Genomic DNA, 102002 nt, shown 5'->3' on the forward strand with positions numbered 1-102002 from the left:
AAATAAAATCTTTAAAAAAAAAAAAAAAAGAAGAAGAAGAAGAAGATAGCAGGAGGGGAAGAATGAAGGGGGGGAAATCGGAGGGGGAGATGAACCATGAGAGATGATGGACTCTGAAAAACAAACTGAGGGTTCTAGAGGGGAGGGGGGTGGGAGGATGGGTTAGCCTGGTGATGGGTATTAAAGAGGGCATGTTCTGCATGGAGCACTGGGTGTTGTGCACAAACAATGAATCATGGAACGCTACATCTAAAACTAATGATGTAATGTATGGTGATTAACATAACAATAAAAAAATTTTTTAAAAAGAAAAGCCCAGGTCCATTTATCTTCACTAGTGAAATTTATCAAATATATTTTTTTAAGATTTTATTTATTTAAGAGAGAGCATGAGTGGGGGGGGAGGGGCAGAGGGAGAGGGTGAAGCAGACTCCCCACTGAGCAGGGAGCCTGATGCGGGGCTCAATCCCAGGACCCCGAGATCATGACCTGAGCCGAAGGCAGATGCTTAACCAACTGAGCCACCCAAGTGTCCCTTACCAAATATTTAAAGAAACAATACCAACCCTTCATAACTGATTCAGGAAGTAGAATAGATAACACATTGAGTATTATTCATACAAAAGCAACTACAGAAAAAGCAAACTGATACAACACAAATGAATCTTAAAAACATGCTGAGCAGAAGCTTGTTTAAAAAAAAAAGAGGACATACTGTATATGTACAATTCCATTTATGTGAAGTTCTGGAAAACAAAAATATGAGAAGTTTTTATTTCAAATGGGTGGGGGTATTCCTTACATGGAGTTTACAATTAGAAAAATATTGGTGAATGCTTCTGAAATTTTTAACAGAAATTAATTAGGAGAATTAAATGCATACAACATACCTCCTAGGACACAGGCGATCTTACAAATCAGATATGAAAAAATAAGCTATGCAAAAAAAAAATTGTGTTGGTGACATTTTGTACACCTAAAAAATTTAAACTTAGTCTCCCACTACACATTTATTACAAAAAAAAGTTTATAGAAGTATATAAAAAAACTTTGAAGTTTACAAAAATTAAAGTTAATTGGAGTTTATATTCATAAGTTTATGATGGATTTAGCAGCATAATACAAAAAAGCAACATTATTAAAGTTTTTTTGAAAAATAAAGAGAAATATGTAAACTTCATTTAGGAAAGGCTTTTTAAAACATAAGACCCAGAAGTCTTAAGGAAAATGATAAATTTCAAGATAATAAATTTTTTTAAAAGATTTTCTTTATTTATTTGACAGAGAGAGAGAGCACAAGCAGGGGGAGCGGCAGAGGGAGAGGGAGAAGCAGACCCCCTGCTGAGCAGGGAGTCCGATGTAGGGCTCCATCCCAGGACCCTGAGATTATAACCTGAGCTGAAGGCAGACACTTAACCGACTGAGCCACCCAGGCGCCCCTAAATTTCAAGATAATTTGCTTCTTCCATAAGACAATGATTGTGGCAAATTTTGTTTTCCATAGATGTCCTCAACAGTATCTCCCAACTAACATGCTTTTTCCTGTGAAATGTGACTTTGACATTCTTCCCAATAGCTAGAATCTAAATTCTCTTTCACTGATTCTGAGCAGGCTTTATGAGTCCTGAGGCTAGGTCACCAAAAGTGATATAGCTTCTGCCTGTTTCTGTTGAGCCACTCTCTTCTGGAACCCATCCACCATGCTGTGAGGAAGCTCGAGACATATGGAAAGGCCCATGGAGGTGTTCTTGATGACAGCCCCAGCTAGGCTCCAGTTGATAGCCAGTATCTACCATCAGACATGGGAGTAAACAAGGCTTTAGCTAATTGCAATCTCCAGTGATAGACTCCTTCATGGTGTTCAAGTCTTTCTAACTGAGGCCCAGACACCATGAAACAGAGAAAAACTGCTTTGTCCTTTCTGAATTCTTGACCCACAGAATCTGTGACCATAAAAGAATGGTTGGTTCTTTTATGTCACTAAGTTTGGGGTTATTTGTTACACAGCAATAGTTATAGGAAAAATCACTATAAAGAAAAACAAGAGACTGAGTTAAATTTAGAAACACACTGAATAAATTAAAAAAAATAATATCCCAGAAAATATAGAGAATAACATTCAATAAGGAGAAGTAAACAACCCATGCAAACTTCATAAGCACAGAATCTGGAGAAGAGAGAAAAAAATGAACAGACACCTCTACTAGATTGACAAAAACCTTAAAGATTAATGGTATTAAGTGAGGTTGTGTATAAATTAAAGAATTTTGGAAGGTAATTTGATATTTCCTATCAAAGTTAAACACATCCTTTGATTTGTCAATTTCACTTCTAGAAATCTACCTAAAGAAATAATAGCAAAGGGGCACAAAGATATTGTACAAATGTGTTTACTGTAGCATTATTACTAATAGCAAAAAAAAATAAAGGAATATAGTTGATGTTCATTGTAGAGGCAAAGTCAAATAAATTATAGGAAACTGCTATGGTGAAATCTACAGAAAAGTTAAAAAAGAATGCAATAGCCTGTATGTCTTGATATGGATGATCACAAGACATATTAAGTTAGAAATTCAAATCACACAAGAGTTAGTAGAAATCTCCCGTGAAAACAAAACCAACCATGCATGTGATAAATATATGTATATATTTATGTGAAGGAAGGGCTAAGGAAGGATTGACACCAAAGTATTGTCAGTAGCTACCTTTGGGAGGAGAGTGAGAGTGGGGATTTTTCACATTTTGTTCCCAGTGGTGATAAATGCTATGGAGAAAGAAGTAGCAGAGATGAAAGACAGGGATTACTGTGGGGAGGTTTATGTAATTTAAGAAATTGACCAAACAATAAAATATTTTTCATGTTTACACATATACAAGTATAAAAACACAACTGGAGTAATAGATTTTAAATTTATAATAGTGTTTACCTCCAGTAAGGAGAAAGGAGATTCTACAAGGACTTGAATACCAAGAAGTGAGGCTGACTGGATGCCCTCTTAGAGCTTCCCTACCACAGTGATCACCCAAATTATTGAGATTATTTTTCAAAAATAAAAAAATGCACATGGAAAATGAATGGCAAAAATTAGAGCACTTTGGATGGATTGGTATTTTCTGCACTGTGGGTACTTTTCCATATTGAGAATATTTGAGATGCTTTCAAACATTCAAGAACTCTCTAAATCAGAAATCAAGTTATAAGAAGTATTGACCACCCAAAAAACTTTGATATCCATTATTTCTAGCTGCCATTAAAATACAAACCTGCTCAAAGGAATGAGGCTATCTGGCAGCTTATACAATTTATAGAACAATTTTCATTAATGTGATGGTCATTACTTACTCATCAAGGATTAGCCACCCATAGTTTCAGTGTGGAACTATAAAAGCTCCACATCATATTAAATCTTCAATCAGTCTTTGCCATGAATCTTAAGAAGTAGGGAACACTTTTAGTTATAAAAATAGTAAATTTCAGGGGCTCCTGGGTGGCTCAGCCAGTTAATCTCCGACTCTTGGTTTCGGCTCAGGTCATGATCTTAGGGTAATGAGATTGAGCCCTGTGTCGGGCTCCATGCTCAGCGCAGAGTCTGCTTGAGATTCTTTCCCTCTCCCTCTCCCTCCCTCTCTGCTCCTCCCCCTGCTTGTGCGCGCTCTCTCTCTATATATAAAATAAATAAAATCTTTAAAAAAATAGTGAATTTCAGGGGCACCTGGGTGGCTCAGTTGTTAAGCGTCTCCCAGGGTCCTGGGATCCAGCCCCGCATCGGGCTCCATGCTCCGCGGGAAGGCTGCTTCTCCCTTTCGCACTCCCCTTGCTTGTGTTCCCTCTCTCCCTGTGTCTCTCTCTGTCAAATAAATAAAATCTTTAAAAAAATAAATAAAAATTAAAAATAGTGAATTTCAGCATTAAGAAGGATAAATATAATCCAGACCATGCCACAATTGTGTGTGCATATGTATGGTAGCATCTGAATGTTTGGATTTGAAGATTCCAAGTTCTCTATTTCCTGAATTATTCTGGCATTTTTTACATGCAAAACACATTGCTATTTGGGCTTTTGATCTAAGCAGAGGCATTTTTTTTTGTTTGTTTGTAGAATAGAGCTAATTTGAAAAATACTAAGCAACCAGAGAACATGTAAAGAATATGCTGCAACTGATACAAATTTTTTTTTAAGTTAGCTTAGATGTATTTTTTTTTTTTTTAATTTCAAACACATCCTCTATACTTCCTCAGTCCTGTTTGCTCAGCTGGATGTCCACAGGGTCTAATTTTCCCTCCAATTGCCCTTGCACGCTAATATAATTGCTGCTCATATGGGTAATTGGTCAGCCTAGAGAAGCATTTGTATGGATTTGTTCATCTACAGTATCTGGCAGCTTCTCAAATGGTTTTGCAATATTATACTGTCATGCATTTTGAGTTTTTGTCTTTTTATAACAGGACTAAATAGATGTTAAATCTTTAAGGATGCTATATTTTAGGTGTTTCAAAAGCAGGAATATACCAATGCAAATTCTGTTTAAGCAGCTCCTGTTCCTTTTCACTTATCAAATATAGAGTAAATGAACTTGAGTCTCAAATGCATGTTCTACCCTATCTTCCTCCATTGCTTTCTTCCCTAAACAGAGCCAAATGAAGTAGATTCAGATAAACTTTGCTTAAAAAGGAGAAAAAGCCAGCTTCACTTAATAGTGTCCTTGATGAATCGGTAAAAATGATTAATTTTATTAAATCTTGGAGAACTTTTCTAATATTCCATTTGACAACATGGGAAGTACACATAAAGGATTTCACCTGCATTTCAAAGTATGATTGTTATTCTTGAGGAAAAGCATCGGTGCAACTGTTTGAGTTGCAAGCTGAACTAGCCATGTTTTGCATGGAACACTTTTTTTATTTGAAAGAGTAACTATGCTTTTTCAGATGTGGGTATTTCACATTTTTTTTTTTCAAAACTAAGCAAAGTGATCCTGTCCCTTCAAGGAAAACTACCGACAGTTTGTGGTTACAAATAGTAAAATTCAAGTTTTCAGATAAAAATTAGAATTTTGAAAAATGTAATGTATTCTTATGAGTTTAACAGCTTTCCAGTACTTACTTTTCTCACAAGGTCAGTGGTACTATTAAGTTTTTTTAAATTTAATTTAATCTAATTTAATTTTATAGAATGAAATGTGTCAACACTTGGAAGATCTGCATGATTTCAGTATTTTCCAAATGACCAATGAATGCTGTCACAAAATCATGTAGGGGTTAAGAGAACTTTCCAAAGGGAAAAAAGAGACCAATGGATTTTAATGTAACAAAATATGAAAAGTTTCTTGGAGAGAGTCTGGAAGATGGTGGTGTAATAGGAGGACCCTAGGCTTGTTTCATCCCATGAATACAACTAGATCACTATCACATCATCCTAAATATCCCAGATAATCAACGTGAAGACTGACAGAAGAAACTCCACAACCAAAGGTAGAGAAGAGACCACATTGAAAAGGGTGGGAAATGCACAGACTCGGTTTGGGAAACAGATCATGGCCTCCGCAGTGGGCAGGGAACTGCACTTGCATAGAAGGGCAAAGGACAGACCCAACACCCAGGGGAGCGCACAGAGAAAATGAGTCCAAATAGCAATTCACTTAGAAAGTGAGAGGGGCTGAATTTCGCAGAGTTCTTGGGGCTCAAAGCCCCAAGGTTTAAAGGTCAACCAGCTTGGCTTGGATAGAGCCAAGGAGCATTGGAGCTGTTCTTGGAGAGAAGGCAGGGCAAACAGCTCGCAGACATACAGCATGGAAAGAGCCATCTGAAGAGTGCCTTGGGCACACAGTGGGGACGTCATTTGTTCATCTCAGAGCACGTCCCAGAGAGGCTGCCTTCACGGAGAGACTCCCTTGGAACAAAAGAGCTGGCAGGTGCCACTTCCTTCCCCTGCTCCTCAGCATAAGCACAGAACCTCCTATGGGAATGAGTTCAGTGCGGACACATGATACCTAACTTTCTTACACCAAGCACCCCCCCACACACAAACACACAAGTTCTGGAAGAATCGCCCTTCCCAATCACACTTGCCTCAGTCCCTGTGTGGCAGGCCCCCTCCCTCAGAAGACCAGCCCAAAACCCCGTCTCACTGCATCTCCTGGACCCTACACCTGCGCCTCCCGAGCTTTGAGGAGCCTCGGTTCCAGCAGTGAGTGACAACAGTTCTCATTTCATAAGCAGACCAGAGCACACCTAGTTAAAACACACCACATTCAGGCTAGGGACCAAATACTGCCCATAACAGCGAAAAGGAACTTCTGCAGAATTTGGGCCTGAAGGATAAAGCAGCCAGCAGAGTTATGAAAGCAAAAAGACTCAAATACATAAAATCACAAATGAGCAGAGAAGTAACAACCAACGGCACAGAAATACAAATGATTATAAGAGAATATTATGAAAAACTACATGACAAAAATTGGACAACCTAGAAGAAATGGATCAATTCCTAGAAACATAGAAACTACCAAAACTGAAACAGGAAGAAATGGAAAATTTGAACACACTGATAGCCAGCAAATACATTGATTCAGTAATCGAAAAACTCCCAATAAACAGAAGTCCAAGACCGGATGGCTTCACAGGCAAATTCTACCAAACATTTAAAGAAGAATTAAAACCTATTCTTCTTAAACTATTCCAAAATGCAGAAAAGAAGGAAAATTTCCAAATTCATTGTATGAACCCAGCATTACCCTGACTGCAAAACCAGATAAAGATACCACTAAAAAAAAGAGTACAGGCTAACATCTCTGATGAACATAGATGCAAAAATCCTCCACAAGATACTAGCAAACTGAATTTAACAATACATGTTTAAAAATCATTCATCATGATCAAGTGGGATTTATTCCTGGGTTGCAAAGTTGGTTCAACATATACAAATCAATCAGTGTGATACATCACATCAATAAAAGAAAGGATAAGAACCACATGATCACTTCAAAAGATGCAGAAAAAGCATCTGACAAAGTACAACATCCATTCACGATAAAAAATCCTCAGCGAAGTAGATTTAGAGAGAAAATGCCCCAACATAATAAAGGCCATATATGAAAAACCCACCACCAACATCATCCTTACTGGGAAAAACTCAGAGCTTTTCACCTAAGGTCAGGAATAAGACAAGGATGTCCACTCTCACCACTTCTATTCAAAATAGGACTCAAGTCCTACCCACAGCAATCAGACAACAAAAAGAAATAAAAGGCATCCAAATCAGTAAGGAAAAAGTAAAATTTTCACTATTTGCGGATGACAGGATACTATATATAGCAAACCCAAAAGACTCCACCAAAAAAAACTGCTAGAGCTGATAAATGAATTCAGTAAAGTCACAGGATACAAAATCAATGTACACAAATCTGTTGCATTTCTATGCACCAATAATGAAGCAGCAGAAAGAGAAATTAAGAAAACAATCCCAATTACAACTGCATCAAAAATGATAAGATGCCTAGGAACAAATCTAAGCAAAGAGATGAAAGACCTGCACTCTGAAAACTATAAAATACAGATGAAAGAAATTGAAGACGACACAAAGAATCGGAAAGACATTCCATGCTCATGGACTGGCAGAACAAATATTGTTAAAATGTCTATACTACCTAACCTCCACATTCAGTACAATCCCTATCAAAATACCAATTGCATTTTTCACAGAAATAGACCAAACAATACTAAAATTTGTATGGAACCACAAAAGACCCTGAATAACCAAAGCAATCTTGAAAACGAAAGGCAAAGCTGGAGGCATCACAATTTCAGACTTCAAGTTATATTACAAAGCTTCAGTAATCAAAACAGTATGGTACTGGTACAGAAAGAGACACACAGATCAATAGAAGAGAATAGAAAACTCAGAAATAAGACAATCTTCGACAAAGCAGGAAAGAATATCGTATGGGAAAAAGACAGTCTCTTCAACAAATGGTGTTGGGAAAAGTGGACAGCAACATGCAGAAGAATGAAACTGGACCACTTTCTTACACCAAACACAAAAATAAATTCAAAACGGATTAAAGAACTAAACATGAGTCCTGAAACCATAAAAATCCTAGACGAGAACACAGGCAGTAATTTCTCTGACATCGGCCACAGCAACATTTTTCTAGATATATCTCCTAAGCAAGGGAAACACAAGCAAAAATGAACTATTAGGACTTCATCAAAATAAAAGTTTTCTGCGCAGTGAAGGAAACAATCGACAAAACTAAAAGGCAATCTATGGAATGGGAGAAAATGTTTGCAAATGAGATATCTGATAAAGGATTAGTATCCACAATATATAAAGAACCTATAAAACTCAACACGCAAGAAACAAATAATCCACTTAAGAAACGGGCATTGGACATGAACAGACAAACTGATGGTTACCAGATGGGAGGTAAGTGGGGGGATGGGTGAAATAGCTGATGGGGATTAAGGAGTGCACTTGTGATGAGCACTGGGTGATGTACAGAATTATTGAATCACTATATTGCACACCTGAAACTAATAGAACACTGTATGTTAACTAACTGGAATTAAAAACTTCAAAAAAAGTTTCATTTTGTTTCTGGCTCCACATTGTAAGTAAACTTTTAAGAAACCATCACTTGTTTTTTGTGTAGTATCAAAGAAGAATATGCAGCCACTTGAAAAAACTATTAAAATATTCATCTTTTTCACAACTACACTACTTGCATGAGACCAGACTTCTCCAGATACTTCAACCAAATAACAATGCAACAGATTAAATGCAGAAACAGTATGCGATTTCAAATTTTTTAAAAATATATTTATTTATTTGTCAGAGAAAGAGCACAAGCCGGGGGGAGCGGCAGAGGGAGAGGGAGAAGCAGAGTCCCCACTGAGCAGGGAGCCCGATGCAGGACTTGATCCCAGGACCCTGGGATCATGACCTGAACCAAAGGCAGATGCTTAACTGATTAATCAGAGCCACCCAGGCCTCCCTCAAATTTCTTTTATGAAGGCAGATATTAGAGTTTTCCAAAAAATATGTAAACTCAAGTCTCTATAAATAAAAATACATTATTTATATTAACATGCAATGAGTATACTATTGCTATCCCAATGAATAAATAAGCATTTAAAATACTTCTCTGTTTTAATTTTTAATAACAGTCAATAGTGATTAAGACAACCTACATAAACAAAAACTCTTTGAGGCCTGCAATAATTTTTATGAGTGTAAAGGAGTCCCAGGACCAAAAAGATAGAGAATCGTTACAGTTTATCATCACCAAGGAAGCACAATTATTATAAATGTGGCTTAGAATTAGAGCAAAGGAAACTGAAAAAGAAAGATTAAAACTTTTAGAATCCTTGAGTTTGTCAGAGTGTAACAGAATTTGCTTTCACTTACCAATGCAATTTTACAGTTTTATCTGCAATTCTACCAAGTCATTTAAGTGTAAACCCAGAATATTTATCAACATAACTTTTCTGATAATAAAAACTTAAGAATTTTAAAAATAAAGTTAAGCCTGTATCTTTCCAACTCAGGGCAGTTCATATTCCTTCAGTTTCTAAGACAAACTGCTTTGTCTTTTCAGATGGTATTTTTGACCAATTTATATTCATGAATATACACTCCTCCTCTGTGACTTCTTGCACGTGCAAGTAGAGCAGTTAGTTGAGACTTAGGAAATTTGTCAACAAAAAGCTATCTAGAGGGGCACCTGGGTGGCTCAGTCGTTAAGCATCTGCCTTCGGCTCAGGTCATGATCCCAGGGTCCTGGGATCGAGCCCCGCATCGGGCTCCCTGCTCGGCGGGAAGCCTGCTTCTCCCTCTCCCACTCCTCCTGCTTGTGTTCCCTCTCTCGCTGTGTCTCTCTCTGTCAAATAAAAAAATCTTAAAAAAAAAAAAGCTATCTAGAAACTCTTAGATTATAACTCCATGGGAACAAAGGCTTTAAGTAATCCAATATCCCTAGCTCTAAAATGCCTACATGCATGAATTTTCTGCATTTTATGTCAATTATTCCTCAAAGAAAAAAAAATATTTCTATAAGATGGTGTCTGGCACAATAAATGGTAAATAAATTGGGTGACTGAATCTAGCCATCTGGGTCATCTCTAAGACAAAAATGTCTGACTGTGAATACTGTTTGTCAGTTTCAATCCTGGAATGTATACCTAGTTCTCCTTGATGTGTAACGAATTTTGAGACTATGGTAGAACAATATCCTAAAAGGGCTACTAATTAGGAATAACCGTCCAAATTGCATTAAACTATAAGAAGTGGCCTATCATACACTCTTGGTGCTAGAACCTAGAATTTGGGTTGATTTTAATAAATAAAGAGGTGGGGGAGAAAAACAGTCCTACGTTTTTAAAAAATATTTATTTCAAAATAAGATTTCTAAAAATACAGTACATAATACATTTCAAGAGAAGTAAAAATCCCACAATTTAAATTAAAAACAATCTGCAAAGAAAAACAGAAATATTACATGAATAAAAATTAAATCACTAAAATATATTTTAAAAAAAATTGTTAAGGTAGATACATGGTTTTTCATTTTAAGAACCAGTGTAGACTTTTCATTTAAACAAGTATATCTCAGATACATGGCTCCTGCTTGTCATCTTCCTCCCTCTTTCCAATCTAGTCTCATATCTCTCAACTATTATTTTCCTTTTTACCATTAGCACTAGAAATGTTAGTGAAGATTTTCTTTAAATGCTCTTGAGGGACCAGACAAGATAAAACAGACAATGCAGCAGAACAGCCCTCAGCTTTAAACATATGCACTGAATGGAAAAATACCTGACCTATTTAAAAACAGGATCTTTATATGGCACTTGGAACACACCACTATTAAAAGTCTTTTATTTTAGGGATAGAACATTAGACACAATTAGAGGTTGACATGAGTCCCCAGATATTACAGATTTTGCCCATTCATCAATCTTGCCAGTCAGATTTTTTAAAAAGCCTACTCTGGGGACACACAGCCCATACAAACATGGTCATCTGTGCTCAGGTCTCCCAAAGCCTACCCCACTGCCCCCTACTCCATCGTCCCCACCATGTTAGACTTGCAACTCACTTGTCTGAGTATCTCTGATTGTGGAGGAAATTCTCTCCATCATGTCATCTTATTTGCTTCATCCTACCTATGCTAAAGTAGAACTTCTTTTTAATATTCACCTCTGGAGGACAACAGATAGTGGTAAACTATCCACTACCAATAACTTGAACAAGTAACTGCACTCAGCCGCATTAATTTAAATAATACATAAACAAGCCAAAAGACTCAGAACCAATAGTGTAGCAACAGAATCTAGGAAATATATTGTTGACAATAAGAGAGAGACATACTGCTGCTTCTTTCCATTTTGCTTACAAATTTCCCTTTTACCTGTAACGGCACGTACATACGTATTTCTATATATAATTCAAATGATCCTAAGTCATATTTCAGTTAAGTTACAGACTTGATCCTTTTTTTCCATTCAGAAATCACTGCAAAACCATATCGTGTATCTACATTCAAGGAGACATTTTCAGTTGATTGAAAACAATGCAAAACATCCTCAAATGTGATCGTCCACTTTTCCAGTACATGAACAGTTATCTTCTTGCCAGAAATTTTAACCATTTCAGTTGCAGTTTTAAGACCCTAAGGTAGTCTCTTGAAAATTTGTGGGAAAAAATAAGGAACCAGACTAGTGTACACAGCAGGAGGACATTGGGACAATTACAAGTATTTCTAAAGGGTATTTTCTCCCTTTTTTTTTTTTTTTTTTTGTAAAATGAACCACTAAGCAGAATTAGCTTTTAAAATAATCTTACTCTAACTTTTTATGTAAAGTGAGTAACAACATCCAGACTTCTTTTGTGTGTGTGTTTTGGTGAAGTTCAATTTTCTATTAGTAGTTTTACTTAAATCAAGGTACATGTGCATTTCCTCTTGGGAAAGTGTGTGTGTGTGTACACATATATATTTTTAAAGGTGTTCTTTAGTTTTATCTTTATTTGCAAAAGAGACAAATGGCAACATCATTGGTTAGTGCTACTAAGGGTTACATACCCCCCATCCTCACACATACACAGACGCAGGATTCTTCACTTATAATCAGAAGGGACCCTTAACTTTTCATTTTAGCATTTTGTTTCAGCATTCCTTAAAAGGGCTCCATAAGCTATATAGCTCATTTATAGAAATAAAAGGAGAGTTCTTGTTAGTTTTCACTTACTCCTGCAGAAAGAAAAACAAAATTAAAAAATCTTGTGAAAAGTGTTCAATTATCTTTTGTAACCTCAACCTGTTAAACTACCTTTTAAAGTAGCCAATCTATATTAAAATGCGGAATGAAAAGCCATCCTAATAATATGCCGAACTATTAAAAAAAAAAATTCCAAATGAGAGACACTTAAAACCAATTAAGCGGAGGCAGCAGGGTGCAAAAACAAAGATGTGTTAATCAAAACTGTTCTCAGGAACACTGTTCACAAGGATGCGAGAACTCGAAAAGTCTCAGTCAACCAAAAATTACAAAAAAAAAAAAAATTAACTCTTTGGTACAGGAATTAAAAATGTCACTCAATGCTAAAGTTAGTAGCACCAGGATGTTTTAGTTGTTGAGGTTGTAAAACGCTAACTTCAGGCACCAGTAGGTTAAAATATCACCCGATGCACACTGGTAAGAGCACAGAGCTTGCAATACGCAGACAATCTTGCCCTTTAGTTAACAGCCTATGCAATTCAACCCTGTACTTAGTCAAACAGGCAAGCAAAACCACAAAAAGCAACACACCTTTTGTTGTTGCTGTTTTGTCCACATCTTTGTTCATATATAAAGCTATCAATACCACAGAGGTCCAAGGGGTGAACGACTGTGGCAAGCACCACATCACATGTGACAGGTATTTATATCAATAGGTTGGGTGACCTTCGGGGAATCAAGAACTCCAAAAGAGCCCACATTTTAAAGTGAAAATCCTCCTTTATACACAAATCGCTGATTTTTCCTCTGATGACAAAATTTACTAGAATACTTAGTATCCTTTCTCTGCAATATGAGGCTTGTAAAAAAGGGCCCGGTCTTTTCAAACTTTCGGCAACCTATTCATTTCTCCTCTGCGTTCAATAGCTGCACCTTTCACGGTATTCATAACACTTCAGGTGAGCATATGCTATATAATTATGATATTTAAAATTTAAAATCATTTCTCAAAGGCATCTAGCCAAATGATGAGAATCAGCAATATAAATAAAATGACTCTTAACTAAATGCTTACGTGCAGTAGCAACTCTTACAGTAAAATGATATCAACAAGAGATAAGGCTCAAATGATTGTAGCCAGGGGGAGTTTCCTGATGTCACAGAGACTGTACCCCATCAACCCTTTTGCTGAGATGCTGCTTATCCCCATTGTCCTGTCTAGCCTTCTCTCCATCCTTGTAAATTCCCCTGCTCTCTCTATCCAATTTTGGCTACTCACTACTCATTTGTACCTGCCCTCTATGGTGGACAAGGGGAAAAGGACACACAATATTAAAAATATATATAATGATAATGGAAAATACTGGCAATATCAACAACTGAAAATTGTAAATACCACTGTTATTTCTGTTTCGAATCACCACTAGCAGGAAGTATTACAACATCTGAAGAACAGACAAAAATGTAGTAAATCTTGTTGTTAAAAATTGCACAATGATAATGAAAGGAGACATCAGAGAAAACACTTTCCTGAAAATTAAACCATCATCGTCCCAAAGGCAGCAGAAATGTTAAATACCGGTTGATGTAAAAAATAACAACATGGGGTCAAACTAAGCAAGTTGCTCCTATTACTTCCTCACATTCTACTATAGAATATTCTAGAATTCAATTGAGAACGGCTAAATTCAGAGCATAATGAAATTTTTGATTTATAGATAAACTGAGGATGATTCTTAGAGTAAAAGGTAACAAATGTGGACATTAAATAATACACTCATTCAACTGTTAATCATATGGTTAATAACACTAGCAAGTAGACTATACTAAATGTATATGACTAACTACATTTGCCAATAGTTATATTTTCAAAAGCAAGAGTAGGCTGGGTAAACAATCTAATACTTGTATCTATTAGTAAATTATTTAATGTCTGTAAGTATAAGCTTGCCCAAATAAATTCTAGGTATATCTACATATATTAGAGGTGATGTCAAAATTTATTTATGAAGCAGCAATAGTTTAGTAAACTTGAGTTGGATAATCTATTGATAATACATCAAGTACAAGGGAAATAGTTAGAGACTAGAAAAAAGTCCAGGCAGAGACTAGCAGCTCTGTTAACATGAATGCCATTGTAAACCAGGGCTGGACACACTGATTTTATAGCAACATATGTGAGAACACACAAACTGCCCTCTGATCTAATACACAGAAAATTGTGTGCCCACAGTCTAAATTACTTCACATTTCCTGGTTGGAAGTGTTATTCTAACCTAAGTCTTCATAATTAGCACTCAGAAATAATATATCCTTTTGGGTGAAATGCACCTTCAAGTAATTACTTTTATGGAAGTGACTTGAAAAAGCCTGATGATGAATATTTATAACTGGCCAGCATCCTTAGAGAAAAATACCTCTAAGCATTAGCAAAAATTCACTGATGTTCAATCTAACAGAAGCTTTAACTTAGTTGTTATACTGAACATTATATATGTTTATGTGCTCTAATTCCATTACTATTAAAAGTAAACTATGCTTTATTCTGTTAAAAGAGATTATTAATACATCAACTAAAATGTTAAATACAGCTATCTCTTATGTTAGCCACAAATATTTTTAATACAACTCTTAAGCAAAATAGTATCTTTCGTATAATGGAACACCTTCACATATTTTAAAACTATATGTCTTGGTTACAAAGTACCAAAAGCTCTTTAACCGAATGCCTACTGTTTGGGGGATTCTGAACTCAGTCACTTTTTGCCTGCAATCTTGGGCCCGTAAACATGTTTGTTTGCAGAAGAGAACAACAACAAATATAACTGTTTGAGAGGTGTAACCTAGAGCATCTAGCTAAAAATCTTTCATTTCCAGAAGCCCAGCTACAAACTTGGCTGATGTAAAGCATCCTTTAACATATATTTTGCTTAAAACAAAATGGAATGTTTGTAAGGAAATACTTCTTCCAACAAACGGATCACATCAGTAATCCCACTGCTCATAACTATTTTCTAATGCTCCACACATCATTACTTATTTTCATGGCTATCCAAAATACATAACACAAAAACTACTAAAGTTACAGCTATAACTCTGAATAGGAGAGTTAAAAAAGAATGAAGAAAAGTATAGAAAGAATTATTAATCTCTTATTTTTTTAAATGAAGAATTAGTAAAAAAAAAAAAAAAAAAAAAAAGTCATTCCAAAACTGAGATTAAAAAAACTAAACGTATTTTTTTTTTATATTCTTTAAAACACATTAGGTACTTGCTGATGTAACTACAATAAGTTTCTGTGGTTTGTAATAAATTGGTCATTTTAGGTAATGGCTTTCCTAATCCTAAGGACTTAATTTGCCAAAGTAACGTTTAAAATAAAATTCATGAGGTGGTTTACATTTGTTTATCCTGATCTGATAGAAATTTCTAATTGAGAGTAAAAGAAAATAAGAATATACATAAATGAAGCAAAGTAGTTATCACACTTATACAAACTAGACGTTGCCATCATAAACTGGAACACACTGATTTTCATAAACCCTTACATTTTTGTACATGCACTCCCCCTAAGTTCTGGCATGTTCAGAATTAGGCTATACAGTTAATTGTGGTGCAGTAAATCTCTAGAGCCAGTATAATTACCCCAATTAGCCAAAAGAGGGCGCAGCCAGAACACAACTAGACTTAATGCACTCCCTAGGAAACTGCCAGTTGGTTCCTTCATCAAGTCGTGGCACAAGAATTATAAACCCAGTTAGGTGTGCTAACTTGGGAATACTGAAAGTTACAGCATAAGTATACATATAGATATGCTTTAATATAGATTCTTATATAAATAGATTGATATATAGCATTTCTGCCATTCAAACAAAATAAATATATGCCTTGCCTAGTGTATCAGTTCGTATCCCAGTAACTTAGAGGAATCAAGTAGCGGGATCAGGACCAGGGAGGGTAAAGAGAAAGGAGGAAGAAAATGTGCCTAGAAGTGGTGTATCTAAGAAAAACAAAAACAACCTGTGGAGTGGGAAAGAGACCACCTCTGGCTCTCATTGCTGAGGCAGAGGTTGGTACTGAGGACCTCCCAGGTGTGTACCTTGAAGGTAGCTACTGCTACTATCTGAAGTATAAATATGTCCATAAAACTCTTTAGTGGGGGGTCTAGAGTTGGCTTTGCTTTTTCCCAAGGTTCTCATTTGACAGGAATGTATACAGCATAAGGCATTTGACTGATATCCATCTATGTATCTACACATTACTTCCCTATAACCATTCTGTCACCAGACCAAATTTGGTCAATATGTTAGCTTGTACAAAACCCAACCCAGTTGCCTGACACGAACATACTAATTTTGTGGTTCATTAAAGCTCTATAAATATACTTCTTGTATTAAATTTACTATGCATCTTATCAGCACCAATAAATATTTTCATCTGCCACTTCTAAATTTTTAATAAAGCAGTGCAGTCAGAACATAAAAGACATGGTATTTATATCTCTGAGAACAGCTTATTCAATTATCTGGGAAGATATTTACAATTCCTGAAAGAACTAACTACAGTATAGTTAATTGGCTGACAATGGAAATCTTCGGTTTCATGATTTCTCAGGTGTGACTCCTGACTCTCAAAACTAACTAAAAGGAAAATATTGATATGCTCCAAGAACAGCAGACCCCTTCAATCTTCTCCTCAAGGCAAAGACCGTGAGGACATACATTTTCTAAAAAGATATATGGATTTTGCAGTATTCTAATGGAAAAAAATGTAAAAGCTGAATTTTTCAAAGCATGCTAAATGTCTTTTCACACAAATCTTCTATGCTTTCCAAGAGACCATCGCCATTAGCAACTTAAACTTGTATAAGCTAATGATAAATATGGACCATTATGTTTTCTTGTTGTAAGGTCATTTCTTAACATTAGCTACTAACAAAAGGTCTCTCAATCCAAATTTACAGTTGGCCGATTAAAATTTCATTTCAATTTGGGTGATTATAGGTACACAAAGGTTACTTATTTTTACTAGCAACTTCCTATAAATAAAATTTCATTATTTAGTTGGCCAATATCTATTACATATAAACCTTCAATGTGTAATTTTAGATCTACTAGTGGGTAAATAAAAGTAAAAAGTGGATATATACATGTGTGTGTTGTAAAAGCACAATATCCCTCTTTATGCTGTACACTGTATACTATCTAGTACACTAGCATTTAAAAAACGTATGTATTCTAATATAACAGTACTAGAAAAGGTACCTGTGGAATTATTGCAAATTCTCTACCCTTTTTGCTCATCAAAATCTTAGGGTAAAACAGAATACATGTCCGTGTGGTCAAAAATTCTGCCTTGGAGCAATCATTTTAACAACAACCAATAATTACATCAGTACAGGGAAAAGAAGTGGGAAAGTTAATATGGAAAAAAATTCATCTTTCCTTTAAAATAAGGTAGGTAGTTGGTGTTTTATTTTAGTGGTGTTTTTATTTTGTTTTTGGTGAAGAGAAAAACAGAAAGCATTAGAGAGCTACTTCTAAGAAAACACTGCCCTTTTTCTGTTGTTGTTTTTGTTTTTTTCTTGTTGTTCAATTCTATACTGCATTAAAAAAATCCTGCAGCACATATAAAAGGCAGTATTGCTATTTAAATTATGATGTATTTGAAGAAAGAAAACTTACATATAAGATGTATCAACTTTTGTAAACCTGAAGAATTAAATTCAAATTTGGTTAGTACTGCTTAAGAGTGAAAAATCTAAATAAACATCTGAAATTTCCCATAAATTAAAATCTGTAACATTGTCAGTACTAAAAAAAATTATGTACAATTATTTTATTTCAATCACTGCCTTTGGGGTCTAATCACAAAAGCATTTAAAGAAATCCCTGTGGAAAGCTAATTTGAAAGTAAACATGCTTTAAAACTTAAATATAGATCTCGTATTAGTCCCACAACAGATCAAGATCACTATTAAAATAAAGCCTGGGGCACATTATGATGCCTAAGATTGGTGGGTGGATTTTAATTGACTTGAAGACTGTCATAGTTCTATTATCAGAAAACCTGTAACGCACTTCCAGCATGGAGGACCCATCTGTGCCCACCATCCATCTGTTTAGACGTGATTGGCAAAGTGGTAGGGAACTCGCAGTGGTTGCCTCTGCCTGAAAGGAATAAACCACAGGATCTTCCAACGAGTGCCAAAAACTTCTGAGAAGGTCTGCTGCCATGGCTTTCGGGGCCTCGATCTACAGAAGACAGCATTATTAGTGAAAGACAGCACTCCCACGGCGTACTTCAGTCAGCTAAAACAATACAGGTTGGCTGGGGATCCATTACTGGACTCTGATGAATTGTGTCCCAGCATCACAAACACAGCTTTTCTTTCATTATGGCATGCAGCTGAGTTTTAACTCTGGATAGCAGATATTGTATCTGTGTCGTCAATCAACCTACGGCAACTTTTGAAGCAGAGGAGAATCTCGGGATTAACAGAATGTGTGTCAACAACTCAGTAGCAAATCTCTTTTGATGTACTTTCGGGACAAATAATGTAACTTACTTTAGTTAGACAAGGAACAAGAACGATCAGTACTTATTTTGTTTGAAAACTACCATGGCTTGAAGACCCCTACTGGAAGACTGGATTATGCTTGTCTAGCTCAGGCCTTAGACAGGGCCCCGAGTAAAAGCCATGATTATGTTATCTTTCCACTGCATGCACACATTTTTCAAATGTGGCCCGCCGTTTCCAGTTTTAAATAAAGAGTGCTACGGACTTCACATTTATACTTACATTTCTTCACAACAGTTTGACATCTTTTCAATAGACGTTGTATCCTATCGAAAATTAAAGAAAAATTATACTCAGATGGAACAAAGTTATCAAGGCTTTATCCTCTATCTACTTTATGAGGCTTTTCATCATATTCAGAGAATATTCTAAAGATTTAAGCAGTTTACATATGGGTACTAAGAATTTTAAATTAACCACATACATTGCTGAAATCCCCTTGACAAAAACAGAATGAACATTACACTGTGCCAAAAAAAAAAAAAAAAAAAAAATTCAATTACAAAACCTCACAAAAATTGTAGGAGTCTCACTTTATTAAAATATAACCTTCTATTACATTTGCTTTCTTTGATAATTCTTTTAAAAGTCTAGGATTTATTTTTAATTCCAACTGTCAGTGAATATGCACTAAAAAATAAATACCAAAATGACGAATTAAAGGCACTAATGAACAGAAAACTGCCAAGAGCCAAAGAGGGCTACTGGTTCTGGATTTCTATAAACAAACACAAATCCAACAAGGCAATCTATGCATTTGCCATATTACAGTATCGATTACTCTGAAAAGTAAAGTGAAACTATTTCTTTAACAGAAAAATCAGTATCTTCGTAATAATACAATTTCTTATTACATGTTTTCTATAAAGCTCTAACACAAGTATGTAAGCGAAACAATTCAACAAAGAGAAGACAGTTTTTAGACATGCTGGTTTCATTTACATTAAGAGAAAATCCATCACTAGGCTGAGAAACTGTGATGGTAAGTAATAGCCAGAAAATCAAAACACAAATCACACATCTTATTTTAGACATATATTTACATTTTAAACACACTTCAAAGTACTACAAAAGAAAATATGTTCTTTTAAATATATGAAGAACGTGAGAGAAGTTTTCCTCCTCTTATCCTCTACTTTAAGAGCTTGCTCACATATGGCAGGTGGACTACACTGTTATTAAAAGGAACTATTCACGCAGATATCTGAGATGGCAACTCCAATCCCAAGAACTTCGGTTGTAGACTCTCTTCCAATGGTACTAATAAAAAAACATGGACTTTAAAAAATTCTCCTTACAGCAGTGACATCAACAGCTCACAATATTAAGTTCTTGATGTATGAACAGTTGAATAACTACTGTTAGCCCACATACGAGAAAAAAAAAACTATTTTGTTAGATGACAAAGTCACCAATAGCAGTGTTTCATTTCCACATTTCCTGGGAATTTGTGACAAGATTGTAGATTAGCCACATATTCCATATTCATTAGTTTTCCTATCATGCTTTGAAATTCATGGTGTCCAATGACAAGTCTATTTATAATTAACTTTTCTCAGTGTTGTTGCATAATTTCCTCAAAATAACGTTTTACTTTGTGACAACACAGTCTGCAAATACATGAGAACGTTGGTTATGGGCTTAGAGGGAAGCGGGGCCTCAGTTCCACATCTGTACGGAAAGTGAATGAAGTCATCTGAACGGTTCTTAGCACTGATGGGCGACACGTTGCCCCCAAACGATGAAGGCAGCTTGTACAACCAGGCGAAGGAAAAGACAAGACAGAGGTCTGTAAGTGCTCTTAGGACATGTAAGTAAATGGCCTCAAATCACATTGTGGATAATACTCACAAACTATGTCGGGATAAGAAAGACAACTACAAAGTCAGACTAGTACACCTAGTATAGTAAATTTTTACTATGCATAAATTTACAATTTGATTAAAACTTTGAGGTACTTATTTGTGGCAATAAAAGAATCAACTTCAAAGACTTTGGATTTAGACTTCATGTGGGAAAAGCTTTTACTTCCAAGTGCTTTTGACATCTTTCCAGAATCTGGTTCAAGAAATAAGTAGAATAGTACCTGTTAAGTCATTATAAACAGATGGTTTATTCTATCAAAGAATGTGATGTTTACCATGACTTTTTGAACAGGATTTGTGAGGCTAGCCAAGAAAGACCTTTTTTGTCCCCTCTAGAAATAGCAAATGCTTACCTCTCTCTGAAACTCAGCTATCAAGAATACTGTTGTAAGAAAAAAATACAATTTGTATTTGAATAGACAAACATGGCACAAACACGTCCTTGGCACTTACAGAACGTGCTCAGAACAACACAAGTCAACATGCTATCCCATTCGTAAATACAACAGGAACTGCAAACCAGAGGAGGAGAGAGGGTTACTAATGGTAGAACCCTGAAAACCACAAGTTAGTGCCAAAAGTGGCAAATGAGGTTTAATATACTTTTTTTGCCTATGTTGCAAAGCAGGGAAATGTGGACTATTTTAGAAAGAAACACACTAGAAATAATTAAAATAGATTTTGGTGCAGATAATTTCATTCAGCATAAAAGATTCAATCTTTAGTGACCATCAGGAAATGACCAGTAAGATACTTTCTTTAAGGAGTATAAATATAATTTATAAATCCTTAGCTATACATAAAACTCAGCTATCCAGAAAAATTCGTTCTTCAAAGAACGATAAGAAACAAGTTTTTATAGTATGTTGTCTATAATCAGGATAACTTAACCTCCAGAAAAATATTTATGTCACGATGATGGGTCTAATGACCAAAATATCTAAGATTTCCATCAATCTGCCTAACTACGAGATACATGAAAATCCTTTCCTATTTTATTTTATTTTTAGAGAGAGAGAGAGAGCACATGCAAGCCATTGGGGAGGGGCAGAGGAAGAGGGAGAGAGAATCTTAAGCAGGCTCCACACCCAGCACAGAGTGGGACTTGACCTCACAGCCCTGAGATCATGACCCGAGCCAAAATCAAGAGCTGGACGCTTAACCAACTGAGCCACCCAGGCGCCCCTGCTTTCTTATTTTAAAAACTGAAAGTTTCTTTGCTAAAAAAGAATAAACTGGAAACAGCAAGACCTATATGGGCCTTGCCTATTTTATCAACCGATACTTTATCTTCTCCTGCTGGCTGATCTTACCCTAAGAAACGATCTTTCAGGTTCAGTCTAAGAAGATAAGTTAAAATATCCCAACTAATAAGATTATATCTGGAATGGGGTGGGGGGAGTTCCTAACAGAAAGGGAGAGGAAAGTACTTATTGTCTGTTAGTAAAATTAGGAGCAGTGGGAACCAGAGAGCAAGAATTTATCACCAGACATTTCCTGGTTAACAGTCCTGAGAATCTGGCCCTCTTGGAATAGACAGCTTGATGATACAATCCATCCAACTGACTCATCCTGCCTCGAGTTCATTTTCACCAAGCAACACTGCCATATGTGTTGTCGTACAGGAGAAAGAATGTGCTGGGAAGTCCTTTGGCACACCTGACGACCGCACATAGGAGGATAAACAGTCAATCTGGTTTATACGACTATCGCTTTGGAGTCTGAAATTAAGCGTCACTGCCTCTGGACCCAACTCTGGAAATGTTTTCAAAATGGAGTTTCTAGACCTGCCAGACTGAAAACCTGATGCAAGTTAAGAGCATTCTATCACAAAGACACAAAGATAGTTCAATCTAACCTCGATGACTGCCTACCACTCTTTATTCTTACTTTACTCTGTTGCACATACCTTATTCAGTGATTCTGTTGATTTAATCTGGAGTTAGGAACTTTTTTCACAACTAGAGATTATATACCTGTTTTATCTATTACTAATGTCTATTAATTCTAAGACAGACTTTTGCTTGACTTCCTAGCCCCTCATATCAATGTAGGGACAGCAGCTTTGTTATTTTGCATAGCACCTAGCAGCGTATGTTGTGTCCAGTGGGTACTCAGTATATGTTTGCAGCACTAAGCTCACTGGACACGGACAGAATTAGCACGAGTCCTTAGCCGCAATCCAAAGAGAGAACACTTCCTGTTAATCACAGCTCTCTCTCCTCCCTTGAAGCCAGGAGTCACTATATTCCTCATTTGAAATAATCGGTTCTTTAAGCCTCTATCGCCAACAGAGGACCAGCTATTTTCTTTTATCAGAGACCTGGAGTTCATGTAAACATTTAATCAGTCACGGAGCCAAAGTGAGAAGGCAGTAGAGCTTTTATGTGTAGTCACTGAAAATCTCTTTCCAAAATAATTCCTGTACTTCTCTTCATCAAGCCACTTTCTGGCTGTACAAAACCGCAGGAAAGTTACTAAAACTCTGTATCTCAATTTTCAAATAATAACTCCTTACTCATAGATTTTGGTAGCATTAAATGAGTTAATATATGTTAGAGCCCTTAATAACTCCTCAATAAATGGCAGTCCTACTTTTTACTGATATTGCCTGTTACGCTTTTTATTGATATTGCTTCCCGCTACACTCTTTTTTTGAGAGGGCTTAGAGATATAGTATCTCAATTACATCAGAATATAACTTCTAAAAGGTGGATTTTATAATGAAAGATAAAATGACAAGGACAACGGGACACTACACAGATAAAATCCAATGTCCACAAGGGGCTTACCATCCAGTTGAAAGAATAAGTACTACGCACATAAGCCAGGATTCATTTACTCGTTTATCCATCTATCAAAAATTTACTACGGACCTATGATAACACAATCCTTAGCATCAAGGAGTTTACAGTCTAGTGAAAGCAGTCAAGTATACAAGATAACCATACAGAAATACACAGAGAATGCCAGAGAGAATGGTTACAGAGAATGCCAGAGAGAATGGTTACATACAATAACACATTGTGTAAGTCAGCCTTATGCTAAACATTTGAAACAGCTGGAAACTATGCTCCCAATCAACACTCCAGGTCAACTACTCTTAAACATTTTTAATACAAAATTATACTTTCAATAAGATTTTTGGTTACCAGTATACTGGTAAGATGGGCTAATGTGCCTCTCTGGCTAAGATTTAGGGAGTAACTAATATATTGACAAAATGTGACAGAGAAGTATATGAACTGTTGTGAGAAAGACCTACAAGTTAACTATAAATATAGGATTCAATATTTTCTCCAATTCTACGGTAATGTATTAAAGTCAGACCAAAAATTCATGTAGATTCAGAACATGAGAAAATAAAATGAATGTTTGGGTAAAAATGCAAGTAAAATGAAAACTCTTACATGTTTAGCTTCTTTACCAAAAAAAAGCATCGATTTAATCACTCAAGCAATCAGTAATGCTTTGAGAAATTAAAATGCAGTATTCCTATGGAAGAACTTCTAGCAATAGATTTAAATAGTTTGTAATTACTTGTAATTTTATCAGAAATACAAGGAGGTTACGACATTGAGCCAGAGAGATGACACAACATAAATATATTTTTCACAAAGGAACATGTTTATGCTAAAGAGCAATCCAATCCCACACATAATAAATTTGATGCTAGCAGGCATTTTTCAAAAGAATGCTTTTATATTACTGTGCAATGTAACTTAGTAATTCTTTGGTAAAGGGGAACCTAGGTACTATAAGGTTCTCTACATATTCAAAGTTCAAAGAAATATTAATTAGCCAATATTTGTGTATAATAATTAAAAGCATGTAAGAAATGGCACTTAAAATCTTAATGATTTTTCTAGGTTTTTAAAAGCCACTGAGAAGATATTTCATATAATATTACAACTAGAAGTATTCTATTAGAAATTCTTTTTGTTTTTCTTAAACAAAAAATATAATTCAGAAAAGCAAAGAAAATGCTATACAGAGCACCCTTTATAAAAATGTAAAGTGAGCTGGGCTCAGCATAATTAGCAATGATTTCCATATTTGCAATGCTGATTTGGAATTGAGTAAACCAAACATAATTTGTACAGAGATCGTACTGAATGATGTTAATTCACCACAGTGATTCAGTGGGATACTTGGCAAAATTTAATTATAAGGATTAATAATCTCAGGACTGTATTTCTGGGTACATATTAAAAGGCAGGTAAGCCCACTAATTGTCTGATTAATGAGAATGCTATTTAATAGATAATCTCATTTAAACTAACTGAACATTTTGAACATAAGATACTTTTCATTGCATAAGATAACCAAGTTAAAATTAAGTCACCCCTGCATTTGTGATTCTTTCTGTATTTATTTAAGTAATCATGAGTCAGTATGTGGTGGGGAGGGACATTTTCCCCCTTTTAATTTGAAAAGCTTTACTTCAAGCTATCTGTAGTAATTCGAGTAGAGTCCAACAACAGTACCTGTGAGACCAAATGCAAAAGCTCAATTTTTTTTCTTTGAGAATTTAAAGCAGAAAACCACAGCTAAATACATCTTCCCCACCCTACCCTCAACCTCACCACAACTGAGAAAAGCACTATGCTCCAGAGACTCCATCAAAAGCTTAAGCTATTATATCAACTCCACGGTGCCCAGAAAACAAAAATGCCTGTATACAAAATCTAGATAAACTGTCAGAGCACTGTCACGGTACACAATAGCTCACTGTCAGAAGCTCACCAGAAGGCGCTGTACCAGCTGCTACATCGCTTCTTGATGAACTCTCCCCAAGCCCAGGGACTGAAAACATGACTAACACAGTCATCCAGCACCATTAGTATTGGTGCTCATCAGAATGGACATTATTCTTGGCTGTGTGTGAACTACTGCTCAATGAGAAATTCTGACAACATCAATTACATTAATAACATCACTATCCATTTCACTCAGAAACAAACAGAAAAAGGCTAAGCAGGCTAAGTAAGGAGTAATTAGAATAATCTGTTCCCTAAATAAAGAATGCTTCAAAGCAGGTTGCTTTGGAAACATTTTAACTTCAATAGTAATTTTAGTAAAAATGTACAAACATATATTTAAACATATGTCTAAAATTAAATCTGAAAATAATCAAAGGTAATCCTTTAAAATTGGGTTTAAGATTAGTCTATTCCACAGAAACATCTGGTTGAGTTGAGATCTTTTAACCTTGGAAATGAGATTTTTAAATTTAATTTCTAGTTATTTTATCTGGGTCACAGATAATCTGCTCTTGCTTAAATTTAAAACATCAGATAGTCGTCACTGTGATTATCCTGTTACCTTCTACTATCAATAAGAAGACAGGATCTTCCCTGTCAAGTGGAGAGAAATGATTTATTTATTCCAAGAATAATGGGAAAAAATTACTGAAAATGGATGTGCTGCTTCCTCAAAGCCTCAATCTAAACCTAAAAAAGACAGCATTTGTTTTGCCTGTTTGTTGTCTAATAGGCCTATATTCAAGTTATGTAATGACATAGTTTATATAATGAAATAATACCCCTACCAGTGTTTTCCCAAAATGCCTCCTGGTCTTTGGGTGCAGGAATAGGGGAAGGAGGAAGACTTCAGTGGAAGGATTAAATTTACTGTGATTCCTTCTCCTCCTTTTCTTTCTTATGCTACCTAACAAATTCATCACGTCTTTCACATTGTGGGAGATGCATGGATTCAAATTATGACAGAAACAGGCCCAGGTGTGAAATTTCCTGTGGATAGTCTGAATTTTTTCATAAAATGAAAACAGCAAGCATACTGTATTTAAAAAAAGTAAGCAAAATCTCTATATTTTTAACTTTAATTAAAATATATTTTATTTTATTTAAATACTAAGAATTCATTGGATTTAAAATTAATACTGAGGTTTAACAACCTTAAATAATTAAGCCTTAAATCAATGTGAGGAAGAGTACACTCTGGAAACCTTAAAAGAATTTTTTTTTTAATCCAAAAAGAGTGATGCTAGAAGGTCACTATGAAAGCCCAGGTAAATGGAATTGAAATTTGCTGTAATTGTTCAAAGCGCTTGGATTCAAGAGGAAGGAGAGTGAGTAAAGACTGGACTAACAAATGTATACTTTCTCTTAACACTGCATTCTTTTTTGAATGTTTTGCGAATGTATAATTTCTACAGACATCAAAACTGTCTAGTACAGAGTATTCTGAGAGGGTACTATATGTATACAGAAAGGAATGAAAGTTTTGGAGAAAGCATTATAGAACAAATGTGGTTTCTACTTAGTTTTAGAAATATCAAAACATCAGAACCAACCTCCCCATCTTTAGACAACGAAATGCTGTTCAGTATTACAGCAAAATAAAAAATCCTGCAATTTGAAAAATATTAACATGTTGGCAATATGGAATAGAGTCAGAACAGAATCTGATATTACACATCCTTTAAAAACCAAGAAATTCAATAAATAATTTTAGGGTCAACTCAGAAGTGAACACTCAAATTTTAGAGTGGGGATTCTTAAAGATTTTGAAGCTTTTGCTGCCAAACTCCTCTCTCTCAAGCTTCTGAGGCTGCTGGGTGAGAAGGAAATTGCTGCCCCCAGCTATAAACCCCAACAGCCCTTATAAGTAACTTGTACTCTTAGCAGCAATGTCCCAAATGTCCATTTCCAGTCATTCATCATAAGAAATCGAAAAAAATCTGAGAATTCTTATTCCAGGAGATATAAATATATACCAATGATTTTGATAAATCCAAAAGTGAAAATTCAAAAAATGCAAGTATAATCTGGCAATTTTGACATGACTTATAGACAGACTATAAAGTAATTATGAATTAGTATAAAAGTAGAGAAAAGATTTTAGGTAAAGACCTACTCTCATCTTCACCACTATTACTAATACCATGTTATTTATCACTAGAGAAGTCATATTAGAAAATATTTCAAGCTGAGTAACAAAAATAAATTAAACAGACATTATACAATCCATGAACAGCCAATAAGAACATGAAGGGGAAAAAAATGTAAACAAGCATTTAGCTCTATTAATGATTTGCATGGTGAACAATTTGCTGCCTGCAATTTATTTTGATATGTATCGAAACATATAATAGATTGGTAGACACTCTGACATGAGATAAAGCAAGCATTCTAATGTTAATTGTGGTTGGGTATTCACTGTAAAATTCTTTAAAATTTCCTGTGTGTTTAATGTTTTTCTTATAAAACCTAGGGAGGAAAGGTTATTATGAGTACCTTATAAAGTATGCAAACACAGGTTATACAAGAAATATGTTTTCCCTCCATTTCTGACCGCATTCTTCCAGTTTTATTCAGAGGCTAGTCACCACTACCTGTATCTAGCTCCCCACCCCTAGGCAACCACTCATCTCCTTTCTGTTTCTACAGACTTGCCTATTCTGGACATTTCATATAAATGGAATCGCACAAATACAGGGCCTTTCGTGACTGTTCTCTTTCACTTAGCATAACGTTTTCAAGGTTCATCCACGTTACAGCATGTATCAGTCCTTTACTTCTTTTTATGGCAGAATAAGAGCCACTATATGGATATTCCACATTTTGTATATCCATTCATCAGCTAACAGATACCTGGATTGCTCCCAGTTTGGGGTTATTATGTATGAATAATGTTGCTATAAATATTCATGTACAAATATTTGCACGGACATACTTTTCATTTCTCTTGGGAATATACCTAGGAGTGGAACTGCTGAATGAAATGATCATTCCATGTTTAACTTTTTAAAGAACTTCCAGACTGTTATCTGTCTGCACTGTTTTCCATCCCCTCTAGCAGTGTGTGAGGGTTCTGATTCCTCCACGTCCTGACCAACCTTATGTTACCATCTTTTTTTATTACAGCCATCCCAGTGTGTGTGAAGTGGTACCTCATCATGGTTTTGATTTTTATTGCCCTGATAACCAGTGATGTTGAGCATCTTTTCATGTATTTGTTGTCCATTGGTATAACCTCTTTTTTTTTTTTAAAGATTTTATTTATTTATTTGAGAGAGAGAGAGAGAGAAAGCACATGAGAGGGGGGAGGGTCAGAGGGAGAAGCAGACTTCCCGCCGAGCAGGGAGCCCGATGCGGGACTCAATCCTGGGACTCCAGGATCATGACCTGAGCCGAAGGCAGTCGCTTAACCAACTGAGCCACCCAGGCGCCCGGTATAACCTCTTTGAACGAATGTGCATTCATATCTTTTGGCCGTGTTTTCATTAGGGTTTTTTTTTTTTTAGTACTGAGTTACAGGAGTTCTCTATCCTAGATAGAAAAGCCCCTTATCAGATACAGGATTTACAAATATTTTCTCACATTCCATGAGCTGCCTTTTTACTTTTTTGATCTCGTACTTTGAAGCACAAAAGTTTACAGTTTTATTTATCCACTTTTTTCTTGGTTGTTTGCACTTTTGGTGTCATATCTAAGACATTATTTCCTACTCCAAAATTTACTCCTATGTTTTCTTCTAAGAGTTCTATCATTTTAGATCCTCATTTAGGTCTATGATCCATTTTGAGTTAATTTATGTATATGGTGTGAGGTAAGGGTCCAACTTTATTCTTTTGCATGTGTATATCTAGTTATCCCAGGAGCGTTTATTGAAGAGACTTTGCTTTCCCCCATTGCATAGTTTTGGCACCCTTGCTGAAAATTAGTTAACCATATTTACATACATATCTCTCTGAACTTTCAATTCTATGTCATTTAATCTATATGTGTATCCTTGTGCCCGCAGCACACTTTTTTGATTACTGTTACTTTATAGTAAGTTCCGACAACATTTTTTTTCTCACTATACATTGTTTTCACTGAACATATTCTGGTAAACACTTATGCTTACATACACGATACATATGCCATCCATAATATCACAATGGGGATCTTTTATAACATACATGATTATCTACACACGTCAATAAATAGTTTCTACAACACAAATGTGTAGAGGTTGATCAAAATGACTGTGCCTTTTAAGGTTTAATACACACTGACAATTAACCCTTCAAAAAGGTTATGCCAATTTACCCCCATCAACGATGTATTTTTTAAAACCTTAGCCTACATCTTCTACAATGCAGTATATTACCAAACTTTTAAATCCTTACTCAATATAATTTTTCTCACTTTCTGAACTTCTCTGTTGTGATAAATCCCACTTGGCTAAAAAATACATGCAAAAAAAAATAAATAAGACCCAATCACTAATAAAATGTTTCTAACCAGCACCTCCATTTTTTGGAATTTATCTTAAATAGTCTTAAATTGTTTAAAGAGGAAAAAGAGATGTTCAAAGCAGTGTTATTTGTAATATAGAAAAAAAAGATTACACACTAGATGCTGATCAACAGGCAAAGTGTTAATATGGTATATTCACTAAACAGAGTATATCCAACTATTAAAAACTATAAACATGGAGTCTGTAGGCATATAGAAATATGCTAATTTTTAAAAGCAGGATACAAAACTGTATATATACTCTGTACACTGATTGTAACTATGTTAAAATTACACAGGCATATGGAAACGAAAATATATAAATGACTATGTGGTAATTTTCTCCTTTAATTTCTAAACTTGTTGTCACTTCTTAGAATTAAGCTCATAATTAGCGAATGTGTTCATAAATACATTACATTAAAATATATACTTACTGTGATGATGCCAATTAGTTGAGTATAAAAAAGTCCAGTTATTCCAACTAACATAGTAATGCCCATAAAGGCAGCTAGTCTCATTATGGCCAATTCATGTCTAACAACAAAGAGGTCCTATAAGAAGAAGAGAGAAGACAGACTTAAAAACAAATTGAAAGTTACTTATAATTGCAATAACAGTCAAGAATTAACCCATAACACTGCCCCTTATTTTCTTAAAAAAATACTCTCCCCCTTTTGAGTTTATTCCACTTAATCATTATATAAATATTTGAAAATTTCAAAAATAATTGTTTTTAATTCATAGTAGCAAGCCAAAAAATAGGATTTTTACTACTTTTGTGTCGAAAAACCTCAATCCTAAAGTTGCAAATTAGCCACACGATTTACTGTTTGTAGCAAAAAACAAAAAACAAAACAAAACAGAAACCTCCAAAAAAAACAAACAAAACATATATAATCTTTGGTTACACAAAAGGAAATTTTATTATTATACTGCTAAAGAGTTTGAATGCACAAGCATGATTCATAGTATTAAAGTTCAGGTGACCAAGATACCCAGAGATTATGTGACTTTGTCAAAATAAGGGGGAAATATTAATGATAGGATCGTGTGGACAAATTCTCTTTAAGCCTACTTCATTCATCCATCCATCCACCCACTCAAACACCACTGCCAAGCACTGCGCTAAGTAATAGAAAAGTAAAAATGAGAAAGATACAGTCCATATCCTGAAAAAACTGCAGCTTAAAGAGAGAACCCAATTTTATGAAACTCCAAAACAGTGTGATCTATGTTCTACCAGGGATGCATGCAGAAGACTGTGGAAACATCAAGCAATGCCTAGACAGGAAGGAGACATGTAAATGCTGTGAGGGAAAGCTGATTTCCTGTCTCAGGGCATAAAAATGAGTGTCTTGAGGGTGAACCCTAGAAAGTGGCGGAAAGACAGGCAAACAAGAAGCATTTCATTTACTCTGTTACCAAGCAGACAGACTAGAGGAGTGAGACGGAGTTCTGGAAACCTACAGCTGCTAAACTCTGCAATAATACTTCCACAGTGGACAGAAGCAACAGATGAATGGGAAGGACCCCCAAAACATAACCACCCACATGCTTTTTTAACAGTGATTCTGGTTAAGGCTTAAAGGTATCCTGGTAGCAAATTCAAAAATAGGGAGGTCACCGAACATAATGAGCTTGCTTAAAACAAAAGAACTGATGCTTTTCGATGTATCACAGTGACCACCCCCCAGACTCAAGCAGAAATCTGAGTGTACACCCAAACCACTCAATACATTGGCTTGGAAAAACTTAAACTCCACCAAGACACTCACAGTGCTGTATAGCAGTCAGATATTAGGCAGTCATTTCAAATGCTCAGTGAAAAGAGCCTAACACAGAGTCCTTACCAATCATGTAAAGATGAAAAGATGGAGCTATGCATGATACAAGAAATTAAGTGCAGAATGGAGCACTGGGTGTTATATGCAAACAAGGAATCATGGAACACTACATCAGAAACTAATGATGTGATGTATGGTGATTAACATAATTTTAAAAAGTTAAAAAAAAATTCAGTGCAGTACGTTCTGCTATAATGCTGTTTGAAAACACAGATTTGTTCCAACGTGGTCCATACATGAAACAACTTGAGCATAGCAAGAATTCTGTTTGCTTACTGTGATTTCATCCGCGAGAAACCCTAGATGAACATGGAAAACTGCACCCAGCTAAATTAAGGCCTATGGGAATACACAAAACACATGCGTACACCCGAACACCTACTGACTACCACAACTGATCCTGTGTTAGAAGCCTCACTCATCCACATCTGCTATTACACCTTTCCGATTTCAGATGACTCTCCTTCTGTTACTTCCCAGCGTGTCACTTACTGTAACCCATCTCATGCCCATTGCCACAACAACATGGCAGGTCTCTTTTAAGATAAAGTGTCAAGTTTGGTATCGTATTTATGTATTTCTTAACTATTTAACATGTGTGAAACCGTGCTGATTGTATTAGGTTCTGACCCTTCTGAGTGTCACTGACAAAGTTTCTGAGTGTTGTGCCTCCATCTTCCCATAAGCTCTGTGGTTTTCACTGCATAATTTTGTAGAGTAGGGTGAATTTCAGAAGTGTACATATGGGGGGGGTGCCTGGGTGGCTCAGGCGTTAAGCGTCCGCCTTCGGCTCAGGTCATGATCCCGGGGTCCTGGGATCGAGCCCCGCATCGGGCTCCCTGCTCAGCGGGAAGCCTGCGTCTCCCTCTCCCACTCCCCCTGCTTGGGTTCTCTCTCTCGCTGTGTCTCTGTCAAATAAAAAAATAAAATCTTTAAAAAAAAAAAAAAGAACAGAAATGCACATATGGTGTAATAGTAGAGCTTGGTGTAGAAAATATACCATATATGACGAAATAGAAAGCATCTTCTCTTCTCCCAGTGAAAAGCTTTTTTAAACAAATTTTGCCACCTAGAATTTATAAATGTTGGGGATGATGAGACTGTAAGATCTAATTCTAATATTACATTTATTCACCTGGTTGCACACCTATATTTAAGAGTATTCATGTAAAACAGTAAAATACTTTGAGAAATTTCTTTTTATCACTCTTAACGTTTTCAAAACACAACTGCATTCCAAGATTACACACACATATTTAACATCTTCAGTACTAAATCCAAATCTTGGTCATTTAGCAAAGTTCTTCAGAGCACAACATCTTCACTTTAGATTTTTTTTGACTTAGCACTTTTGGGATCTAAAGATTCGCTTGGAAAACTTTATCCAAATCACAAGAACCCTTTTGCTATTCGAGATCTTTCCTACATATTCAGTGTTATGGCTGAATGTGTCTCCTCCAAAATCCATTATGTTGAAGTCCTCATTCCTAGTACCTCAGAATGTGACCGTATTTGGAGACAGGGCCTTTAAGGAGGAGACTAAGTTAAAACAAGTCCCTTAGGGCTGGCACTAATCTAATCTGACTGGTGTCCCTATAAGAGGACACTGAGAAACACAGACACAGCTCAAGCACAGAGGAAAGACCATGTGAGGACACAGCGACAAGGTGGCCCATCTGCAAGCCTAGGACAAAGGCGTCCAGAGAAACCCAACCTGCTGACTTGCTCTTCGACTTCCAGCGTCCAGCACCACGAGAAAATGAGTTTCTGTTGTGTAAGCCTTCCAATCTGTAGCATTTTGTTATGGCAGCCCTAGCAAATGGATATAACAACTGTATTCCTTTATCGTTTTCATTTTCCCCATTTCTTGTTAAGAAATGTGCTTATATCCAGGAAATACATAAGATGTAAGTTCAGTTTAGAGAAAAGTAACACCACCCTCTCAAGAATGAGAACATTTGACAGCATACAGAGCTTCATCTGTGCATTCCTTCCCCATCACATTCTCTCCCTCATCCCTACCCTGAAGGTAAAGGTTACTGACTCATTCTTCATACCATTTGGATACTACCAAGTTTTAGTTGTATATTGCAGATACCTTCTACTCTGAATCTACCTTTTCACTTTCTTTATGGCATATTTTGATAACTCCAAGGGCTTCCATTTAATGTAGACCAATTTATCAATCTTTTCCTTTAGTGCTTTTTATTTCCTGTTTAAAAAAGCCTTTCCCAATCCTGAGGTAATAATGGCATTCTTTTATATTATCATCCAAAGCCTTAAAGGCTTTAAAGGCCTTAAAAGCTCTGTAGCTTTGCCTTTCAGATTTAGGTCACTAATCCACCTGGAATTGATGTTTATTCTTTTTGTGCACAGTGAAATATAAGGGTCTGAATTTACTTTTACTATATGGATATCCATTTGTATTTCCTGAAAAATTTTAATTAGTCTTTCAAGTTATAGTACACAATCAGATACACACACACACACACATATTTTCTCTATTAAGCTTCATATTTTTCCCCCAGAGGTCTTATACTTTTTTGGCCATATTTAATTCAGGAACTTCCTGTTTCTTGATTCTATTATAAATGGTTTTGCTATTAATTTCATTGTCTAAACGGCTGTCAGCATACACATGATTTTTTTTTTTCTAATGTTAATTTGATAACAACACTGATTTTCTAATGTAAAAACTGCCTTTCATGTCTAAGATAAACTCAACTTGATCAGGCTGGTTACATATATACCCAGATTCAGTTTGCCAATATTTTGTGTAAAAGTTGTTTATCTATGTTCATAATCAGACTATAGTTTCCTTTCATTCTTCATTATCTTTGATAGGTTATGTATTCAACATATGCTGTACACATAAAATGAGTTGGGGAGGGTTCCCTCTTTTTCTGTTCTTTTTAAAAGAGTTTGTATAAGACTAGAATTATTTTTTCCTTTCATATTTGATAGAGCCAGAACTCACTGGTAAATCTGTGAATATGCTTTGCAGAAGTTTTAACTACTCACTCATGGTTATAGAACTCATCCTGTTTCCAATTCCCTCCTGAAGCAATTTTCTTCTTAGAGCTATATTATGCTTACAATCAGGAAACTCAGTACTGTTAAAGATATTCAACTCTCCAAACTGATGTATAAAATTAATACAATCCCAATAAAAATCCCCCACCAGCACAGCATATAGTCTACTGATAGCAGTTTCTTTTTAATTTTACTTTGTTTTGATTTGTACAAATTGCTAAGTAAGCTGTTTCTAAATTTCATAGGAACAAACAAAACACAATGAATACCATACCACTCCTATATAAAAAGAAAAAGGTGGGAGGGTTTGGCTTACTGCATGCATTCTCAATATAGGTAATATGGCCCCCAAGGAGGGAGAAAATTGGTTCTTCCCGGGGGAAAAAAATCACCTCTTTCAATAGTTTTGTGGCCATACACAAATCAATCCTACCTGACAAAATCTTACTCCTTAGTATTGAATTTCATAGAGGGAAGGGGAAAAAATGTCTAAAAAGGCTCCCAAGGGAGCAAAAATAATGAAAAAAGACGAGTCTCCACTGGATAACAAGATTTGTTACAAAACTACGGTTATGACATGGTACAACCACAAGGATAGACAAATAGACCAATGGACTAGCAAAGACCCAGAAACAGATACACACATATATGGCTTGGTTTCTGACAAAGATGGCACTACAGAGTAGAAAGAATGATCTTTTTAATAAATGGTGCTAACTCAACTGGCTATCCAGCTGTGGAAAAAAAAAAATGAAACCCTGATTCATATCTCATGAGAAACACAAAAATCAATTCCAGGTGGAAATGTAAAAAAATATAATACTTGGAAGACAACGTAGGAGAATTATATTGATGATCTGGGGATAGAAAAAGACTTCTTAAATTGAACATAAAAAACACTAACCGAAAAGGAAAAAAACTGATAAGTACATGAAAATTAAAAACTTCTGTTCATCAAAAAATACCACCAACAGAGAAAAGATGAACTAGAGAGCAGACGATATTTATTATACATACTCAAAAAAGTTAAAATCTAAAATGCCCTACAATTACAAAAAAAAAAAAAAAAAGTCAAATAACCACCCCACCACCACCACCAAATCGGCAAAATACTTACACAGGCACACTGTGTAAAATAGGCTATTCATATGGTCAGTAAACATATGAAAAGGGGTCAATACCATTAGTCATTGGAGAAATGCAAATGAGAACACAATCAAGTACTGCTCATCTCCAGCAGAATGGCTAACTTTAAGAAGACCTGAACGAGGGGCGCCTGAGTGGCTCAGTCCATTGAGCGGCTGCCTTCGGCTCGGGTCATGATCCCAGGGTCCTGGGATTGAGCCCCGTAGCGGGCTCCCTGCTCCGCAGGGAGTCTGCTTCTCCCCCTCCTTCCCACTCATGCTCTATCTCTGTCTCTCTCAAATAAATGTTTAAAAAAAGAAAAAAGAAGACCTGAACGAGTATTAGTGGGGCTGTGAAGTACTCTGAACTTATATTCTCTACTAGTGGGGGGTTTAAATTCATAGGACCACTTTGGAAAACTGTGTAACAGTATCTAAAGGAACAAAGATATATCCTTTGAACACTATCACTTCTAGCTATAAGTCAAGGGAAATACATGCACATATATAGGAGAGACATGAACAAGGTTGCTTTCTGGCACCATCTGTAACAGCCCCAAACTGGAAACAATGTAAATGTCCATCAATAGAATGGATAAACAGTCTTAAATTAAATGAAATACAGTTGACCCTTGAACAATATCGGTTTGACCTGCACCAGTCTACTTATATCCAGATTTTTTTTTCCTATATTATACATGTATTTTCTTTTCCTTATGCTTTTATTAATAACCTTTTCTTTTCCCTAGCTTACTTCATTGTAAGAATACAGTATATAATACCTATACAAAATATGTGTTAACCGACCATGTCATTGCTCAGGCTGTCAGTCAACAGTAAGACTATTAGTAGTGAAGTTTTGGGGGAGTCAAAGTTATACATGAATTTTCAACTGCACAGGGGGTCGGCTCCCCTAACCCCTGTGTTGCTCAAGGGTCAACTGCACCACGAATAAATTTATAATGATATTCATTGCAATGAAAAGGAACTATGTCTAATAACAAAAAGAATAAATCTTATAAGGATTGCTCAAAGAGGATTTGTGATAATTCACTGGGCTGTTTTGTTTTTTTTTTTAAAGATTTTATTTATTTTTCAACAGAGAGAGACAGACAGCGAGAGAGGGAACACAAGCAGGGGGAGTGGGAGAGGGATAAGCAGGCTCCTGCTGAGCAGGGAGCCCGAGGTAGGGCTCAATCCCAGGACCCTGGGATCATGACCTGAGCTGAAGGCAGATGCCCAATGACTGAGCCACCCAGGAGCCCCCCAGGAGGTACATTTCTTGAGGATGGGGACTTCTGCCTTTTTGTTCAATGATGAGTCCCTGGAACCTAGAACCAATTCTAGCTCACAGCAGGTACTCAGGGAGTATTTACTGAATGAATCAATGAAAAAGAGGAAGAACACTAGACATAAGAGCAGAGTCTCCTCCCCGCAACGTGCGAAGACGCAGAGCCCTGCCTACAGAGACTGCTGCACACATGCAATAGTGGAGATAAACACAGAAAAAGAAACACACAGGCAACATGTACACACACACACACCACACAAACCGACAGAGGAAGAGAGGGGCTCCTGCACTGAATAATACTCCTACATTCCTATCTGGCAATCTTTTGTAATGCTATCAATTAAACTTCCAAAATGTTATAAAACTAGAGAGCAGTGGGGGCATCACCTCTTGATGCAAGCTAAATGAAAATAAGCCAAGAGTTGGATTTGGCCACTTATGATCTAGCAAATAAGTCTTCTAATTAATACCTGGGTCTGTGAATTCCTTGAACTCATTTCTTTCAACAATTTTATCTTCTATCCTAATCTAGTATCAATCCAAATTCTTTTTTATTTTTTTAATTTTATCTATTTATTTGACAGAGAGAGACACAGCGAGAGAGGGAACACAAGCAGGGGGAGTGGGAGAGGGAGAAGCAGGCTTCCCGCGGAGCAGGGAGCCCGATGCAGGGCTTGATCCCAGGACTCTGGGATCATGACCTGAGCCGAAGGCAGATGCTTATTTAATGAGCCACCCAGGCATCCCTCGATCCAAATTCTTTGATTAAATCCTAGATCATACTGTTTCCTATAACTGTACCCATTACATAAATGCAAATTCAAGCACAGCACACTCTGAATACCTACCTCCTACCTTTGGAGCCTAACTCCCTGTAGGCCATCAATGCCAAAAAATTCTCAACGTCAGTGGGACCTCCAATCTGTTGACCCAACCACCATTTCACTACCTATTACTGTCTTCCCCCAATACTTTTGCTTGACTCCCTGCTTGTTTATACGCCACAGTACACTACCATAACTTCCCCTCAGTACACCATCAACTTTCTTGACCCTCTCTTTCACCACTGTTCTCCTGGTTCACTGGCTGCTCCTTCTTAGTCACCTTTCTGATTCCTCCTCATCTTCTGTCTTCTAAAATTCAAGAGTGCCCTGGGCTTGGTCTTCAGACCTCTTTTCTTCCCCATGTGTATTTACTCCCTAGAAAATCTCCTATCAGATCCCATGACCTTAAATACCATCTTTATGCTGAAGGCGCACAGATTATAGCTCACGTCACTCCACTGAAATTGATCCCTGCATCTGTCTAGTTAACATCTCTTCTTAGATATGGAATAGGCATCTCAAAGTAAACACATTAAACCAAAAATCTTTAACTTCTTCCTAAAACCAACTCTTCCTCCAGGCTTCTCCATCTCTGGAGGTGACATGTCTATTCTTCCAGTTGTTCAGGCCATGAAACCTTGCAATCATCTTCGACTTGTCACATTTTATCTCATCCCCCACATCCAAATCATCACCAAATCCTTTAGCTCTTCAAACTATAATGGCCCACTTCTCAACACTTCCACCACTCCCATAATCATCTCATGTTTGGACTACATTTTAATAGTCTCGCAACTAGTCTTACTGCTGCCATCCTTGTCCTCCCTCAATTTATTTCCTGTCAGTTTTCTTTCTAAAATGTAAATGAGTTTGTGTAACTGCTCAAAACCCTCCAATAGTTTCCAAAGTCCTGACCACCAAACATCCTAAAAAAAACCCATCTCTAACTTCCAATTCCATCCCTCACTGCTTTCAATTCAGCTCCTCCTACCTTCTCCCCAACTTGTTCCACTCAAGGTAGACTGGTCTTCTTAATGCTCCTTGACAACATCAAGTGTGCTCCCTCCCCAGGGGGACTTGGCACAGGTTCTTTCCTCTCACTGGAATGCTCTTCCTCCCAATATCAGTGACTTGCTTGAGTTCCAGGTCTCTGCTCAAGCGTCACTATTGAGAAAGACCTTCTCTGACTGTATTATCAATCATTAATCTCTATCCCTTACCCAACTGTATTACACTTAATAATACTTTTTTACATGTTATATATCTGTTTATTGCCTGTCTCCTCCAATTAGAATATAACCTCCTTAATGCAAGAACTTGGTTTTATTCACTGCTGCATCCTCAGAGCCTAGATCAGGGACCAATGCACACAGTAGACACCCAACAAATATTTGTTAAATGGCTAAATGAGTGTTTTTGGTAATTTTTTAAAATAAACATCATGTTTCACAAATAAAATTTTACATTATTATAAAATGTAAGTCTTTATAGCATCAGTAGGAAGCAATCTTTATTTATAAGCCATTATTTTAAGTAGTTTTCTGTGTTTTTATGAGACTAATCTGAAAATTAACAAGATCTGAGGTATTTATGATCTTCCTCTTACTAAAAAGTTTCTCAACCTCAGCACAGTTGATACTTTGGGCTGAATCACTCTCTGTTGGGGGGACTACCCTATGCCTTGTAGGATATTTAGCAGCATCCCTGGCCTCTACCCACTAGATGCCTGAAGCACTCCCCAGATCTGTGACAACCAAAAAAAAATGTCTCCTGATGTGACCAATGTCCTCTGGAGGACAAAATCTCCCTCCCTCCTCCACTGCACTGCTGGAAGGGATTTGGTTTCCTCTATTTTTCAAAAATGAAAATAGCTTATATCACAATGGAGATATCTAAAGCATACAGATTTGAATTTTCAAAATGGCTTCAAAAACAACTTCACATGCTGAAGTTAGATTCCCGTGGCAATCACTCTTGCATAAAATAAAATCCTGTTATATCTTATGGTTATCAGAACATTCTGGAATGCGCCTTAGGTTAAGTTTCATCATAATATCCCAAAGAAGTTACAGGACTATTCTGTACATCCCTCTCTCACGTCCAGCCCCCAAGTAAAATGCATTTTTTCAGTTTTGTTAAATTCTAACGGAAATTAATGTTCTAATGAAAAAAAAAATCATCAACCACACTTAACTAATGGCTATCACTGAGGGTTTAGGATGACATGTTACATTTTGATACAGATATAATTGCGGTTTAGGGAGCAAACTGCACTGGCACTTGACCGCCAGTTTCATGGCTGAGGGTAAAATATTTTAGAAAAACCATTTTGTCTGCCTTCCCATATTTTAGTAAAAACTCTAGAAAAATTGGAGCAATTAAAAAAAAAGATACCATATTTTCTTGCTATATTTACTATTTAACTTATGATGTTCGGTCAAAGATGAGTGAGATGGGCACCTGAGTGGCCCAGTCAATTAAGTGTCCGACTCTTGATTTGGGCTCAGATCATTATCTCGGGGTCATGAGATCAAGCCCCGCGTGCAGAGCCTGCTTGAGATTCTCCCTCTCCCTCTGCCCCTCCCCAGCCCTGTGCACTCTTTCTCTCACTCTAAAATAAATAAATCAATCTTAAAAAAAAAAAGCATGAGTGAGACAATAAAATTGCTTTCAGGCTGTAACCATTTAAAATCAAAGTGACTGAACCATTCTCAGAGAGAAATAAAAACTGCTAAATCTGTTATGCTAAATGCTGTAATATTCATAATAATCAGCTATATAAACAAATTTACTGAAGACATATATTCAGTAGACCTGGTATTGCAGGGCAAGGTCAAGATTTATTATAATGTTTCCATGTTCTAAAAGCACTGGGATATACTGACACATTCAACTGACAATTGTTAGAATAACAGGGTATTCTTTTTGGGTTTTTTTGAACTCAGGACCCTGAGATGGAGACCTGAGCCGAAATCAAGAGTCAGGACACTTAACCAACTGAGCCACCCAGATGTCCCAATAATAGAGTATTCTTAAACTGTTTATTTTCCTACAAATATAAACTAATTATACACACACACACACACACACACACAATTACTTTCAAGGAAAAAAAAAATTACCAAGGGATGATATCTCCATCACCATTTCAGGATGCACACATAAAAACGCCAAATTACCATCATATTAGCATTAAAACTAATTTTCATTTCATTTTTTCTTAATTCCACACTATCCTTGCCTATTCTCAACTATTTTTCTCCCAAATCCAAAAAGTTAAATACATATTACAGTGATCTTATCCATTCTAAAGTGACCGTGACACTTCCTTCCCCCTTCTGCCACTCTCCTTATAGCCTTAAATGCAGTTAATATATTGGTTTTCGGCCTTCACAAAAAAATAGGTACAAAAGAATCAACTACAAATTATCTGAGTCCACTTCATGTAAAAACAGTTTAAAAGATGTCACTTTAGAGCTAATGTGGTATGACACAAATGATTAGCTACAAAATCTCTACACTATTAGCTCTGAATTCTTTATTTCAAAAAGAAAACCACAGCGGATTTTCTCACCTAGAGAGACAGCATTCCCTACAATATGACATTGCCAGCAGGTACGTATTTTTAAAAATATTTAAAACACTATAATGCCTTTAATAAGGCCTATTTTGACAGTCTTCATATCAGATAAGCTACTAAAAACGGATTGCCTCAGTGATAAATAAATGAATGACTTTATAGATCCCAAAAAACAAAGGTTATTGAGTAAAGTCTGAAATACTATAAAAAAATGAAAACAGCAAAGTATGAATTCACCAATCAGGAGATTCAATGAGCTTTCCCTAAAGAATAGATTTTTGTGATGCTTTAGCATTTTTTAAATCTGTTTTTTTTTTTTTAAATTAACAATGCGACCATAATATTGTTTAAAAAAAAAAAATCACCCTAGGGAAAAATACAAAAAGTACAATAGCATCTTGGTACTATGGAAAGAACACTCACTCAGGGACAGACAGAAAAGGGTCAAAATCATACCTCTGCCAAGTGGTAACTCTTGGACTAGACAAGTTTTGGGCCTCTCTGACTCTTGTCACCTTCTCTGTACAATGGGAACCATACTACTTATCCTCTCAGAGGTATTTTAAATGAGTTGGCATTTTCCACTAATCAAATGCTTACAGATCAAGTAACAGAACGCAAAATTCATGAAAAATATGACTAATGATATATTCATGATCCATGAATAATAGATTTTTAAAAGCATACTAGGTAAAGTGATACCTTCCTTCATAGTTAATTATACAGCTATAATTTTCTAATATTGCTTTTGGTAAGCTAGCAAACAATAAAATGAAATACATTATTATACTTTAATAATATACCAAATGACTAGGCATTTGCTTATAAATACTTAAAATAAATATGTGGAAAATAGTCAAATATGGACCTTGGTCAAAGAAAATTTTCTTTAATATCCATTTATTTTATTAATTTAAAATGCCAAATCACTGCCAATCAAAGTCTTAAAATCTTTAAAATGATTTCATCCCAGTAACTACTTAAAATAAGACACTAGTTTCAAGAGGGGTTTTAAAAAGTAAAATTTAACATTATATTGGCATGATAAATACAAATGATGGTCAAACTAAACTGACATCTAACATTTGAAAAACTTATCCAAATATCTCAAAGCCTATGATCTTTACTGATTTTGGATTCTGTGATTCTGACTAAAAATGCTTAAGGTATCCATGTTTATTTAGAAAGATACCTATTTTCTACAGTTTTTCCATTTATGTGTTTTTAATACTTAGAATCTTGAGATTATTTTAGTGACTGTTTACAAAGAAGATAGTAATACTTATTCATTTTAGGTCTGTAGGCCTTCTTTAGTATAAAACTTAGAATATATATCAATATCTACAGCTTAAAAATACATCCTTATTTTGGGCATTGAATCGTGATGAATAAATTCCTTATCTCCTATACGTCTTATACCCTTCCTTCCCTCATTAAAGGATATTTGAAATATTTCCTCAAAATCTCACATAGTAAAAACATATAAATCCTTGAAAGTTCATGAGGGGTGGATATTTTAAAAGTAAAGAATAAGAAGAAATTTAAAAAGTATTAAGTTACTCTAAAAAAAAAAAAAAAATGGGGCAAGTGCAAAGCGGTTAAAACAATCCAGCCCAGAAAGACCCGACAAGAGGAAGCTAAGAGAAGAGAAATGGAAGAAAATCAGGGTCCCAAGCCCTTTACTTCCCAGTTTGTGAACAGCCTGCTTTCTCTCTCAACTCTCTTTTCCTTGAGCTTAACCAAAATATACCAGTTTTCTACTGAATACAGGCTGAGTGCCATTACAACAAAGGTTAAATGGCAATCCATTTCTTCTTTTGTTTAGTGAATAAACGCTCTTACTTTAAAAACAAACAAACAAAAGGAACAAAAACTGAAGGAAGAGTTGTTAACACTTTCTTTTCCCACCCAGAGAACAAGCACTTGGCCTTAGAATTTGGCTAGAAAAGATACTATGCTGCCATCTACCAACCTAAGAGGGTATAAAGAACACAGACTAAAGCTTTTTCACTTGGACTGAAGAAGAACACAGGGTCAAAGTCCATGGCATCCCTTAATTGTGCTAATATCTCTACAAGAAAGATGCACAGTAATCATTAATACAATCTCCAAAGATAATCAGGGACATCTGGGGATCTTTATTTCATATCTCAAATAACTGAAAGGGTAACAATGTGACTTAACATGTTTCTGACACTATCTGGCCAGCTTTCCACACAAAGGGAAGAGTTGGTTATAGTATTATTTGTTTTAGAGAAAAATAAAAAAGACACAGGCAAAAACTTAGAAAAAAATTGATGGGGCAGGGCTGTTTGAAGAATATTCCACGACAAAATGTTATTTTTTTTTAAGTGTCAATGGTAATAATGGTGACTTTTGTACTGAAATTACTTGTAGTTATTTTCTACCTTATAAAAAAAATACAATAAATGTCACCATTAAAAGAACTGCTACAGCAAGAGCAAGGTTCTATTTCACCTTAGAAATATTTGCTAGACAGTATATTAGTATTTTAGAACAGATTTGACCTTAAAACCAACTATTTCAATGACTGCCTCTAACCTTTAGTTGTTCTCTTGTCCAACAATGACTTCCTCCATCTCATCTGGTTAATCTCTACCTATATTAAAGTCCATCCCAAGCCTCATTTCCTACAGCACAACAGTTCTCAAACCCTACGGCTAGAGCTGCACTTTCTGCACAACTCCAAAGGATACCTTTTCTATAGACTATGACATGAGTGTTGCCTCCTGGAGTTGCAAAGTTAGGCAACACGGATTAGAATCACTTGGGAAGTGGGGCATCTGGGTGGCTCAGTCGGTTAAGCATCCGACTCCTGGTTTCAGCGCAGGTCCTGATCTCATGGCTCCTGAGATCAAGCCCCGAATGGAGCCTGAGCTTAGCGGGAATCTGCTTGGATGTTCTCTCCCTCTGCCCCTTCCCCTGCTCACTCTCCTTCTCTAAAATAAGTAAATCTTTGAAAAAAAAAGAAAAATCACTTGGAAAGACGTTTTTAAGCAAAATGCTACAGCCAATGTCATCTGTTGAGGGAAAGTTTTATGAGACTCACCTCAATAAGAACACTACGAAAAGCCACATAAAATCCAATTAATAAATAAACAACTGACTGAAGACACTGGGAAGTAGCCAAACTAGCCAAGGCTTAGAGGGCCAAGATCCAAGAGTACAGAAATGCACTAAGGTGAGTCCTACATTCTGCACTGCTTTTTACCATAAGGTACTTGTCAATTCATAGCCGGTATGAAAGGTCAAGCACAAGCAGAGGCTCGGAACTGTCTGTAATCTCAGAGAGTTGGGGAAAGAACAAGGAAAAGGCATGATCCACAGTAAATCCTAAATTTTTCAGCTGAGACTCATGAAGGGTTACATCATAGGAGAGAAGGAAAACTGAAAGGAGTCCTTCACAAAGAAAAAGCCCAGTAATCATAAATCCTTACAAAACTTCAATAAATGTTAATAAATGTCATGTTCAAAGGAACTGCTGTATTAAGACCAATGTTCTGTTATTTAACCTTAGAAATATTTGTCATACAAACCCTTGGTTGCATCAAGATGAGCCTTCTCTTTATTGCCTATCTAAAAAAAGGAGTAAATCGTATTTTGAAAAAAAAAAAAAATCAACCAGCTTATCTACAGTTAGTCACAGAAAATGCCTGGTATCCAACAAAACCTATCAGATGTGTCAGAAGAAAGGACTGAATATCTGGAAACTAAGAGAGACGGAAAAAAAAAGTCAACAGAAACAGACCCATAAGTAGATCTCAATACTGAAATTGACAGACATAGACATTAAAATAACTTTAATTAAAATGTTCAAAAGTATAGATGACAAATGGGAGAATTTCACTAAAGAAGTGATCTATGAAAAAGTTATCAATGAAAATTTTGAAAGTGAAAAATAGAACTGAGTAACTCAGTAGAAGGGTTTGACAGATTAGACAGAAAAGCTGATCAGTAAACCAGAATAAAGGTCAGTAGAAAATATCCACTCTGAAGCATCGAGAAAAAAAAAAAGAAAATACAGAAAAGACTGTGCTCTCATGTACATAAAATCAGAATATCAGAAATGCAAAAGAAAAGTTTGGCAGAAGAAATATTTGAAGTAACATTGGCCAAGAAATTTTTGTAACTTAAGAATGTCATCAAGCCAGAGATTCAAGAAATTATATAAACTCTCTCAAAGAGGAAAAATGCAAAGAAAGCAATGAAGCACATCACAAAACAGAGACCAAAAAAAAAAAAAAAAAAGAAAAAGAAAAGGAATTCCAGTCCAAGGTGGTGACATACAAGGCTCCTGAACTCAACTCTTTTTACAGACACGCTGAATCTACTGCTACATATGGAACAATTCTCTTTGAAAGAAATCCAGAAACTAGCTGAGCAATTCCTACACAACAGCACAACTATAGAAAATCATCAAATCACAAAGGAAGAGAGCAAAAGAAAGGAACAAAGAATTATAAAATTGCCAGAAGACAATTAACGAAATGGCAATATTAAGTGCATGCCTATCAACAATTATTTTAAATGTAAATGGTCTAAACTCTCCAATCAAAAACAAAGAATGGCTGAATGGATTAAAGAAAAAACCCTCAACAATATGGTGCCTATGAGTGATTCACTTCGGCTTTAAGGACAAACAGACTGCAAGTGAAAAGATGGAAAAAGATATTCCATGTAAGTGGAAACCAAAAGCAAGCAGAAGCAGCTATACTTTCATATCAGACAAAATAGACTTTAAGTCAAAGACTGTAATAAGAGACAAGGAAGGTCAACATAATGATAAAGGGATTAGTCCAACAGGAGGATATAATATTTGTAAATATTTATGCAAACAATAGAGGGCCACCTAAATACATAAAGCAAATATTAACAGACCTGAAGGGAGAAACAGAGAGCAATACAATAATGGCAGGGGCAGGGCGCCTGGGTGGCTCAGTTGGTTAAGCTACTGCCTTTGGCTCAGGTCAGGATTGTGGAGTCCCAGGATCGAGTGCTCAGCGGGGAGTCTGCTTCTCCCTCTGACCCTCCTCCCTCTCATGCTCTCTCATTCTCTCTCTCTCAAATAAATAAATAAAATCTTTAAAAATAATAATAATAATGGCAGGGGCTTCAATACTTGAGTTTCAACAATGGATAGATCAGACAGAAAATTAACAAGGAAACATTGGACTTAAACTACACATTAGATCAGACAGATATTTATAGATCCTCCCATCCAACAGCAGCAGAATACACACTCTTCTCAAGCATACACAGAACACTCTGCAGGACAAGATCATATGTTTAGGCCACAAAACAAATCTTAATAAATTTAAGATGACTGAAATCTTATCATGCATCTCTTCCAACAACAATGGTAGGAAACTAGAAATCAATTACAAGAAAAAAACAGAAAATTCAAATTTCACAAATATGTGTAGATTAAACAACATATTACTGAACAACCAATGGGTCAGAGAAGAAATCAAAACAGAAATCAAAAAATATCTTGAGGCAAATGGAAGTAGAAACTAAACACACTACAACTTAGGAGATGTAGCAAAAGCAGTTCTAAGGGAGGTTCACAGTAACAAATGCCTACCTTAGGAAAAAAGAAAGGTCTCAAACTACCTAACTTTATACCTCAAGGAACTAGGGTAAAAAAAAAAAAAAAAAAAAAGGATGAACCAAGCCAGAAGTTAGTAGAAGGAAAGAAATAACAAAGAGAAGAACAAAAATAAACGAAATAGGGACTAAAAAGACAACAGAAAAGATTAAGGAAACTAAAAGCAGATTCTTTGAAAAGATAAAATAGACAAAAATTTAGCTAGATTCACTTAAAAAAAAAAAAAAAGAGGACTCAAATAAAATTAAAAATGAAAGAGGAGACCCTATAGCTGACACCCCACAAACACAAAGGATCATATAAGACTACTATAAAAAATTATATAGCAATGAATGGAACAACCTAGAAGAAAATGGATAAATTCCTAGAAACGTACATACAACGTACCAGAACTGACTCATGATGAAACAGAAAATCTGAACAGACCAATTACTAGTAAGGAACTTGAACCAGTAATAAAAAACCACCCAACAAAGAAAAGCCCAGGACCAGATAGCTTCAAACACTCAAAGAAGAATTAATACAAATCCTTCTCAAACTATTACAAAAACTGAAGAGGGAACACATTCAAAATCATTTTACAAGACCTGCATTAACCTAATAACCAAAATCAGACAACAACACTAGAAGAAAAGAAAATCACAGGACAAAATCCCTGATGAACACAGATGTAAAAATCCTCTACAAAATATCCGTAAACTGAATTCAACAATACATTAAAAAAATCATACACCATGATCAAGTAGGATTTATTCCAGGGATACAAAAATGGTTCAATATCTGCAAAGCAATCAACGTGATACACCACATTAGTAGAATGGTAAAAAAGAATCATGATCATCTCAACAGATGGAGAAAAAGCATTCTACAAAATTCAACATCCATTCATGATAAAAAGTCTTAAATTAGGCGTAGAAGGAACATATCTCAACATAATAAAGGCCATATATGACAAGCCCAGAGGAACATCATACTCAATAATAAAAAGCTGAAAGCTTGGGCGCCTGGGTGGCTCAGTTGGTTAAGCGACTGCCTTCGGCTCAGGTCATGATCCCGGGGTCCTGGGATCGAGTCCCACATCGGGCTCCCGGCTCAGCAGGAAGCCTGCTTCTCCCTCTCCCACTCCCCCTGCTTGTGTTCCTGCTCTCGCTGTCTCTGTCTCTGTCAAATAAATAAATAAAATCTTTTAAAAAAAAAAAAAAAAAAAAAAAAGCTGAAAGCTTTTCCTGTAGGATCAGGAACAAGACAAGAATGCCCATTTTCACCACTTTTATTCAACTTAGTACTGCAAGTCAGAGCAATAAGGCAAAAAAAAAAATAAAAGGCATCCAAATTAGAAAAGAAGTAAAACTGTCCTTTGCAGATGACATGATATATATAGAAAACCTAAACACCACCAAAAACTGTTAGAACTAGTGAATTAATTCAGTAAAGTTGCAGGATACAAAATCAATATACAAATATCAGTTGTCTATCTATACATTAATAACAAACTATCAGAAAGAGATTTAAGAAAACAATCCCGTTTATTTTTTTTTTAAGAGTTTATTTATTTGTTTGAGAAAGAGAGAGAGACAGAGACAGCATGAGCAGGGGGAGGAGACAGGGAGAGGGAGAAGCAGACTCCCCACTGAGCAGGAAGCCCAATGTGGGGCTCGATCCCAGGACCTTGGGATCATGACTTGAGCCAAAGGCAGACCCTTAACCCACTGAGCCACCCAGGCGCCCCAATCTCTTAAACATTTACTATTTTGCTGGTGTTCTGTCAACATTCAGTATGCACGTAAATATATATTTAATAAAATCATATAACATATAATATTTATATATATGTATTTCTAGGGATTCAAATATTATCACCTTTAAAAAAAATTAATAGGCCAAAGAAAAACTGTTTCCTCCTTCTGAGAGCTTTTATAAAGTCAAACATAACATAAACTGAACATCTATTATGTATCAGATACTTTCACATGTGTTATCTCATTTAATCTCTTATTATTCACATTTTCCAGAAGAGAACACTGTAATTCAGAATGGTTAAACATGGTGTCAAAGGTTATACATATAATAACAAAAGCCAGGCTTTGATCCTAGGGGTGTCTGTTTATAAAGCCAAGATCATTCTATTACCAGGGTTGGCAAACTCAATATAAAGAGCCAGAGAGTTAATATTTTAGGTTTTTTGGGCCACATGACCCTGTCACAACTACTTAACTGTACTATTGTAGCCCAAAAGCAACTGTAGACTACATGGAAACAAATGAGAGTAGCTTTGTTTCAATATAACTTTATTAATAAAAACAGATGGAGGGTCAAATTGCCAATCCCTTCACTATACTACAATGCACTTCCTCCTAGAGAACCTCCATTAAGTTTTCATTAACACTCTCTCTCCTTAAAAAAGTATGACCTTAATCTTACTGGGCAATTTTATTTTAATGCTTTTCTTATTAGGCTCCATTATTTGAAACAGGTTACTCTTGGGGGAATACGTTCAACCTTTTACATCTTCTAACTATAATGCTAATTATATCAGAAATTAATCTATAAATCAGATAAAACTTTTTTTTTAAGATTTTATTTATTTATTCATGAGAGACAGAGAGAGAGAGAGAAAGAGGCAGAGGGAGAAGCAGGCTCCCAAGCAGCAGGGAGCCCAATGTGGGACTCGATTCCAGGACCCTGGGATCATGACCTGAGCCGAAGGCAGACGCTTAACCATCTGAGCCACCCAGGCGCCCTCAGATAAAACATTTCTAAAACTACAGTACTAGCATGCCCTAAATTCTCAGTGTGAAAATGTCAAACATCCATATTTAAAGTTCTCCCTTTTGAACTTTTTTCAGTTATTAGTATCTAATTTTAATTGCTCAATCTTTATTTAATAAGCATAATCATCACAAGACCAAACTAATATACACAGCCAAGCAACAATAGCAAATACCCTCTTTTACTTATACAAAATGATCATATATAGAGGCACCTGGGTGATGCAGTTGGTTAAGCATCCAACTCTTAGTTTCAGCTCAGGTCGTGATCTCAGGGTCGTGAGATCAAGCCCTGCGTCAGGCTCTGCGCTCAGGGAGGAGTGTGCTTGGTACTCTCTCCCTCTCTCTCTCTGCCCCTCCCCCTCATGCATTCCCTCTCTGTCTGAAATAAATAAATCTTAAAAAAAAAGAGATAATATATACAAAAATGACCTAAAGACACAGAACTTAACGACCTTATTCTTTAGAAAGGCCCTTCACTCCCTTATTCCAAAATTTAATTATATGTGCCACCACTGAGATTGTTATTTTTAAGATTTAAACAGTATAAAATGATACAAATAGGAAAGAAAAATTCCCCTTCTCCATCAAGGATTCTGGTCTTTCTTCCCTTGCTCCCACTCTACCCTCCTTCCTCACACACACACAGGCACTCTTGTGCATGCTTTCTTTCCGTTCTGTCTGCCTGTCTGCCTCTTTCTCTGACTTACACACACACACACACGGTACTTCAAAAACACAATCCAAGTCCAAATAATGCACAAGATCAGACCGAGTATCAACTGTACACACAAAACACAGAAGGTAAGATTCAAAAACACAGGATCAGATTCAAATCCCAGCTCTACAACTAAAACCAGTTGAATAATTACTAGCTTTGTGCCTTCAGTAACTACCTATTTAACCTCTATTAGTCTCTTTGCTCATCTATAAAAATGGGGGAAAAGTGTACCCCACCTCATGTGGTTGTTGTGTGCATTAAAGTGAGAATGGAAACAACATGCCAACAGCGTGCCCAACAGCATGGTGTTGATACGTATATAGTCAAGTACTTAGAACTTGCCACTGCTCTTACTCCCACAACCACCCCTAACATCACCAATCTGGGACAAGTCTTAACTAAGATTTATTGTTATTCCTGTACAAAATGGGAAAAGCACTGTTTCCAATGGTATATAACACAACAACTTTTTAAAGGATTCTGCAAATTCTTCTTTTCGTTATTGTTAAAAGTCAGGGGAGAAAAGTCCCTTTTCTCAAAAACTTAACATTCCTTTGAGAACCTTTAAAAAATTAAGTCTATTTTTATTCCTGAAAGGAAACAAGAAGTTAGCATTTTTCACTTACTCTCTCATTGTTGTAGGTATTTTTATTTTTATTTTTTATTTTTTTTTAAGATTTTATTTATTTATTTGAGAGAGAGAATGAGAGAGAGAGAGCATGAGAGGGGGGAGGGTCAGAGGGAGAAGCAGACTCCCTGCCGAGCAGGCAGCCCGATGCGGGACTCGATCCTGGGACTCCAGGATCATGACCTGAGCCGAAGGCAGTCGCTTAACCAACTGAGCCACCCAGGCGTCCTCATTGTTGTAGGTATTTTTAAACCAAAACATATATACCGAAAGATCTAGTATGTTGCTTTTTCAAGAAAGTCACTCAACCCTAATATATAATCATAAATGGATTTGGTTAAAAGGGAACGTCAGATGAAGGTCTACTTTCTCAATCCCAATATATTTTAAAATTAACCAAGTTTAGCGTTTACTTTTGTTGTTTTCAATCTTCTGCACGTAAAGGAACCACATGTTAATAACTGTATGCTACCGTCATTCTAACATTAGTGGCTATAAACATTTCTTACCAAGTTACGCTTTTTTACTGGAAGAAAGTAATAATAATGGCAGAAAGAAAACATCAGCGCGTAGGAAGTAAGAAGTTCCGTGTAGAAACACAACTGCAGAAAAAGCCAATGATTATCTTCACCCACACAATTGTTAATCCTGGAGAAAAAAGGAAAACAGAAACAGTATTTTAAACTTCAATAAGATGCTCACGTCAGGACCGGGAAAACTGAAAATACACACAAACAACTTCATATATGCTTGACTTTATGGAGCTATGCTAATGCCACTTCAGCCTACAAGCCCACAGCACACAGGAACAGCTATACGCTAAATATGCCACCTCACATTTGGAAAGCTCTTTCTACTTCACAAAGGAAGTCCATGGATGCGATCGGTCTTCAACTCACAACCACCCGGTGTGGCAGGAAGAGCAGATGGCAGTCTCCTCGTTTCATTGGTATGGAAACGGGAACAAAGGAGTGAAGACACTTGCCAGAGGAAGCGACAGTAGCCAAGAGAACAAGAACTTTCTTCTAGATAGTGCTCTTCCATTACAGCATCCCAGCTGTGGAGAGCAATTTGAATGATTCGAAGTAAGAAGACAAACCTGTCACTCTGACCTACTGCTAAGCACTCCCGATTTGTCTTACTTTTCCATTCTATCCTTGGCCGCTGAAAATATATATCCACAAGTATTTACAAATTCTTAGAGCTACAGTTCCACCATGACAACATGAATCATAGCTAGGAAAAATAATTAACGTGGTAACCCTGAAATTTTCAAGGCTGATGCAGGCTGAAAATTTTAGTGTTCCAAATTTTCAGAATATTTTATAATTCCCGCAGAAAACCCTAGTTCAAAACTAGAACTTACCTTGCACAAATGTCTTCATTTCCCTATAGCATTATACTGCCATTGTTTGGGGGAAAAAAGATATAGCTGGTGCAATTCCTAACAAACTGTTGTTTCAAAGGTGTATCATTAAACTATTTTTTTTTTTTAATCATAGAAGTAAATGCAAAACACAAAGAGGCATTCCCTAAACTTAAGAGCTCATGCTTTGTAAACATGAAAGTTCCTGTGTTTTGCGACTTGCAAGCAGGGCCTTCACAGAAGTGTGTTCACGTGTGCACTCAAACATACTCTCCAACAGCTATGGCTTCAGTGACTTATCCTTGTCCCATCCTCCTTCACCCCCCCCCCCCCGCTTTAATGATGGCATTCTTAACCAGAGAGCTTTGAGAAATGCAAAGGTACTCAGTTTATATGTAAGAGTTCTCTCAATAACAAACTACTCAGGAAGCCAGAAAGAGAGAAAACCTCCAGGTGATCTGAGAACTGACCTCCAAATCTAAAGCTGTTAGGCAGTTAAGATAATGCAGTTTCTGAAAATATCAAAAAATTTCCTTGCTTCCAATTCACACTATTTCCCTCACCCTCTGATACCTTGGCAATGCCCTATTAAGGAATTCAATCACAAAAGTCCCTCGATCTGTTTAAGGCCTCTGGTCTACCATCCTTCCCTACCTCCAACTCCTTCTACTTCTACTTTTCTTCCCACAAGTACTCTGAGAAGCTGAAAACCACGGCAGAGGCCAACAAACAGAGAGCTCACCGCCCAATCTTAGAATTTAGATTAATAGCATATTTTTTGTCACCAAGTTAATCTTTATTCCTTAAAAATAAAGAAAGGGGGTGCCTGGGTGGCTCAGTCAGTTAAGCGACTGCCTTTGGCTCAGGTCATGATCTCGGGGTCCTGGGATCGAGCCCCGCATCGGGCTCCCTGCTCGGCGGGAAGCCTGCTTCTCCCTTTCCCACTCCCCCTGCCTGTGTTCCTCTCTCGCTTTCTCTCTCTCTGTCAAATAAATAAATAAAATCTTTAAAAAATAAAAAAATAAAGAAAGAATGTTGCTAATCTCCACAGTACCAAAACATCTCCTGGTTGATTATTTTTTAAGCTTAAACTCTTGCATTCTTTTAAAAGGAAGTATCAATATCCAACCATAACATGAACATTTATTATATTCTTAATCAGAAACATTACTCTAAAAAAGGTTATACAATTGAGTTTTTCAGTGTGGTTACTACTTGCCTAATAATACATGTTTTACCTAGCCTTTTGTTTTTTAATGTATTACTATTGTAACTGTAAGCAGATCGCTGAGGTTTAGAAAATCACTTGAGGGGCGCCTGGGTGGCTCAGTTGGTTAAGCGACTGCCTTCAGCTCAGGTCATGATCCCAGGGTCCTGGGATCGAGTCCCGCATCGGGCTCCCTGCTCTGCGGGGAGCCTGCTTCTCCCTCTCCCACTCCCCCTGCTTGTGTTCCCTCTCTCACTGTGTCTCTCTCTGTCAAATAAATAAATAAAATCTTAAAAAAAAAAAAAAAGAAAATCACTTGAGAATTAATCTGTTTAAATTCAAGGCACATTTTTTAAACATCGGCTATATATTACATGCTATATTATCCCACTGATGGACTTAGACAATTTTAAACTTTTTTTATATAGTAACAAAGTGCTTTTATCTAAAATGCTTTTATTTTTCCTAATCTTGGGAAATTACATTCTGTTTAAATAATCAGTTTATAGTAAAAATCAAATTTTCACTAAAAGCTTGCAAATATTAACTTGTGCTATCAGAGTAAGTTATCAGAAAATATGGGGAACTCTAAATTGGTCAGCATCATCCAGCAAAGCTAAACTCCACCACTGAGTCAACTATAGATAAATGCAGTTATAAATTTAAGAAGCCCATTATGCAGTTAACTTTGTATATGTGCATGTATGTGTGTACAAACATAAATATATATGTATTTAGATATATTTACAAAGTGCTACACTATACTAGTTTAAATATTTATACAGAGATCCCATGCTAGGAAAACAGAATTAAATACAATCTCTTGTTCACAGATTTTTGTGACAGCTTTGAAATGAGATACAATGCAGAATTCTCACAGCATTTGTTTTCAAAATTCTATTTCTCAACAGAACTGTTTTTAAAAATATTACAAGAGAGCCCCCTATTGACCAAAAATGTTGCCAGTTCAGGAGAATCAGTTAACTGCCTCTTACACACATCCAGCTTGCAGGGAATCTTAATACCTGCGTGCAATACATAATATTGAAAAAAGCTTACAGGGGGAGAAATGAGGCTATCAGAGTATCTGAGATGTGTTATTCTTTAATTAAACAACTGGAAAGGGAAATATAAACAATGCAATGTATACGATTTATTACAGTTAGAGACAGTAACAGCTACTATTTAAGTGCTTTTTCTGTGTCAGATGCTACACTACAATGTTTTACAAACATTGCCTCATTTAATACAACCACCTTAGTTCTCTTGCACACTTGGGTGCATTGACACTGAACATCAATCTTCTGCTCAAATAGCTCTTTGTTAGAAAAGATAGGATCTCTGTGCAAAAATTACTTTGGCAGTTGATAGAACCTCATAGAACCTGACAGTATCCTTACCGAAGGATTTTTTAAAACTGCATGATTTTAATATAACTTTTATTTAAATCTGCTAAGTACTAAGGTTTATTTTTCACTATTTTTTTTTCTAAAAATAAATCATAAATTTCTTACCACGGACAGTGATGATCCATTCTCCTAACACAGTGGCCGCAGCGGCTACAGTGATGGGAACGCTTTGGTCTCATCAAATTACATTTGTTACATAATTCCCAGAACTCCCGTTCTAGAAAAGGAAATTAAAATCCACTTAATAAAGGCAAATGAGTAATGTTGAAATTTAGCAACAACAGTTTAGATTTTATAGGAAGTCTTCAATATGTATGTCCAAGATTTTTCTTCTTCTACATCTTCACTGTAAAAGAATTTGCCATAAATATTGCTTCTCTATTCTATGCATGTCTTATTCTATACATTTCTAATTTTAAACACTATAATAGTAAGACACCATTAATAGTCAAACTAAGGGATAGAAAATAATGTATTCGGGTTATGGACGTATTTGCTATAAGTAAAAAACAAACTGAGGGTTCTAGAGGGGTTCTAGAGGGGGTGGGAGGATGGGTTAGCCTGGTGATGGGTATTAAAGAGGGCACGTTCTGCATGGAGCACTGGGTGTTATACACAAACAATGAATCATGGAACACTGCATCAAAAACTAATGATGTAATGTATAGTGATTAACATAACAATAAAAATTTTTTTAAAAAATTTAATGACAAATCCCGAAAGCACAACCAAATTATTAAAACAGAATTTTATGTACAAATTAATTTCTAGAAATTTTATTAAAGACTCTAAAGAAGAAATAATTCTGAATCCTAGTTTCATTTATTAAGAAGTCAAAAATCAATCCTATAAGGGCAACTGGGTGGCTCAGTTGGTTGAGTGTCTGCCTTTGGCTCAGGTCATGATCTCAGGGTCCTGGGATCCAGCCCACATCCATCTGGCTCCCTGCTCAGCGGGAAGTCTGCTTCTCCTTCCCCCTCTGCCCCTCCCCTAGCTTGTGCTCATGCATGCACTCTCTCTCTCTCTCACTCGCACGCTCAAATAAATGAATAAAAGCTTAAAAAAAAAATCAATCCTATACACTCATTAGAAAAACAGAGATAGCATTCCCACTCCCTAACCATTTTATATTTTTAATATCAGTGAATTCATTTAGGAGTGTTTATGGGAGAGGGTAGGAAAATTTTGTGCTTCAGATGGATTTAGGAGGTATTAGGACGATTTCAGAAGTAAAGATGATTACAAGAAAATTATTATTTAATGGAAATAAGGTAGTTCTTTACAAAACTCTTACAACCAAGTAGCAATTTCCTCTACCTTGTAATTAAAGAGCACACATTTAAGTTTTGTGCTAAAAACATTAAGTTTACAGAAATAAAGTCATTTATTTTCATTATAAATTTTTCTAATCAGATCTATGAGAACTATATGAAAGTCATCTATCAAGACAACTGCTCTATTATACAGAATGTATCTATTTAATATTTGTTGAAATGGAGTTTTACTTTTACAAAATTCTTAAACCTTCCATCACTTACATTTAAACTACACTCTAACCTTGTTAAAAGCATGGGCATAGTAATAGTAAAATTGAGTGAATATTCATATATGTAAAGTATGACCCTAGCACACAGTAGGTGGTCACTAAATGCTTGCTAAAGTATGAATTTTTAAAAATGAACGATTCTAAATATAAGTAAAAGAAGATAATAGTAGGTAGTATTCAATTTTCTCAAAGATACCTTATATTAATTCCATTACTTTAGTTTAATGACCAGGAGTAAAATCAATATACTGGAATTTTCTATAGTGAAGTATTAGGAAAACATTCTGCTATAGAAGAAATCAATAATAATAATAATATCAAATTAATTGTTCCAATAATATTAAAGTTGAGAAATTAACTTTTGCATTTAAAATTTCATTTTTTTAATTCTTTATTTAAATTCAATTTAGTTAACACATACATACTATATTATTAGTTTCAGGGGTAGAATTTAGTGATTCATCAGTTGCATATCACACCCAGTACTCATCACATCACGTGCCTTCCTTAATGCCCATCAGCCAGTTACCCCATCTCCCCACCCACCTGCCCTCCAGCAACCCTCAGTTTGTTTCCTAGAGTTAAGATCCTCTTTCATTTCTTACTTACAGTTCTTATTTTAATAAAAACTTATGTGAGAAAGCAACATTAAAGTTTAATTTAGATGGTTAAATTAGTATTATTTAACTGTAACTGAAATGAAAACTCATTTCATATGTAGCACAATACAATGTCACAGGCAGATTACTCTTTTCCCATTTAGCAAGATGCTCCCAAACATCCCAGTGTTAAAATTCTGAATTCACATACTGCAAGGAATAGAGTCAGGAAGCAGACTCCCCCTGATGAGCTAATTTTCATTAAAAGACAACAGAAAAACTTTAGTTTTTAAAAACCAGTGCCTTAAAATATAAATATGGTATATTTATACTGGTCATTTCAGCATATGATATTCTAGAGAGTAAAACTCTTTATTTCACACTTGAAATGTTGTATCCTCAGAAAAGAAGACAGCATTTGGTTATAGTGAGAGAAAGCCTGTAATTGTGTAGTCTAGACCACGGGGTGGCAAACTACAGTTCACAGGCAAATCCAGGCCACCACCTGTTTTCATGAGCTAGGAATGGTTTTTACAGTTTCAACGATTGAAAATAAGAAGAATGTGTGATACGTAAAAATCTTGAAATTCAAATTCCAGTGTCCATACATAAAGTTTTATTTGAACACAGTTCAAATGAACACCCATTCCTTTATGTTTTATCTATGGCTGCTTTTGGGTTGCAATGGCAGGGCTGAGGGGCTGTGACAGAGACTGTACGGTCTATAAAGCTGAAAATATTTACTATCTGGACCTGTACAGTAAAGAAGAGTTTGCCAATCTATAGTCTAGATCACAAATTTGTTTAAAGAAAGAGCTTGAGCCATTCCTTGGCTAAATTTAAGATACTATACAAGTATCTAAAACGGCTTTGAAATCTCACATTTTCACACACACACACCTATGTGTTTAGAGAACAAAGAAAAAAAAACCACTATTTTAAATACCTAGAAATTAAAGTATCATCTATGTTTTTGCCTCATATAACAAGAAAAAAAATCCATCCATCTTAACCTACTCTACGTATCTAGAAACCATTTCTTGCTCTTTTCCCTTTCCTTCTTTAGGTTTATTCATTCCAAATGTGACCTTGGTGACTGACATATTCTGATGTCTGAAGACTTTTGTACTAGCATCTAATATAAAATAAAAGCCTGTGGGGGGGGGGGGGGGGAATCAAAAGGCAAAAAAACATCTGTAAGTGATGAAAAAAAAAAATTTAAAATAAAAAAAAAAAGCCCATGGGAGAGAGAATTCAATTGCTAATTTTTGGAAGCTATAGAAAAATTGACAACTGACTTTTTTTAAAGCAAAGAAAAATTTTAAAGGAAAGAAAAATAGAAAAGTGACTTTTTTTAAAGAAAAAAAAAAAATCAAAACATAAATCAAAGAAAAGAAGACAGACCCCATAAATGCCTGGGTACACCTAAGTAAGTAACCTAGGTAAACAGTATGCCGCTGTGTTGCATGGATCCTCTTAATGCTGTAAATGCATGAATAAACAAAAAGCAAGATTTGGTTTTGTTTTATTTATCCCTCAGAAAGAAAGGAATCACCTTCTAAGTAAGACTTTTAAAAGACTTATTAGGTCCTCTCAATTACTGTATTTCAAACCACAAAGTAATGTTTTAGGGAGAAAAATATAACTTGAAACTATGAAAATCAATACAGCGTTTGGCTCTTCACAGAGGTTCCCTGACAGAATCACTTGCCAATGTAGAAAATAAATGGTAGTAAGTCTCTAACAGATCTCCTTTAAAAAGCAATGTAAGAAATGGGGAGGGGAGCAAAACTACAAGTGAAAACATGACCCTGAGCATTAATAGCACGTGTCCCTACCACTCAGGGTACAATTTCAAGGGACATTATGACACAAATTTTAAACACGCTACATTTTTTTTTTTAAACTTGGAAGATTTTGCTCTGTAACAGGGTGATTCTACTCAAAGTGGCTCTAATGATGACAAAAAACACTGAAGTCAAACATGTAAGTTAAGAGCTTGATGATGATAATGTTCTAGGGGCGCCTGGGTGGTTCAGTCGGTTAAGCGTCTGCCTTGGGCTCAGGTCATGATCCCAGGGTCCTGGGACCAAGCCTCATAACTACCTCCCTGCTCAGTGGGGAGCCTGCTTCTCCCTCTGCCTGCCATTCCCCCTACTTGTGCTCTCTCTCTGTCAAATAAATAAACAAAATCTTAAAAAAAAAAAAAAAAAAGAAAATGTTCTAAAATTGATAGGGGTGGGACGCCTGGCTGGCTCAGTCAGTACAGCATGGAACTCTTATCTCTGGATTAGGAGTTCAAGCCCCAACATACATATGTACATACATTCATAAAATTGATTGTGGTAACAGGTGCACAACTCTGTGGACATACTGAAAGCCATAAATTGTACATCTGAAATGGGTGAATCATATGGCATGTGATTTATACTCAATAAAGCTGTTTTTTTTTAAAGTTAAGAGATTAAATAAAATCATTTCATAAAACTTGAAAATGACATAAAGTAATATTTCTATATTTCAAGCATGCATGGGATTAATTTGAATAATATAAATAGACATTTAATGATTTCATTTGACCATTTCATCTACATCCTCAGAAGTTTATAAAAGTCAAATTCTGGGGATCTTTGTGTGGGACAGCAGAACCTCTTATATTCAAACTGCCTCATATATTTGGCAGCTCACATAGATACTAAATTTACTTAAAATCGATTATAAAAAAAACAGAAAGTCATCTAAAATATTTCAGAGTAATTCAATTAAAACATGGTTAAAATCAAAAGTATTAGGGCTTAAGTTTCCTTTCCTAAAGAATTCAATTATATGAAACTGCTCAACCTTAAAACAGTGATGAATAAATGTCACTTCTTATAGCCCCAACTCTCTAGTCATGCTAATGTTATTTTTTTACTGTTAAAATTTTGTTATTTTTTACTACGTTAAAACCATATTTACAAAATAATCAGGAAATCAGCATCACGAGGCACATGATGACTTCAATATTCCCCAGAATCAAAGCAAAGGTGAATAAAGGGCTCAAATTATTAACCTCTATATAGAGGCGTGGTAAAAAATATGATGGAGACAAGTATTTGGGCGTCACCACAGCTCTATAACAACCTGCTCTGTGACCTACAGAGGACAATCTACACTTGATTATTCAGTCTACCTACCTCATGCAATTACCATGAGGATCAAATGATAGGAGATAGTAAAGGACTTTGGAAATATTAAAATACAATAAATGAATGTGGTGGTTGTTGTTTTTTTCAATTGGGCAAAAGGTAAAGTCTTCGGGACTCAGTGAAGAAACCTAGGCCAAATGTCAACTGAGATCAGAAAGAATGCAGACATCCGAACAGCAGCAAGATACCATGGAGTCTTCCATCACTAGGGTCTATAAGCTAAAGGTAACACGGTGGTTGAATGCAGATTCAGTTAGGCCTACAGACACACCTTGTTTAGTATTCACTTAAAACCAATGTTTTTAAATTTTTAATTTTTTGTTAATTTTTTTAAATTACAAACGTGCTCTTAAAAACTGTAATTCTCTGGGGCACCTGGGTGGCTCAGTCATTGAGCGTCTGCCTTCGGCACAGGTCATGGTCCCAGGGTCCTGGGATCGAGCCCCGCATCGGGCTCCCTGCTCAGCGGGAAGCCTGCTTCTCCCTCTCCCACTCCCCCTGCTTGTGTTCCCTCTCTCACTTTCAAATAAATAAATAAAAAATCTTAAAAAAAAAAAACTGTAATTCTCTGTTTTCTCTTTAAAAATTGTAAGATCTATGAATACCGGGCCTACGTGACAATTTCACTGCAGCTACTGCCTTTGGATATGAGATTTTCAATATGAAATAGTTCTTTCTTGGCCCCTTTCACTGATTTGCAGTATCTGATACATGTAGGCATTTGAGTGACCACTGCACACTAAAGATTTTATCAGAAATGGGTCTTTTTTTTTTTATGTTCAATTAGCCAGCATATAGTACATCATTAGTTTTTGACGTAGTGTTCCATGATTCATTAGTTGCATATAACACCCAGTGCTCATCACATCACGGTCCTGAGTTAGGAAAAGGTTGCTTCTCTAATTTTCTAGAAACACTGGGCTTTAGAAATGAAGGAGGCAATACATCCATCAATGTGTTAGAGAGCCTTTCTTTGGGTTAGGTTAGTTGAGAAAACAGATTCCGTACAAATTGCAGACTGCCACCCTCCCCGCCCAAACACACACAAAAACTGAGAGTGATGCTGCTTCTCTAAGTGAATAGAAACGAAATACTCGACACAGTTCTCAGAAACTTCTACAGTCACATAAACATCAGTGTCTTATCATTCCCATTTAATCATTAAATTTGCAAGGCCACGTATGTCCCTAAATGATGGGTCTCAAAAAACAACATTCAGGAACTCAAGGGAGACTCACTCCCTTAGTGACTTGCCATTAATCTAATTTCAGAAGGAATTAATAGGTTCCCCAATTTTTTACACACTGGAATCACCTGGAATCTTTGAAAAATGCTGATACCTGGCTCCTACCTCCATACATTATAATTTAATTACTATGGGATTGGGATCAGGACACTGAGATTTTTTTTTTAATTATTTATTTATTTGACAGAGAGAGAGACACAGCGAGAGAGGGAACACAAGCAGGGGGAGTGGGAGAGGGAGAAGCAGACTCCCCGCTGAGCAGGGAGCCCGATGCAGGGCTCAATCCCAGGACCCTAGGACCATGACCTGAGCCGAAGGCAGACGCTCAACGACTGAGCCACCCAGGCACCCCAGGACACTGAGATTTTTAAAAGTTCCCTTGGTGACTCTAATGTCAGCAAGGTTGGAAAGCACTGAAGTACTACAGAAAGTGTTCTGATTCTCTAATGTCCAGCGAAGTCATAGGAATGTCTCCTTAGAAGAAAGTACAGAGAGTTCTCAAAGTTTATAGAACAAATGATCAGAAAGTGAAACTGAGGAAAGAGAGTTCCTGACGTTTACTATACCTGGCATGTAATAAAACAAGCAATACATTTTCAATTCATTTTTGTGGTTCAAATGGTTATTGTGCAATAAGGTGACCCCAAACTACCTTCAATTGACACTAAAATAAAAAGCTTTCAAATTTTTCACTGAATTGTTAGAACTTGGAAAAATGTAGGCAATAGTATCATTACACTACAAATATTTACTCTAAGCAATATTCTATTTATAATATCACCAAGAGAGGGGCACCATCAAAAAGATCCCTTTATTAAATAAAAATATATCAGGTACTTATGTATCATTCAACAAGCATTTACCCAGCATCTACTAAGTGACACAGATGGGCACTAAGGATACAGCACTGAACAAACGAAGAAAACAAAACAAAAAATCGACACCCTCACAGAGGCTATATAGGTATAGAGTAGGAGACAAGAAAAACAAGTAAACTACAAAGAGGCAGAGAGTGGGGGATACCGGGAGTCAGCTGGGATTTGCGATTTTAAATAAAATAATACATTATATGAAAAAAGAAAAAAGAAGAAGATAGCAGGAGGGAAAGAATGAAGGGGGGAGAATCGGAGGGGGAGACGAACCATGAGAGACGATGGACTCTGAGAAACAAACTGAGGGTTCTAGAGGGGAGGGGGTGGGGGGATGGGTTAGCCTGGTGATGCATATTAAGGAGGACACGTTCTGCATGGGGCACCGGGTGTTACACTCAAACATGAATCATGGAACACTACATCAAAAACTAATGATGTAGGGGCGCCTGGGTGGCTCAGTCATTAAGCGTCTGCCTTCGGCTCAGGTCATGATCCCAGGGTCCTGGGATCGAGCTCCGCATCGGGCTCCCTGCTCCGTGGGAAGCCTGCTTCTCCCTCTCCCACTCCCCCTGCTTGTGTTCCCTCTCTCGCTGTGTCTCTCTCTGTCAAATAAATAAATAAAATCTTAAAAAAAAAAAACAAAAAAAAACTAATGATGTAATGTATGGTGATTAACATAACATAATAATAAAAAAAAAAGAAGTCTAGAAAGGAAACATCGGAGAAAAGACTTGAGAGTGGTGTTAGAGAACATATATAATGAATACATACTAAAGGCTATAAAATACATTCACAAAGTCAATAATGCCGAGAGAGCAAAAGTGATCAATCTGAAGAGCACCATACCTCCGTGTGGAATCTTAGGGTTCTCGGGGAGTCTTCCTGGATCAGTAAATGAGGCCCTCACTAAAGCAACCAGACAAAATATGGCAATGCCATAGAATACTTTGAAATAAATAAGAAAGTTAAGTAAATAAAATCAGTCATTTATTCTTCAAAACACTTTATCAAAAAGCATATTCAAAGTTTAAATGCATGTTTTAATTAATACCATCAGAATAAGTAATTTTCAAAACTAAAATGGAAAAATGATTAAATAAAATAATTAAATATTCATTTCATTCATCAAATACTACTGCCAAGAGGACTATCTCATACATATTAACTTTAAATATTATTTTGCATAATAACTGATAAACTTGTTATAAATCAGATTTTTTATTAACAGAGATTCCTTGTCAATAATGGCATAAATGGGCTCCCTTTTAATTACTACATCTACTATATTTGACAGAATCAAAGCAGTATTTTAAAACCCATCCTACAATTAAATTTTTTCATTACCTCTAACTGGCTATCTTCAAAATTACTTTGAGTTAGAGATATTCAATTGCTCCTTTTAATTGAGCTTAAGATATTGATGTAATGTGAAAATAAAGAATCTAAAAATTTTGAGTTTTTAAAAGAATAACTAGAAAAACAACAGTAAGGAAAAACAGATTCATTCATTATAATTCTACCTTTTAAATGAATAAAAAAATAGGCATTTGGCGGGGGAGGGAGGAGGCCCGGCACCAGTAAGAGGAAACTCAGTTTGAGTGCTAACTCCAGGAATGATTGCATGGTACTGGTCAGTTTTATCACTTGTCTAATAGAGATTATATTTCCCACAGCCCTTGTGAGGCCAAAATGACATAATGTACAAGGAAACTCCAAATGCCACGTACATGTAAAATATATCATTTCAGTCTTATTCTTTTAATCATAAGCAAGCCATCACCAAATGAACGACAGCAGAAAATAATTATCCAGAAGTTCAAAGTGTTATCATAATCAACGTAATTAGTAATCTTTGTATGATGAAAGTCTCATTTCTCAGTAATGTATATCATCTTCATTCTTAAAACTCCTTCCACATTTGAAATAAGTACATAATAGAAACATTAAAAATACACACAGACACACACAAAATAGCACTACTGTGCCAGTTTCAATTTAAACAAAACGACCTATATATACTTTGCAGTTAGCCATGGAGATGATACATTTATCCAACCCTGCAAAATCTATAAAAGCCAGTCTTTTTTAAAACTTCCCTAATTTAGTAAGTAATTTAGTAACTAATATTAATAGTGCTAATAGTATTAAAAGAAAAGTTATCATAGTGATACTATACTCCAAAAATATTCACAATGAGAAAACTAATTATATAAAGAAATAAAGATCAGGAACTTACTTATTATTAATATGCCTGGAATATGTCCTTCTTCATAGTGAGGAAAGAGGACAATTTTGGGAATTAAAACAATATTGTATAACCAGACAAAGACAATCAAACCCATGCAGCACCAACCATGTGGGTCAACAACAAAGTGAATCCGGAGACCCATTTTGCAGTCCTACAACTGCGTGCCAACCCACAAGGAAAGACGATCCTAAGGAGAGATGACAAAGAAAAAAAATTACTTATGTAGAAAAAATTATTTTACTGAAACAAAACTACATTACCGGCAACTATAAGATGACGCCGAGTTTTCTTTGGATATTTTTGACAAAATGAAACACATTGCAAAACAAAGAGAAGTTTCAGGATATTCAAACTTCATCAGAGGCTTCAAATCATTTAATTCCAATTTTTACTATGAGTTGCTATCACAGAGGATAAATTAGCAATACCTTCTGAAGCTAAACACAAGTCTGTCCTTAACCCAGCAATTCCATGTGTAAACCCAAGAGAAATGAGACACATGTCATTTCATGGTCATACAAGTCAAAACAGTGGTCCTCATGTGGTGGGAGGGGAACATAAGGGAAACTTTGAGGGGCTAGAATTGTTCTCTATCTTGACCTGGGTGGTGTCTCATGGGTATATACATATGTAAAAATTCACTGTGCTGTGTACACTTAAGATTTGTGTGATTTATTTTAATTTTAAACCACAATACAATGCCTAATCATTTTGAAAAATAAAAAGCGGAAAGTAATCACAAGTTGCCAAAAATATTTAAATTCACAGAACAAAGCCCAACTAATCTTACTACTATCAATTCAAGAAGACTCCTGTTTAAATGGAGCTTTTTTCACTGAGCGTTAACAAAATGCTAATCGACCTTCCAGTGAGACACTTAAAGTTGATACTTCTGTATTTATGGTACCAAAAAAGGTAATTTAAAATATATGCCTACCTTAAGTAGATATAATTTATAAGGCTTAAACAGGAAATTATAAGGTCAAGGGGGCACCTTTTACATAAAATAAAATGGAATAATACAATAACAAACTAGGACAGTGTTTCTCAAACCTGTCAGCAAACCGGAATCGACTGAGGAGCTTTTTAAAAATACTTATTCCCAGGCCCCATTCCAGATCTACTGAATCATAATTCTTTATGGAACAAAAGCTCAAAAACCAATAAAATGTTTTAAAATGTTCCCCAGGTGTCTCTGATAGTGCACACTGGTGTCTAGAAACCACTGATCCAAAAGCTTCCCTAAAACTTCCATGTCAGGGCAATGAGTTGAATTCAGTTCAACAAATTTATTCACGGAGCTGCCATAACATACCAGTTATTATAGATACAATGATGAATGAGATGTGGTCTTTGCTTACAGTAATTAACAGTCTACTGGGGAAAAGAGTCAGAAAAATGGGTTTAGTACAACTTGTTAAGTACCAGAGATGTGGACAAGAAGTCACCAGAGGCAGGAGCATCGGGACTAGTTAAATTAGGGCAAGACTTCCTCTAGGTGGTGAAATCGGAGTTCAGCTTTAAAAGATGAGTAAAAGTTATCCAAGCAAAGAAAAGTGACAACAATACTGCAAACAGAAAGAAGAGCAGGCGGTATACAAGAGTAAAAATTGTAGGAGGTATTACAAATTGCCATCATAAGTCATAAAGTTCGCAGTGGAGAGTGAGGGGTGAGAAATAAGGGGCTACCTCGTGAAAGACATAAAGATGCCATGTTAGAATGCTAAGACTTCATTCTTTGGCATTGGAAAGCTACTGATGCAAGAAGTTAACATAATGAGATTTATACTTTAAATAAAGTATTGAAGCTCTGGTGTCTAGGATAAAATTAAAGATCAGTTAAGCCAAAAAAAAAAAAAAAAAACAAAAATTAGGTTTGAGAAGAGATCAACTGAGGAAACAGGTACAATCAAACCAGTATGTTTTACTAACTGACTGGATATTAGGGATTACAGAGGAAAGAGTCAAGAAGGACTTGGAGATTTTCATCTTCTATCCCTCACTATCATCAGTTGGAGAGCTTCAGGGTGCCGCACCTTAGAGGCCCTGCCAATGTTCTTTAAAGCTACAAAGCTACCGGAACAAAGAAAAAAAAAGATTTAGGATTAGCTAATTTTAAAGTAATACCCTGATCCTATCATCCTTAGAACATGCAAATACTGGAGCAGCAGAAAAAAAAAGACAAGAACTTAAACGCAACACCACCCAACTGTTTAAATCAGATATGGTCTAAATTAGTACTTATGTATGAATTTTAAAATAGGAATAGTGCCTAGGCCTTTAAAAAAGTAAAAGTTGAACTTCATTACCTTTTAATTAGAAAACCACAAGACCTATCAGTATCATTAAAGGAAGGAAAGTCACAGAGGATAAAGTATGCTATTTAATTTACTGGGTATCATTTTTTTAAAAACTAAAGGAGCTCAAATACAAATGATAAGCTGTCTACATAGCTAAAATGAGAAACATTAAAAAGAATGTTTTTTTTACAGTCTTGCCAACCATCAAGTGCCAAAAGAAATGACAGAAGGCTCTGTCTCTCAACATGTTCAATATTATTAACTTCATGTACCTTCTTTCTTGTAATGTTTCAGTTCCAGACAGGACTGAAAAACAGACTATGAATTCCAATCATCACAGAGAACAGAGTAATTTCATTACTTATTTCTAAATTTATTAATATTAGAAACAGAAAAGCATTCAAGCCAGCAGAAGTATCAAACACTCATTCATGTTTCTGAACTCTATTTGTATCCTCCTCTACCACAGAATAACAAGTTCTTCTCAGGAGATTCCTCACAACTGAAGAATACTAGATACTGAAAAGCATACTTGAAGGTGTCTGATTTTCCTGCACGTGAGCATATATAGACAACAGGCTCTAAAAGAAAAAGCATCCCCAAGGAAAAGCAAGCAAAGAATAGAAAAATAAAACAATGAGTAAATAAGATGTTGAATTGTTTTTTAAATACCTGGTGAGTGAAAATTAGTGCCACATAAGCTTTATGGCTAGCTGTAGAGAAGCAAACAGTAGTCTTCGAAGAGCTCCAAATCAGATTACAACCAGCAACACGTACCTGGTTGAGTGGTAGGATCACTCCACTCAGTTAATATCTCCCAGGCGTGGCTTATGGCTGAACAGAAACTATTACACATCCTGAGCCACAACCAAACTGAACACAGCGCTGCTACTCGGTCTTAAGGGTGGCATTTGTAAAATACTTTCATTAGCCAGAGATTCTAACATGCTAATTTGTATATTACAAGGTGAGTTCATAACTCAAACTTTGATGTAACTAGTGGACATACTGGTACTTCAACATTTTTTAAGATTGTTATCTGGTAACTCTACTTGAGCGCTGTGACTAATTTCATTAATGATGTAAATTACTACAGCACCAACTTTTTTTTTTTAAGATATTATTCAACTCTAATAAACTAGACTACATAAATATTTACAATGTCCAAACTATTCTAGGAGGAAATGACCTTTTCTTGCCTTTTCAGGCCACTAGATTTTACCATGTATTTTCCTCAGGAAGAATACTCGAATCCACTACAAAAAGAAAGGGATGGAAAACTATTATAGGACCAAAAACTATAAAATCAAAATGCAGCTTTTAGAAAATGATAAAAATTAGCCAAGATAATTTACAAGAAATCTAGCCAAATGTTCTCTCTAAACTTAGTTTTATATGACTCTCCACCTCAGCCAGTAGTCTTACGAATGTTCCATGAATATGAAAAAAACATTCCCTCTCTCATTCCTCCTATCTGAAATGTCCCTACCATTTTGCTTACTCTATTTAAATTCAATTCACACTTCAAGGTCAATTTGAATCTCATTCTCCAGATGAAATTTTTCCGGCCACCTCAGTTCACAGTGATTTTCCTCTTCTAAATTCCAAATACAAAACAAAACTAGTACAAGAAAATAGCAAGTGGTTTTATAATCTCAAAATGAGGAAGACCTTCACAAACAAGACCTTCACAAACGAGACCACATAAAGATTAAAATTTCTGAGGCCTAAAACATACCAAAAACAAAGTTAAAAGACAAAGTATCCCTTTTAAAAAACATTACAACATATGACTGGTAAGAGGCATACAAAATAAATACACAGAGAAGCAATTCACAAAGAAAAAAAATTTAATGGCTAATCATTACTGATTAGGAAAATGTGAAATAACTAGGTATGTTTTTTCATTCTTTGTACTCACAAAATTTTGGAAAGATTACCCAATGATGAGAGAGCACAGAGAAAAAGACACTCCCACCCATTACTGTGATGCATGTAAACTGATACAATCATCTTTAGAGGGCAATGTAGCAGTATCTATTAAAAAGTCAAACTCTCTGACCCTTTGACAAACTATTTGACCCAGCAGTTTTATCTCTAGTAAGAGCTACCAAAGTACCCATCAGAGTGTGGAGGGACATGTACATTCAAGGTGTTCCACACAGTGCTTTTTTGTATTCATAAAAATTGGGCACAACATCAATGTTCATGAAGAGGGAGGGGAATGATCAAATAAATTATAAGACATCCAAGGTGTAGAGTTATTTCCAAGCTACTGCAATTAAAAGAAAAAAGAAAGGAAAAAAGGAGGTAGATCTAAATCTGCATATGGCTACCCACACGTAGTGTTGAATGAAAGAAAGGAAGTTATGAGAAAGAAAGGAGGTTATGAGAAAAAGCTTAACAGTGGTTTCCTGGAGGAGAGGAGGATAATGAGAGACTAGGAAAAGGTATAAGGGAACATTCTGATTCCCTCATAAAGATCTCTATCTTGGTATGAATTTGAGATACACAGGTTGTGAACGTGTCGAAAGTCGGCAAATGTACACTTAAGAATGGTGCATTTCATGGTATGTAAATATACCTTTTAAAAAGCCCTATAAACCAACATTGAACTCTAGCTAATGATATGTAGGCTGAAGTATCAGGGAGGGGGCAGAAGGAGGAAATGTACTAACGTCTGCAACTTACTATGAAATGGATCAAAAAAAAAATAAAGTGGATTGACTGATGGACAGAGAGAAGGTTGAGCATGTTATGAAGTTTAACAAAATATTAGTTGTAGAATCTAGGTGATAGGTATTTAGATGTTACACCATAAAATTTTTTCAACTCTTCTGTTTAAAATTTTCATAATTAAATGTTGCAGGGGAAAGCAAATTATAGAAAAGTTTGTATAACATGATTCTTTTTTTTTTTTAAAAAAAAAAACATGTATTAGTAATTTCTATATATGTACAGGGGAAAAAAGTATAGAAGAAAACATATCCATCAAACTGTTAACATGAGTGGTTATCACTGGGCTGAGGAAGGATAGAGCAGTGCAAAGCAAGCTTTCACATCTCATGTATGGATTATGTGTTCTTCTAGGTTTATTAATAAAGATATGTACTTCTAAATTCTTTTCAACCAACTGAAAAATAAAGATTGCCTAGGGGTTCTGATTAGACACTACAACCTTGTACACAAGATGTTTCATTTAAGCTCTCTTTATCGCTACATTTATTAACCTAATATTAAGTGCGTTTAAAGTTAATATTTTTTAAAATGCAGTGTAGAAGCATCAGCTGTAAAGCCACATCAGATTTGTGTTTCTGAAATTTGTATTACTTACAGATTATTTTTCTCTATGGAAAAAGAAATTTCTTATTTAAGAAATATCTAGTTAAAATTTAATATGAAAAAATTTAAATAAACATAATGTAACTACAATTATCTTTTTTTGCAAATGGATAACTGTTAAATGCATCTAAAAATAAGACTTTAAGGACACTATGCCACATAATACAGAAACATATTCCCATGTAAAATTAAATGTAGACTTACCACTTGCAAATTCACCAAGATGTGTTGTAATTTTTCTGGTGCTTGCATTTAGAGGTTTTATCTTGATTCATTCCTTTTTTAGTTACATCCCAGCAAATGGATCTCTCCTCAATAACAGTTCTCCATGAGAATCTATTAATGGTTTAACAAATAATGATCTCTTACAAAGATAAAAATTGTAAGCCGCTAAATATTCTGTGAAAATGTCAATTACAAAAGTTTTAAATTCAAAAATAAGATCAACTCCACCTGATTTTGTGTTTTCATATCCTACCCCATCCCCCCAAAATCTGCATTTGATTACCATTGTACAGGAAAGTTCTCTCTTTTGAAACCACCCAGTTCCCATAAAATCAAATTAGTATTGTATGTCCAACATTTGGGCTTCATCAAACTTCCTAACCACAAATCACAAAATGACAATAGATTCTGAGATCACTGATGAGACAAAATGCAATGTAATGTCTATCAAGATGTGAGGCTGGAACTATCCCAACACAATTGATAAACATAAACTAAAGAGTTTAAAATAGAAGCAAGTTTTAGTTTAAAGTATTTTAAGGAAAAAAGCTATCCTCCTGTAATGAACCATTAAGAGAATCAGCCATAAAAGTTAGTTTCTACAGTCCAAGCTTAAACAATAATAAAGAGTTCTAGATAACACATATACACTGATTATGTATTTTATTAATTCACTTAGCATCTATTGACTATATACTATGCTTTTGCACAGGATACAGATAAAAAAGAGACGAGCCCCATCCTCAGTGAAGACAGACTAGTAAACAGACCAGATCAATATCTTTGTAAGACAAGGTGAGATAGAGGGCAAGACGGCAGGAATGCATCTCATATAGTAAGGGTATTAGCTCATGGAACTTTTTTCAGTTATGGGAATATTTACGTGCATACTAGGTTGTAGTACAAAAGGTATTTCCTACGGTGAGTTGCCATCAGGAAAAGGTTTCTGGAGAGAGTGAAACCTGTGAGTTAGCTAGTCAAAGAATGAGGCTCTTCTGAACCAAGGGAGCGAAATATGCAAAAGTATAGAAGCAGGCAGAGAAAACCTAAGTAAACTGAAATTACTAGAGTCATTGCATATGGAAGAATGGGGTAAAACATGTTTAACCTTTCGAACACACTCACCTCTAAGAAATATATTTCGTAACATTACCAGTACACACAGAAATATATGATATGAGAATGTTCTATACTCATTAAATGAAATATATAATTGAAAAAGTTTAATGAAATATTTGCCCTTACTACATGTGATGTACTCTGATACTGTTATCTATTTTACCCTAGTTCATTTTAATAAAAATATATAATGTTGGTCATAGCCCACTAAAGGGATTCCATAACCCACAACAAAAGAGTAATCTAAGAGGGAAAAACACTGTTAAACCATGCTAATGAATTTGGACTTTGCACTGAACACAGTGGAAAACCACTGCAGGATTTTAGGCGGAAGAATGCCATGATGAAGTTCACATTTTGGAAAGAACAGCAATACTGTGAAGGATGGACTTGGGTGGATGGATAAAGCTCCAAAATGGACTACATAAAATAAGCTAGGCTTACTGGTTACCCAGGTGAGAAATGAGGGCATGTGGGAAGACCAAAACAGTAGTGACTTGTAAGGGGAGTGTGGAGGAACAGGGGTAAAGAAGAATACTTAGGACAGGAGACATGCTGGAAAGGGGCAGATTAAGAATTTAACGAGTAAAATTGACAGGACTTGGTGATCAATTGGAAGCAAAGGGCAGACTGTAGGTTTTTGGCTTAGGGACTATGTGAAGGGTGGTACCATTCTCTAAGAGAGGAAATGACGGACAAGTTACGAGTTTCTTAAGCATACTGTTTACCATAGCAAAAGGAAAGTTTTACACACTAAGGATGTGAGAAATGTATCAAAATCCTTAGCATTACATTTCCATTCCCCTTATAGACTTTTTAAATTGGATTTTCTCCCAGCGTCAATTTTTCTATGGTCATGATTGTTAGATTGTCAAATGTGATTTGTTTCACTTTCTAAGATAATTTACAGTGCTTTCCTTGCCCGCACCTTTGATTTCTTAGGGACAAAATATGGAATGACAAAGTACAGGAGCTGCTACTCTAATAGCAAATGAATGAATTCATCTTCTTCTAAACAAAATCGCAAGCAGAATTAAATGCAGTACAACAAAATGTCTGAGACGGCCAAAGTCAATAATCTGCTATGGCGAGGACTCCAGGGTGGCTTCCTAATGTCTCAGCAAGACAGTACTTCCTGTCAGTGTTATTAGGTAACAGCCCAAGTCAAACGTCTATGAGTCAAACCCCGGTCACTCACTGGCTTGGACTCAAGGAAAACTCCTACTTTACATTTTCAGTTATTACAGCTACACTGAAGCATAGCATTTACAACGGGATGCCCATTTTATCAAATTCAGCAGCATCACCGACATCAAGGAATCAAATCTCACCTATGAGGTACAGAAACAATGCTAGGCTTAAAACTCCATGTAAATTTGGGATAACGAAGAATATCCAAAGTTTTATAACTATAAAAGGTCATAAAGTCATTAAATATTTTTAACATTATGTCTGAAAGAATATAATCAACAATTCACAGAGCAAACCAAAAAAAAAAAAAATTTCCACAGAAAGTTCCGAAAACAGTTAATATATGGATATATAAAATTTAAACTTATAATTGCACCTTAAAATGAAGTTACAACTACATACTTTTAAACATATTTAAACTTCTGATGTTATCTACTCTGAAAATTGGCCAAGATAAATAATTCTACCTAAAATACCAAGCTACAGGGGCACCTGGGTGGCTCAGATGATTAGGCAGCTGACTCTTGATTTCGGCTCAGGTCATGATCTCAGGGTCCTGGGATAGGTCCTGAATCAGGCTCCACACTCTCTTTGCCCCTCCCCTTGCTCCTGCGCGCGCGCTCTCTCTCTCTCTCTCTCTAAAATAAATAAATAAATCATTTAAATATATATATGTGTGCGTGTGTATATATATATAAAGATTAAAAAATATATCAGGCTATAGCTGTCTCCAATAATTAGCCAAGGGGGTAGTTTAATTTTTAAAATATCACATAGGTATTCAGTTTATTTCAACAGAGTAGGAAATTAATCTTGTGGGGATATGAAAAAGAGAGCCACATTCAAATTATGACACAGCCTCCAAGCTGCCGTTTCTTTTCAAGCTTCCGTTTAGCCATCTGTACAATGATGATAAAAATAACTCCCGGAATTGTTGTCATGCTTAAATGAGAAACTGCCTGACAAATGAAAAGCAACTCCCAAAACAGTAACTTTAAAGGGGAGTGGGGGACAGGAGAGGAAGAGAGACAAAGGTAAGTTTTACTTCTAATCCTACAAACTCCAGAATCAAACAGTGTTTCTGGGTCCCTACCTTTAAAGTCGTGATACAATCTAACCATACCCCAGCTCTACGTCCTCTAATACTAAAGTCTGAGAACACTTGTCAGGGATGAGAAACCTCCCACAGCCCAGCCTTTCAGCTGCTATCATACTATGAGCACAGAGGGAAGTTTTATTTGCACGTGTTGGCATGGGGTCTCTTCAAGCAGAAAACTGAAAATAGAGATTTGATCTAAAATAGACGGACTGAACTAAAACCTGTAAACCAAAATCTTTCAAGGAAAAGCAGAAGGGCTGGTAAGTTAAGGACTAAAACACAGTTGCGAGCAAATCAGGACCAGATTTCAGAAGCTAATGAAGAATGCACAATCAAAGTAGGGAATTTTGACTCAATGCTGAGGTCTCCAGGAAGACTTTGTGAAAATGTGGGTGGGCAAAGTGTCAAAGGAGAACATACTTGCACCACCAATGGTTTCAAGAACCCACTTCTAGAACAAGCCCTTAAATCACTACCTTCTAGGCAAAACTGAACATAAGACATTGCTCCTCTGTGTACCTGCTTCATGAGTGAAAAATAAATGTAAATTAATACCTCTATTAAAAATATTGCACTGCAGTGACACACCTCATCGGAATTCCCTAACAGAAAATAAAAATAGCTTGGAAGGTGTGGGATGATATGAATTAAAGATACCAAATCCTGCTTCAGTCAGTATAAAGTGTCTACGTTGGAATCTTCACTGAGGAAGGCAGGGATGTTGTGGGAGAGAGTCAGGAAAGGCGAGAAGAACTAAAGTTGAATGTAGAGTAGGGACAGAAGGCAACAGATAACCTTTGCTTCAAACACAGCACAAGAAAAAACCTTCAGATAAAGTAAAAGCCAGAAATGAAGAGGCTCTGGCGTTTCCTGGACATGAACCTGACATGTTCTTCCAAGGGGAAAGGGAAACTAGCTACCTACCTCTAGTACCCACTCCACCAAGACAAACTGAAAAAAAAAAAAAAAATACTAAATCAGATTTCCTTCCCACCAGGCTCTACCAAAGCAGGCACAGTTTAAGAACAACAATACTGAAAGAAATCATCACTCCGTCTTGCTTGAAGCTGAAAATCCTACAGGAGGTAAAGTTATTCATTCCATAATTATGGATAAAAGGCTTAAAATCAGAAGCCTGGCTGAGTCACACCCGAGCATGTTAAAGTTAGAACTAACATAAAACTAATCAGCGAGTGGCAAAATACTCATTTTTACCTAACCTGCCCTTTTGTGGAAGTGACAACAGGTAGATGAAGAGAGCAGATACCCTGTCAGCCCCTTAAATGGGATGAGGTAAATCTACCTCCGAGGTAAAGCACAAGGCAAGGGGAGGCCTCAAAGGCAGAAGAAAAACTTTGAAAATGTCACGTCTTTTCCCTAGGGTACATCAAAAGAGGGAAATAAGTAAATAAACTATCACCCTAAAATATTTCTGGCGAGGTAGCTACCGATGAGAGCAGTGCTACTTCACACCTGTGAATAACTAGGTTTATTCAATTTACCAATGATTCTTTTTTTTATTTTATTATGTTATGTTAGTCACCATACACTACATAAATTTACCAATGATTCTTAACCAAAAAAATCACTATGCTGACAACAAAGAGGGTTTTTTCCATTTATTCTTGTCTCTTACCTGTATTTTTCACTGATACAAAATAGTTCAAACATTTTTCAGCTTTAATAAGAGCTATAAGTGCACTGATTATTCTACTAGATGTTAAAATGCCATTTATATTTAGTGCACTTGAAAAATTTAATCTGAGCCCTAATGTTTTACTAAAGCAATATAAAATTCCTTCATGCCTTAATATAAAAGTAAAACTCAGCTTTAGAAAAAACTCCCTGGTAATAAAGATAGATTTTCTTCTGCCTTCCCTGTTATACCTGTTAATACTGACACTACCATTATGTAGCCTTCTATGCTGAAAAAGATTGCATTGACTCACACTCAATTACAATCCCAGAAAAAAAACCTCCATGGAGGCAATACTAGACTTCTCAATTAGTTTCTTCACTAATACAGGGCATGATTTTATCCATGCACTTTTCCACAGGTTCTGAATCAGTCCCTCTGAATTAAAGAAATCAGGCAGTGGGCAAATAAGTAAAAATTTTATGATTCACACTGATCACTCCTTCTTTAGAATCTACCTGTTAAGCTGATGGTTACATGTATGCATTTACCTACATTTTTATTAAATAAAACACCCCAGAGATAGGTAGGCAGTGTGACACGGTTACCATCATTTTATTTAAAATATGCTCTATTTCTTTTATTCCAACTACAGCTTCTAAAGTATTTTACATTTAACAGAAATCACCACCATTTGAAGGGACCTAATTATGATCCCATTGGTTTACATCCAAAACGAGGAATTCAAAATGAGGGATTCTACACCAAATACTATTCCAAAAGTATAGAATATACATTTTTTAGCTATATTTTGATATAATTTTCCTAATACTTCTTCAGGTATATGTTTAAAATGTACTCTTAACATGTTAAAGGGTTTTAAATTAATTACAAACGTAGCATATGCCAAATAGGTATGGAATAGCTAAAACGAGCCTTAAAGAATTTAGCCTAACTCCTTAGTTGTATAGATGAGAAAACAGGGTGGATCACTGACCTATCCATGACCCTACAGCTAGATTGTGACAGCAGTGGGACTAGAATCTAGTTTTTCTTTCCACTACACTAAATCTCATTTGGTTCCTTCTTTCCAATTGATTTCTCACCTCATCTCTTCCTCAAAAATCTTTTTGCCATTAAGAGGTTCAACAACTAAAGCAACATAAAACACTGCCCTGGATTTTATCTGTAAAATAAGTAAAATCTAAAGAAATGGGAGGATGTAACAAGACATTGCACAAAAAGCCAAGGAAGGCACATACCAGGCAGTCATCAAATAACTATTATGGTTCGTTATTACTATTTTTACAAGGAAGGTAGTGTTTTTTTTTTTAAGGATACATACATATTAGCATCCTAGGCTGAGGATCCATCTGACACATCACCTTTTTTAACTTGCGCTTAATTATCCTTAGTCGTCTTTTAGGCTGTAACTTTACACTATGATTTATGACCCACCCACAATGACCTTAATTTTTTTTTTCCTCTTGTATTTTATGGACTGCTATAACTGCAATATTTTCGAGTAATAACCGGTCAGGTTCTCTGGGCCCTAGAGATACAGCCATCCTCCACTGACTCACAAGGGATTTTAAAATGTGACCCAAATACAGCTGGAGAAACCACAACTTTAAATGGACTCTCCACTTAAAATCCAGCAACCTATTTATTATAGTAAATGGTAACAAGTGCAAACTGCTGCCATCCATAAGCCATTTTCTCAGAATCACTCTTGGATCTGGGCGGAGGGAGGCAGAAGGTCAATAAGGGAGCAAACTCTTTCTGCTCCTGCTAGTCCTCTGCAGCCTCGCGCCGGTCATCTGGAAATGAATGAAAGGCGGCGATAACAGAGATAAACCCGGGGTCCCTGCGCAGGTCTCCGGGCGGGGCTGCAGAGAGGAAAACTGTAATTCACAGGCGAGAAACTCAGGGCACAGATTTAATAAATTAAAAAGCAAAAGCAAAAAAAACCCACCCCAAATCACCTCGGCTAGAGCAGGAACCCACCCCCACCCCCACTCCCAGTTCTGGAAGGGGGGAGCTGGCGGGCGGCGGCGGCTGCTCTGAGACCCGCCGGGCCCCGGGCGAGCCGGGTTCGGAGCGGGGGCGGGGGAGGGAGTGGAGTGGGGGGCGCAGGTGCCGGGGGCAGGTGCGGGGAGAGGCAGGGCGCGGGGCTGCAGCGCGGCCAGGTGAGGGCGGCGGGAGGCGGGCGCCGGGCAGCGGCGGCGGCGGGGGGCCGGCGGGGCGGGGGCCGGAGGGGGGGTGGTGGGGGCGGCCGCGTCGGCCCCGCGCCTGCACACACTCACCGGCGCCGGCAGGCTCGCCTCTCGCCGCCGCTGCTCTCGCGGCCGCCAGCCGCTCTTCCCCCTCCTCCTCCGGCGCCGCCGTCGCCCAGGCCGGGCCGCGCTTCCCTTCCGCTTCCGGGAGCCGGAGCGCCGGGGCCGGCGGGGTGGGTGTGCGCCCGCCCGCGCGCTGGAGCCACCGGCCGCCGCCGTCTCCGCTCGGCTCCCGGGAGCCGCGATGGGAGCCGCCGAGGGCCGAAAGAGCAGAAATCGCGCCGCGGGCGGGAGGAGATGCGCCGCGGCCCGAGGCCGCGTGCGGCGCAGGCCCGCCGTCACCGGAACACTCGTACCTGACGCACCTTGGCGCCTCCGCCCTCCCGCGCTGCCACCTTCCCAGCTGTGCCCGGGCCGTCCTTCTCTGTCCCCACACCCTCACCGTCCCGCTCTCTGGGGGACCGCAGAGGGGCCTTCCCGTAGGGACTGCAAGTATCCCTCCTCCTTCAGGGATAATGGCCAGCAGGCCTCTGTCTTCCGCTAACGCGTTCTGGATGTCCCCTGGTACCTTGTTTCAAAGTGCGCCCGCGGCATCTGCATCCTCTGGGAACGTGTTAGAAACGCACCACCTCAGATCTGCTGAATCAGTATCTGCATTTTAACAAGATCTCCAGGTGATTCCTACATGGGCACCTTAAATATTGAAAGGCACTGGATTCTAGTGCGTGGTCTTGCCTCTTCAGACCCTCTATGCGGCAATAGCCAGAGTCGCCCCGGCCATCTGAGATGTTGCCTAGTCCTGTCGGCAACCTCAATGCATACCCAAACAAGCTTTACTCCGTATTTAAGGCGACAACCGAAAGTTGTCAGCTTTCCCATCCCTGCAACCTAGGAAAAATAAGTTGACTCAACATTGTAAATAATCCACCTCCCGGCGTTAAGTTGGTATCTTACCAAACAGCAGAGACATACTAAAACTCCCCTCTCTTCCCTCACCTAACCCGAACAGTACTCTGGATACAGTACTACAGTGTTTGGAGTCGTGTAGCGCTAAATCTTGGTGCCTGTATGCCACAGGAGGAGATAATGTGTGGATGGAAGAATATTACTTGATGCATACAATCTGAACTTATAGGATGGCATTGAAAGCCCTTCACAAACTTGTCTCTACTTACCTCTCCAGTCTTAGCTCAAATGAACTTGGTTCGTTTACCCTTCCTAGGATGCCCTTCGTCTTCCTCTCTGATGATCTTTATCCAAACTTGGGAGTCAGTTCAAATCCTACCAGCCCAGAGTACTCTCCCACCACCGTACTTAATATCACACACATGAAGCTTATTTTGGACCCATATGTTACCTTGTATTGCTAGGTATTTTTAAACATGTTGTGTTCCGATTTATGAATCAATTACAAACACCTTAGGGCCTTAAAGACCTACATCAGTGATTATCATAGTCCTCACACCAGCAGCATCAACATTACCTGGGAACTAGTGAGAGATCCACATTCTCCAGCTCCATCCCAGATCTACTGTATTAGAAATGTCAGGGGTGAAGCCCAGCAATCAGTGTTTTAACAAGCCTTCCAGGTGATTCTAATGCACACTGAAGTTTTAGAGCTACTGACCTGAAATATTGTCTTTTACCCCCAATGGAATTCAATGATTGGGATTGATTTGACTATATGCAAGTTTTATTGCCTTTCAGATTAAGAAATCAGCTCCTCCATTTATGCATAACTAGGTTGGGAGGCTGTGACAATTGCTTTTGAAAGAATTGTCTTTGGTTTTCATAATGCATTTTATGTAGTAGGATCTTTGTAACTTGGTTTGTTTGAAAAGAAAGAAAGAAAGGGGCCCCTGCTTCCGACTCTTGGTTTTGGCTCAGGTCATGATCTCGAGGTTGTGGGATTGAGCCCCATGTCCGGCTCTGTGCTCAGTGCAGAGTCTGCTTCAAATTCTCTCGCCCTCTCCTTCTCATTCACTCTCTCTCAAATAAATAAAATCTTAGAAAGAAAGAGAAAGGGAAGAGAAGAGAAGAAGGAAAGAAAGAATACAGGGGTGCCTGGGTGGCTCAGTCCTTTAAGTGTCAGACTCTTGATTTCTGCTCGGGTCATGATCTCGAGGTTGTGGGATGGAGCCCCATGTCTGGCTCAGTGCAGAGTATGCTTGAGATTCTTTCTCTCCCTCTGCCCTTCTCCCCACTCACATTTTCTCTCTCTCTCAAATAAATAAACTGAAGGAGGGAGGGAGGAAAGGCAGGGAGGAAAAGGAAAGGAAGGAAGGGAGGAAGGAAATATAACTTGTCACTTTGGGCATAGGAGAAACGTGGAGTTTTACTTCCAAAATTTGAGTACCTGAATTGCATATTATTTTGCTCTCTTTTAGTATACTATTGTGAGAAGGAATAATTTTTTGGCAAATGATTTCAACAAGTACCAAAATGAGAATTAGTTGAGTGGCATGTGAATGCTGTGACAATTGGAAGTATATGTATTTTTCATGCACTTTGTCATGCGTTAACCTGTCTCTGATCAGCCAAGCCCATTTCACAGAGAATGTTCTAAATAAGACGTGGAAGGAGAGAAGTGGAAGGAAAACCATTCTCAAAATCATGATCTTTCTAGCATGGGCACTTAAGAAGTCTAATCAAGGGCCTATCTGTCCCTTACACTGAAGGTCAAGTCATAAGCATGACTGTATTATGTTGCAACCCATATACTTGACTCCTGTTTCATAATGAAAGGGTAAGGGAGATATGACATCATGTAATCTTTTTTGAGACGCTTTTCTATTCACTGTAGGATGGAGAGAAGATATATCTGCTATATTCTCCCTCCAGAATTCTAGTCTACTTCATCCTTCCTGTGACTAGCTGAAAGATGATTATTAATCAAACTAATATTTATCTGGGAATTGAAAAAGTAGGCAAGAACCAGCAGCATTGCTGCAACTGCCAACTTCACTTCTCCACAAAGGCACAGTCAGGGCATTTATGTGGATAAACTCAGCCAACTAATGTGCTTCTGTGCCGTGACTGGGGAGGACTGGATTTGACTGCAATTTCCAAAAGTCAGTGCAAGTGCAGTCCAGAGTTTAATCAACACTGGCTAATAGCCCTTGGCAGCTTTGGGTGGATGGCGTTCTCCACCTGCCCAGCTGGGTACCATGCCCTAAGCACCCACATTTGATGCACATTCATGATTTCTTGGTTGCTTATAGTCATCTCCCCCATCTGTTTGAGTGGCAGAGTGCCCATTCCAGAACAGTCTAATATTCTAAGAGTTGTTCTTAACCTCTTTTGGGTTACACATCTCTTTGAGCATCCAATGAAAGTTAGGGACCCTCTTTCCCAACAAAGTGCGTGTGTATACACACAATTATATAAACATGTACATATATATTTATGAATAAAATTTCAGAAGCTGCCCCACCTTCCCATGCCTCCAGAGGACCACAATGAAGTCACGAACATCAGGTTAAGAATCTGCTTTAGGATATGGAGAGTAGGTAAAATAAACTTTTTTTCAGATATTAAAGATAACTCTAAAAATCACTGCGTGCTTAGGAGATAGAACAAAAGCAATGCTAAGCAGAGTCACATTTGGGAGTGCTAAAGAAACACCTAGCCATGTCAACAGAGTGGTTCAGGAGTGGCTTCATGGAGAAAGGTTCTTGCATCAGGCAAATAAGAACAGGACTTTGGGACAAAGGATCCCTCCAGCATAGGGGAAAGGGTATGCAAAGGCATGGAGACATGAAGGTACGGCAGTCCATCCAGTGTGGCTCAAAAGTAAAATACATGGAAAGATAGAGAAGAGAATCAAAAGGTAGAATAGAGTCAAATCATGGTGAGCCTCAAATTCAACGCTATTTCCAATGAGGAGCCAATATAAGCTTCTGGAGTAAGGTAACCTAGAAAGACTTTATTAGTGAGTGCCATGGCATCATCAAAATGCAGAGCAATAGAACATTTTAAAAAGTTCTCCATAGGGGCACCTGGGTGGCTCAGTCGGTTGAGCGTCTGCTTTCAGCTTTGGTCATGATTCTGGGGTCCTGGGATCAAGTCCTGCTCAGCAGGAAGCCTGCTTCTCCCTCTCCTTCTCCTTCTGCCCCTCCCCCTGTTTGTGCTCTCTCTCTCCCTCTCTCTCAAATGGGTAAAATCTTAAAAAAAAAAAAAAATTCTCCATATCCTAAATTGAAACCTATGAGTAAAGCCACATGGCTTCATCTCAACTTTTTAGGGTTGCTTGATTCTTGCTCTAGAGGTTTCTATTAAGCTAAATCAAGATGAACTCAAAATCCTTACAGTTCGTTAAGTGCCGGTGAGAAAACATATCCTGGTGAATGTTCAGGTGAATTTAGAATCCAGGACACTGAAAGAGTTAAAATTTATTTGGAATTGAAAGCATGAAAATCAACTGGGACCGAAAAGAGAAAAGAAGCCCCATCACTAATCAGGCTGGGAGGAGAGACACAGGTCAAGCCAGCTGCCAAGTTAATAGCAAACACTGTTTCTGCCAAGGTCACGCGGCAGATATAAATTACTATAATGACCCCCTCTTTGGGTGATTACTGACCAGTGATGCTTCAGACCACTTGCTATTTTCATTTATTACTGGGGATACCCAAATGCTCGGCCAACTTCACCTCATGACAGCACCCAATTCCTAATTAGTTCCCTCTTTTTCTAATCCCACCTCAATATAACAATCGATCCAAAACTGATCCCTGCTTCCCTTCGACCATCTTCAAAATCCTTCAGTGAAAGCCCAATTGACATTGGGCTCACCCCTCCTACTTGTCTAGTGGTACTTCTCTGAAGAGCCCTCCCTCCTTGAAGGGCAAGAAATCTGATTTTTGTCCGGTTACAGGCTTGTCCCTGGCAGTCTTTGGCTGATTAAGTTTTAGCAAACCCATTTGATAATGAAAGCCACCCATCGTCAGAATTCAAAAGTCAGGGCTCTTCAGGAAAAGGGTCTCCTTTTCTCCGTCCGAAGGTAGCTGCCATTCTCAGCAATGAGACTCAGCGGTTTCACACATGGGTTCTTCCAACACAGGAGGAAGTGATGCTCTGGGTAGGTCACTCCGATCCCTCATCTTTTGGAGAAATGTGGATTGAGGTAGAAAGTGGAAGGAAAATGGGCTTTTATTTTTATTTTATTTTTTTTGAAAATGTGCTTTAAAAAAAAAAAGAAAATGTGCTTTTAAGAACAATTTTTACAAGTAGTGTTTTTAGAAAATAGCTTAAGTAAATGGGATTAATAGAGATCCAAGACGGAAGTAAAATGGGTCTAGAAAGATGATAAGTTCTACCCCGGTTCAATGTAAAGGACATATTAAAAACAGGGTCATTTTGATGATGCTGAGACCTACCTCATTGCATGAAGAGAAGAGATTGAGATTTTCATTGAGAGATTTTATTATAAAAACAATAGCCAAAGAGATGGTGAGGATGGGGGGGCGGGGGGGCTGGTTTGTCTCTAAGACATAAAAATAGAGATGAGGAAGGGGCATCTGGGTGGCTCAGCTGATTAAGCATCTGACTCTTGGTTTCGGCTCAGGTCGTGATCTTGGCGTGGTGAGTTGGAGCCTGGTGTGGGGCTCCATGTTCAGCAGGGATTCTGCTCAGGATTCTCTCTCTCCGACCCCCACCCGCGCCTCCCTTCATTTGCACTCCCTCTCTCTCTCTCTCGAATAACTAAATATTTAAAAAACATAGAAGAGGAAGACAAGTTAGAATGCAGACCTTAGAGGGGCTTGGTTGGCTCAGTCAGAAGAGCATGTGACTCTTGATCCCAGGGTCATGAGTTTGAGCCCCATGTTGAGTATAGAGATTACTCAAATAAATAAGCTTAAAAAAAAAAAAAAAAGAATTCAGAGCTTAAACAAAGTGTGGGGCAGGGGCACCAGTAGAATCAAAAATCCAAATAGGAGAGTTATCTTTGGTAGAAGAAACAGTTACTTAATTCTCAAAGTCAGAAACAAAAGAAGAGCCAGAGGGTGAGCAGATGGGATATTTTGAAGGGGAGAAAAGGGAAAATTCAATGGCCTCCATCTTCACGTAGACTCCAGAGCAAGACATGCTGAGCTCTCAGAAAGGAGAAGGAAAAAGGGGGCATGTTCAGCTCCAGGAAAGGAGATGAAGACTCTAAAAGAGACAGCCCACATGGCTCATGCGGAGATAATGTTGACCAGTGGAATAAAATAATCTGAGTCCTTCTAGAAAAACCTGGGTGCCAGAGGTAATAAGAATAGCACTTTCTGCTATATGTTATGGCTCTAAAACACTTTGGAGAATTAACTTCCCGTTGGTTTCCAAATATCCTACCTCACAGATCTGCTCTGGGTTCTTGGTATCTACATGTAGCAGATGAAAAAAATGAGGCCACCTGACATTTCATCCTTTCACTGCAGAGGTCACAGCAGGAAGCCTCAGACTTAGCTGGCAACAGAATATAAAGATGGTGGAGAAAATTCCATAGGCCCTTCAGGCTCAGAGGGTCATGATGAACAGCATGGGGGCAGCAAACACATAACGGAGGAATTCAGTGGAAGCAACGAAGAAAAATTGACTAACGACTTAGAATGCACTAACCACATCTTGGGTTAATTAAATACCTGTGCTGCTTTGTTGGATAACAATACCTGCCAAACTCAAAGACATGCACACACACACACATACACACACACTCCATTTCTATCGATAATCTTGTTCTTTGCTCTCTTAGTCAAGGAGTAACTTTCACTGTAACTGCATTACAAAAAAAAAAAAAAAGTCATCCCCAGGCTCATACCTGTTCTAGCAAGCAACCTCCTTGTTCACTCCACCTTTTCATATTCCACTATTGCTGTTTGGGAAGAACCTGGAGATACGACCCTACAGAGCCATGGAGGCAATAATCAAATGGGGTCAACCTTAGGTTTAGAAAATTTTGCACCCAAGAATCATCCCCAGGCCTGGATCTGAGAAAGCCAGCATTCTGAGAGACTCTTTCCTAAAGCAATCTGATCACAGTTGTGCTGTCATTCATTAATTGCCACGGGAATCACCAACTGTCATCACGAAGTCTTTTACAGGAACCCTGTAAATATTAAAAAATCATGTTAAAATTACCCTGTGTGCAACAGCAGCTGATGCTGTTTTATGGAGACAGTATTAGAGAGCCTGGAAACGTATCACACTACAACTCCCATGACCCCTATTTTCTTACAGCTCCCCTGAAGCAGGACGCTGGGCCACAATGTTAACCCTTGAGTCACAGCAGGGAATCATTCCACTGATCATTTCTGCTGAGGCAAATCTTACCCTTTAAGCTAGGTGTGTCCTTAATGCTCTAGATGCCCTTTGGTGCACTCGCCACTCAACTTTCTACTGTAAGAATGAAGGCGGGAGAATTATTTTTGAAGTTTCCCAGGGCAGGAAGGAATATTTCAGCTTTCTTACAGTTAAAACTAGTGTGTGTGGGAGTGCATTCTAGCAGCTCCGTGACTTGTCCGGCTTCTCTTAGACTCTGTGCCAAGCAGAATAAACATTCTGGCAAGATGTCTGCCCTGATTTGCGAAACCTCAGAGCTAACTCAAGACTTATTTGGGTTGTCCCATAAGTCCCGCTTGCTCCCCAAAGACCTCCTCTATGGACCCACCATAACGTCTGAAACTTCCACCTCTGTAATTTTGACAGAGAGAACAAGATCCAGAAGACGTCTGTTAAAATAGAAATGACTAGATGAGATTTTCAAAATACTTTTCATTTTCTTAGCAGTGATGATGATATTATCCTTATTAAGTAAGAATATCCTCATTCTAGGAGTAAGGGTGGAGTGTCATGAGATCTGCAATTTGCTTTCAAATGGTTCAACAGTCTAAAATTATGGAGTGAATACACACAAATACACAATCTATACAAACTGAAAGATAAAGCAAATACGGCAAAATGTCAACCATTGTTGAGTTAAAGTGGCAGTTATGGAGGTATTCTTGGTGTTATTTTTTTTCAACTTGCTTGTATTTTTGAAAATTTTTATAACGAAAAGGTAGAAAAATTCAGATTCCCAAGAATATCTTGAATTCAGTGAATCATACTCCTTAGGTGTGGAACCAAGAAAGCATTGCTTGTGAGCACCCCAAGTAAGTTTTAGGCACACTGATATTTGGGAGTTATTGAATTATAGTGCTAAATGCCAATGAAGGAATACTTGTAATAGGTATGTGATAAAAAGAGCAATTTATTTGGGGGAGAAAAATAAATTCAATTAAACACCTCTATCTCCTCTGAGCGAAAAATCCACTTTTGTTAACTGGGCAAGGGTCATGTTACTCATGAATTGCACAGAAATGAAATTTGAAGAACTTAGAAGATGGCTTCTATGGAGAATAACAGGAGGACCCAGAAGGGCTGGGAGAACAGCATAATGTTCTGGGTCTCGAAGAGTTCTGAGCAAGTGTTCATAATTCCTGTGACCGGAATTCTTCAAGTGACTTCCACCTTTTCGTGATCTGGCCTGGGGGCAAAATCACCTGTGGAGCTTTAAAAATATATCAAAGATTGCGGGCGCCTGGGTGGCTCAGTTGGTTAAGCGACTGCCTTCAGCTCAGGTCATGATCCCAGGGTCCTGGGATCGAGTCCCACATCGGGCTCCCAGCTCAGCGGGGAGCCTGCTTCTCCCTCTGACCCTCTCCCCTCTCATGCTGTTTCTCTCCTGCTCACTCTCTAATAAATAAATAAATAAATAAATAATCTTTAAAAAAAAAAAAGTATCAAAGATTGCCTGCCGTCCCCAACCCCCTACCGCCACCCACTGGAACACAGTTTCTATATTTTACAAGCACATAGGTAATTCTAACACACGACCAAATTTAAGAAGCTGAAATCCAAACTCTTCAGTGGGGTAAATTCTGTCCCAAGGGCAGGAACCTGTCATAACCATCCTGATACCCCAGTGGATCAGCACAGTGCCCGATGCTTAATAGGTTCTAAATAGATGTTAATTGGTTGAATACACTGACAGGCTAGAGAGAGAAATGGACCTGAATTAGGAGCTCTGGGCCATTGTAGATAATTTGAATATCCGGAAGTGAAGGTAAGAGAGAGAGGAAAGCTCGAGAGTGAGGTGCAGGCAGAAAGGAGGAAAAGTAGACGCCAAAGAAAATTCTACCTGTTTTGCACGTTTCCTCAGAGCTGTGCCAGGGCTCATAATCTCTTTTGCAGGCAAGCAGGAGAATGGGGGCAGAAAGTCTCTTTTTGTGATATCTGACCATTTGGGAACCACTTCGTGTATAGGTCCGCGCTATGTCCCCATGGTCCTGAAAAGCCCCAGGATATTATTTGCTTACGCGCAAAGGCACCTGCTAAATCCCATGGATCCCAGGCCCCCGAAGAGGGCGTCATTTGAGTGTCTTGCTTGAGCTGGTGCAAGATGTAAAATCTGTCTATCCACTTAAGTTTTCACCTATTTCTTGCCTGAGGTTTGGGCAGGATGCAGGTTTCCTTTTAGTAATAGAATTGTGACTTAGGAAAAAGCACGTACTGGAAATTCTGGTTCTTTAAACATTGGACATTAGGAGGTGTGTTTCCCTTAGCTGGTAGACAAGAGGAACTTGTGATAATTTCTTGGTAAAATATTAACTCAGGTCCCCACCCACAGGTGGATCACTGGGAATTGTTTTTTTTTTTTGGAGGAATGGAAGAGGAAATAACATAAGAGGAATAAGAGGGAGGCAGGCACTAAGCGAAAATCTGAGCTGTCTCCCGGAAATGGGGGTGGATAATTGGGGCCTGGCTTTGGAGAACTGGTATTTCTACTAGTCCGTTCCATTGCTCAGGGAATTGTTACTCCCACATTTCACCACTGCACGCTCCTGGATGTGAGCCCTGATGAAACAAGGTGAAGAGGAACCACCCATGTGTATTTCAGATTCATCCTCTGTTCTGAAAGCGGAAACCTGACTTTCCTGAGTTCCAGTCCGTTGGGGTTGGTGCACACGATTTCCATGGTTTCTTCCAGCTCTTCTGGCCCCCACGCTTTCTTTCCATTCCAATTTATCATACCCACTGTTAAGATTTTTGGCTCATGGAAATCTTTGGGAAGCTCATTAGAATTCTGGACCTTCTCCCCTGAAGGATGCCCATACCTGCAATATATGTGCACATTTCAGGGCGTTCATGAGTCCCTCTGGAGTGACTGTTATAAACCCATGCCATCCGAATCTGCTCGCAGACCTTCAAAAACTCCCTATTGCCTATCAAATATGTCCTTAAAACCTGTTGGCTGTCATTCAAAACTCCCCACACTATCTATACTACCTATTCTTCCACGAGCAGCTCCCCAAATTCATTCATTAAGCTGACGTGTACTGAACATTTATCTCACGTAAAACATTAAAATTATACATTTTATGTATATATATATATGTTTATGTTTCTATATATATGCCAGGATACAAATATTAAAATATAAGTATATATTATGATACTTACAACAGTATCTGTCATGCATTTAAAATATATTAAAACTATATGCTATATAAAACATAGAACATTATATTAGAAGCAGAGGGGTAACACAGATCTCAAATATACGGAACTTGTTCAGGAGTTTACAATTTGGAAGTAAAGATAAGTAAATAAATAATGATTACATAAGTTAAAAAGTGGCAAAGGGCTGTGGCAGACACTGTTGTTTGCCTACTCAACCGTCATTTCCTTTTTATTCCTTGCTGTCAGAGCAAAGGTTTTGTTTCATGGTTTAATTATCTTCAGGGTAACTGATTTTACTCAGCTCTTTAAAGGGGAGGCAAAAAAAAAATAAAAATAAAAGGGATGCAAAGTGGGAGAGAATCCTTCTCTTCTACTATAGACATTGGTGTGGGAATGGTGACACATGATGTCTGGAAGTGCAAGCAGCCATGTCGTAACTGAGGGGAGTATTAGCTTGTGGAAGACACACTGAGAGTGACAGAGCAGAAAGATGGAAGGAACTCGAGTCCTTGAAAGAATGGTAGAGCTTCCTACTTGACCAACCAGGAAACTAACTGCCTTCCATGCTTCTTGTTACTGAAATACTAAATCCCTTTGTAATTTAATTTATTCTGAGTTGTGTTTTCCGGTACTTGAGCTGAAAGCATCCTCATTGATTAAGTATCTTAAGACAGGCATGGATGGATAATGGGCTCTGGGAATCAGAGAAGGAATAGAGTAGTGGATAAACCAGGAGTTTAACTCTATATGTGTGTGTATATATTATGTTTATGTATATGTATACATATGTATATGCATGGATATATATATGTGCATATATAAATACACACATTTATTTACATATTTTTAATGTTTATTATCTTGAGGCAATGTAGCATATTAGGAAAGATCTGGGATTTTGGAGTCATTCAGCTTCTACTGCTCTTGAGCAGTGCTGCTTTGGGAGGGTTATTTAACTTATATGAACATCTTCACCTACAAAATAATACAGTACTCCCTACCCTGTAGAGCTTCCCGAGGATTGAATGAAATGATGTATATGAAGTGTTTGGCACAGTGCCTGATACGTGATATACCTTCAGCATACGATATCTACTGATACTGTTTCTTTTGTGCAGACAAAAAATAATGTGTTAAGTACCTACTATGTGCTGGGCTCTTTCCTAGACATTGATTACAATGGTGAAAGAAACCCAATATGATCCCTGCTCTTGTGGAGTTTATGATTTGAGAAATGATGACATAAGTGATGGTAAATTATAAACTGAAACAAGTGCTGGGAAGTGAAGGTAGACAGCACCATGAAATCATGCGAGGCTACACTGACCTTGTGCGGGGCTTAAGGAAGGCTTCACTGAGAAAGTGGAATTTCAATTTGGGGTTGAGGGGGGCATGGTGGGAAGATCATCATTCCAGCTTTACAGAAACAAATGTATTTATTTACTTGTTCCCCGACTGTAAACTTTGTAAGGTCAGGAATTATATTCAAATAATCATGCATTCCATTATTTATATTCTTTGTACCCAGCACAGTGACCAGGCTCATCGCTACCATAAATATTTGTGGACTGAATGAATGAAGCTTTCTGACTCTCACTCTCCTTGTCAAAAAAAAAAAAAGAAAAGGGTATAAAATGTCTATTTCTAGGAGATGAGGAACAGAAAGCACATAGTAAGGGCTCAATAATTGGTAGCTCCTACTATTATTACTATCATTATTGCTTTATAATTTGCACATATTATCTCTGCTACAATGTTGCAAGCTCCAGGGCAGAGGGAAATGTATCTTATGTATCTTTGCTTATCTCTGGCTTCTCAGCACAGTGTCTTGCACAGAATAGATTCTTTATAAAAATTAAGAAGATGCATGACAGGGCGCCTGGGTGGCTCAGTTGGTTAAGTGACTGCCTTCAGCTCAGGTCATGATCCTGGAGTCCCTGGATCAAGTCCCACATCAGGCTCCCTGCTCGGCAGGGAGTCTGCTTCTCCCTCTGACCCTCCCCCCTCTCATGTGTTCTCTCTCATTCTCTCTCTCTCAAATAAATAAATAAAATCTTAAAAAAAAAAAAAGAATCTGTTTCAAAAAAAAAAAAGAAGATGCATGACATTCTTAATTAGGAATTAAATTGACAGTTTAAAGAGACTATGTACACTGAAAAAATAAATTATCAAAGCTAAGCTAACCACTCTCTGCAGGGAATATTTAATTCCAAGTTTCTAGAATCGAGATAAAATATACATTTAAAAAAAACTGTAAAAACTGTTACAAAAACTAGACAGAACTCTGTGTGGAGAAAAAAAAAAATCACTGTAGAACAATTCAAACAGAACATCATAGATATAATTAAAAACTCACAGCTTTCATGTGACCCTTTCAGAGACTACTCAAACTAAGGTAACGAACCTCTAGCACAATACCTTATCTCAGTTCTTTGCATATCACTTACAGCCACCTGATATTTTTCCTTTTTGGTTGATTGATTAACAGGTTGACTGATTCTCAAGTTGCTTGTCTCCCCCAACTAGAATGTAAGCTCTATGGGAGCAGGGAGCTTGTCTGACTTGTTTTCTTGCTATATGCACAGCACCTAGAACTGTATCTTGCGGGCGCCTGGGTGGCTCAGTCGTTAAGCGTCTGCCTTTGGCTCAGGTCATGATCCCAGAGTCCTGGGATCGAGCCCCGCATCGGGCTCCCTGCTCTGCGGGAAGCCTGCTTCTCCCTCTCCCACTCCCCCTGCTTGTGTTCCCTTTCTCGCTGTATCTCTCTGTCAAATAAATAAAATCTTTAAAAAAAAAAAAAAAGAACTGTATCTTGCACATACCTGGTAGATCCATAAATACATGCTGCATAAAGGAACATATATAGAAAAATAATGCTATTTATTATAAATGGATATATACATACCTTTATAAAAATATAAAAGGATACTGAAAGTATAAATAGGAATCCTGAGGGCTTGAGAGGTCAGGGTTTTGGGGGATGGGACCCAGCATGGTGGTTGGAGGGGACTTTACTTATACGTGAAATGGTTTATTTCTTTAACAAATATAGACAAGAAGCACGAGATGACAAAATGTCAAATATTCTGATGGTAAAAATTTGAGTGTTTGCTATAATATCTTTTGCACAAAAGATAATGTGTTTTAAATTTCTCAAAACAATTTTTTTAAAAGAACATCTGAATGGAAAAGAGTGAACTAAGCCCTTGTGTTTTTACAGAATATAAAGCTCTCTGATGTGCTGCTATCTACACTTGATCATCACAATAATTTTTTAAAGATTTACTTATTTATTTTAGAGAGAGAGCACGAGTAGGGGGAGAGGCAGAGGGAGAGGGAGAAGGAGAGAATCTCAAGCAGACTCCCCACTGCCCATGGAGCCCGACATGGGGCTCAGTCCCACGACCCTGAGGTCATGACCTGAACCAAAATCAAGAGTTGAACGCTTAACCGACTGAGCCACCCAGGTGCCCCCACAATAATTTTGAAGTAATTATTTATCACCCTCATCCTATCTGGGCAGAAAATGAGACCAAGATTGATGAGGGAATTGCCATGACCACCTCTCCAGTTAAGGCAATGCTTAGCTGAGAACCTGACCAAAGGATGATTTCTCTTTCAAGAGGGAACATCGATGTCCTTCAAATATGATTGCTGAGCAAAAGGTAAAAGAAATTAGCTTTGAGGCTCATAGGCAAGAGACCTCAAAGAGATCGAGCTAAACTGATGGGCAATGAATGAGCAAATATTTTAATACAAATAGAAAATATGCTCCAAATGACCATAGGCTGGTTGCTTAAACTTTTTAAGGCTTGTTTTCCTTACCTGTAAAATAGGGTATTTACCCACCTCATAAGATTTTTGTGAGGATTGTACTCGTATGTGGAATTTAAGAAACAAAGCAGAGGATCATAGGGGAAGGGAGGAAAAAATAAAACAAGATGAAATCAGAGAGGGAGACAAACCATAAGAGACTCTTAACTCTAGGAAACAGACTGAGGGTTGCTGGAGGGAAGGGGCCTGGGGGGATGGGGTAACTGGGTGATGGGCATTAAGGAGGGCGCGTGATGTAACGAGCACTGGGTGTTGTATGCAACTGATGAATCACTGAACTCTGCCTCTGAAACTAATAATACACTATATGTTAATTAATTGGATTTAAATAAAATAAAATTTTAAAAAAGATGTTTGTGAAGATCGTATAATACATGTATTTGTGCGTTATATAAGTTATATAACTTATAACTTACCTAAGAGACTCAGCATAATATCTGGCACTTAATAGATGTTCGATATTTGTGTGTTTCTCTCAGGTGTCTGTGCTCCCGTGTATTATGTTGAACCATTGAGAACTGCCTTTATTTTTCCAGTAAAAATGGATGAACGTGGGCAATTTCATGAGGTTTGCACTATGAATGTAAGCTCTGATACCACCATCCACTGTCTCATCTTGAATTCACATGGGGAAAGAGCAGAGCAGAGTTTGAATAAGACTGATGATTGTTTGGGGCTTGGGCTTGAGAGTCTATTTGCAAGGATAAATAAAAGGGATTTGCAAGCATGTAAGGAGAAGGACAGTCCAATTGGCAGAGACAGGTTTACATAATCAGGGCTAGGCGATTGCACACAAGGCAGCTGCTCAATAGCTTTTGGCACCACAATATATTGACCAGCTGGGCTATCATTAATGCTTAACAGTTTCATCCTCTGACCATATCTTGGCCAATTAGGTTGTCTTTGACCACCGAAGGGTATAATATATTCTGATGTAAATGCCACATGTGTATCTGTATATCACATATTCTATTACTTTGATGTAGAATATACACTAAATATAAACGCATCCGCTTCTTCGGAACGCCAGGTTAGATGGTGTGATTAAAGAGAAATAGAATCAAAGTATACATTGATTCCTTTAAAAAAAAATCAATATTCTGGGAAACGCCTTTCTGTGTATACTGTAAGTAATAGGGTTCAAATAATTAAAATAATTTGAAGATGAATTTTTTAAAGAATGATTATAGAAAAAGAAATAGGGCAAGGGAAAGCTGGCCTGTACAATGTATGAGTACAAATAAATACAGAAGGAGAAATGGAGTCACAAGGACAGTGATTTTTCTGTTAACAGAAAACTGCTGGAAGTGTCAGAAGAAACACTTGAGGCATTATCACTAGCCTCTGAAGTCATTTGAGAAATGCTCCAGGTATGTAGTCTCCAGATAGCACCTTTAAGTTATGGGACAGAAAAAAAACCATTAAGACAAAATTTAAGACAACTGAAGGCCATGACATTTCCCAGAACGCATCATACACTAAAATTTAATACATTAAAATATTCAGAATATTTTCAGACCTTGCAAGTACAGCATTTACTGAACAAAAATCTGTAATACAAAGTTTTTAGAACACAGCAAAAAACCAGTCATCCCAACACAGACCTGTAACTTACTACCTAATCCAAAATGAGTGTGGATAAAGAATTTCACCTGTAAATTGTTTCAATTTTTAAACATTTGCAGTTTATTTAATTTGACGTCCACTGGAATTTTTTGGTTACTTTCATTGGCATCAATGAGTTGACCTTTAAGCTGGTACTGGTCATATATTTTTATTTCCCCATCGTGGAGATACTTGCGTGGCTACCAATGATTGTTTCCTGTCCCTATATAAACCACTAAAAGTAACATTACCGTTCCTTCTTCAAAGCCAAGGACCAGACATTAAGAGCTTTATATGAGGCGTATCAAAAAAATTAAGAGGCAGCCAAGCAAGCTACTCCTTACATCTCTGCAAGTCAAATAATCATCTGATGGAAGGCAAATAAAACGCTGCCTGAGATGCCAAGAATCCTTCCTACAGATACTAGACACGTGTTTTTGGTGGTGCTTTGACAAGCCATTAAAGAAGCCAATTTTTAGGGTCTACTTTCTTTCTTTTCCAACTTCAGATGGAGGGCTTTAACCAGAACTCGGAGACCCTAGATCATGGAATATTCGTAGCGGAGAGGACTTTAGCAATCATCTGATTCAAGTCCCTCGCGCAGAGATGAAGCCCTCGAGATGGAGAAAGCTTCCACAACTCCTTAACATCCTCCCGTCCGGGGGGGCAGAGCCAAGACTAGAACCCAAATATGTACCCATAACTAGATGAACACCATTGCCTCTAAATTGTTCTAGCTCACTACTTTTGAACCACCTTTCCCTTAAAATAGTGTGCACCCACTAACATTTCCAAGCTGAATAAACCAGCACCTTTGCTGCTGCTGTAGTTTTGCTTTTCAAAGGTAATAGTGGGATCTCTTTTTAAGTGGAAAATCCTGGGATGAAGGGATCCTGGGCATGAAATTCTGCCTGGGAGCCTGCCTGGAAGCCTGCCTGGAGGAGGTGTCCATGCTCATGCTCAGTCTTCATCTTGCACTGGCACTCTTCCACCAGCATCACCACCTTGACCACGGAGGCAAGGCCAGTGCAGTTCAGCTGCAAGTGCATCGTGGTGAACTTGGCAGGTGAGCAGTGGGAGCAGGATGTGTGGGGGTGCTGCGCAGCTCCAGGAAAACGAACGGCCCCACATTTCCCAAAGCAAAGGTTGTTCTGTACAACTACTTTCTCACAGTCTTCATGGGTGATCGTCTACAAGGCAAACACATCTCCATTCAGTTATCTTGAGTCATTTCATTAACACACATGATGCAGAAGCAAAAGACTATAAGTCTGAAGATAATTCAGACTAAAATGTGAAAAAACTTTCCGATTTTGCATATATTACAATATCTGAGTGATGGCTAATCTCTAAGGGCATAAAGCCACCTCAACTAAATTTCTTTTATTGAGTAGATTAATAAATTAGCCTTTAGGAAATCCCTAAGTTAATGAGAAAATGCTTTACATCTTAAATGCCAAACTTTAAGAAGTTTTGTCTAATTAGATGTTACCAGTTGAAAAAATTCGAATGGCTAACTTCCTATACAAGTAATGTGCCTTATCTTTCTACGCCCCACAGCGCATTATGCAAAATAGATTCTCCATACGTGATTGTTCAACTGCTCATAGAGTAGATCGGAACAGCAAGATGAATGCTATTCTATTCTGCAGAACCTATAGTATGTTCAAATCTATGAAGTTGCATGGGGCAAAGTGATACATATGTCTGCAAATCATCATGCATTATATCACCTTTGCCCCTCCCATCCCCCCTTCACCTAGCTTTACGTGCCCTTCAAGATATATGAGTCAAACACCTTAATTTGAATTTAATTAGTAACAGAATTCAAAATAAGACTTTCAAAGGAAATTCGATTGCACGATTCTTGGGAGCAATATGGCCAACAAAGCAGCCATTATTATTAGATAATGGACTTCTTGCTACCTACCTTTGCCTTTTCAGGCAGAATACTTAACTGGTTACACAGTCAATTACCTTATAATACCGCCTGCTTAATTGGGTAGCATTATTGCACTGTAAAATTTTACTCTCTCGTGCGTTGCTTTGGGTTCAGTTTCTTCGTGTTTAAGGACCTGATGCAGTTTCTCAATTTAATTTAACATTTGGAGTGCAGGGCTTGCCAGGGCTGGCTGGAGGAAGTAGTTAGTAGAAAATGCCCCTTTGTCTGAATAGTGCAGAATCAATCATAATAACCACAAATCAGCCAATGCGACATGAAGTCAGAGGTGTTTCTGAGGGGAGAAAATGTGATTCCACACTGATACTATTTTTTGAAGGCTTATGAGAAAATACGTTAAATTAAATCATTTTTTGCTGCAGTAATGTTAGAAATGATGTAGCAAGTTCCATCGGACAGCCTATGAAATGGTCCGGTGGGAAATACAGGGATTAAGACCAAGATACTTGCGTATGTGAATGTTTGTCGAGGAGTACAATGTATCCCACCTTATCTACAGGTAGAGTCAACCTGCTCGTCCACATCCCAATAGAGTGTAGAGGTATAGCCGGAGAGAAGTTCTGGTTATCCCCCTAAGTTCCCACACTTCTCCTAACTGAGGGTATGGTCTTACTGACCTCTCCGGAGAGAACACCTCCAGCATAAAAATAGGTAAAGCCCCTTAAAACAAAGGTCTGTGCCATCAATATGAATGATTACTAATCTGAGCAGTAGTGTCATACTGTTCTGACAGCATTTCCAGAATACCAAAACCCAATGGAAAGTTAGAAGGAAATTTGGGAAGTCTAATCATACTTTGCCACATGTTATGATGAATGCCCAAGGATCCATTCTGGAAGTTAGGTGAGACTCAGGCTCTTGGCAGCCTCCTCCCCTACTCTGCACCTGTCCCAGTCGTCTGCCCCTTTCTTACCAACTCTGATCCCCTCCCTTCCAAAGCAGATACCTGGCCAAAGGGCACTGTCCTACAGGTCTCCTGATGCACTTCATGGCTTTTGATGGGCAGGATGATCCCCTGAGAAGCTGGACTCATTCTGAACATGAAGTGGTGCCAGAATTTCTTGGCCTCTTCCCGAAGGGGAGATTTCTCCATCTGCAGCCCATCTTTTGGCTGAGTGACGGCGTGGGTCCCAGGTGGGAAGTGCTCAGGGACCACATCCTGGGGTGGGTGCAGGTCTCTCTCGGGCTTCTTCCAGAACCTGCCAAACCTGGATAGCATCTTCTCTCTCTGCCTCTGGCCTTCTCCTGCACCTATGAGGTGGGGCACGGCGACAAACAGATCTGGCTTCTCCTCAGCATCCTCGTGGTTGCCAAGGGGGAGCTCCCTGCGATCCCTTTCTAGGAGCACAGGGGAGACAGAACTCTGACTTGGGCAGCCATCCCGCTGCTGTGCAGCCTTCCCTAGAGGCAGGAGCACCAGCAGCTGAAGTAAGAGACGACACATGCTGTCGGGGGCCGAGCTTCTTTCAGTTTCACAGATGGTGAGGCCTAAAGGAAAGAAAGGCTCACTCTCTGCAGGAATGCAAACAAGGAGATCCTATATATAGATACCTGCCTGGTGGGATGGAAAGGCAGGTGGTCAGTAGCCAGGCAGAGTAAACACATTTATTGTTTGCTTGAATTATGTAGGGCTAATGGTGTCATGCCTTCACTTGAGTTTTGTGTATTTTAGAAGGCCCCAGTGAAAGCCTGGGACCCAGGGGGTAATTAGCTGGTACTTTATCGTCTGAGATTTACAGAGCAGTATTTGGGAAAACAACACATTCTTTTCCCGGATTTCCCATCACTGTTATTAGAAGAAGGACCAGAGTCAACAAACATTTGTGGTGCATCTGCTTTATATTGGGATCAAAAAGTCAAGACATGTTTTTATGACAGAAGTATATCAGATAAAAATTAAAGGCACACATTTAGCAAAAGCCCAGGCTTTTAGGCTTCACACACACACACACACACACACAGGCAGCCAAGTAAGTGTATCAAAATTATAAGAAAGGAAAGGGAAGAAACAGAAGAATGTTAACTTTGTTGAGCAGAGGACTCTCCCTCTCACTTAGATGTGGTTGGGGTTGTTGATTTTTGTATGCTAACAGAATAAAGGGAATCCATTCTCCTTGTCCACACAAGGAAACTCACAATTCCCAAATTAACCCCCTCACTTTAAGAATCAAATACTCGAAGCTAAATTTCACAGCTGGTCAGCCATCAGATAAACTCTTTCAATTGTTCACAAATTTCTCAACAGGATCCTCAGTAATTGCTCATCAGCCTTCAGTGAAGATGGGGAAATGTTTCCCTCAAGCCACCCGATTGATTTTTTTTTCTTTCTCTAAACAAAGGGCCAGACTTGAGAACGTGGATTCTAAGAACCAGGTTTGATAGCTCAGGGCCTGAAACTGGCTGGTCGGTACTTTACTTACAGAATCCACATCATCTTCCTTATTCCACAGGAATTGATGACCAGGTTAACTAAAGATGGAGACAAACATGCATCTTCAGGAATCAAAGGAAAATTTGTTAGATGACAAGACTATCATTCAAAAAGGCTATAAATCATGCAAGGGCATGAGAAAGAAACAGATCCACAAAACTGAAACCCCGGAATTGAATTTTGTTGTCCCTCCACACCATTTGAATAGTATTTCCATTTGAAATTAATCCCATACTTGCTTCTATTTCTTCCCTTTTAATCTAATTACCATATTCTTTGCTTTTGGTAACACACATCATCCTGGAACATTGTCCCCATTTTCATACTGATTAAGCTTTCTTTCCAAGAATTGACCCACTGGAATCTTTTTTCCAGACATTTGTGTTCCTTTTAATAGTGCTGCCTGATTGCTGCTACATAAAGCCTGAAGTAAGGTCCTTATTTACAATAATGAACTATTTTTAAATGGACCATCGTTTTCCAGAATTCTCTCAGAAGAGACATCTTTTGCCTGTTCTAAATACCCATAGGACCTGGACTAGTATGAATTAAGATACACTTGATCTATACTAAGTGAACATTTGCATTTGCCATTTCTTTTAACGTAGTTTTTAAAGTTGCCTTCTATTTGAATTTCTTAATTCCCCTCAACTATCCAATGGCAGAGGCTTTCCAGAGCTGGCCACTCTGCCCTGATTATAAATATGGTCTGGACGCCAGCTATGTTTCCCCATTTCTTTTAAACTTCACTTTTCAGTGCCTGAGTTTCCATTGCCATCAATCACAGTGGCTGGCATTTCCCCAAACCGAAGACTGCCCCAGAGATTCTACTCGGGATCTCAGGTTGCCCAGCTCTGCACATAGGATACAATTCAAAAATTTCTAGTGAATTAAAATGTGCGGAAGACTCACTTTGTGGGCAGGACATCATGTGAGGCTCTGGCAGATGACAGAAAGTGGTAAGAACTGGGCTTCTGCCCTCAAGCAGGTTGTACAGTCTTGCACATTTTGTCATTTAATTATATTAGCTGTAGGGATGTCAGTTATCCATCTTTAACCTTTTCATAGTCCTAAACTCCACTCCTTCTGATCCTAATTTTGGTGTTTGGTCATTTAAAAATTACTCATACAGGGGTGCCTGGGTGGCTTAGTCAGTGAAGCACCTTCAGCTCAGGTCATGATCCCAGCGTCCTAGGATCGAGCCTCCAGGCAGGTTCCCTGCTCAGGGGGGAGTCTGCTTCTCCCTCTGCCTCTGCCCCTCCCCCCGCTCATGCTCTCCCACTCTCTCTCTCAAATAAGTAAATAAAATCTTGGGTGCCTAAGAGAAGGAAGGGAAAAATGAAGGGGGGGAAATCGGAGGGAGAGATGAACCATGAGAGACTATGGACTCTGAGAAACAAACTGAGGGTTCTAGAGGGGAGGGGGGTGGGGGGATGGGTTAGCCTGGTGATGGGTATTAAGGAGGACACGTTCTGCATGGAGCACTGGGTGTTATACGAAAACAATGAATCATGGATCACTACATCAAAAACTAATGATGTACTGTATGGTGACTAACATGACATAGTAAAATAAAACTTAAAAAAAATCTTGGGTGCCCAGGTGGCTCAGTCATTAAGCGTCTGCCTTCCACTCAGGTCATGACCCCAGGGTCCTGGGATCGAGCCCCTCATCGGGCTCCCTGCTCCGCAGGAAGCTTGCTTCTCCCTCTCCCACTCCCCCTGCTTGTATTCCCTTAAAAAAATAAAATAAAATAAAATAAAACCTTTAAAAATAAATAAAAATTACTCATGCAGAATTTGCTTTTGCTGTTCTGTCATTCCCGTTGAGAAGATGTACGAGCATCTTGAAGGTTAAAACTAGCAAAGGAAAGCCTTCTGTGATGAGAACATCAGTCTGTCTTCAACCCCTGTCTTTTACAGCTAAGGGCGGATGGCGATCACCTTTCACCACTCTGTCCTTTCATTAAATCTAAAACTATGTATATGATACACTGTAGCTTACTCTTAAGAGCATAAAGTTTGTACCTTTTCACAAAAATATGCTGCCAGTGGGTCTTCAGTGACACATGCATCTAGTTACCTCCCTGTTTGGATGAAGCCAAATGGAGGAAGGTGAGGAGGGTCCTCCAGACTCAGCAGGAGGTGGTAGTATGGAGGGCGAACCACAGGACTGTCGGCGTACGTAGTACCAAAGGCCAGGGTAAGAGGCAGGCCTGGGCTTACATAAGCTAAGTCCACTTCCTGGAACAACCTCAAGCTTGCATGAGAGCCAGAGGGGCTAATCTCCTCATTCATTCATTCGCATTGACAACTCATGCTCAGCATCATCTGAACTCTGTTTTCAACTTGACCTGGCTTTCCTGGGCACTACAGTGCCTTGAGGAGCAGGTGGAGTTCCCGGGGTGCCTGAGAGGACCTAGCAGCCATGTTTTTCTGTCCCCTTCTTGCAGACTCTCAAAGGGAGCTATAAAATGTCTAATGCTCTCTGAAGGGAAACAAAGAGGCTGAGTTCTTTCCTGGAAACCCCAGACCTACAACAACAAAAGGTGAGAGGCAGTGTTAGGGTTGGAGGTGAGCATTGGAGGTAAATTGGGAGGCACAAAAAGGAATTTGGGTAAATGGGTTTCTGAAAGAAATCTGCTTAGGGTTCATGCCACTTCTTCCTAGCTACCTCTCTTTACAAAATAGGAAAAAGCAATAGGGTTGTGGGGGGTTGAATTGTTTTAAAGGAACCCCAAAGAAGGCAGAATCTTCCTATTTTTTTCCCCAAAGAACAAGGACTAGGGCATATTAGGGTAAGTGGTTTCCCCTTAAACCTTTTATCTTGATTTAGTTTAGTAAATTATTCAAAACATGGGAACTCTCCCCTCTTCACTCCCCTCCCTGACACTTTCTATGGAACTGACACATTAGGAAGAACCTCATTCCCCGAAGCTGCTCTGCTTATTGGACTCACTGGTGCATTCATTCATATAGGAGTGCCAACTCTGTGCGTGGTCCTGGGGACAAAATGGTGAGGTTGTCCTTGCCCAGGCCCACTGGAGTTTGCAGTCTATAGGGGGAGACTAGTTTCTTCAGGATAAGTTACATGAGGAAAACCTTGGCAAGTACCATTCCTGTACTAATCAAGGACTTTCAAGTAGATCTAAATTCCAAAGGCACAGTGGACTGTCACTGTGTTTATGTTAATTTTATTCAATAAATAGGTGTTGAGGGGCACCTGGGTGGCTCAGTCAGTAAAGCATCCCACTCTTGATTTCAGCTCAGGTCATGATCTCAGGGTTGTGAGATCAAACCCCCAAATGAGGTCAGGTTCTGAGCTGAGCATGGAACCTGCCTGAGATTCTCTCTCTTTCCCTCTCCCTCTGCCCCTTGCCACCCCAACCCTGCTCTCTTTCTCTCTTGCTCTGAGAAAGAAAGAAAGAAAGAAAGAAAGAAAGAAAGAAAGAAAGAAAGAAAGAAAGAAAGAA

At 37.6% G+C, this 102002-nt stretch overlaps 2 protein-coding genes across 5 annotated transcripts; both read right to left on the reverse strand.

The window, feature by feature from the left end:
- Positions 1-10388: 10388 nt before the first annotated feature.
- On the reverse strand, positions 10389-78337 carry ZDHHC21 (zinc finger DHHC-type palmitoyltransferase 21). Of its 4 annotated transcripts, none has more exons than XM_021682448.2 (10): positions 78252-78337; positions 70880-71011; positions 65022-65220; positions 63632-63730; positions 55440-55551; positions 51862-52000; positions 30345-30461; positions 19017-19060; positions 18295-18468; positions 10389-12246 (listed from the first exon to the last, which is right to left on the reverse strand). In XM_021682448.2, exons 3-9 carry the CDS (start codon positions 65173-65175, stop codon positions 18336-18338), a joined length of 798 nt encoding a protein of 265 aa, XP_021538123.1. In that variant the 5' UTR covers positions 65176-65220; positions 70880-71011; positions 78252-78337; the 3' UTR covers positions 10389-12246; positions 18295-18335. The 4 variants fall into 4 exon arrangements, with proteins under 4 accessions (XP_021538123.1, XP_044776564.1, XP_021538124.1 ...); XM_044920629.1 differs by lacking the exon at positions 10389-12246 and having other exon boundaries at positions 17799-18468; positions 65022-65051; positions 65139-65220; XM_021682449.2 differs by lacking the exon at positions 10389-12246 and having other exon boundaries at positions 17799-18468; positions 63632-63691.
- A 16665-nt stretch (positions 78338-95002) lies between these two features.
- CER1 (cerberus 1, DAN family BMP antagonist) lies at positions 95003-97543 on the reverse strand. The gene is made up of 2 exons (XM_021682432.1): positions 97046-97543; positions 95003-95329 (listed from the first exon to the last, which is right to left on the reverse strand). Exons 1-2 carry the CDS (start codon positions 97541-97543, stop codon positions 95003-95005), a joined length of 825 nt encoding a protein of 274 aa, XP_021538107.1.
- Between the last annotated feature and the right edge of the window lie 4459 nt (positions 97544-102002).

This window comes from Neomonachus schauinslandi, chromosome 13 (genome assembly GCF_002201575.2).
Source record: "Neomonachus schauinslandi chromosome 13, ASM220157v2, whole genome shotgun sequence".
Taxonomy (NCBI): Eukaryota; Metazoa; Chordata; class Mammalia; order Carnivora; family Phocidae; genus Neomonachus; species Neomonachus schauinslandi.

Excerpts from the sequence above, each read along its gene's own strand:
- ZDHHC21 (XM_021682448.2), bottom strand. The coding sequence starts at position 65,175 with ATGGGTCTCCGGATTCACTTTGTTGTTGACCCACATGGTTGGTGCTGC. Across the intron at positions 63,731-65,021 it reads TCCAGGCATATTAATAATAA|TATTCTATGGCATTGCCATA; the intron begins GTAAGTTCCTGA and ends TTTATTTCAAAG. Across the intron at positions 18,469-19,016 it reads TCAAACTGTTGTGAAGAAAT|ATCGAGGCCCCGAAAGCCAT; the intron begins GTAAGTATAAAT and ends TGTCTTCTGTAG.
- CER1 (XM_021682432.1), bottom strand. The coding sequence starts at position 97,543 with ATGTGTCGTCTCTTACTTCAGCTGCTGGTGCTCCTGCCTCTAGGGAAG. Across the intron at positions 95,330-97,045 it reads GGACAGTGCCCTTTGGCCAG|ACGATCACCCATGAAGACTG; the intron begins GTATCTGCTTTG and ends TTTGCCTTGTAG.